This window comes from Mesocricetus auratus, unplaced genomic scaffold (genome assembly GCF_017639785.1).
Source record: "Mesocricetus auratus isolate SY011 unplaced genomic scaffold, BCM_Maur_2.0 Super-Scaffold_6731, whole genome shotgun sequence".
Lineage (NCBI taxonomy): Eukaryota > Metazoa > Chordata > Mammalia > Rodentia > Cricetidae > Mesocricetus > Mesocricetus auratus.
The window spans coordinates 1583043-1717559 of NW_024429185.1; the positions used below are offsets into that span (position 1 = coordinate 1583043).

General features: G+C 54.9%; 8 protein-coding genes and 4 long non-coding RNA genes across 28 annotated transcripts in view; 5 read left to right on the plus strand and 7 right to left on the minus strand.

Moving 5' to 3' along the window:
- Nucleotides 1-8829: 8829 nt before the first annotated feature.
- Klhl26 (kelch like family member 26) lies at nucleotides 8830-36573 on the minus strand. 3 transcript variants are annotated; one of them, XM_040742066.1, is made up of 4 exons: nucleotides 36439-36540; nucleotides 25727-25906; nucleotides 15834-16016; nucleotides 8830-11200 (listed from the first exon to the last, which is right to left on the minus strand). In XM_040742066.1, the coding sequence occupies exon 4, from the start codon at nucleotides 11194-11196 to the stop codon at nucleotides 9619-9621; it is 1578 nt and encodes a 525-aa protein (XP_040598000.1). In that variant the 5' UTR covers nucleotides 11197-11200; nucleotides 15834-16016; nucleotides 25727-25906; nucleotides 36439-36540; the 3' UTR covers nucleotides 8830-9618. The 3 variants fall into 3 exon arrangements, with proteins under 3 accessions (XP_040598000.1, XP_005086189.1, XP_040597999.1); XM_005086132.4 differs by lacking the exon at nucleotides 25727-25906 and having other exon boundaries at nucleotides 36439-36573; XM_040742065.1 differs by lacking the exon at nucleotides 25727-25906 and having other exon boundaries at nucleotides 36031-36527.
- Nucleotides 36574-36794: 221 nt separating this feature from the next.
- Nucleotides 36795-38154, plus strand: LOC121139167. The gene is made up of 3 exons (XR_005876009.1): nucleotides 36795-36925; nucleotides 37863-37994; nucleotides 38099-38154. It is a non-coding gene; the product is annotated as an uncharacterized LOC121139167 (long non-coding RNA).
- A 4907-nt stretch (nucleotides 38155-43061) lies between these two features.
- Nucleotides 43062-47645, minus strand: Tmem59l (transmembrane protein 59 like). 2 transcript variants are annotated; one of them, XM_021223087.2, is made up of 9 exons: nucleotides 47508-47645; nucleotides 46679-47016; nucleotides 45318-45453; nucleotides 45134-45231; nucleotides 44792-44944; nucleotides 44260-44362; nucleotides 43949-44063; nucleotides 43748-43865; nucleotides 43062-43631 (listed from the first exon to the last, which is right to left on the minus strand). In XM_021223087.2, exons 2-9 carry the CDS (start codon nucleotides 46829-46831, stop codon nucleotides 43503-43505), a joined length of 1005 nt encoding a protein of 334 aa, XP_021078746.1. In that variant the 5' UTR covers nucleotides 46832-47016; nucleotides 47508-47645; the 3' UTR covers nucleotides 43062-43502. The 2 variants fall into 2 exon arrangements, with proteins under 2 accessions (XP_021078746.1, XP_005086188.1); XM_005086131.4 differs by lacking the exon at nucleotides 47508-47645 and having other exon boundaries at nucleotides 46679-47160.
- Nucleotides 47646-47957: 312 nt separating this feature from the next.
- On the plus strand, nucleotides 47958-48394 carry LOC121139119. The gene is made up of 2 exons (XR_005875971.1): nucleotides 47958-48177; nucleotides 48258-48394. It is a non-coding gene; the product is annotated as an uncharacterized LOC121139119 (long non-coding RNA).
- A 592-nt stretch (nucleotides 48395-48986) lies between these two features.
- LOC121139122 lies at nucleotides 48987-52996 on the minus strand. The gene is made up of 3 exons (XR_005875974.1): nucleotides 52695-52996; nucleotides 50946-51747; nucleotides 48987-50324 (listed from the first exon to the last, which is right to left on the minus strand). It is a non-coding gene; the product is annotated as an uncharacterized LOC121139122 (long non-coding RNA).
- Nucleotides 52210-63211, plus strand: Crlf1 (cytokine receptor like factor 1). Of its 8 annotated transcripts, none has more exons than XM_040742068.1 (9): nucleotides 52212-52478; nucleotides 57840-58121; nucleotides 58341-58470; nucleotides 58607-58776; nucleotides 59991-60172; nucleotides 60241-60409; nucleotides 62415-62602; nucleotides 62698-62740; nucleotides 62948-63211. In XM_040742068.1, exons 1-9 carry the CDS (start codon nucleotides 52355-52357, stop codon nucleotides 62959-62961), a joined length of 1302 nt encoding a protein of 433 aa, XP_040598002.1. In that variant the 5' UTR covers nucleotides 52212-52354; the 3' UTR covers nucleotides 62962-63211. The 8 variants fall into 8 exon arrangements, with proteins under 8 accessions (XP_040598004.1, XP_040598002.1, XP_040598001.1 ...); XM_040742067.1 differs by having other exon boundaries at nucleotides 52213-52478; nucleotides 62693-62740; XM_013125258.3 differs by having other exon boundaries at nucleotides 52215-52478; nucleotides 60015-60172.
- LOC121139121 lies at nucleotides 53015-61165 on the minus strand. 2 transcript variants are annotated; one of them, XR_005875972.1, is made up of 3 exons: nucleotides 60545-61165; nucleotides 55865-56522; nucleotides 53015-54440 (listed from the first exon to the last, which is right to left on the minus strand). It is a non-coding gene; the product is annotated as an uncharacterized LOC121139121 (long non-coding RNA). The 2 variants fall into 2 exon arrangements; XR_005875973.1 differs by lacking the exon at nucleotides 53015-54440 and having other exon boundaries at nucleotides 55946-56334; nucleotides 56454-56522.
- Nucleotides 63212-63408: 197 nt separating the features above from the next.
- On the minus strand, nucleotides 63409-66334 carry Rex1bd (required for excision 1-B domain containing). Of its 2 annotated transcripts, none has more exons than XM_013125260.3 (5): nucleotides 65978-66334; nucleotides 65812-65894; nucleotides 64826-65030; nucleotides 64078-64157; nucleotides 63409-63641 (listed from the first exon to the last, which is right to left on the minus strand). In XM_013125260.3, the coding sequence occupies exons 1-5, from the start codon at nucleotides 66125-66127 to the stop codon at nucleotides 63623-63625; spliced, it is 537 nt and encodes a 178-aa protein (XP_012980714.2). In that variant the 5' UTR covers nucleotides 66128-66334; the 3' UTR covers nucleotides 63409-63622. The 2 variants fall into 2 exon arrangements, with proteins under 2 accessions (XP_012980714.2, XP_005086187.2); XM_005086130.4 differs by having other exon boundaries at nucleotides 63409-63622; nucleotides 65978-66225.
- Nucleotides 66335-67069: 735 nt separating this feature from the next.
- Uba52 (ubiquitin A-52 residue ribosomal protein fusion product 1) lies at nucleotides 67070-69511 on the minus strand. Of its 2 annotated transcripts, none has more exons than XM_005086128.4 (4): nucleotides 69364-69511; nucleotides 68632-68745; nucleotides 68437-68523; nucleotides 67070-67328 (listed from the first exon to the last, which is right to left on the minus strand). In XM_005086128.4, the coding sequence occupies exons 2-4, from the start codon at nucleotides 68732-68734 to the stop codon at nucleotides 67132-67134; spliced, it is 387 nt and encodes a 128-aa protein (XP_005086185.1). In that variant the 5' UTR covers nucleotides 68735-68745; nucleotides 69364-69511; the 3' UTR covers nucleotides 67070-67131. The 2 variants fall into 2 exon arrangements, with proteins under 2 accessions (XP_005086185.1, XP_005086186.1); XM_005086129.4 differs by having other exon boundaries at nucleotides 68632-68742; nucleotides 69364-69506.
- A 2228-nt stretch (nucleotides 69512-71739) lies between these two features.
- Kxd1 (KxDL motif containing 1) lies at nucleotides 71740-81069 on the minus strand. Of its 2 annotated transcripts, none has more exons than XM_005086127.4 (5): nucleotides 80951-81069; nucleotides 76698-76822; nucleotides 75300-75452; nucleotides 73410-73456; nucleotides 71740-72484 (listed from the first exon to the last, which is right to left on the minus strand). In XM_005086127.4, the coding sequence occupies exons 2-5, from the start codon at nucleotides 76796-76798 to the stop codon at nucleotides 72252-72254; spliced, it is 534 nt and encodes a 177-aa protein (XP_005086184.1). In that variant the 5' UTR covers nucleotides 76799-76822; nucleotides 80951-81069; the 3' UTR covers nucleotides 71740-72251. The 2 variants fall into 2 exon arrangements, with proteins under 2 accessions (XP_005086184.1, XP_012980784.1); XM_013125330.3 differs by lacking the exon at nucleotides 80951-81069 and adding an exon at nucleotides 80499-80843.
- A 3259-nt stretch (nucleotides 81070-84328) lies between these two features.
- On the plus strand, nucleotides 84329-91581 carry Fkbp8 (FKBP prolyl isomerase 8). 3 transcript variants are annotated; one of them, XM_040742073.1, is made up of 9 exons: nucleotides 84329-84454; nucleotides 85826-86136; nucleotides 87802-87971; nucleotides 88048-88136; nucleotides 88388-88608; nucleotides 89335-89507; nucleotides 90420-90497; nucleotides 90755-90886; nucleotides 91148-91581. In XM_040742073.1, exons 2-9 carry the CDS (start codon nucleotides 85851-85853, stop codon nucleotides 91232-91234), a joined length of 1236 nt encoding a protein of 411 aa, XP_040598007.1. In that variant the 5' UTR covers nucleotides 84329-84454; nucleotides 85826-85850; the 3' UTR covers nucleotides 91235-91581. The 3 variants fall into 3 exon arrangements, with proteins under 3 accessions (XP_040598007.1, XP_040598009.1, XP_040598008.1); XM_040742075.1 differs by having other exon boundaries at nucleotides 88391-88608; XM_040742074.1 differs by lacking the exon at nucleotides 84329-84454 and adding an exon at nucleotides 84555-84650.
- A 4552-nt stretch (nucleotides 91582-96133) lies between these two features.
- The window catches only part of Ell (elongation factor for RNA polymerase II), a 42097-nt gene continuing 3713 nt past the window's right edge, over nucleotides 96134-134517 (plus strand). Inside the window, exons 1-8 of the mRNA XM_005086125.4 lie at nucleotides 96134-96297; nucleotides 123445-123492; nucleotides 127904-128025; nucleotides 128151-128314; nucleotides 130208-130473; nucleotides 132298-132422; nucleotides 133572-133659; nucleotides 134008-134488. Coding sequence (XP_005086182.1) covers nucleotides 96163-96297; nucleotides 123445-123492; nucleotides 127904-128025; nucleotides 128151-128314; nucleotides 130208-130473; nucleotides 132298-132422; nucleotides 133572-133659; nucleotides 134008-134488 — 1429 coding nt within the window. The 5' untranslated portion in view covers nucleotides 96134-96162. The remainder of the gene's footprint in view (nucleotides 96298-123444; nucleotides 123493-127903; nucleotides 128026-128150; nucleotides 128315-130207; nucleotides 130474-132297; nucleotides 132423-133571; nucleotides 133660-134007; nucleotides 134489-134517) is intronic.

A 134517-nucleotide genomic window follows, 5' to 3' on the forward strand; every position in this document is an offset into this window, starting at 1 on the left:
GTTACTTGTGCTGGGTTACAGGTGCACCCTGCCATGACTTTCTATGGGTGTTGGTGACTGGAACTCGGGTAAGTCTGCAGTCTTTAAACCTGGGTTCCAGTACTGCTGAGCCCGTGATGACTCGAGGCCAGCCTTGGCTTCATAGCAAGAAGCTCCAGCACCCACAAGAGGCGACTCATGACACCTGGACCTCTAGCCCCCCCATGACCCCACCTTGCATTCACACACACAAAGGGAGAGGGGAAGGGGGACTTAAAACAAAGTAAGTATCACACATTCGTCTGAGGTGCTGAAGGTGACTATGAAACAGACCACATGAAGGAAGGTGGAGACTTGGAGGTCCTGCATCCAGCTGTGCCTAAGCTGAAGAACCGAGCATTGCACTCCAACACCTTTGCTTAGGTGAATCTTTCCCACCTGACACTGCCTGAGACCACAATTTCTGTCCAGCAGAGGAGAAACGGTCACACTCCTACCTGCCAACTGGTCCTTTCCAGCGTCCTAAGAGGTCAGAGGGCGCAGACGGCCCTGATAAACACGGGGAAAGTTAGGACTGGGCCCTGGCCAGTCTCAGCTTCCTCCACACGGCTTCAGAGATTTGAAATGTTGATTAGATACCAGCTTTCTCTGCCACTTTCTCAGATCTGAAAGGAGCCCATCACAAGCACAGGCTAATGGAGGGAGCAAAGGTCAGCAAAGTCAGCTAGGGGCTGTGGTCCACACACCCATCCGCCCCACAGCCCACCTGGGGCTGGATCTTTGCTGACCCTGTGTGGTGGAAGTACTTAGCGTGCTTGTTGGGCGATGGCTTGACCAGACTAAGTGCCCCTTGATGCATTGACCACCCCCAGGCCTGATGCTGATGTGGAGAGAATCAAGTAGTGAGGTCCCCCCCCCATCTTCCCTCAAAGGAAACTGCAGCATGTGGTGACATACGCCCAGCCCTGGGGACAGGTGGAAGGATTGTCACTCCTGGGGACGGGTGGAAGGATTGTTGCTTCCAAGGTTGGCTAGAGAGATGGTTCAGCATGCAGTGTGCTGGTTGGAATATGAATGGCCCCAAAGATGTGTGCACACCTTTAACCCTAGCACTCGGGAGGCAGAGGCAGGCAGATCTCTGTGAGTTCCAGGCCAGCCTAGTCTACAGAGCAAGTTCCAGGATATGCTCTAAAGTTACACAGAGAAACCCTGTCTTGAAAAATAAAGAGTTGCAGTGGTCATGGTGTCTGTGGTAGTTTGAATGTGATTGGCCCCCCCTAACTCATAGGGATTGGCACTATTAGGAGGTGTGGCATGTGTGTGACCTTGTTGGAGGAAGTGTGTCACTGTGGGGCGGGCTTTGAGGTCTCCTATGCTCAAGCCATGCCTAGTTCAGCTCACTTCCTGTCACCTGAAGGTCAAAGATACAGAACTTTTAGCTCCTTCTCCAGCATCAAGTCTGCCTGCATGCCTCCATGACACACCAAGATGCTAGCGGACTAAACTGCCGAACTGTAAGGCAGCCAATGAAATGTTTTCCTGTAGAAGAGTTGCTGTGGTCATGGTGTCTCTTCACAGCAACAGAACGGTGACCAAGACAGCAGGAAAACCAAAGGCAAAGAACTGGGTTTGAGTCCCAGCATCCACGTGGCAGCTCACAACCATCTGTAGCTCCAGATGCAGGGGACCCGGCCCCTCTTCTGCATCCTCGTGCATACACTGACATGGTGCACATATGCTCACCAAGACGTACAGAAACAAGTAAGTTCTAAGTAGCTATTCTTTGAATAAAACAAACAGCGGCTGGGTCCAAGCATTAGGACTGCGTCTGCATCCCACACATGTAAAGCTGGGTGTGCCATCACCCCTGCACTGGGGAGCAGAGACAGGTGGGTCCTGGGAGTTCACTGGCCAGTCAGCCTGGCTAAATGGTGAAAGACTGTCTCAAGGGAATAAGAATGGGACAGCAGAATATTCCAGATGTCCTGCCCTGGTCTCTACAGGCTCATAAATGGATACAAAACACTTGCATGGATGCAACACACACACTCACAGACATACATGCTTACACACACACACAGATACACATGCTCACAGACACACAGATACACACACATAGACATATATGCTCACACACACAGACATACACATACACAGATATACAGACATACATGCTCACACACACATACATGCTTGTACACACATGTTCATACAAATGTACATGCTCTCACACACATACACTCTCACATACATACATGCTCACAAACTCACCCACAGGTTCACACACACATAGACCCACACTCACATACATGTCTACACACACACAAGACACACATGCTCACGCATTCACAAACATATATGCTTACACTCATACATAGATTCACACTTACACAAGCATTCACCCATTCACACAATGCTCTTACACAGACTCACACTCATACATTCACACACACATACATCATTATTGTCATCGTCATTATCATACTAATGACAGTAAAGTAAGTTGACTTCTCCCTGTAAAATCAGGGCAGATGGATACTGTCAACCTGAGTCACCCCCAGCCACACAGCCTCAAGAGCTCAGCATGGAAGAGGACTTCTGAGATCCTCTCCTAGGTCTTTCTAGGTCTCTCCTTCAATGTTTCAGCGTATACATGTCTACTAGCTAATACAACACATGCTACCTGTAGTGGTAATGAAAACAGGCTTGCTGAATGACTTTGTGCCTAGGGAACTCCTATTCATACCTCAAAACCTGCTGCAAAAGGCTCCGTCTTGCAGAAGTACCTTCTGATTCCCAAGCAGAAGTGAGTCTGTCTCCCCACACTTGCCTGTTTGTGTGTCACTCTCTGGGAGGGAGTGCAAGATGCTAAAGAACACTACTTGAGGCGCAGTGCACACCCGAGAAGCCACTCAGCTTCTTGGACCTAGCTATATGTGTGGTATACGTGTGTGTTCATGTACATGCGTGCGTGTGTGTGTGCGTGCATGTGTGTGTGTGCATGCGTGTGTGTGCGTGCGTGCGTGTGTGTGTGTGTGTGTGTGTGTGTGTGTACAGCTAGGTAGCCCCAGATTCCCTCCCAGTGCCTCAAACAACCAAAAGGCAGGCCTGGAGTCCACCTGGATGATAGTCAGGTGAGGTCCCAGGTCCTGACCTTGCAACTGAGCCAGAGACCAGCAAGATGGCGGGTAAATAAAGGTTTGCAGCCTAGTGTCGGTCCTGAGTCCCGTCCCCAGGACCTGCACGGAGGAAGGAGAGAACTGAGTCCTGCAGTGTCCTCTGACCTCCATGTGTCACACAGACATGCACTCACAAAATAAAGAAAAAACCTTTGAAGAAGTGAGGGGCTAGTCAAGCATTGGTGGCGCACGCCTTTAATCCCAGCACTCGGGAGGCAGAGGCAGGCGGATCTCTGTGAGTTTGAGGCCAGCCTGGTCTACAGAGGGAGTTCCAGGACAGCCAGGGCTACACAGGGAAACCCTGTCTCGAAAAACAAAACAGAACAAGAGAAGTGCGTGGTTGGAGAAAAGGCTCAGGGGCTGACAGCACGGCTGCTCTTGCAGAGGACCCGGGTTCGATTTCTGGCACTTGCATGGAAACTATATTGAACCTGGCTTTTCCTGGCTGCCTGGCACCCAGGTTTCTATTTCCATTAGGGAGCTGGTCCACATGAATAGAAGTCCCCAAGTCAATGCTGGGAGTCCACCTATGGGCTTCCACTCTCCATCCGTTCCTGTCTCCACAGCTTTGGCCACAGGTCTCTTCGGTCTTCAGTTCTTTCTTTTCAGGGAGAAATGTCCACTCATCACATTGGCCCTGAAGCTCTGTGCTGTGTGCACAGCAGAGGGCGGCCCAGCAACATAGCGGCCTACGAGCCAGGCCTTAGCAGCCAAACATTTCTACACGGCCTTGGACACCTGTGTGGCGGAATGGGGTCGGCATGCTGCTGGCCTCGGGAAGGGCATGAGACAGGGCCACAGAGAGATGTCAGTGAGCAGCCTCCAGCCTGACGAGACACACAATGCCCACTCACCCACAGGAGAACCATGCATTAACAATTCACAAGTGGCTGTTCTTAGGTACTGTTTTGCTTTTCAGACGGGGTCTCACTCTGTAGCCCTCATTGACCTGGAAGGCTCTCTTGCTACCTTTTTTTTTCTTGGTGGTGATGGGGAGCTGAGACAGGTTTCTGTGTGTAGCCCAGGCTGTCCTGAACTCACTCTATAGACCAGGCTATACTCACTACCCACCTGCTGGGATTAAAGGTGTGCACCAGCACACGTAGCCTGGAATGCTCTCTTGCAGTCCAGGCTGCCCTTGAACTCACAGAGATCCACCTGCTTCTGTAGATTGAAGGTGTGTGCCACGTGGCTATGGGACTGTTTCTTATGCAGCGGTAGCTGACAGACTCGCAGGTGCAGGTATGCTGTCTCTCCTGTAAGCAGCTGAGATGTGGGTGTGAGGGTCTGAGTGAGAACGGCTCAGCTGAGTAGGGAGGATGACGGAGTGGGCTTAGAGCTCTGCCTGGGGGCCGTTGTCTCTCAGCTTATACCTTCTCAGCCCCTGCTCCCGCACTGTGTCTGCCTGCTGCCATGCTCCTGACGTGCTCAAGGACTTACCCCTGAAACTGCAAGCCCAGCAAACTCTTTCTTCTTCACGTTGCCTTGGCCCAGGCGTCCCTTCACAGCAGTAGGAAAGACACTGAGCACTAGTTGAGGGTTTCCTTCTCCATGACAGTGAAACAGCACTGGCCCCATGGCCAGCAAACGTGACAACCTGACTTCAGTCCCTGGCTCCCACAGTGGAAGGTGAGAACCAACTCCTGTGAATGTGCTCTGATGTCTGCATGCTTGCCGGGGTGTGCGGTGGCAGCGGAAGTGCCCTCAGCAACCGGGACCAGGACAACCTTCCAGCTCAGGATGTAGTGCCCCACCCTTTCTTCTCAACCCGGACCCCAACATTGGCCATGCCTGGCAGCTACCGCACCTCCCTGTGCAGCCCAGGGTGACTTAGACTTGCCCTCCTCTCTCAGCTTCTAAGTTGCTGGGATGACAGACTGTGCCACCATGCCAAGTTTTGTGTGCAAAAGTGTTGTCTCACAATTGAACACAGGGTCTCACATGTGCTAGAGTAACACTCTTCAAGGAGCCACATGCCACTCAAGTCACATCGGGTGCACACACACAAGTAGGCAGAAGAATGTCCTGCTCTGTGTCCTCGCTGACCCTGGAGGACTGGGTGTCCTGCTCTGTGTCCTCACTGAGGAAGACTGGGTGTCCTACTCTGTGTCCTCGCTGACCCTGGAGGACTGGGTGTCCTGCTCTGTGTCCTCACTGAGGAGGACTGGATGTCCTGATCTGTGTCCTCACTGACCCTGGAGGACTGGGTGTCCTACTCTGTGCTCTCGCTGACCCTGGAGGACTGGGTGTCCTGCTCTGTGTCCTCACTGATCCTGGAGGACTGGGTGTCCTGCTCTGTGTCCTCGCTGACCCTGGAGGACTGGGTGTCCTGCTCTGTGTCCTCACTGACCCTGGAGGACTGGGTGTCCTGCTCTGTGTCCTCACTGACCCTGGAGCTAGGGTTTCCACAGCACTGGTACAGACACTCGTGGCCACACCGTTTTCTTCCCAGTACTGGGATCTGAACTCACAGCACTCTCAGCTGCTATGCCATTTTCTTTCTGGTGTGTAAGTGCTTGGCATGTGTGCACACCATGGCACACATGTGTAAGTGCTTGGCATGTGTGCACACCATGGCACACATATGTAAGTGCTTGGCATGTGTGCACACCATGGCACACATGTGTAAGTGCTTGGCATGTGTGCACACCATGGCACACATGTGTAAGTGCTTGGCATGTGTGCACACCATGGCACACATATGTAAGTGCTTGGCATGTGTGCACACCATGGCACACATATGTAAGTGCTTGGCATGTGTGCACACCATGGCACACATGTGTAAGTGCTTGGCATGTGTGCACACCATGGCACACATATGTAAGTGCTTGGCATGTGTGCACACCATGGCACACATATGTAAGTGCTTGGCATGTGTGCACACCATGGCACACATATGGAGGCCAAAGGACAATTGGCAGATATCAGCTTTTCCACTATATGGATCTAGGGACCAAATTCAAGTTGTCACTCAGCCATCTTGCTGACCCTCTAATTTTGAATTGTTTGGTTTTAACTCTCCAAAAACCTGTCCGCTGTGTCTTAAGTAGCAATCTGTGTAACAAGGAGTCTGAGGTCCAAGGGCAGGATGGGAGGATGGACTGTGACTTGAGGGTCTGGAGGCAGGGACTCCACTTACCTTGCTCCTCACAGCCACAAGATGGCTGCAGAAGCCCCTGCCGCCTACAGAGGAAGCAGCAAGCGACTGGAGGGGGCAGCAAAGTGTCCAAAGGCTCTTCCGACCCTGTGCAGCTTGCTGGCCAGAGCTGGGAGCTGTGCCCAGATTGAAAAACAACCCCGGTCAACAGCAGTGCCAAGAATGGTTGAGACCGAATCTTAAATCAGCCCCTGGGGCTGGGCACATGGCTGCTGGCAGCATATCAGAGCTCTGCTGTCGGAGAGAGCTGTGGCTGCTGGGTCAGCCCCTGGGAACACCGAGAGGCGAGCTAGGCAGGGGTCCTGCCTTGCACAGGAGTGCAGCTTGGCGCCAAGTGGCCGTGCCACAAATGCTGGGCTGGAATGACGACTGGCACCCACCCTACTCACGTCTCTTGTATACGGGCATCTTCTGGCCAGGTCTCTCTGGGCCAGGTCCCAGGCTGCTGAGACCACGGCCAGGTGCCGCCAGCATCAGGAGAGCACAGGGGATCTGAGCCGTGAGAACGTTCAAGCTGGAGCTGAGTTCTACAAAGCAGAGCCAGGGGCGGGCTTCCAAGCTGGCCAGGTCCAGGCAGATTCCTACCTCACACGGTTCCCTGGAGGCCCCCTTGGCCTGACTCACTGCGAGGCCCTAGAAGTCACACTTGGCCTGTCTCTCGGGCCTGCAAACCTCCGTCCCCTGAGAGGGCAGTTTCCCACAGCCAGAGCCCAGGTGTGGAGGGAGGTGCCTGAGGACCTTGGCCAGGCCTCTAGGAAGAAGCAGGAAGCAGCCCAGTGTCCCTGTGCTCAAGGCAGCTCAGAGCCCTAAGACTTTAGGATAGAGGCAAAGAGAGGCCAGGCAGGGCTGCTGCCGCCCTGAAGAGGGCACCTACCACGTGCTGGGGCTGGCAGCTGGCTTGTGTGTGCAGTGGGGATACAAACCAGGGGCTCACATTCTAGGTCTGTCCTTTGCCTCTCACTGGGGGATTGGAGGCAGGGCTCTGTCCTGGGCCACCACCCAGCACCTCTCTGAGGATCCTAGGTAGAGGCTTCACCCCTGAGCCATGCCCCCAGCCCCTCACTGGGGGATCCTAGGTAGAGACACACCCCAGCCTGGTGGGCTTACCCTTAACCATTTGCAAGAGCTCGTGTGTGTCTGAGCAGCGCACAGACAGAAGCCATGGGTTTGGCATATCCAGGTTGACTGTGTGAGCTTGAGTTACTGTGTATCCTTGCATTCAGGTGTGTGTGTGTGTGTGTGTGTGTGTGTGTGTGTGTGTGTGAGCATGTGCAGTGCAAAGGCATGCTTCCCTTTCTTGGAAGGACACAGACATTCACTGACTGAACATGCAAGTCAGCTTCTGCTAATTAAAAACAGCTTTTTCATGTTTAAAGTTTACAATACAAAAAATAATTTTCCTTTCTTTAGGGGGGTGGAGTGGGAGCCAAGGAAGGGGCAGGGGCCCCCAAGAACATTCCATAAACTGGCTCAGATGGATCTGCACAATTCCCCACTTAGATACAGCAGCCCCCCACCGCCGCCCTGCAGGAGCCCCTGCCAGTTCATTGGGGACAAGCTGTTGTGAGGTGTTATGTGATCTGGGAGACTGATGGCTGGCAGACTCTTCACCCTGCCCTCTGCAGGGGCTGTGCTTCTCACTGGAGGCACTCTCTCTGGGGACAGCTCAGGTTGTGGGGAGCTGGAGCCTTGGTGGGTTCCGTCTGGATGCCCTTGGCAGCCTGGCTCCTCCCTCCCTCACATCAGCTCTTATTTTAGTGGCCTCTGCCTAAGCCTTGTTGAGGACAATGGCTGGGGTAGCAGGGTAGAACCCTCGGGTGAGGCGGAGGGTGACAGCACCAGTCTTCAAAGGGGACCGTCCTGCATATCAGACTTGTCCCCAACTATGGCTCTGTGCTGAGCTGGGGCTTGGGGGGGGCACGCTTGGGAAGATGGAGACAGGTGGGCAGAGGCACCTGGGGTGGAGACAGGCCCTGCTGACTGCCCCACCATGGCCTCTGAGGCTTTCTGCAGTTGGGGTGAGCAGCCCAGCAGTGAGAGAAGCTGGGGGGGGGGCTGCAGCTGCCTGGAGAGGTCCCTCACTAACCCCTCTTCCAGGCTGCTGGGCTCTGGCATCCTGCAGTTCCCTGTTCCGAGGGGAAGGGAGCCCCAAAGGCAGAGGCCAGGCAGGCAGACTGCAGGCGCCCACGCAGGTCCTCCCGTCTTTCTTAAGTCTTTCTTAAGTAAAGGACTGATGAGCAGACGAGCAGCAAGGGAGCAGGGCCCAAAAACGACCCCATCAGTGAGCAGCGGGACACCTTAAGTCTCCAGAGAATGACTCTTATTTGGAAGACAGTGGGGCTGGCTTCCTCCTTAAACAAAACACAAAGGTGCGACTTCAGGGTTTAAACAAAACAAGACATGGCTGACACCTCGGGGGGCTGCTGGAGCCACAGCACCCTCCCCAACTCCCCACCCCAGAGTCCAGGGCCCATGAGTGTGTCAGACCCCGAGTGTATCCATCTGCAGCCAGCATGGTAGACAGGTCATTTATTTTCCTCCACAACCTCAGGTTACTCTTGCAGAAAGACAGGCACACCTGACACAGCTGACTTTTGTTCTGAGACAAGATTGCTCTCAGTGGCCCTGGCTGGCCTAGAACCTGCAATAATCCCCCCACCCCAGCCTCCAGAGCACTGGAACAGGCCACTGAACTCACTTGGCTGTCTTCTTATAAAGGCAGATGACACACGTAGAGACCAGAGAGCCTCTTGGGGATGCTTCTGGAGTGTACCCCTGGAGTGCACACATCAAGGAGGGCCAGGAAACTGGGGGTAAAGACATGTGTCTCTGTACCTGCCACCTGTCAGGGTGCCTCTGGGGCTCCCTCTGGCTCCTGCATCCTGAATGCTGCCCAGGCACCAGGAGAGCTGATGGACAATCTTAAATTACACTCGATTGTGTGCCCACGTGGAGATCAGAGGGCAATTCTAAGAAGTCGCTTTCTCTTTCTGCCTCGTGGGTCCCAAGATATAACTGTGTTGTCAGGCTTGGTGGCCGGCAGGGATTTTCGCCAGCCAGGGGCGGTTCCCATGGGGACTTGGCTATTTTGCATCTACAAGCTTACTTCTGAGTGTCTGGCCAGGGTTGAGGGAAACAGAGGTTGAGCCACACAGGACAGAGCAGACACACGTTGGGCAGTAGCTGCCGTGGCGAGCAAACCTCTGAGACCAGATGGCTCTGCTGGCTCAGGGTTGAGAGGTGGGGGCCCCCAGTACTAGGGCTCCGACACTCGTGGGGAACACAGCCAGGCTGGGATCAGAGCTACCTCCCGTGACCGGCGCGGGGAAGCAGGACAGCCGCGCAAGCGATGCCCGCGAAAGACTCGGGGAAGTGCAGGTCTCTCTCCCACTCGTCTGTCTCGGTGTTGTACACCTGCACAATGCCCGTGACGTTGTTTAACCTCCAGTTGTAACCACCCACGATGTAGATCTTCCTCTCCAGCAGGCAGCAGCCAGCCTCCGACTGGCCGGCGCGCATAGGGGCCACGCTAGTCCACTGGTCGGCATCGGGCACATAGTACTCCACCGCCAGCACATCGAAACAGCGGTCCACGTGGTCCATGCGGCCGCCTAGGGCGTAGATGCGGCCAGCGGCCCCCAGCATAGCATGCAGCACGCGGGGCTCGCGCATGGGCGCCCTGGGTTCCCAGCGGTCAGTCGCAGGATCATAGCACTGCAGTGCTTTCTTGTCCTCAGCAGAGACACCATAGCCGCCTGAGATGTAGAGGCGGCCAGCAGCTGCAGCGCCCGCATGGCCCCAAGTGCGCCGCTTGAGCGGACAGGCGAAGTCCCAGCTGTCACGGCGCGGGCAGTAGCGCTCCACGGAAGCCAGGCTGCCTGCGCGATTGCGACCGCCCGTGGCATACAGCAGCCCACCCAGCGCTGTGAGCTGGAACTGCACTCGGCTCTCGTGCAGTGCCCGCAGCCGCAACCAGCGATTGCGCTGCGGGTCGTAGCGATAGCAGGCGTCCACAGCGCCCTCGCCGCTGCGGTGCTGCAGGTGCTGGCCGCCTGCCACGTACACGAAGTTATCTAGCACAGCCACGCCCGCGTGGCTGCAGCCCAGCTCCATCTCCGTGAGCTCGCGGAAGTGGCGGGCCCCAGGCTCAGGCAGCTGGAACACCTTGTTGCTGACCGCTCGGTCGCTGTCAGTATAGGGCGTGCCTCCGAAGGCCACCAGGGAAGCTACATCCGAACGTACCGCCGTACGCGGTGACTGCATGTCATGCTGGCGACAGGGCAGCACGTGGTAGCTGAAGGCCTCCAGCAGATACTGGCGACACAGGGCGTCGTCCAGCATGACGTCGAGTGTCTGCACGCTGTCCACCAGCTCCGAGGGCTGCATGAGCGGGAAGCGCACGTGGCGCAGCACGAGGCTGGCCCGGGCACGGCGGGCTGGATCATGCTGCAGCCAGCGCACTGCAGCACGGAACAGGTCAATCTCGGCGCAGCTCTGCAGCCGGTTACTCTGCAGGAAGAAGACAAGGCGCTCAAGTGGCAGGCGCAGGAAGTCCTCCTCTGCCGCAATCTGCAGGAAGTGTCGGAAGGTGAAGGCGTCTACCGACTCCCGTAGCGATGCCAGGCTGAAGGTGGTGGCCATCTGGCCGATGTGCAGGCATGTCTCCACGCTCATGGCGGCTTTCAGGAAGTCCTCGCACAGCTCCACCACTGGCAGCATCTGCAGGAATACAGCAGCGCCCAGCACATCCTGCACGCAGTCCAGGTCCAGTGTCACCTCTGCACTGTAGGCAAAGTCAATGATGTGGCGCAGGCCTCGTGCAGACACACCCTGCAGCTGGATGGCCGCCTGGCTGGCCTCGCGCATGCCGCCGGTGAACATGGCCCTGGAGGTGGCAACAGCACGTGTGAGCAGGCCCTACCTCAGCCTCTCTGACCGTGTGCAGCTGTGGGAGCCAGCCATTACTGCCGGCACCGCCCCCAAGGCTGACCCGTGGCTCTCTCGAAGAGATGGCAGCCGCAGATGTGCAGCTACCTGCTGCCTTGAGCTCCAGAGACAGGGCCAGCCTGTGCTTCCCCCCACTACCAGAACCCAGGGCTCCTTGCAGGCACAACCAACCTCCCCAGCCTGTAACCTGTCAAGGGCCGGCCCTGTTCCCCCAGCCTGTTGTGAAGGTCCCAAGAGGTCCCTGCCCATAAGGACTGTGTCCATTTCTGCTGTCTTTGGGGAATAGCTCCAGAGAGCTGACTTGTGCTCAGACATGGCCCAGAATCACCTCAGTCCTCAGCCTGTGTGAGACCTCTGCTAGGGGTCTCTGGAGCCATGTGACAGCTGTTGAGAGGATCAAGGCCCATACACAGGGGCTCTGGGAGGCTTGGGGTCAAGCCTCAGCTTCCCGCAGGAAGGAAAGCACTGGCTTGTGCTCAAAGGGTCCATAGGAGTCCCTGAGTGGCATTCTGTCATTTCAGAGCAGCCCTCCCAACTGATAGCTGCCAGAAAGGGGGCGGCACCCCATCATCAAAGAGACCCCTCCCCACAGTGGTGCTCCATGCAGCCTAGGCTCAGGTCACGCCAGGACCAGCTCCCAGCCCCTGCCTGTCCTTCAGAGTCCCCACCAGCCCTTGGACACTTGAGAGAGAAAAGAGGCCAGACGACGGGATAGAGTTTTGCCTTTTAAGGCCTCATGGGTTGCATTGCCAGAGCGGGGTGCCTTTAAAAGGCACTGCTGGCTGGGCCGCCCACCCGCCCCCAAATCCAGAGTAAAAATAGCATCGATGCCCCAATTGGCTTGGCTGCAGCAGCTCCCCAGAATGGCTTCACTGAGCCCCAGGGAGGGCGGCTGGGCCGAGAGGGACATGAGGCCCAGTGCCTACACCTGGGTGGCAAGTCCTCTTAGAATGGGGTCACAGCTGGGGGAGAAGGAGGCTCAGCGTCCACCCCTGCCGGGAGGAATCCCCTAACCAGCAGCTCCACCGGGCCTTTAGTTCTGACCAGTGCCAGAGCAGGGGAAAGCAGACACCCACGTGTCACTGCAGGCCTGAGGCCACAGTGACAAGAGGAGCCCCACGCAGACACCACAGGACACCACGGCTCTCATGTCCCTCCAGTCCCTCAGCCGTTTGCTTCAGTGACTTGGAGGGGACTTGATGGCAGCAAGGGACTCATTACTACTTAATTCTTGCTGCACACATGGCCTACACCAGTGCCTGCCATACAGCATGTATCGAATGAGGGGCTAGGAAGGGGGGCTGAGCTGGTGCAGTGCCTGCCTGAGCACTCGTGGAGGAGGAAGCAGAGAGAAAATCAGGGGCTCATGGGCATCTTGGGCTACATTGTGAGTGTGAGGCTAGCCTGGGCTACATGAGATCCGTCCCGTCTCAAGAGAGAAAAAGGGATGGGGGCAGGCAAGCCTGCAGGATAGCTCAGTGGGTTAAGGCACTTGTCGCTACACCTGACAGCTGAGTTTGAGCCCCAGAACCCACACAGTGAAACGATAGAGAGAACTGACGTCTGCAATGCCCTCCACTCTCCACATGCACACCATGGTTCACATCACACACGCATGCACACCATGGCTTACATCACACACGCATGCATGCACACCATGGCTCACATCACACATGCATGCACACCATGGCTCACATCACACACGCATGCATGCACACCATGGCTCACGTCACACACACATGCATGCACACCATGGCTCACGTCACACACACATGCATGCACACCATGGCTCACGTCACACACACATGCATGCACACCATGGCTCACGTCACACACACATGCATGCACACCATGGCTCACGTCACACACACATGCATGCACACCATGGCTCACGTCACACACACATGCATGCACACCATGGCTCACGTCACACACACATGCATGCACACCATGGCTCACGTCACACACACATGCATGCACACCATGGCTCACGTCACACACATGCGCACCATGGCTCACATCACACACGCATGCATGCACACCATGGCTCACGTCACACACACATGCATGCACACCATGGCTCACGTCACACACACATGCATGCACACCATGGCTCACGTCACACACGCATGCATGCACACCATGGCTCACGTCACACACACATGCATGCACACCATGGCTCACGTCACACACACATGCATGCACACCATGGCTCACGTCACACACGCATGCATGCACACCATGGCTCACGTCACACATGCATGCACACCATGGCTCACGTCACACACGCATGCATGCACACCATGGCTCACGTCACACATGCATGCACACCATGGCTCACGTCACACACACATGCATGCACACCATGGCTCACGTCACACACGCATGCATGCACACCATGGCTCACGTCACACACGCATGCATGCACACCATGGCTCACGTCACACACGCATGCATGCACACCATGGCTCACGTCACACACGCATGCATGCACACCATGGCTCACGTCACACACACATGCATGCACACCATGGCTCACGTCACACACACATGCATGCACACCATGGCTCACGTCACACACACATGCATGCACACCATGGCTCACGTCACACACACATGCATGCACACCATGGCTTACGTCACACACACATGCATGCACACCATGGCTCACGTCACACACACATGCATGCACACCATGGCTTACATCACACACACATGCATGCACACCATGGCTCACGTCACACACACATGCGCACCATGGCTCACATCACACACGCATGCATGCGCACCATGGCTCACATCACACACGCATGCATGCACACCATGGCTCACGTCACACATGCATGCACACCATGGCTCACGTCACACACACATGCATGCACACCATGGCTCACGTCACACACGCATGCATGCACACCATGGCTCACGTCACACACGCATGCATGCACACCATGGCTCACATCACACACACATGCGCACCATGGCTCACGTCACACACACATGCATGCACACCATGGCTCACGTCACACACGCATGCATGCACACCATGGCTCACGTCACACATGCATGCACACCATGGCTCACGTCACACACGCATGCATGCACACCATGGCTCACGTCACACATGCATGCACACCATGGCTCACGTCACACACACATGCATGCACACCATGGCTCACGTCACACACGCATGCATGCACACCATGGCTCACGTCACACACGCATGCATGCACACCATGGCTCACGTCACACACACATGCATGCACACCATGGCTCACGTCACACACACATGCATGCACACCATGGCTCACGTCACACACACATGCATGCACACCATGGCTCACGTCACACACACATGCATGCACACCATGGCTGACATCACACACACATGCATGCACACCATGGCTCACGTCACACACACATGCGCACCATGGCTCACATCACACACGCATGCATGCGCACCATGGCTCACATCACACACGCATGCATGCACACCATGGCTCACGTCACACACACATGCATGCACACCATGGCTCACGTCACACATGCATGCACACCATGGCTCACATCACACACACATGCGCACCATGGCTCACGTCACACACACATGCATGCACACCATGGCTCACGTCACACACGCATGCATGCACACCATGGCTCACATCACACATGCATGCACACCATGGCTCACATCACACACACATGCATGCACACCATGGCTCACATCACACACACACGCATGCGCACCACGGCTCACGTCACACATGCATGCACACCATGGCTCACATCACACACACATGCGCACCATGGCTCACGTCACACACACATGCATGCACACCATGGCTCACGTCACACACGCATGCATGCACACCATGGCTCACGTCATACACGCATGCATGCACACCATGGCTCACGTCACACACACATGCATGCACACCATGGCTCACGTCACACACACATGCGCACCATGGCTCACGTCATACACGCATGCATGCACACCATGGCTCACGTCACACACACATGCATGCACACCATGGCTCACGTCACACACACATGCGCACCATGGCTCACGTCATACATGCATGCACACCATGGCTCACGTCACACATGGATGCACACCATGGCTCACGTCACACATGGATGTGCACCATGGCTCACGTCACACAGGCATACACACACATGAAAAGGAAATAAAAATTTAAAAAGAAGCTGGGCATTGGTGGCACACACTGTAATCTCAGCACTTGGGAGGCAGAGGCAGGCAGATCTCTGTGAGTTCAAGGCCAGCCTGGTCCACATATCGAGTTCCAGGACAGCCAGGACTACACAGAGAAACTCTGTCTCAAAAAACAAAACAAATTAAAAAGAGAGGGGGACCTAAGGGTTCAGCGTGGTGCAGAATGCTTACTCAGCATGTGCCAGGACTGGAAAATAAAGGAAACTTAGAAGATGGGGAGGCACTGTGAGTCTTCGGCTAATACAAGCTGTATAATAAAACAGTGTCTTTAAAACAAAGAGGTCCCCGCAAAGGTGGCAGAAACGTGAACTCCAGTTCCCAGGGCCAGGCTTACCTAAAGTAGTCACTACAGGCTGCCAGGACCACCTTGTGTGCAGGGAAGGGCTCACTGTCGACAGTGAGGACCACGTCGAGCAGCTGGCCCTGTGCACGGAGAGCAGCCAGGCCCTGCAGGAGGCCGGTGCTATGGCCGGCTGCTGAGAAGGTGCACTTGAGGGTCCCACTCCTGTCAGCCAGGCTGCAAAGACAGCAGAGGAGACAGGGCTCAGAGATCTCCAAGTGGGACACACACATTCACATGGAGGACACTTGGAACTGTAGTACTGAGTGACAGAAGCAGCCCACACGGGGGAGGACACAGAGTATTTGGCACAGGAGGGAGAAGGGGAAGGGACCATTAAACGCACAATCTTGTGGAAGGATTGAGAAGTCCAGAAACAAGGTAGAGGCTAAGCCTGCGCCATACAGGAAATACTGGAAGACTGTCCACCTGAAAACGGGATGCCTTAGGGCATAGCTCAGGGGTGAAGCCGCTGCCTAGGATCCCCCAGTGAGGGGCTGTCATCACAGAACTCTGGCAGCAGAAATAAGATCAGGAATTCAAGGTCATCCTCAGCTACGATAGACAGAGTATTTTCTTAAATTTGTCAAATACAGACAGACTAAATATTGTAACTGTAATTCTTGCTTGATAACTGTTTTATGATATATAATTTTATTATGTGAAAATTAAGACCTTCCTTTTTTATTTAGACAGAAAAGGGAGATGGTGTGGGATGTCCTTCTCTATGCTGCGAATGTGCGTCCCTTTTACTGGCTGATGAGTAAAGCTGTTTCAGCCAATGGACAGGAAAACACAGCTAGGTGGGAAATCCAAACAAACACTAAGAGAAGGAAGGCGGAGTCAGGGAGACACCACGGAACCACCAAAGGAGCAACGTGCCATACACACATCAATAGAAATGGGTTGACTTAATTATGACAGCTAGTCGGTATATGCCTGGGCCATCGGCCAAACAATTTTTATTTTATTTATTTATTTATTGGTTTTTCAAGACACAGTTTCTCTATGGCTTTGGAGGTTGTCCTGGAATTCGCTTTGTAGACCAGGCTGGTCTTGAACTCACAGAGATCCGCCTGCCTCTGCCTCCCGAGTGCTGGGATTAAAGGTGTGCACCACCAACACCTGGCTAAACAATTTTTATTACTATTAAGCTCCAGAGTGTTATTTCATAAGCGGATACAGGGACTTTCGAGTGGGAAAGAGGCTGCTCCAGGGGGCTGGGCGGAACACATAAAGGCTTCCATCTACAGCGGTGTGAGTTTAATGACAGCCAGGGCTATATGAGAACCTGTTTCATAAACACAAATTAGTGGGGTGTGATGACGCACGCCTTTAATCCAGCCCTCGGGAGGCAGAGGCGGGCGGGTCTCTATGAATTAAAGGCCAGCCTGGGCTACAGAGTGAGTTGCAGGACAGTCAGGGATACACAGAGAGACTGTCTAACACAGAACAAGGAAAACCAAAAGACAAGCATATCCCCTTAGTGTCCTGTCCCCATTCCCTGGAATCAGCTTACTTCACACAGCTCCGAGCAGCCCCTCTGCTGTTCCCTTCAACGCCTTTGCTGAAGTTCTTCATGTAATGCCCCACCCTCGGAGAAGGGGGGCAGTGCTGCTGGGAGCGAGCTCCACCCAACCCACACACCCACAGAACCCGTCACCACCCTCCACTGCTGAGGCTGAGCGCTCTCTCCTCTCTCTCTCTCTCTCTCTCTCTCTCTCTCTCTCTCTCTCTCTCTCTCTCTCTCTCTCTCTCTCTCTCTCTCTCTCTCCCCTCTCTCCTCTCTCCTCTCTCCTCTCTCTTCTCTCTCAGGACCATTGACCCTTTGGGACCTGCCCTTCCATTCTTGGGCCAGGAATGTGGGGCACTGGGTTTTCCGAGAAATGAGGAGGGCCGTCCGGGACCCCCTTCCCACCAGTCCCCAAATAAGGAGCCTTCTGAGCTGCAGAAGCTGCACAGGGCACCGGCTCCCACAACCCCTGGCCGGCTGCCCAGTTTGGCGGTCCTTGGAGACCCTCGGGCGGAAGGTTGGAGACACTCGGGGTGGGGCACCGCCACATTGATAAGGTGCCTCACGCCCAGAGTAAGGATCTGTGGTGTGCAGAGGTACAGGCTGCCCTGGGAAGGAAGCCATGAGTCCTGAGAGTGGCAGGGAACCCCAGGATCACCACCTCATGTCAAAGCCTCGGAGACTGGCCAGAAATACAGGCACCTGGCTGCTGGGGTCGGGGAGGGAAGGGGTCCATGCACATCCAAGACCCTGGTCTGTCATGTGGTCTCCCCTGGACCAGGTGGAGAATGCCAATCTTAGCAGCCACCTCTGTCTTCTTTGAGCACAATGGCATTCTGGCCAGGCTACTGTGGCAGTCTGAGACCCCACTCTCTGATTCCAAGTCCCCAACAGACCTGCGGCTCCTGGGCTCCATCACAGATCAAGGGTCCAGGGCCACCCTCACCAGGGAACTCTTATGCTCCTAACGACATCCCTCATGACCCACAAGGATCTGACGAAACTGAGACACTCAGTGGATAAATCGTCTGTGCAGCAGGGCCAGTGGTCATCAGCGCACACAGGCCCAGCTTCCTGTCCCAACTGCAGATGGAGCCATGGCATTAAGAGCTGAGGAACAGGAACCAAGCCAGAGCTGTGTGGAGCTGGAGCTGGTGTATCTGTGCTACCCCGCTGAGGGAGACACTGAGGCTTCTGGGTTTGTGCCCATGGAGCCCGTGAGAGCACAGGCTTGCTGAATCTATCTGATGCAGTGCAGCCCTGCCTTCCAAGCCCACAGGGTTAGGAGACAGGATTGCTGCAAGTTCACTGCCACCTGGAGCTGGAAAAAGCCTGCCTCAGTGAACAAAGCAAAAGTCAGCATGGTGGCTAATGGGGAAGCTGCCAAGTTTGACCCCAGGAAGCCACAAGCCATTGAGATCAGACTTAATGTAGGTTGTCCTGTGACCTCTGCACATGGATAGGTACCCATTTCCCCAAAATAAATCAATGCAATAAGTCGAGACTCACAGGTTGGCTGTCCCTGGGCATCAGGGTCCCTACTGTAGGGACCCTGGCTTTTACATGTTGAGGGTTGGTATACACACAATCCTGAGACAGGCTGAGCCAACAGCTCTGAGGGGTAGCTCTGAGGGCCACTAGCAGCAGTGACCCCTAGGCAGAGCAGCTTCTAACTTCTCCGGGGCACCTGCGCATTTGGGTAGACCAAGCCAGACCCCGAGGCTACTGAGTCCAGGTCCTCTTCTTAGCCTGCATCATTAATTCAGTCACCCATTCACACACATGACCCTACCTTGTGATTTCACAGGCTTTAGGAGGAGCAGGGGAACACAGGGCATGTGTGTATACACCAGATGAATGGCCTGGGGGAGGGGAGACATACCCTTGGGGCCACAATGCAGCTGTGCATCCTGCACATAAGGACAGGTGGGGAAGGCAAGATGGCATGGTAGGTAAAGGAGCTTGTGGCCAAGCTTGATGCCGACTTCAGTCCCTGACCTCGCATGCTGCAGGGAGACACTGACTCCACAGGCGTCGAGGCGCATGCCCCACCCCCAAACACAAATAAGTGCAATAATAGTAATTTCTTAAAAGACCAGTGGACAGCTGGGCGTTGGTGGGCATGCCTTTAATCCCAGCACTCGGGAGGCAGAGGCAGGCGGATCTCTGTGAGTTCGAGGCCAGCCTGGTCTACAAAGCTACAGAGAAACCCTGTCTTGAAAAGTCAAAACAAAACAAAAACCAGTGGCTTAATTGGTAAGAACCCTCTATGACACACTGGGTCAACTTTCCTCAGCTGTCAAAGGAGCAAGCCTCTGGAATCACTGTGCTCCTCCAGCCCACAGACCTCCTGGAGAGGGACAAACAGACCCAGAGGCAAAGACTTCCACAGTCACCTAGGGACATTTCCTTAGTTCAGGGAGACTTGGGACAGGAGGTTTTGGACACTGAGCTACTGTGATTCTGTTGGGGGAAGTCCTGTTATTTGCCTGTGGATTTGTCAATAAAGTACTGTCTAGCCAATAGAAAACCTAGATAGGAGGGACTAGGAGTCGAGGAGGATTCTGGGAAGGGGAAACACAAGAGAGTTCAAGATGTAACGCATGGGGTAGGAGCCCGGAACTATTCTCCGGTAAGAGACATACTTGGATTAACAATTATGGGGTAATTACTTAAGTCAGAGCTAGCCAGTAAGAAACAAGCAAGGCCAACAGCTTCATAATTAATATAGCCTCCTGTGTGTTTATTTGGGACTCATGCGGATCTAGAACCAGGCTGGCGCGGCAGAGCCCAGGCGACTGGCGGGGGGATAAACCAAAGTGGCTAGCAAAAGAAAAAGCTTCTCTTAACAAAATGGTGATCAGGAGTGGGATCATGAATTTCCACGCAGAATGACAAAAGCTTTAAAGGAATTTTAGAAACAGAAGAACAGAGAGAAGCACAGATTTTTGGTAGCAGCATTTTTCTCAGGTGTGCTCTGTTTTGCTAGCGACAAGCCGAGATTCACGCGGCTTGCTTACCGGAGTCTTCCTGACTCGGCATAAAAAGAAAAAAAAAAAAACCCAGCAAGGTTGTTTTAAGAGACTCTGCTAACGATTGAAAAGTGTGTACGTACAGCTGGAAGTGGCAGCTTTTGCTGGATGTCAACATGGACTGAGGCGGTAAGCTGAAATCACGCTTATGCCCGCCATCTTGAAACGGCAGTTTAAAACAGCCACGGTTTTACAGATAAGACACGTGGCCAGAAAAACATAAAGATTTACAGTAAAGTCAGACTTGGATAAAGAAAAACTTCTAAAGGTTTACAGTGTGTTTAAAAATATATGTGAGATTGAGAGAGAAACTGAAACGACAAAGTGGTAAATAAATACAAAAGCCGGCGTTGTGGTGGCGCATGCCGGTAGGATTGCTCCAGAGGCAGAGGCAGGCAGGTTTCCAAAGAGAAACCCTGTCTCAGAGAAAAATAAATGAAAGTGAAAGAAATAAAGTAATAATAGATAAATAAATAAGCCACGTAAAGATGGAAAATACACAGAGAGTCTGGATACTGTACGCTATTGTGTTTTTCAGTTTTTTGCTTGCTCAGGAAGGAACTGCTGCTAAAGTACACTTGATTATAAATGCTGCTGAATTAATCCAACTTCTATCTTTTAAAAATGCCTTGACTTCAAAATTTAAGTGTAAGGATATGTTACTTGGAAAAGGAGTTTTTATTTATGTTTCTACAGAAAATGAAAAGCTAAGGATTCCTTCCAGGCTTTTGTGGTTTGACGAACCAAGACCCCCAGAAGCAGTGGACCAGGTGTTCCAACAATTGAAACAGCTAAGATGATGCAGTTTTACAGACCCCGAAAATATGGACTTATACAGGTTTCTGAGTTTTGTCATGATCCCCATGGTATGAACGGCGCCCCCTTCCAGCAGGAAGCAGTTTGGAATGAGCGACGTCCCAATTCCCATCTTGTTTATAAATCTTTGTTTTCATTTAAATGGGATTGTTTATAATTGGCTAGTGATCACAGCCAATCTTTTTTAATGGTAAAAAGGGGAATTATGGTATGGGTATTGTTTTTCATTTATTGAGACAAAATCAAGGTCAATTTTGTGATGCTTATATTTCTCCTCTTGATTAAGTATTGTGCTTATACTGATCTTTTACAACGTAATGCATAATTGAATAGACTATAGATAGTTACTTATAATAGAATTTCTAGTTAAATAAGTTAGATTTTCTAGATATACAGAAATATATTTGTGATATATAAACAGTCTTCAAACCTCTCAAAGACCTTCAGAAAATGGCATTTAAAATGGCTTAGGGTTTTTCTTAACAATGAGAAATGTCTTCTCCTGGTAGCACCAATTACGTCTGAGAGGAAGATGGGCATCGAAGAAACTTGTTATGGAGTTTGCTTTCAACATGGCAAGATTAGCCATTTGGGCAAGAAACTGCTCTTGCCTAGACTGACTGTTGCTGTATAAACTGGACATGCAGGACCCACAGGAAAGTGAATGCTGAACTCAGTCTTACAGGGTTCCTGCTTCATGGAAGAGTCCGCGAGACTTTCTGCAGGACAAAGAAAAATGAATGATAGACTGTCAATGCAGATAGACAGTTTGAAATTTCCTGCTTTGCTGAGAAGTGTTCCAGACACATTGTGGCCTATGGGCTGAAGATGGATGCCCCAACGTTACAGAGGAACTTCGGGTGACTGTCCAGGCAGTAAGATACCTCTGTCAATCCTAGTGTTTATATGTTATCCTTCTGTGGTCTTTGATGGAGTTGAAGACAGATAGTTATAATTATAGTTTTCCTTAGTTATGATAAAAGATAAGTTACATATAGAACTTTGAACTCACAAGGATGGTATGGATGATATTTTCTTTAAATCTTGCTAAAATATTGTAACTATGTTCTTACTTGATAACTGTTCTGTCATATACAATTTGACTATGTTAAAATTAAGACCTTTCTTTTGTTTAAACAGAAAAGAGGAGATGTTGGGGGAAGTCCTGTTATTTGCCTGTGGATTTGTCAATAAAGTACTGTCTAGCCAATAGAAAACCTAGATAGGAGGGACTAGGAGTCGAGGAGGATTCTGGGAAGGGGAAACACAAGAGAGTTCAAGATGTAACGCATGGGGTAGGAGCCCGGAACTATTCTCCGGTAAGAGACATACTTGGATTAACAATTATGGGGTAATTACTTAAGTCAGAGCTAGCCAGTAAGAAACAAGCAAGGCCAACAGCTTCATAATTAATATAGCCTCCTGTGTGTTTATTTGGGACTCATGCGGATCTAGAACCAGGCTGGCGCGGCAGAGCCCAGGCGACTGGCGGGGGATAAACCAAAGTGGCTAGCAAGGAAAAAGCTTCTCTTAACAGATTCTCCATATGTAAAACAGTATCATTAAATTAATGCAAAGCCTGCATCCTAATGAAAGGTGCTTGGGGCTGGAGAGATGGCTCAGTGGTTAAGAGCCCTGCAACTCTTGAAGAGGACATGGGTTCCGTTCCCAGCACCACAAGGAGGCTCACAACCATCTCTAACTCCAGTTCCAGGGGATCTGGCACCCTCTTCTGGACTTAGCAGGAACTGCATACATGTGGTACACAGACTTTCAGGCATGAATAAACACATAAGTAAATGAATAAAGGATGTTGTAGAGGCTGGGAACTGAGGGTTAACAGGAAAGGAAGCAGAGCCCTTGAGACCTGAGAGGACACGTGAGGCTAGCAGGAGTTCATGCCTCAGCAGGGCCACACTGAGCCTTCGCATCTGCAAAGGGCTGTCACTTGGAACCTGTGAGGAATGGAACCTGCAACCCATGGACAACAAAACCCACACACACTCGTGTTCCTACATCATGATGCCCCTGTCACCCCTAACCCACTTTCTGTCATCTCCACGTGACATTAAAATAAATAAAATAGTAAAATAAATCTACACGCAGTGTGCTTCATGTGAGGAATAACAAGGAAGGAGAGGCTGTTGCTGCCTAGCTTCAGCAGCGCCCAAGGTGCCATTTGGTCATGGGAAACAACGGCCTTCTCACCCGGGGCTGATCCTGTACTAGCCTGTCAGCTGCGAGTCACTGGTGCACTAGGGCTTGACAGCCTCAGGTTCAACAACCGCTGGCTCTGACTGGACCCGTGACTCGCTCCACGGGAAGGAACCCAAGCCAGAAGCTGTTGTCCTGTGGGGTGGAGGGTCCTATTGCAGTGGTCTTGTTAAACAGACATGATTCCAAACTGCTCTCAGAATGATGCTTCTGTCCACACTCTGGGACTAGCACTGCTCACACATGACCACAAAAGCTGGGCAGCAGTTAGTGCAGAGTACATGACTGTGTGCTGGGCCCGGACTCTCTAGACTTGGGGAGCCCTGTGGATGAGGGGGGCTGTGAAGCGCCGTCCCCGACACGCCGTGGTGACTGCACTTGGAAACCAATGGTTCCCTGTACAAAAGCAAGAGCCAACAGGCTCAGCCGCATTCCAGCAGGCAGCAGTAACTGGACTCAACTGCGTATGCGTGCACACACACATACGCGTGCAAAGAGAGTAGGGGTGGAGAAGTTGGGGGTGCATAGGATCACAACATGTATGAAAGTACCAAAGACTAACAAAGGGTTGGTTTTGTTTTTGGTTTTTAATGAAAGGCCTGTATATATAGCGTGGACCCATTTTTCTTCAAATACTATCTACCCGTGGCTGCTCCCGAGGACACAGGCAATAGGACAGGTGACAGACACCCTCAGGTGGCAGAGTGCTCAGGGCACAGCTGGTATGAGGACTGCCTGGGAGGGCAAAGGAGCCGGACGGCACTGCCCCAGGTAGGAAGGATGGTGTCCGTCTCCCCGAGGCCTCTGCTGTTTCCTTCCTTGGGGAAAAAAAGGTGGTAGGGACCAAAGCTGGCCACAACCCTGTCACGCTCATCATCTCTAGGACCCACACAGGACAGGGATGACTCTCCCGGGTCATCCTCTGACTTGTACAAGCACACAATGTCATGTGTACACATGTATACACAGAGGCAGGAGGAGAAAATAAATGTAATTAATTTGTTTTAAACGGGGACCCAAAGAGGTGACCAGAGTCTAGGTCCCCCAAGGAAATGGGTGGCCTGGGCCTGGAAGGCAGAAGCAGCAGATGTGGCCAGTGACACCTGTGCTGAGCTCCTGTCCCTCCTGGCTGAGCTGCCCTGAGGTGCTCCAAGCTCCCATAGTACAAAGCTAGAGTAGGGATGGACAGACAAGAGGGTTGTCCGCCTGGACTGTGACTAAGGTCACCTCCACCAGCGGCAGGACCACACTGGGAGGAGGGGGGACCCATTACTCAGAACAATTCTAGACAGTGGGCGGCCACATGGTGGGACTCCCTGAGCCAGTCTGAATCTCCAGACAACCATCCGAGTCATAGTGGCCGGTCCATGAGTCACAGCACCACCATCCGAGTCACAGTGGCCGGGCCATGAGTCACAGCACCAGTGCGTCAGCAGGCCCAGACTGGACAGTCTCCAGAGGCCACTCACCACCCACCCTGGCTGCACCTCAGCCTAGATTTGGCCTCAGAGTAGCCTCACATTCCTCCTCAGGCCTGGCCCAGGCCCAGTCATCCTGCCATCCCCCTGCCTCCACGCTTTCCCAGTACTGCCCAAGACACCCAGGCAGGGGCCACGCCTGTGCTGGACACAGCACACACTTTGACCCTGAGGGGACCACCTGTTTGGGGAGCTGGGTGTGGGAACCCCAGCCTGAATCGCCAGTTCCCACTCTATGGGAACTCACCTCCAAGCCTGTTCTGAGGACATCGTGTCAGAGCGGGCAGCTAGAGAAGAGCCCAGCGCCCTGCCACACCAGCTGTGTGACCAGAGCCTCAAGCGGCATTGGGAGCTGGGAGCTGGCAGGGGACACTGGCCCCAGCCCCTACCCAGCTGAGGGCCTTGTCCTCGAGGCCAGCTTCCCAAACCCCAGAACCATTTTCTTGGGACATCCAAAACAGGCAAAAACAAGAGGGAATTTCACGGAAACATTTCTTTGGGGTGTAGTAAAATCCATTCCCACCCCACGCAGTGTGCAGCCCGCCCCCTCACACACCCTGTTCTGACGCTGGCTCCTGCTCCCCCAACTCGGCCACTTCCACTTGGAAAGCCAATTTCACTTTTATTGTTCATGGGGCTCGCTGGAGCAGACTCGGCTGGCGGGCTCATGCCCCAGTCACACTGCTGCCCCGCCCTTGGTCCCTGAACTGCAAGGGGGACAGAGCTTCAGAGAACAGCACAATGTCAAGTTGGCCACCTCAGATCAGCAACAGGACCCTAGACATCTTCAAGACCATTCCCAGAGAGCCTGAATGGCAGGAACGGGGCAAATACCTGAATGGCAGACGACAGTGGCATGTCAGCAGATGGGGACCTGGATGAGGGATGCGTGGGCTCAGGGTATGTGGAGCATGGTGGCCTGGGGCTGCTTCTCACTGGGTCCTCAACTCTCTGACCTCTCCGACCACTCTCAGACTCTTCCCCGGTGGTAGCACACACCTTTATCCCAGCACTCTGGAGGCAGAGGCAGGAGGATCTGTGTGAGTTCAAGGCTAGCCTGGATTACAGAGCAAATTCCAGGACTACACAGGGAAACCCTGTCTTTTTATTTGGTTTTTTGAGACAGAGTTTCTCTGTATTGTTTTGGAGGCTGTTCTGGAACTCCCTCTGTAGACCAGGCTGGCCTCGAATTTAGACATCCTCCTGCCTCAGCCTCCTGAGTGCTGGAATTAAAGGCATGCTCCACCAACAGCCGGCCACTGAGAAACCCTGTCTTGAAAAACCAAAATAATAATAATATAGGAGAACCGAGGTAGAGGAACCTACCCTGGCTTTAGGTACCTCATCTTCCTGTCCAGACAGCATTATGTCCCTACCAACATCCAAGTGGCTCTGGCCCCAACTACCAAGGCAGAGGGTGTAAAGCTCTGGGGTCCAGCACGCCCACCCGGTCCTGTTGTCATGGTTACCCAATATTTCCTAGCTCTGGGCACAGCACTCCAGCTACAGGATCAACTCATTGTGCTCTGGCACTTCCCGCCAGCTAGAGACAAGCAAGCCAGCGGCCCCCACTCACTCACGTCAGCGAGCCCTCCCCTGGGATGCTGCTTGGCTCCCAGCCTACAGCCTGCTCCCTCCTCCGGCAGTGGCAGCCCTCTTTTCTGGGTTCACCTCTAATGCGGGGGGGCACCTGCTGTAGGCCTGCTCCAGGCTGGCCTGTGAAAAAAGAAACCCAGAACTTGGGAGGGGCAGGCAGAAGCCCCTTAGAAGACCAGGCTGAAGTCTATGAGCTGTGTCAAGTCCTCTGTCCACAGCTTGTTATCTGGACTCACAGCTGGACAATACCGAGAGAATACCCTCCACAGAGACACACTTTGCAGGCTGTGAGGGGGCACGCAGTCCTGACTGGCTCCCTCGCTGCCCTGCGACCATGAAGAGGAAACCCTCTGAGCTCAGAGCTCACACTTGCCCAAGACACACAGCAACCACGAGGACTCCTTCCCAGCTCAGACCCCAGCTCCCACAACCCCACAGCAGGCACAGGACATTGCTGAGACACAAGGCCCAGCTGGGTTGGGCCAGAGCTCAGAGGGGGCCGAGCACCCGAGCTTCGCCCCAGAGGGAGAATGTAATGTGCCCCACTAGGCACCCCATCGCTTGATGAGGGAGACCCCTGGAGATGAGGAAGAAGCCACCAGCCACTTGGGAGACTCCTGGGCTGCCCTGCCTGGCTGTCTTCCCTGCTCCCTGTTCCATTCAGAACTCCATCTATCTGCACCTCGCCTGGCTCCCCATGGCTGAAACGGGAGCTCTGGAGGCCAGTCAGAAGGGCTCTTTCTCCTGTCACAGTGAAGCCCCTTGGACAGTGGGTGCGTATAAAGGTGCTGGATTAGAGGGCCGGTGAATGTGTGCTTAGGTAGCATGCACTCCAATGTGGGACCGTTTCTAAGCATGGCCTCTATGCCCTCCCTCACACATGTGAAGTCGTCAGCTCCCCTACCCTGACCCATCAGCCTGCACTCCCAGCGGCTTGCGGTGAACCCCACTATCCAAGCCCCATATGCTGTCAGTCCCCTCACAGCCCAGAGAGGTGCCTGTGCCAAGGTCCAGCCAAATGGCGAGTGAGATGCAGCCCTGGAGCTCCCTCACTCTGATGAGTGGCCTCAGCCCTCACTGTGCCCCTCTTTCAGTGAAGGAGAGCAACAACTGTTGTCCTTGGCAGCACTGATGGGACATATGGGTACATGCTAGGCCACCCCAGCCTGCAAAACCCCAGAACCCTAACTACAGCCCAGGGGCAAACGTCTTCTTCCCCCTCAGCCTGGCCTCGTACACTCTGCTGGGATAGGGACCCAGCCCCTGCTCTCTGCCATGCAGGGGATCGGGTAGACCTTGCCTGGCCAACCACAGCCTCCGGGAGCCCTGGCCACAGTGATTGATGAGATGAGGGAGTGACCCACCTGAGGCTATCAGAATTCTTTCTGTTTTTCTAGACAGGGTTTCTCTGTGTAGCCCTGGCTGTCCCAGAACTCACTCCGTGACCAGACTGGCCTCAAACTCCTGAGTTCTAGGATTAAAGACACATGCCACCACCACCTGGCATTCTCTGGGACTTCTTAGGCACTTCCAGATGTGGAGGGGTGTGCAAGCTCAGACCAGCAAGTGGGCTAGGGAGAGGGAACGCAGATCCTCTGAGATCCCCCAGTGTGCCTGTATATCTATACACACGTGCCAAGGCGTGCGTATGGAAGTCAGTCTGCCCCTCTGCCACCGGGATCCTAGGCAGGGCGCGATGGCAAGGGCCGCCACCTGCTGAACCTTCTTGCTGGTCAGGCTGGCTGTCTCCAGACAGGGTCCTAATATGGAGTCAGATGTGGCCTGGAACTCAGACATCAGGTGCCCGCTCTAACACCCTCCACCAGACTCCCCGACACAAGGTCTCACGGGGGTCTAGAGGCAGACTGCCAATCAGCCAGCACCAGAGGCTTGTCCATGCTGGCAGGCTAGCTGATGGACGTGGGTAGCAGCGATGCCAGGGCGGCTTGCTCCACTCTGACCCCAAAGAGCCCTTAGAAAGCTGCCAACATGGACCCACACCCCCTGAGGTGCTGAAGGCTGATGGTCACGGGGTGGAATCCATACTGTGGACCAGCGACATGTGGCGTGTGTGTGTGTCCCAGATCACTCTACCAGACACACTGGAGGGACACAGACGGGAGGCAGGGTGTGACCAGAAGCTCTCCCCTGCCAGCACACAGTGGCTGCTGAGGAGAGGAGAGGCTACCTGGGGCTTCAGTGGCTCTCTGGATGCCTGTCCCCTGGCAGCTACCCCACCCAGCCCAGCACCGACCATGCAGGTGGCGGGAGAGTGGCGGGAGATTCCGGGAGACCCACATCTCTACTCTTGCTCTCTGCTTTCAAGCCGGGCTCAAATTCTCCCGTCCCTTGGAGAGCAGGCTCCGGATATCCAGCCCAGACGCCCCGCCCGGTTCCTGGCTTTGACCCCTGTGGAATTTCATGGCTGTGGTGTCAGAAAACATCTTCAGCCTCAATCCACCCCCCTTCCCCGCCCCAACTAGTCCCTTTAAAAGCTGGAAGGTTGCACCCTGCAGGCTTAGAGCTCAATCCAGAAGCACTCACCCTGCAGAAGTTGGAGCTCCCTTTGCTCCTGGGCACAGCGGATGCTCAGCCTCGGGCAGCTGAGCATTAGGCAATGCGCAGGGTGCGGGAAGTGTGCTGGCCAGGGCGGCGCGGAAGGGGCCAGGCCGGGGTTAACAAGTGTTAAGAGAGCCGGTCTGCACAGCTGCACAGCAGCTACCAGAGCAGGGGGGTCCGCTGCCTGGGGATCCCGAGGCCCCCACCTCCACTGCGTGCAGCTGGACAGCTCGGCTCCTTCACTCACTCCCAGCTAAGGGAAGGTTTGCAGGACTCTCTTCCTACTCATCCTTAGCCCTTGTTCCCAGATAAAGGGTGATGGCTCTGGACCACTGGCTCTCAGCATCCACGCTGGCTGCTGGGGTCTTAGCTTCAGGTGCACATGCCCAGAGGACATAAGACTGGGCCGTTTATGGATGCAGAGTCGCCATCAGCTGAGGGAAAAGAAGAGGCTCTGCTGTGAGAAACTGAGCTCAGCAAGTGTCAGACAGGTGTGTGATCTTAGGAAGGTTCTTCTGGTCCAGGCTGGAAACAATGCGTTATAATCAGGCCAAGAGCTTGGGCAGGGCGGCTGGTAAGCGCAGGAAGACTCCCTGACTGGGGTCTGCCTTGGGTGGCTGCTAACTTCTTTTACTTGGGCTGGAAGAAGTCACACACCTCCACCAGGTCCACTGAGCAGAGAGAGCCCCAGGGGCCTTTCGGGAAGGGACAAGACTGTGAGCCCCAGCCCTGGGCCACCTCTGTCCACGAGACCTTTGCAGACAGCACAGCTCCTGCAGGCCCAGAGTCTCAGCCTCCCACACACCCTGAGGGAACACCTTCATTTCCCAGCCCCTGGCCCTCAGCTGTGTGGAGACCCAAGAGCCTATGGCCTCCATCCTGCTGAGGGTGTCACTGCCCAGCCCCACACGCCCTGGCCCCCAAGAGGCTTTCAAACACAGCAGGGTCTGAGTCCCCTGCTGTGACTGCTTAGTTGTCTTCTGTCCACACCTGGTGTAGAGCACAGGAGCCAGGGACACCCAGAGACACCCACTGCAGGTCAGCTGTCAGCTGTGCTGAGAGTAGAGTTTCCCAATGTCGCCCATCCCTTCCTCAGCCCCCACGGCCCCTGAGCCGTCTCTCTCCACGGATGCCCTGCATCCCGATACTCAGGTGCAGAAAACATGACCAGGGTAAGGAAGGAAACTTCCAGGGCTTCCATGCCAACAGGGTACTGGTCCCACTAACAAAACCTTTCTTGGGCCAGGCATAGCGGCATACGCATTTAATCCCAGCACTCGGGAGACAGAGGCAGGCGGATCTCTGAGTCTGAGGCCAACCTGGTCTACAGAGTGAGTTCCAGGACAGCCAGGGCTACACAGAGAAATCGTGTCTCAAAAACAACAAAAGCAAAAAAACCAACCGTAAACCGATCTTTCCAGTAACCATGCCAACAGCAAGGAAGTTGCCCCTGGTGCTCAAAGGCTGCCATAGTCTAGCTACTGCGTCCTGGCTGGCTTCAGCACAGTCCCTATCCAGTCAGTTCACCCTCGTCCCCGTCGCCATGCCAAGGCGCGGCCATGCTTCAGGGGTGCTCCTCCTCCTGGTCTCCCCTGACTACGATGTGGTGAGTGACACCCAGGCACCCAGTGAGCCCTGTGGAGAAGCAGCCATCAGGATAATAGGATGTCCCATAAACGGACACAATCCCTGGCCACTCCCTGCCTGCATGACAAGGGCCAAGGTCTAGCTGTGAAGTGGCAACATTGTCTTGACTGCCATCCCTCCGCAGGGGCCACAGTGACTCCAGAGTCCTCCTAGCACTGGGAAGAACCGCCCTTAGAAGCTCTGGCCTTAGTGAGGACGATCAAGGGAACATCTAGGCAAACCTGGCTCACTGAGCCATGACAGGCCTTCTGGCTACCACTTCCCATGTCCCTGTCCTCCAAATGAGGCCAGAGGCCAAGTGGCAGGCCTCTCATGGCCACATGAAATCCCTATCTTTACAGCCCTGGTGGCTCAGCCTTCAGTTCCCTGGAGGAGGAGCTGGCCAGGCTCAACCTGGGAGGAAGTCTCTCAGAACAAGTGCTCTTTGTTTCCTGGGCCAAGCTCTGGCTTTCTCTCTGCCCGCCACCAGCTTGGTGGCCGTGCAATCCACTGAGTTTCAACTCAGACATTATGACAGGCTCCACTAGGCAACAGGGTTTGTTGCTCCCAAGAGACAAGGAAAGGGAAGCCAGGTTCTCCTTCTCCCGTAGTCAAGAGAGAAATCAGAACAAACAAGTTACATAATGGGGGGCAGTGTGGGTGGACATAGTGGGAAACACAGATGTCACCCCCAGCATGGCCAACTGACACCATCCTGCATGGGCAGATGAGGGAATGACCTGCCAGGCTACAGAACTGCCCTAGAGATGGTGACACAGTCAAGGCCAGAGTCCCTGCTCCTGGGGAGGTCAAAGTGTCTCCCCAAGAAGGTCTGACTCCCTGGAAGGAGATGGTCTGGCTGAAAGTTGGAGAAATGAGTCCAGCACACTCTGTGTCCCAGGCTCTAGGACAGTTGCCCAGAGCACATACTGGCCATCCACAAGGCTCTCTGGGAGAGGACAATCACCAAATCGCAGCAGGTAGTGACTAAGATGGTCACTAGAAACCACATGAGCACTGCCCGCCACTCTGTACAGAGCGCACTACCGTGCACACAGACCCACTTGTCACACACACGCCCTACTGGTCCTCAATGCCAGTGACCAGCACCAGTGGGCAAATAAACAGACCCGGAGCCACAGCTGGGAGCAGGATGTGGCCTATTCCCACCGAGACCAAAGTGTTTCTTCAATGGCACGGCGTGGCAGGCGGGGCTTCTGAAAAGGAATGTCAGTCAGCCTGGTGCGGTGTCCCCAAGGTTCTGCTGCTCTGACCTTCCGATGACGATGTGGGGGGACACTGGGAGACATAGGGGCAGAGCAGATGCCACCCCAGCTCTTGCTCTCAAGCATCTTTGCTTATGAATGACTAGACTCAGGGTGGTAGCTTAGTTTGGTTAGTCTCTGGCTTCGCTACTTAGTGTGAACCAGGGCTTCCTGTGTCCCAAGCAAGCCCTCCACGACTGAGCAGCCCCTAGGGCAGTTTCCTTCCCCTCCCCTTTGTGCCTCACTCTGCAGCTCAAGCAAGCCTGGACTCACTATGTAGCACAGGCTGGCCTCAAACTTGAAGTAATCAATCTCCCTAAATGCTAAAATTACAGGTATCATGACAGTACTGCTCTTGGCTGAGATATTGTTAGAAACAATGACAACCACCACAAAAACAAGCAGACACGGGCTGGAGAGATGGCTCAGAGGTTAAGAGCACTGACTGTTCTTCCAGAGGTCCTGAGTTCAATTCCCAGCAACCACATGGTGGCTCACAACCATGTGTAATGAGATCTGCTGCCCTCTACAGGAATACATGCAGGTATACATACATGCAGATAGAATACTATACAAACAATAAACAAATCTTCTAAAAATTATTTAAAAAAATAAGCAAGCAGAGGTATCCACCAGGTGGCAACAATATAAATAAAATGGTGATTAGCCACACACTGGAATATTATTTGATCATGAAAAGGAATGAAACACTGATCTGTGCCACAATGTAGATGCACCGGAAGCAAGGTGAAATGAGCCACACAGAGGAAGTGGCATTTCAAGATGGATGAGGCAGACCAGGTGTGGTGGCACAGGGAATCACTGTCTCACACAAAATAATACAAGCAGGGTGGTGGTGGCCACGCCTTTAATCGAAGCACTCAGGAGGCAGAGGCAGGCAGATCTCTCTGCATTTGAGGACAGCCTGGCCTACAAAGCAAGTTCCAAGACAGCCAGGGCTACACAAAGAAACTCTGTCTCAAAACTAAAACAACAACAACAAAACAAAACAAAAAACAAAAACAAAAAAACCCAAACCCAAGACTGGAGACAGAAGTTAATAGAGCCTGAGCTGTTAGGAGAGATGGAGAGTGGAGAGATGGGGGAAGGGAGGAAAAGGAGGAGGGAGCAGAGAGGGGAGGAGGCACGAGGGGAGGGAGCATGGGTTTGGTCACCTCAAGGAATCCCATCAACGTGTAATGTCCAGGGCTGCCAGGTTGGGGAGGGACCAATGGGGTATACACATGTACAGTGTCTCTGTGGATGTGCTAACACATGTACAGTATCTCTCTGTGGATGTGCTAACACATGTACAGTGTCTCTGTGAATGTGCTAACACATGTACAGTGTCTCTGTGAATGTGCTAACACATGTACAGTGTCTCTCTGTGGATGTGCTAACACATGTACAGTGTCTCTGTGAATGTGCTAACACATGTACAGTGTCTCTGTGGATGTGCTAACACATGTACAGTGTCTCTCTGTGGATGTGCTAACACATGTACAGTGTCTCTCTGTGGATGTGCTAACTGCCACAGAACTGTCCACTGATAAGGGCAGAGTTTGTGTTATACAGTTTCACCTCAAAAGATAAAACCTAGCTAGGTTTGGTGGTATACATCTGTCATCCCAAAACCACAGAGATAGAGCAGGGGATAAAGAATTCAAGTCCAGTCTCAGCCAAGTATCAACTGTGAGGGCTGAGCTACATGACACTCTGTCTGAAAAAAAACAAAACAAAAATCCAAGAGACTGTAAAGATGGCTCAGTCACAAAAATGCTTGCCACACAAGCGCAAATTTGGATGGTCAGTGCCCATATTAAAAACAAATAAACAAAAGCCAGCCAGGCATAGAGACAAATGCCTCTAACTTCAGCACCGGGGAAAAGACAAGTGGATCCCATTACCAAAACGGCAAACCCAGGCTCAGTGGCAGACCCTGTCCAAAACAAAACCCTCTCCAGACAATTGCTAAAGGGGGCAGGGGGGACAGAGGAAGACACTTGACATTGACCTCTGACTGTACACATATACTACACATACACAAACACACAAACAATGCCATGGAAATGGCTCAGTGGGCACTTAATGCCAACCCTGACAAGCTGGGAGAACTGCCATCCAGTTTTAGCTGTGACCACACATGCGAAGATCGCAGGACATCCCACTGGGGAATAGTGGTCTGTCTGCTGTGGGCATAACCAGCCACTTTCTGCCTTGACACATCTAGAACTGGGAACTCCATCAAAATACCGTGTCTGCGGCAGTGGTGGCGCACACCTTTAATCCCAGCACTAGGGAGGCAGAGGCAGGCGGACCTCTGTGAGTTCGAGACCAGCCTGGTCTACAGAGCAAGTTCCAGGACAGCCAGTACTGATACACAGAGAAACCCCATCTCAAAAACAACAACAAACAATCAAAAAGATCTAAAGTGACTAATAACAATAAGCAAACAAGGACGTGGGGGTTGGATGCACACCAATAAAGTCAATAAACTGCTCGTTTAAAAAGAGGAAAATCGGAGGCTGGAGGCAGCTAGAGAAGCACTGGCTGCTGTCACAGAGGACCAGGTTCAGTTCCCAGCCACAACACGGAGGCTCACAACATCTGAAACTCCGGTTCCAGGGGATCCAGTGCCCTCTTGTGGCCTCCAAGCACACCAGGAGAGCACACGGTGCACAGAGAAATGCAGGCAAAGCACACATAGGATAAGAAAATCTCCAAACAGCAATTGATTAAAAACAACTTAAAGAAGTGAAGTAGGCTAGGTGAGGTGTGCACACCTGCTATCCCAACACTCTTGAAGGCAAGAGGTCAGGAGTTCAAAGCCTGCCTGTGCTAAATGTAAATGTCAGGCCAGTGAGGACTACAAAGTGAGACCCTGACTCAAACAACCACAAAACTCACTGGGCGGTGGTGGTGCAACTCAGGAGGCAGAGGCAGGCGGGTCTCTGTGAGTTTGGACCAGCCTGATCTACAGAGTGAGTTCTAGGACAGCCTCCAAAGCTACAGAGAAACCCTGTCTCAACACCCCCCAAAAAAGGGGCTGGAGCCAGCTCAGCAGTTAAGGTTATGCACTGTTCTTCCAGGCGACCCAAGTTCAGTTCCCAGCACCCACAGTGGGCAGCTCACAGCAGCTCCCCATCAGGCTCACGCTTCTGGCTCCACAGGCACCCAGGCACACACAACACATACTCACAGACACACTCCCCGATGTCCCCATGCTGCCCACTGCAGGCTTCCAGTCCCCACCACTCTCTGACTCTGCAGCAGCTGTCACTCTTCTGTGCAGAGTCCCTGGCTGGGCCCTGAGCTCACACTGAACCTCCCAGGAGCCGGTCAGCACCTCTGGGAACAGGCAGGGTCTGTGCCTCCTCTTGGTGACAGGGCTTCCCCAGTCAGCAATGACCTCCAGCCCCAATGCCGACTCAGAGCCCCACGTGAGGACCACTGTCACACGGACCGTGCTCCGGGCTCCTGTACACTCACAATGCAGGGAGCGTCTGAATGTCTTCCTCAGCCTCCCCAGGCAGGGTGCTCCCTAAGAGTCCCCTTCAGATCCCGGGTCACAAGTGTGCGATCACCTGCGGCGCACTGCAGCAGCAGTTTGCAAGTTCAAGGCCCGCAGGTGCTGCCCAGGGAAACCCTGTGACCACACCCAGGAATGCTGATGCATGCCTGTCACCCCGACACCGGGTTGAGGCGGTCTGGTCTGCAGTGGGATGTTATCCTCAGCTACACAGCAACTTGGAAAACCAAAATAAAGCAAGTATTTAACGACATCTGTTCAAAGAACCCTCTTCAGAAGTTGACCAAGAAAGAGGGAGCCCACTGACCAAAGAGATGGATATGGGCTCCAGTATCTGAGGGCAAAACCTCCTATTCAATCCTTTGGGGGGGGATTTGCACCCAATGAAGATGGAAGGGAGGGATCTCAAAGAAAGACTCCGCCCTCAAGACCCTTTCGCTCGAGTTCCCCAAACCTGACTCCCATCTCTCACAACCCTTGGGACTCCCTGTCCATCAGGACACTTATCCCCCACCGCGCCCCAGTGTTCTCTCCAGACACGCTCAGGTCCCTTGTCCACCTACCAGGCCCCTGGACAGTTTCCTGCAAATCAGGACCTGTTGAGGTCTCCCGGGCATGCCCAGGCCCCCAGGTGACTGGCCTCAATATCCCCCTGCAGACATGCCCAGGCCTCGGGTTCCCTGCCAGGCCCCTAGACAGCTCCCTGTGCATCGGGCCTGTGGAGGTCGCCAGGTGGCTTCCGTGTCTCCTCCAGGCACGCCTGGGCCCCCGCCGGGCCCCGAGGTCTTCGTACAGCCTCCCGCGTCTGTCACCTTCCCAGGCCCCCAGACGCCGGGCCTCAGCCTGCTTTCAGGCCTGCACGCTGGCTCAGGGCCGTGGCAGCCGGAGTCCCGGAACGATCACGCTCTGGCGGTCCCAGGTCGGCGGCGCCCCAGCCGAGAGGTGCGTGCCCACGGAGGCGCGGGACTCACCTGCTCGGGCGCTCGGGACTCTGGCCAGAGCCACTGCCGCCACCGGACTCCGCCATCTTCCGCCGCGCGCCCGAGCGACAGAGACGCGCGCCGACCGGGAGACCGAGGCCGGGGCAGCGGGCGGGGCCTGCTGAGGACGAGGGAGGGACTCGGGGTGTGGGCGTGGTCTCGGGGCGGAGCTTGGGGCGCAGGGCGGGGCCTAATGAGAGTAGGGGAGGAGTCAGAGGAGAGCAATGGGCAAGGCCTAAGGAAGTCTAAGGGCGGGCACGAGGGGACGAGGCTTGAAGAGAGCGAGGGCGGGACCTGGGGCGGTAGGAGGGGCTAGGGGCGGAGCCTTGAGAGAGGCGGAGCTTAAGAACTGGGAGTAAGGGCTGCAGAGGGCTCACTGGGTAAGAGCACTCTGCTTTTCCAAAAGACCCGGATTCAATTCCCAGCGCCCACATGGCAGTTCACAGCTGTCTGCACCCTCACACAGATCTGCATGCAGGTAAAACACCAAGCCACATAAATAAAATAAATTACAGAAAAAGAACTGGGAGCCGTACAGTAAGAGCCATGGGCAGGGCCTAAGGCTGGCCCTGAGGAGGGAAGGGTGTGAGTGGGTGAGGGGTCTGAGGGGCTGAGGGTCCGAAGGTCTCTGAGGTCCGACCTGGAGAGAGGCGGGGCCTGTGGAAGCTCTCAGAAAACAGGACCTGAGTGGGGGGGGGGGCGAGGGGGCAGGGCCTGGGGCGGGGCCTGAGTTGGGATGGGGCGGGGCTTGGTCTGGGGAAGGACAGGAGGGATGCCCTGTGCAGGAAATGGAGCCTTGTTGCTTCCCTACATCATCAGGAAGATGAGGGCGGTCTGAGGGGCGTATCTGGGGAGGTAGATCTATGCTCACCGGGAGCGTGGAGGATTGCAGCCGCCCCTGGAGGAGAGAAGTAGCCCAAGATGATGAAGGGTAGTGACTGGTCTGAGAAGGGCGTGGTCATCGGAAGATGGGGCTTAGGTCGTGCTAGGGCGAAAGAGAAGATGGGGGGGTCTTGTAATTAGAGCAAGGCTGACGCTGCGGAAGGAAGGGGTGTGTCTGGCACGGGAGAAAGGCGGGGTCGATGGAGACGCTGGGCCTGGCCATGGCCAAGGATAAGAGGGATCCCGACCTGGCCGGGTTGCAGGGTGCCTGGGTAATCATGAGGCGATTGCAAGGAGGGGCGGGACTTGGGAGGGGCGGACCCTGGCCTAAGGTGTGTGTCCAGTCATGGAGGGCGGGGCGAGTAGCGTGTGGGCGTGGCAGTACACGCGTGTGGGCGTGGTTGAGGGTTGCACACCCTGGTGAGAGAGGGTACAAAGTCTCTAAGTTTACAGAACCCGTCCCTACAGCATCCCTTTCCCAGCCTGAACCTATCTCTCTGCCTTCCCATCGTATGCTCCCGCTCTGCCCTCAGGCCCAACGCTCAAATCACCTCTCCTCCTGTATCTCCTGCTCGTACCCCAGGGATGCACTCAGCACTCGGGAGGCAGAGGCAAGTGGATCTCTGTGAGTTCAAGGTCAGCCTGGTCTACAGAGCGAGTTCCAGGTAAGGCTCCAAAACAATACAAAAAAACCCTGTCTCGAAAAACAAACAACAAAAAAAAGAATTCTGCACTCCCATGCCTCAGCAATTTTTTTTCTTTTGTTAAGACTGTGTCTCCCAGGGGCTGGAGAGAGAGCTCAGTGGATGGCTCTGAGGACCCAGGTTCAATTCCCAGCATCCACATGGCAGCTCACACTGTCTATAATTCCAGTTCCAGGGGACTTGACACCTATGGCAAAACACCAATGCACATAAAATAAAGATTAAAAAAAAAAACTGTGTCTCCCATGCTGGGCTACAAAGAACCCTCCTGTCTCATCCTGCTGAGTGCTGGCCTGACAGGCATGTGTCACACCCGGCTGTCTTCCTTTCTTCTCTCCCTTCCCTTCCTGTTTAGGATTCCATGGAGCACAGACCACCTGAAAGAGAGATTTTAAGACACTGCAACCACCACAAGCCCAGACTCTGCCCTGAAAGGGGGTAACTACCAGAACCCTTGAGCCTTTCACCCATTTAGGCTTCTGAGCTGGTGACCCATTGTGAAACCCCAAGTAGGTAGAGGCAGCCTTATCAACACAGCAAGTTCCAGAAAGTCAGCTTGGAAGAGCAACTCCTTCAGGTAAAAGTAAACACTAGCAAATGTGGGGCTCGCTCCTCCCACCCCAGCACTCAGAGGCTGAGGAAGTAGGATTAGGAGTTCAGGGTCAATTTACCTATACAGCAAAAAAGGCCACCCTGGGCTAACTGTGGTTCAAACTAACAAAACAAAGTATGGTCAAGTGCAATGGAACACAGTAGGTGCTCAGACATTTTGTAAAATACCCAGGAGACAATACTGTGCAAACTGACAGACACTACCTATTGTGAACAGTGAATTAATTATCCGTGTGCCAATCTCTGCAATCCCATGCTCTGGGGATGAACTCTTGCCCACCTAAGGTCCGTTTTGAGAACTCTGGCCCCAGCTGCGCCGTAAGCAGCTCAACCACACTGGTAGAAAGGCCCATAGCTTGCACACCCTCCACACGTGCCGCCCAGTCAATGGTGTCCATATGTGTGCACAATTCACACTCATCCAGATTCAACCCACATGTTGGATACAGAGCTCGCCTGGAGGCAAGCAAGAAAGCATGCCTGGGGACGCCCACTCAGGTCAGTAGGCTCACGATGCCTCAGTGGTCAGGACCACGTGGCAGAGGGCCAGCCGGTTCGAAGGTCACAGATGGGTGTGAGCCACCCTGTGGGCACTGGGAACCTAACTGGATCCTCTGCGAGAACGGCTGGGCTCTTAACCCTGAGCCACCGAGATCTCTACCCCCTCATTTTTTTGTCTGTTTTACAAGATGTTTTAGGCCACTTGTGATGGCACACACCTACCATCCCAGAGCTCTGGAGGCTAGGTAGGAAAAGAGCTACTTCATTCAAGGCCAGCCTGGTTCATGCAGCATCCTTCCAAGAAAGATGAAAAGAGAGCAAGGAGCAGGCGGGGGCTCGGCAGGTACAGGTGCCTGTTGCCCAGCAACCGAGTGTGATCTTTGCAACACAGGCGACAGGAGGGGACTCTTGCAAATTGTCCCTCAGTCCTACACACACACACACACACACACATACACACACACACACACACACACACACTGTGGCATGTGCCCTCACTCGTCATTCAACATAGAGACAGACAGAAGGTAGACACAAGCTGGGTGGTGGCGCACACTCACGAGGCAAAGGCAGGTGGATCTCTGTGAGTTCAAGGCCAGCCTGGTCAACAAAGCTACACGGAGAAACCCTGTCTTGAAAAATCAAAAAGACGGAGGAGGAGGAGGATACTAAAAAGTCCATTTTGGAGTGTAAGGCCCACCCTGGTCCACTTTGACATTACCCGAATCTGATCATAATCACACTGACCAAAGAACAAAACAAAAAACAAAACACTTCCAAGTGAACCCCCACTCTGAACTACCAATGGGAAGGACATTGGGACAAGGACACTACTCATTAAAGGGTTTTGTTGCTGGTGGTTACAATCTTAGTTAATCTGTGTGTGTCCACACACGTGTGGATGTCTGTCACATGAACGTATGGAGGTCAGCAAACAACTGTGGGAATCAGCTCTCCTTGTCTGTCTTGTAGGCTCCAGGCATCAGTCGGATTCCAGCGTGGTGGCAGGAGCCTTTGTCCACCGAGAAATCTTCCCAGGCCCTTAGGGGTTTTCTCTTTGTTACCCAGAGATGCAAATGCAAATGAACTGCCACAGACTAAACCCTCTCAAGGCCATCAGCAGGTGGACCGGTTAGCATGTGGTCACACAGCAGTAGACATGACATTCTAGAGCCTTGTGGGAGGGGCCAGAATGTCCAGGGGGACGCAAGGTGGAAGGCCACAGCTTGGTGTCAGGAGTGCACAAGGGACAGCAGTGCAACAAGGAAAAGGAAGGGACCCCAGCCCCTGTTCGTCCATTGGGGCCTCCACAGAGCGAAGCAGCCAGATGCCATGGAATTTGAGGACAGGCTGTGTGTCTGTTCCTGTAACAGTGAGAAATAGACCTTGCAGAGCCATGAAGACAGGCCAGGGTAGGGGCTGCCTGGGTGAGTTGGTAAGAATTGAACCACAAAGATCTGTAGGGATGTTCTGGGTAACACGGGAAAACTATTTACAAAGACCCCTTTGCTGGGTGCTGACTACAGAGGAGTCCTGTCACAGGCTCTGACCTGACGTGCCCAAAGCCATTTCCTCAACACTGCAAGGAAGGGGGAAGAAAGCTCATCTTACTTCTTCATTTATTGTGTGTGTTCACCAGAAAGGTTCATGCCTGTGCACTGTTTGGTTGACAGGGGTCAGCCTTGAGTGTCATTCCTCAGGAGATGTCCACTTGTTTGTTTTTAAGATGGGAGGGCTACAGCGACTATTGAGATCTTAATACACTCACAAAACCTTGCCCCTGAATTCCAGAATATTTGTGAAATATATTCTAATGCAAAATGTAAACCCATAGCATGCATAGTGGTCAATGACAAAGGCCACTCTGGATGGTGACAGCTGCACCAAGGCAGCAAGTCCCTTAGCGGGGTCAAGGATGCCTAAAGACACGATGCCATCTCTGCTAATAAGAGTAGAAGATATTCTAGAATGTTTTCCAGAACATGGCACTATTTTGAGAACACTGTAGAAAAGTCCAGAATGAGCCAGGCGTTGGTGGTGCACGCCTTTAATCCCAGCACTAGGGAGGCAGAGGCAGGCGGATCTCTGTGAGTTCGAGGCCAGCCTGGTCTACAAAGTGAGTTCCAGGACAGCCTCCAAAGCTACAGAGAAACCCTGTCTCGAAAAACCAAAAAAAAAAAGAAAGAAAAGTCCAGAATGTTCCAATACATTCCAGGTGGATGTGATGTAGACAGCCCTAAGAAGTGCCAGAAGGAGCCCATGGGAAAGCGAAGGAGCCACAGAGGCTCCATGGGGAGTGGGGCGGGGCAAAGAGAGTGTCGACAAAGATGTATTGAGAACGGATTCCTCAGTGTGTGGGACACAGCTGTGACCGAGACACCCAGCATGTCACATCTGGCAGAGGGACCATTCATTAAACCAATCATCACAGAAGTGAGGAAGCGGCGGCTTAATTGTCAACATGATAACAACTGTAGTTGAGACATTTTAACACAGGTTTCAGGCCAGAGCTGGAAGGCTTGGGAGATTCTTTTAGGCCAAAGAACTCATCAGGAGTGCACAGGGAACAGCCTTCAAGGCACAAGGAACAGCCCTTGTGGGGCCAAAAGGCAGCTTTAGTGTGGGAATCTGACCTTTGCCCTCTGTTCCCTCCAGGGGCCATGAGTCCCATCTTTCTCTCAGTGTGCAGGGTGTCCTTGTTGTGCCAGCAAAACAGCAAAACCTGGTTCCCTTCCTACCTAGCCCTGACAACAGAGCTACCCCATGCTGCTCGGTCGCCAGAGAAGTGGGATGCTGGTTCCCATGGCAACCCCCTGCTACCTGGACACATGGGTGCTCTGCAGCTTGCCCTGAGCCAGCCAGACACCACCTGATCTGCATGCCACACCAGCTGGCAGAACAGAACCGTGGGGACCACTGAGGAAACAGGCTTCAGGGGCTGCATCAAGTCTGGACGTCAGCCGTGTGGCCTCACAGCCTCCTCTCCTGGTAGAAACCGGTGGCTAGTAACCAGCCCGCAGCCCCAAGATGTCCCAGCTGCTCCTGAGGAGTGGCAAATCCCCTAACCTGAGTTACCATGCTGAGGACAGGGCGGCAGCAGTCAGAGCACTGGGAGCACTGAAGAGAGACTCAGAGTAACACAGGATTCAAACTGGACCAAAGGGCTGGGGCCTGCACCGTCGGTAGAGCGCCTGCCCTGCACTCATGTGCAGCCCAGGGTTCTGTCCCCAGCGCTTCACAAACACACCTGTCATCCCGGTACTTGGGAGGTAGAGGCGGGAGGATCAGGAGTTCCAGGTCGGCCTGGGCCACAGATGACAGGGAGCTAGGGTTGACTGGAGATTCCCAGATTACATCATGGGAACCTTGCGGACACAGCTGTACTGTCACACAGCACCCCCTGTGACAGTAGAATACAGGGGACAGTCGTGTCTAATCAAGCTTTTTTTTTTTTTTTTTTGTCTAATCAAGCCTTTTCTTTTCCAGGTAGGACTGGAGAGAGACTGGAGGGGCTCTGGGGTTGCCATGGAAACCAGGCAAGCTCCAGAGGCGAAGGGTCAAGCATGGGGATGGGAGAATGGAGAGGGAGCCTAGAGGTCCCTTTGGTGAGAGAAGCTGGAGGACTAGAACTGGGCTAACTGGTTAGAGGAGCCGCTTTGGAAGACAGGAAAACCATGGTTCCCAGCGCTAGGGAGAGAGTGGGTGTTTCGATTGTGAGTAGAGCACTACTCCAACGAGGCCCCTCCAGCTGTGCACATAGTGCCTGCTCCTGAGGGTACACTCAATGTCACATGGCACAGCCCAGTCACCTCAGCACTCAGACTGAGGACGGAACATTGACAGGTCTAAACCAGCTTGAACTGCATAACTAAAAAGCAAACATACAAAAGCAATATAATACAGCAGGCTCAACCATCCTCTTTTATTCACTTTATTTAAAGGTTTACTCCTCATCTCCTCCCAGAAGGGAGTTCCCACCACTCCCTTTTGTGGGGCTGGGTCTCCAGAGAGAAATGGAAAGAGCTTTAGCAGAGGGGAACCCCTGAGACCTCAGCCCCCAAGTGAGGACACAGAGGAAGGATAAGAAAGGCAACACAGACAGAGTTCACAGCAAGAGCTTGTGAGAAAAGCAAAAGGCAGCTCCAGAGAAAGCCAGGCAGTGTGGGTGGAGAGGCCAGATCCCACCCTCCCCACCTAGTCAGGGTCCCCTGTCTCAAGGGGACTGAAGGGTGTGCTGGCAAGAGAGGGGAGGATTGGGGGGTGGTACGTGAGGCCAAGGCTGGTCCTCACCCTGACCTTGGGCTTCAGGCTGCAGAGCGAACAAAGGGACCCCCGCACTTGGCAACAGTCCGAAGACTACAGCGTTGTCAAATCTAGCTTCAACTTGTAGGGCGGGGGGCTGTCCTCACAGGCAGGCGATGGGGGAGGGTACAAAGGCCACTCTGACTCCACCAGGAGACCCCTGTGTTGCTCTGAAGTCAGAGGCTGTAGGGATGGGGCAAAACACCCTCCTCTGGCTTACTAGGGCGAGCAGGGTTCCCCAGCAGGCAGCCCTAGGCTTCCGGCCCTGTTCCCAGCCCCCACCCCCAGCCGCTGCTCACCTGGAACTTGAGGTGCTGGCCAGGTGTGGTGACCAGGGTACAGCAACTCAGCCACAGCATGACCAGGATGGACAGGAAGAGACAGCAGAACAAGACCCACCGAGGCAGACCCGAGCGCCTGTCCAAGGGCAGGCATTGCTCAGCTGTGACACCTCGTGTGGTCACACCCAGCCCAGCCCTGCCCCATCCACAGGCACCCACCGGGCCATGCAGCTGAAGAAGTCATTCTCCTGCTGGTCCTCAGGCTCCACCCTGGCCTTGCTGGTCTTCACTCGGGTCTTAGCTCCCCTCATGGTGTCCAAAGGGCCTAGGGGGTCTAGAAAGGGAGGGGCCACTCAGCTCACCTGGTAAGGAGTGGGAAGGGAGGCCAGGACTTGGGCAAGAGGATGTACAGGGCTGGAGAGGAGTTGTGAGGGACCCTGGGAGACGAACTACAGAGCCTGGAGATTGACTAGGAACCCTGGGACACTGTGGAGCCCAAGGGACTAGTCACGGAGCTGCCGCAGTCTTACCCATGTGCACCTCCAGGGCCTCCGGGCGGGACCCCCTCCAGGTCACCTCCACTCGCTGCAGTCGGCTCCCTTGGACTGCAAAGCTCTCTACCACAGGCTGGGTCTGAGCAGGGAATGAGATGTCACAGAGAGACACGCATTTGAGTCCCAGCAGGTGCATCTCAGACCCAACTGGGCTGGAGTTCCCTGTCCAGGTGGCCCTATACTTGCTTGGGGTCAGGTAGGAGAACACAGTCCCATGGGCCTTAAGCTCTCTGATAACCTCCAGGGATATAAAGATGCCCAGGCCAAGGACACAGAATTGTTGACTAGCTAAGACGGTCATGTGACCCAACCAGCGGGAACCACAGTAAACTCAGGTAAAACCCAAAAGCAGGGCAGGTAAGATGCCCAATGAATACAGGTGCTGCCGCCAACCCTGACAGCAGGGTTCTGTCGATGGAACCTACATGAACACGATGGTGAGAACAGATTTCCTAGGTGTCACCAGGAGGTGACTACTGGACGGTTCGCCCTGTCACAACGGTCTCACCTGGAACACCACCACCTTCCGGTTGTCTGTTTGAAGGGAGTATGTCCACGTGGAGGACACGAAGCCCTGGGCAGAACTCATGAGGTCGCTGCAGAGTGTGGAAAATAATTCCAGCAGGGACAGAGACCCGCTGGGTGGTTCCAAAGCCATTTTCTGGAAAAGGGAGACCCAAGGCAGAAATGTCAACAGACCCATGCCTCTGGACCAAGCGCAATTACACTAATTGTTTGGGAGTAAAAGTTCAACGTCCAGCAGAGACCCCTGCCTTCCAGTGGGTTAGCTGGGCGTTCTGAGGCCCTCAAGGGAAGGAGCCGCACCATCCTATCTGATGTCGGGGCTCACCTGCTGTCCCAGCTGGGTCTTAGGTTCAGGGGTGTGGCCCCAGCATCCCTCACTGCAGGCCCGTTGCTCTGCTGCCTTCACATAAGCCTCAGTGCAGGCTGTGGGCCAAAAGATGGCGTCACTGGGGCCACTTCCCAGGGTACCTCTGCCACAGTCCAGGAGCACCCAGCCCGGGAGGACTCACCTGCTTCGCATTCCGTCTCTGTGGCATTGGTCCTAGAGCTCCTGGCCACGAATCGGCAGATGGAGAACAGCCGACAGCCGCGCTCACAAGCACTGATGAGGACTGCCTTGTTATTAGAGGGGCCCTCTGCCTCAGGCTGGGAAGGGAGACAGGGACTCAAGCAAAGGGCCTTAGGGAAGAAGGCTGGGGTCTCCTAATAGTCCAAGAGACTGAAGAGAGGTTGTGGGGAGGTAGGGTTGTCATGCGGAGGAGGAGGTCTCTGAGAAACAGAAATCGGCTTTCTAAGCAGACTGGATAGTGAAGGTCCTGGTAGGAGAGGACCCCAGAAGCCCCCAGGGTGGAGGCTGAAAGGAAGGAGAGGACCCCAGAAGCCGCCAGGGTGGAGGCTGAAAGGAAGGAGAGGACCCCAGAAGCCGCCAGGGTGGAGGCTGAAAGGAAGGAGAGGACCCCAGAAGCCGCCAGGGTGGAGGCTGAAAGGAAGGAGAGGACCCCAGAAGCCGCCAGGGTGGAGGCTGAAAGGAAGGAGAGGACCCCAGAAGCCGCCAGGGTGGAGGCTGAAAGGAAGGAGAGGACCCCAGAAGCCCCCAGGGTGGAGGCTGAAAGGAAGGAGAGGACCCCAGAAGCCCCCAGGGTGGAGGCTGAAAGGAAGGAGAGGACCCCAGAAGCCGCCAGGGTGGAGGCTGAAAGGAAGGAGAGGACCCCAGAAGCCGCCAGGGTGGAGGCTGAAAGGAAGGAGAGGACCCCAGAAGCCCCAGGGTGGAGGCTGGAGGGAGGAGAGGACCCCAGAAGCCCCCAGAGTGGAGGCTGACAGGGAGGGCTTCTCAGATACCAAGAATTGTAGTTTTGGGGACAGATTGGGGCAGAAAGGAGAGAAGGGGTGACAGAGGATGGGACACCCACTAATCCTTGCACACCGCGGGAGGGGTGCTTCCTAGGAGGAGATCTCAGCCTCCCTTTGGCATATCACCCCTACACAAACACACTAGGTGTCAATTGAGCTCTCCCCGGAAGGACAGTTCTGAGACACCCCTCCCCCTTCAAGCCACCCTCATTGCAGGCACCCCCACCTCCTCCCCCTCCTGAAGAGCCTGCATCTACACTGCTTACCACTTCTAGGGACTATCTGGCTCCTATCCAAGGTTCTCGCATCCCTCCCCTACTTAAGGAGCCCCCATCTCAGGTCTCTCCTCCTTGCAAGGACCTCTCCCACACCGGAGGTTTCCCCATCCAGACCCCTCCCCCTCCCAGGGACCCCAGCCTCCAGCATACCAAGGACTCGCATCCCCTCCCCCTCGCGAGGGTCCGCCACTCACGCCACTCCCCGTCTCCAGGGGCCGAATTCCCGGGCACACGTCTCTTACCTGAACCGGTGGCGGGCCAGGGTGGCGCTGGCGACACCGCTGCTGGCATCTCTGCGTGTCCCCGAGCTGCGGGGCGAAGGGGTCGCGCGCTGGCGCGGGGGCAGCCGGCGAGGCCAACAGCAGCAACAGGAGCGGCAACGCTACCGCAGCCATGGCCGAGCGTGCGCAGCGCGGGCCCCGAGTGCGGGTGACGGGATGCGGGACTCGGCGTTGACGTCACTGAGCGAGGCAGCCTGGGAAGCGGGGGGGCTGCGGCGAGCGGGGCGGGCAGGTGAATCCCCACCCTGGTCTGGGCCACCTTGATGCTCCTGACCGGGCGTCTCTGCCTGGACTTGGACCTGTCGGGCAGGGACTTTAAGGAGGGCCTGGCCAGACAGGGTGACACTCGGGCAACCCAGGGATGGAGGCCAAGAACGACCAGGCCAGGGAACAGACAGGATCCTTAATCACGGAATTAAATAAGGGGGGAGCAGATGGATGGAGGAGGTGAAGGGAGGAGAGAGGGGACCAGAAGGATGAAGGCTTCGGCCTGGGAAGATGGGGTGGGATAAGGAGACGGGACTGGAAGATGGGGGAGGGGAGAGGGGGAGATGGAAGGAGCGAAGGAAGACAGTGGGGGAGGAGGGGACCATGAGGTGGTTGAGGACCAGGAGGAGGAGGGGTGAGGCAAAGACTTCGAATGGAGGGAAGGAAGTGAGCAGGGGGCGCGAGGGGGGACACAGGACCACCATAGGGCCGGAGCCAGAGTGGATTTAAGCCCAGGAGGCGCGGAACCCAGCGGACCACGAGCCACAGTCGGCCTGCTTCGGGGACACTCGTAGGGAGATACCTTCTGGGCAGCTGCCTCCTCCAGGAAGTCCTCGGTGACCTTCAGGGCTCAACACTAGGGTGGCCTCCCTCCATTCCAGCGCTGTGCCGACTTGAGAGAAACTAGCGTCTCCCTGCGACTCGGAGACCCCCACCCCAGTGAGCAAGGCCTCTGGGTCACTCACTCTTCCAGTCTGATGGGAATCGAGGCAAACAGGGACACTGAGGCCTCCGTCTTGGATTGGGAGGTCTCCCCAGCTCTCCCTCTCCAGGAGCCGAGGCGGGGGCTATAAGCCCCACTGGCCTCGCTGGCACAGGTGCCGTCGGCCCGCGAGCCCCGTCGCTGCGCCCCAGCAGACGAGGAGGCCGCTTGTAGGGTCGTCGGGTCACACGGAGCCGCAGGTTCCGGCCGGGAGGAGGGGCTGGCGCGCCCGGGTCCCCGCCGGCCGCTCGCTTTCATCTCGGCAGCCCCGGCCGGCCCCCACGTGGCTTAATCAGGCGCGGCTGTGCCTGGAGGACCTGAACATCTGGATCCCGGCGCGGCCTCTCCCCCGCCCCTCCCGGGCTGGGCCTCCCTCCCAGCACCGCACCCCGGGCAGTCCTGCGCGCGGGGACCCCAGCTAGCCCCCCAAGCTGTACGCCTGGCACGCGGAAAGGCTGAGGCAGGAGGATCGCTGCGAGGTCGCACCAAAGTGAGTTCTAAGTCGGCCTGGCCACAGAGTGAGACCCTAGCTCAATAAACAAAACACAAAGTGTGTTTCCCCATTTACAGGTGGGAAAGCTGGCATCCGGACGCCTGGGCAGAGCCGGAATTCAAGTTCACACTTGTCATTTGCAGAGTCCCGGGCACTTAACCCTTCCGCAATTACGGTCCTTCATTCATTTCAAACAAACACTGCTTTCAACAAAGATCTTCTTGCCACGACTCTTTTCTTTTCCTTGCAAACACCCTATAGGGTAGGGCTGCCCCCTTCCAAATTAGGTCATCGGGACTTGGAAAGGCACAAGGGATGGGCCTCGGTGACAGGATACAGGGGAGAGGCTGCCAATGTGGAGAGAAGGGGGCTTAAGAGCCGGGCCTGGCAGTCTCAAAGCGGAAGGCTGAGGCAGGAGGATGACCAAAAATCTGAGGCCAACTTGGGCTACATGAGACCTTGTGTGTGGGGAGGGGGCGTCGGTAATCGTGCAAAAGAACATCCCGTACTTTTTGTAAATGGAGAAACTGAGGCACGAAGGGTTAGGTCGCAGTTCGGAGCGCCCCTGGGCTGAAAGTAGTATTTGTTGGTTCCAGCCCCCCCTTTCGGCTCCTCGAGGCCGCTGGGGGGAAGCGGAAGAGGACTTGACCCCGGCCCCCCAGGTGAGCCCGGCCGCCCCTCCTGGCGTTCCCGGGGGAGCTGGTCCAGGTGAGGGGCGGGCGGCCGGCGGGCGGCCGGGGTCGGATTTCAGGAAATCCGCCGACATTCCTTCGGGGCTTAAGAGGGAAAGTTAACTCGCCGCCGCCCCGCACCCCCCCTACTTCCTACCCCCCGGGGCGGCGAGGCCGGGGGCGGGGGGCGCTGTCCGCGTGAATCAGCGTACTCCGGCGTCCGGGAAGCAGCTACCCGGGTCAGGGCGTGCCGCAGACAAGCGCCCTTTGTCCCTGGCCGCCCTCTGCACGACACTACTGACCCCCACCCCCAGGCCGAGTCAAGCCCGACGAGGCTGGGTGGCGCCGCGGCTTGCTGACTTGGGGAAGCTACGGAAGGAGGGGGTGCGATGCGCCCCCAAACAGCTGACCGTCCTGGGTGTAGAGGACAAGGACCCCAGGCGTGGTGGCCCAGAGCTCCCGGGCTGGGACCTCCTCACATCCATCTCTAGGACGTAAGTTGCAGCACACACAATAAAATTGAGGTGTAGCATCCCCAGTGTTTACACTGAGGCACCGGGGTGGAGAGGAAGCCTGGGGTATCCACAGGCCCCAAACCAGACAATCAGACCTTCAGTACCCCATTACCCAGCGCACCCCAGGTACAGGCTGGAGGGGCGGTGACCCTGGAGGGATGGTCGGGTCACAGGGCATGGGTCGCAGCCCTGCCCCCCTCAGGCAGGTTCTGTTACTCAGAGTCCCCCAAATCGTTGAGTGGTTTTCATCTGGGAACCCAAGGCTGGAGGAGTCACCCTGATTTACACCTGCCTTGCTCCTCCACAGGAGACCCTGGGTGAAGAGCCCTTCCAGCCGCCCCCTCTTACATTCCTAGTCGCCTTCAATGACTGGGTCAATATTTGTCAGGAGGTTCACCAGTCTGCCTTCCTTTCCTGAGCAGAGAGCTGTGCTGGGGAGGAAACAGTTAATTCCGTGGGAGCATGAGGTCTCATACTGCCTTGGCCCAAAGGGTAAAGGTCATCCAGAGGGCAGAGGTCAAAGACCAGAGAGGGATGTGTGCCAGTTTGGGTCACACAGCAAAGTGGAATGTTTGGCCTACTCTGAAACTGTGTCACCTCACTTGCTGGGGCTCTTTTCTGGCTACTTGGAGGGACAGGGTTCTTTTATGATTTTTTTAAATTGTATTTTATTGAACTTTCCTGGACCTCACTGGGCCCAGCATGGGGTCTGGGGCCTTCAGGTATTCAAGACTCAAAAAGCTAAGTGACCCTAAAGCAGATGGTGGCCTATGTTACAAAGACAGTAAGTGGGGACTCAAAATAGTCACCCATGATGGAAGGCTTACAGAGGTCTTGCCGAAGTCACACCCAACGCGCCAGACATTTGCCCAAACAGCCAGCGGGCTGGAGAGGGGCAGCTGGTGCTGGATCGGTGTCAGGGTCGAGCTGGGTCTCCTCCTCTCAGGGTTCCCTCTGCCTGTGGTTAAAACAAAGACAGGAGGGAGGTCCTCCCAGCATCCCAGGGAGGAGGAAAGGCCTGGACCAGGATTGGGGAGGGGGCTCAGAATCTCAGAATGGAGGTGTGTTTTGGAACCGGGGCCAACCGGATTGCTGATGGATTGTCCGCGTGGGAAGAGGGAAAAGCGCTCAGTCACGCAAGTCCCAGGTCGCTGGCTGCAGCACCTGGGCACATGGGGGAAGCTAGGACTTTTCATCCGGGACGAGGGAGGAGGAGTATTCAGGAAAAAATAAAAGTTCTTTGCTCCCAAAGCCTCCCTGAAGCCGAGGTTGGGGAGGGGGTTGGGGGGAGCCATGGCGATGATCCTGGAAATGTGGCCAAGACCCACTACCTCCACATAACCCTGTAGGCCACCTGGCCACATTTCTCAGAGAGGACCAGCAGGCCAGTGGGCCACTTCTGCACCCCACTATGCTCATCAGAGTTAAGGTTTGTTTGTTTGTTTTGGACATTTCTCCTGTCCGTGTTTGATTCTTCCAATGTAAAACTCATAGCTGTCCCCAAATTATCCACTGTGCAAAAGAACTGAGATACACGAGGCCTGGTTTGCCCCCAGAAAAATGACAGTGACTTATGTACCTCCTTTGTCATCTGAGGCTGTATGGGGCACCTTTAAGGAAGGAGCTGTGCCTCCAAGGAAATCGCTGGATGGGCAGAGTTGAGCCCTTTACTTTCGGGGAGCTGTGGCTGGGGGCTGTCACCAAGCCTGTGGAGTGAGACCACCCGGGAACTCGATTTCAAGCGCCACCTTCCCACAGAGACCTTGCAGGCACACCCTTCTCTTCGTGGGCATCCGGATAGGGTGGAGACGAGATGAATGAAGGAGATGAGACGCCAGGGTTGGGCTGGCCCGGGAGGGGTCCCTAAACCCCAAAGAGTGGCCAACAAAAATAACCCAGAGAGAGAACTCGGCGCTCAGTCGGAGGTAACTATGCGTTGCTCGGGGCTGCCCGCGTTACCTGAAGTTGGCGGGCGGCGGCCGTTGTAGCGATTACTCACCGCGTGGCGCACCCCACCCGCGGGCCGCTGAGAGGATTTTTCCGTGGGGGGATGTGAAGAAGGCTAGGAAGAACTCCTTAGCACCGATGTCCTTCTGGAACTAGGAATGCGGGGTTCGGTCCCCATTCCCCAAGGGAACACCTCTCCCTTGTGCCCACGCATAGGGATTCCCTATGCATGCTACCGGACATCCCCAAACCCAGCAGGCGCAGAGGACGGGCGAAGTGGGACGGGAAGCTGGGGACTTGTTGCCTTCCTTTATTTTTTTTCCTGTACGTTCCGAGGCTGCGCACGGAGGATGGGAGACGGAATGAAGACTTCGGGTGGGGACCGGTGGGACCCGTGCGCCCAGGGCGTGGGACTCGGAGGCAACTTGCAAAGCCTGTGTGGAAGGAAGAGGAACTGAAGGGGAGGATGGACGGGTTCAGGGACTGCTCGGTGTGTGAGGGGGGCACGAGCCCTAGAGGGTATGGGGGCCCCGTAAGAGGGATGGGGCGGGGAAGTCGGGGAGGAAGAATTTTGGTAGATTGGGAGACATGCAAAGGCACCAGGGCTGCGAGTCAGGGACCGATGCGGAGTTAGGGGCACAGGGTCCCAGATGACGCGGTGGGAAGCCTGGAACGGGCGGGGCCGGAGAGGGAGGTCCCATGGGCGGGTGGAGAAGGAGTGGGGGCTTCGCGACGGAAGATGGGGTGCTCCGAGGTGGTGTTGGGGCGGAGGCCGGCCGGGTGGGGCGCGCGGTGCCCGCGGGGGGTGGGAAGGCCAGTGCGGGGCCCGCGATTCCCCCCCCAGGGGCCGGGCCGGGGGCGGGGCCGGGCGGGGCGAGCGGCGCATTAGCGCCTTGTCAATTTCGGCTGCTCAGACTTGCTCTGGCCTTCGCAGTCCGCGCCCAGCGACGTGCGGGCAGCCCCAAACCTCAATCTGCACCCCGCAGAGTCGCCCCGGCCCCATCCCTGCGTTGCAGTCACCGCTCGCTGCGCGCCACCCCCATGCCCGCCGGTCGCCCGGGCCCCGCCGCCCAATCCGCGCGGCGGCCGCCGAGGCCGCTGTCCTCGCTGTGGTCGCCTCTGTTGCTCTGTGTTCTCGGGGTGCCTCGGGGAGGATCGGGAGCCCGTGAGTACCGTGCGCTTTGCTACCCACCTCCCCAGGGAGACCAGGATCGGGCGCCCCGGGGGGCAGCCGCGGGGGAGGGAAGAGGGGGCGCGAGCGCCACCTGGACCGTCCCGGAACAAAGGAAGGCAGCCCTCGGGGCGCCCTCACCTGCGGGGCGCACGGTTCCACTACCCTGCGGCCTAGGGATACCCGGTTATGTGCCCGAGGCCTTCTTACCTGGGTCGCCTTTGCGAGGCCGTCCGGCCAAGCTGGTTTTGAGGGACACCGTATTGCCCGGGAATCCTCTTCAGGGTGCTGGGACGCCTCGGGGCGCACACGTCTGCGTCCTGGATCACAGAGCGGAAGGGACGCCTCCCGGGCCGGGGACGCACGCTTGGGTGCATTGGGTTGGGTGCTGGCACGGAGTGGGGTCCCCTCCCCCATGAAGTGATGAGCCCCGCGGCGAGGGTGGGGCGGTATCGGCCCCCCTGTTCTGACCGCCTAGCGTGCGGCCTGGGGGGGTTGTCCCCCGGGACGTGCCTCTCCGCGGGGCCGGCGCCGCCCCCTCCCCCCTGCAACGAACCCCACGCTTTGGGACCCTCGAAGTCCCCTCCATCAATGGGGCTTACAACCAGTCTCATTCAGGCTGCGCCGGGTTGAAAGCCTGCAGCTACCGAAATCTCAGTGAAAAGGAGCGAGAGCCAGCGTGTCCGGGCACCGCGGGCCCAGACTTCATTGTGTAAGGGGTACCCAGTGGGGATCAGCTGCCGAGAGAACCCCACTGTCGCTGGAGGAACTCCTGGCCTTGGGCCCCATCACCCAACGCACACACTCCGCCAGGATACGTTCTCCACATCCAGACCCTCTCTGGGACACACCCAGAGACACACAAAAGAGCCCCGCTGGCTTGTGTCCCGTCACCCTGCCCTCCGACGCGCGCTGCAGCCCAGATGCGTATTCGCACACCATCGCGGCGCTTGCATTCCAACCTCGACACACACACACACACACACACACGCACGCACGCACGCACGCACGGTCCCACATTCATTCCACAGTGGAGGCAACACCGGGGCACGCATTTGGCTGAGTACGCTGGAGGACTTTTCTACTCTCTGTACCCCATCTGAGGACACAGGCCACACCTCTGGGGCACCACGCTGCGTTGCTGCTTTGGGGCTAGTAGCCTGTGTTGTTTGGCTGTGGACACCCCTCTCCAGAAATGGACCCACACTCCAGCTTGCCCAGGGCGTCTGGGCAGGTGATGGGGTGACAACCTGGAGCCTTTCTAGGGTCCCTCTGCCAGGCTGCAGGTAGTCTTTGAATGCCACCAGTAGCGCCAAGCTTGGTTTCCGGGCGAGCTGCAGAGCAACGGCAAGGGTGGCAGGGTGGGGGTGGCGGTGTGTTTTTCCTTTAAGGGGAAGAGAAATTAAATGAGGTTCTCACACCTCTGCAATCTGTTTGTACTTACGGTGTGGTGTGCCTTAGCACCTGACCGGCCAGCCGCAGGTCGTAAAAGTGTGCAGGTACCAGCGGGACAGGAGATGGCGACCCCTGGGGGATGGCTGGGATGGAGGCCACCTTCCCGCTGGCCTTTCAGGGAAGCTCACACTTTTTCCTTTTAAAACACATGGTGTTCTTTTTAATAACGGCAGCAACTCCGCATTGGGGAAGGGGAAAGTGGCTTGTTTAGGCCCCACTCTGTGAGGAGGAGGGGAGGAGGAGGAGGGTGTCTCCCTCTCCGGGGTTAGGGGCTGCTCTCAGCTGCTTCCCTGCCAAGTTTGACATGTGTGCGCCCCAGTCCCCAGTGTCCTTGGCCCATTGTTCGCGGAAGCCGAGAAGGAGGCCGGAGTCCTCTTGCCTTGGTGCTCCAGGGTGCCGGGCCTGGGCTTCGCCCGTTCCCACCCAGGAGACCGTCTTGGAATCCGGCAGAGGGTGCCAGGTGTACTGAGTACTGCTGAGGCGGGGCTGCACCCTGTTGCCCTGCGGAGAAAGCTTGGGCAGTCCTGTCCAGGCGGGCTTGGCCTTGCTCAACCCTAGCGCCCCCCCCCCCGCGAGCCCCGAAGGGCAGCTGCAGCTGCCGGCGAATCCAGGCCAGGCGGGTGTGGTAAAAGGGCAGTACCCCGCCAGGACCCCCCAGAGAGTCCCCTTCCTGGCCAGACGAAGGCCTAGGAGGAATAGAGGGGTGTGAGCATCACCCAGGAGTGCAGACAGTGGGGTACCGGGGCCGGACAGTGCCTCCCACCCTGTTGAGGGGGGCGCCCAGGCAGGAAGCGGTGGGTGGGCCTGGGTAGAGACGTTGGCACGCCCCAGTTCATGCCGAAGGAATTCTGAATTAGCGGGCGGCTGACTGCCTGGGACCTCCGGGGCGGGCCCCCTGGCCCCCGCCTCCTCCGCCCTGGCCTACTCCACCGGCTCCTTCGCACGGATGCCTAGACCTCCGCAGAGCCCTGGGCCAAGCCCCAAATGCAACTGCGATTGCAGGCTCCAGCAAGACCGCCTCCTCCCAAGACCAAGTTTGCCCTTGAGAAATCGTGCAGAGCCGGGCCCAGAAGCATGTCGGTGCCACCTCACGCATCTGGGGCATGAGGGACCGTCCAGGGCTGCAGTTTAGCTTACTGGGAGCCTGAGGGTGGCGTAGTGATGGTGCTCCTGCAATCCCTGTTCTCCCAGCCACCGCCCAAACCAGGAGTCAGTTTTCCTTCCTAAACGTTGAGAGCCCCGCAGCCTTTCCTAACCTTCCCCTCGCTTCTGCCCCAGGGCCTTTGCACAGGCAGCCTCCGTGCCAACTGTGGCTCCGACTCATCCGCCTCTGCCTCTTGCTCATAAGGCTACAGCCCCAACTCACTCTCGGTTTTTCTCTTCCTCCTTCATCTCTTTTGTTTCTGTGGCATTATTATTTTGCGTGGGGTGGTGTTCAAGACAGGATTTCTCTGTGCAGCCCTGGCTGTCCCAGAACTTGCTCTGTAGACCAGACTGGCCTCAAACTCAGATCTGCCTGCCTCTGCCCCTCCAGTGTTGGTGTGATGCAGCCACCATACCCAGCAAAGACAAGCATTTGATTGTCTTTTTTTTTTTTTTTTTTTCCTTCAAGACAGGGTTTCTCTGCATAACCACCCTGGCTGTCCTGGAATTAACTCTATAGACCAGGCTGGCCTCGAACTCACAGAGATCCATCTGTCTCTGCCTCCTGAGTGTTGGAATTAAAGGCGGGACCCACCAACACCCCGCCCTTATTGTGCATTTATTCCCATGGTGACCTCAGTTCTGTCATACTATAGACTTTGAATGAATGAATGAAACTTGAGTCTTTCTATCCTGAGTGAAGAAGAGGTCTCAGAGAAGTGAATTGAGTTAGGTTTCCTGAGAAGCTGGGAACACTTGAACCCATGGACAGCCTGACTTACCAGCCTCTGGAAGGCTCCTGTGAAACTCCACACACACCTCCCAGCATCCTGCATGGCTGTTATCAGGATGGCCACAGGCCAGGTGACGAAACTGACTCAGAGGGGTTGTAATATGTCCCCGTCCTTCCCAAGGCCTTGCTGTTCCCACTGAGGTCCCAGCTATGAGTAGAGCAGCTGTGGGTGGCCCTAAGGGAGGGCAGACAGGCAGAGAGACTGGAGGCTCCAGGGTTGGTCACCTCCTAAGTAGCATCACAGTGGCCCTGGGGCGTGGGTCTTCCTTCTGCCTTGTGAATTAAGACTACAGGAAAGTGAGGAGGGTGCTTGGGATTGGGTGGGCTGGCTCTGGTGACGAGGGGCAGAGTTGTGGAGGCCTCTGTGTGCCTCTGTGGTGGTCCCTTCGCTCGTGGTCCAGAACACAGGGGCTTGGGTTTGCAGTCTCGGCGTGTGTGCTGGGACCTCAGGCAGGCACGCTGTGAAAAGAAAGGCTCAGTCCCTTCGGCTTACCCTTCAAGGTTCATCCAGCACGATTCACCTCCCCCTCCCGTGACAGGAGCTAGCCCAGGCTAGCATTAAATCTGTCATCCCATACCTTGTCTCGTGAACTAGGTTGACAGACGTGCCAGGTTGGAGCTTTCCTGCCTAGATGTGAGGGAAGGGGCTTGGAGAAAGGAGGGGAGGAAGGGAGTTGGTGAGCCAGGCAGAGCCTGGGTGCTCATGTGTGATCCCAGAGCTCAGGAGTGTTCATGTGTGACCCCAGAGCTCAGGAGTGTTCATGTGTGATCCCAGATCTCAGGAGTGTTCATGTGTGACCCCAGAGCTCAGGAGGCTGAGGCAGGAGGAAGATGGGGATGGCAAGTTTGAAAACAGCCTAGTGTGCATAGTGAGACCCTGCCTCTCAAAGACAGAAGAAAGGAGGAAAAAATCCTATGGGCTGGTGAGATTGCGCAGAGGTTAAAGGCATCTGCCTCCTGACATGAGCTCCACCCCTGGGACCTCCAGGGGGAAGGAGTGGACAGCCCCCCAGCACTAACGTCTACAGTGCTCTATGGAGCACACAGGGAGCTGTAGTAAATTAATAGAAAGTACTTACTTAGATCTGGGTAGGCATTTATGACTTAACTTTTCAAAAAATTATCTTTTGATGTTTTGGTGTCCTGGAAGTATACTTCTTTTCCTTTTTTTTTTTAATTTGGGTTTTTTCAAGACAGGGTTTCTCTGTGTAGCCTTGACTGTCCTGGAGCTTGCTTGTAGACCAGGCTAGCAAACTCAGAGATCTGCCTGCCTCTGCCTCCTGAGTGCTGGGATTAAAGGTGTGCACTGCCACCACTCTGTGGAACTACACACTTTTTATCTTAGCACTTGGGAGGCAGAGGCAGACAGATGTTTGTGAGTTGGAGGCCAGCCTGCTCTATGTAGTGAGTTCCAGGTTCAGACCAGCCAAGGATACACAGTGAGACCCTGCTCTCCTTACCCTCTCAGCAAAAGAACCAAATTATTTTGTTCTTATGTATACACATGTATGTCATAGCATGTAAAAGTCAGAGGACAACTTGTAGGAGTTGGTTCTCTTCCCTCTACAACGTAAGTCCTAGGTTCAAGCTCAGGTCCTCAGGCTTAGCAGCAATCACCTCTATCCGCTGAATTATTTCACTGGCCCCTCATTGATTAATGGGTTGAGTTTTGGGATAGGGTCTCCTGTAGCTCTAGTGGGCACCCAAGAGTTATCTTGCATTTCTGATTCCCCTGCCTCCACCTCCAAGAGCTGCAGCGATGGGCAATCAGCCTGGGACTGGCAAGGTGCTGGGCTGTGGAGGGCATCTCAGAGTTGACATTTAGGCCTCGTTGCTTCTGTTTATCTGTAAAGTGGGTGACTATTAGCACCTCCTCGAGACTTCCTGATCGGGGATGCTCTGTAGGATGAGGGGCTTGAGGTGGGTGCAGCCCATGCCTGACAGGTGTCTTTCTTTGACACTAGACACAGCTGTGATCAGCCCCCAGGACCCCACTCTCCTCATCGGCTCTTCCCTGCAAGCTACCTGCTCTATACACGGAGACACACCTGGGGCCACCGCTGAGGGTCTCTACTGGACCCTCAATGGGCGCCGCCTGCCCTCCGAGCTGTCCCACCTACTTAACACCTCTACCCTGGCCCTGGCCCTGGCCAACCTCAATGGGTCCAGGCAGCAGTCAGGGGACAACCTAGTGTGTCACGCCCAGGATGGCAGCATTCTGGCTGGTTCCTGCCTCTATGTTGGCCGTAAGTGGGAAACCCAGGGACAGGTCTTGGGGAGCAATGACAATTTTGGAGAGTAGAGCATGGGTCCTCTCTTGTGGGGCGGAGCCACAGGCAGACTGGGTTAGCAATGAGATTGCGTGTAGGCTTGGTCACACCCAGGACAGCTCTGGGGACAGCCGGGACTCCACTCTTCAGTGTGTACCCAGCTGCTTTGAAAAGCTCTGTCACCCTTTCTCACAGTCCCCCCTGAGAAACCCTTCAACATCAGCTGCTGGTCTCGGAACATGAAGGATCTCACCTGCCGCTGGACACCGGGCACACGTGGGGAGACATTCTTACACACCAACTATTCTCTCAAGTACAAGCTGAGGTTAGTGCCCAGCCCAGCCTTGCTGTGTGACTTCAGGCAGATACTTGTCTTCTCTGATCAAACATGCTCCTGTTAAACCCCCGAGGCTGAAGAAATCAGGACTAAAGACTAAAAAGGGACTCTCCCGCCTCCACAGGTGGTATGGTCAGGACAACACATGTGAGGAATACCACACTGTGGGTCCTCATTCCTGCCACATCCCCAAAGACCTGGCCCTCTTCACTCCCTATGAGATCTGGGTGGAAGCCACCAATCGCCTGGGCTCAGCTCGATCTGACGTGCTCACACTGGACGTCCTGGACGTGGGTGAGCCCCCGGTGTCGTCCACCTGGTTTTCTGACCCAGGCCCAAGAAGGGCGTTCCCCTGAGACTGCTGAGTCTTCTAGGGGTCTGACCGGCAGCCAGGGTAGTCGCAGGGCTGTGGGTGTCCACAACTCAAGGCAAAGACCTTCCCCCCAAGACAGGCAAGATCCCCCCACTCTGTAGAAAACACCTGGCCTGATTACCCTCCCTCTCAGCAGCCCAGGTGTTCAGGAGGGAGTCCTGGGGGATCCAGGAAAGGGCGCCCAGGTCGGAGGCGCCCCAGGAAGCTGAGGCCGGGAGCTGGGGGGTGAGGGTGGGAGGCAGGAAGTGAATGGTCCCTGAGCAGAACTGGGCCTAATCTAATTAGGGTGTTCCCAGCCCAGAGCAGCCTGGGCCGTTTAACCCTTTCAGGGCCTCGCTGAGGACTCCAGGAGAGATCAGCTCATATTCTCTCCATGGTCCCCCAGAAGGGTTCCTGGGTGCTCCTGGCTTATCCCTCCCCTCCCCCCCACTGCTTGTCTCCTCTTGGCATCCTGAAGTGCCATCTAATCCTCGGTTGTGCCCTGTGGCTGGCAGAGCTGCCCCACTGAAGCTCTTGGTAATTCGCAGGGCAGCAGAAGTGGGCATGACATGGGGTACCTAGGGATGGAGTCAACTAGCTCACCAGGGTGGGGAGAAATATGATAACACCTGTCATCCGGGAGTTCAGGAGGCCCAGGAGGAAGGTCAGCCTGGGCTTCATAAGACCCGAACTCAAAACACAGACAGTAGCTCTAGCAGTCAGCTACTGACGTGGTACCCACAATGGAACTAACGTCCTTACAGGTGATGCTCACAGGTGCTCGCAGCCGCAGCTGGCCAGGTTGCTGCCCTGTGCCCCGAGGGCAGGACTGTGTATGTCTTCCTTCAGAGACAGTCACATTAACTGCTGCTGGCTGTTTCTGGAACAGTAAATGACAGTGGCCTCTCAGGCCGGGTAGACCTGTGATCCAGGAGCACGGCAGCCTGGGTCACAGCACTGGGAGGATCTGTCTCTAGACACTCTCACCAAGCATAGTCCTCAGGGCTGGAACCAGTTGCATGCCTTTAATTCCAGCATTTGGGGAGGCAGAGGCAGAAGGATCTCTGAGTTCGAGGCTAGCCTGATACATATAGCGAGCTCCAGGTCAGCCAGGATAGTGAGGCCTTTTCTCAGAAACAACAAAAAACATCTCCAGTGACCAGGCCTGCTCCACCTCCAGTGACCACGGACCCCCCACCCGATGTGCATGTGAGCCGTGTTGGGGGCCTAGAGGACCAGCTGAGCGTCCGCTGGGTTTCACCACCTGCCCTCAAGGACTTCCTCTTCCAAGCCAAGTACCAGATCCGCTACCGCGTGGAGGACAGCGTGGACTGGAAGGTGCCCGTCCCGCCCCGGGCCCGCCCCTGACCCCGCCCCCCGCATCTGACTCCTCCCTCACCGTGCAGGTGGTGGATGATGTCAGCAACCAGACCTCCTGCCGCCTTGCGGGCCTGAAGCCCGGTACTGTATACTTTGTCCAAGTGCGTTGTAACCCATTCGGGATCTACGGGTCGAAAAAGGCGGGAATCTGGAGCGAGTGGAGCCACCCCACAGCTGCCTCCACCCCTCGAAGTGGTGAGCACCCTCCAGGGCTTGCCCTGCAGGAACCCCAATCCAGCATGTCTTTTTTCCTCTTCCTTCCTTCCTTTCTTCTTTCCTTCCTTTTTTTGATACAGGGTCTCAGGTAGCCCAGGCTGGTCTTGAACTCACCTTGTAGCCAAGGGGGACCTCGAACTCCTGGTCCTCCTGTCTCTGCTTCCAGACAGAGTACTGGGATGATGACCACCACCACCACATTGGTGAGACTAAACCATGTCACACTTCTGGCTCGGGATTCTGTTTAGCCTGTCAGTTGGTGAGGGATGAACAAGAGTGTGATCTACTGTAGCAAAACTGAAAACAGGCTGTTTCACCCAAACACCCCGGAGTCTCTGAAGTCCTTTATAGAACGTTACAGCCAGGCCCTGCGTGGCCCTACAGCAGAGGGTAGCGCCTTTTGTCCCACGCTGATGGAACTCGGTGCCATGTGCCTGTCACGTGGGAGTCTCCACTACTGAGCCACCCCGCCCATCCTTGACATAAGGTAGTCTTGACTGCCTCAGTATTTGGAATCTTCTTGCTTCAGCCTCCTGAGTGCTCAGAAGCCAGGCATGAGTCCCATGAGGCCGGAAGCCAGGCATGAGTCTCTTTCATGAGGGCCCGAGGCTGGCTTCGACTTTTTGACCCCTGGGCGTGCTGTTCCCTTCTATGAAACCTTGTCTGAAATGTCTGCCCTCGGTTTCTCTGTTTGTCCAAGGCTAGTGCCCACCTTAGTATTTTCAGGTAGTAGAGGAGAAGGATTCCATCCCCCACCCCCTTTCATCGGTCCCCCAAGAGGGAGAGGATGCTTTTTCTCCCATGAAGACACGGAAACGCCGAACTCACACAGACACATACACTCAGTTTAGTGACGATGAGATAACGGGGAAACTGAGTCCCCGGGAGAGTGCTGGAGGAAGAGAGGGTCAGAATCAGCCCCAGCAAGCTCTCCAGCCCCCATCCGGGGGCCCCTCCAGGTTCTGGGCTGGGCGGGAGTGAACGCGGTCGGGAGGGGCCAGAGCCTTGGAGCTTTGGCCCTCGCTCGTGCCCAGCACCTGCGATTCTTGCACGGGAGCCAGGAGGCGGCTGTGTCCGCTCGGGAGACTGGGGAGGCCGGGGGTAGGGTGCGGGAGGCGGGGGGAGGCAAGCAGGGGCTGTGGGGGCCGAGGCCGTGCCAGGGCCTGTCAGCGAGTCCCCAGTTTTATTTATGACGTGAAGCCTATGTCCTTATTCTCTGGCCTGCTGGAGGATGGCTGCGCCTGGGGGGTGGGCCCAGGGGCTGGCCTCCCACCTGGCCCTCCCAGCCCACTACGTCACACCCGATCGTTTTCTCAGGCTTATCTTGGGGATCCGCCCCCTTGGGCTGTGCTTGGGGCCTGTCTCACTCAATTTCTGGCCTTTGTTGTTGTCGTTGTTAACACTCTCGTATAATTAAACAACTTTTAAAATTTCTTGTTTTCGTGTTATGTGTGTGCCTTCGTGGGCCTGCGAGCCACAGACACGCGAAGGTCAGAGGATAACTCTTGTGAGCAGGCTCCTCCCACCACGTAGGGCGGGGCTGGTGGCGACCGCACTCATCAACTGAGCCATCCCCCTGTGTCTGTCTCTGTCTCTCCTCTGGATAGTTACAGGTAACCCCAACTGGTTTTGATCTCGCAGCAATCCTGCCTCAGCCTACCAAGTGCTGGCATGAAGACCGTGACTGGGGTGCAGCCCAGGACCTCTGCCTTCCTGTTGTTTTCTTGATCTGGTTCCCATCGTTTCCCTTCCCTCTCTTTTTTCTATTTCCGACCGAATACCCGGTTTTGCCTCCCACTGACCTGAGCCTCCTTGCCCGTCTCCGTCGCTGTGGCGTCTCCATCCCACTGGGTGACGCGGGGGCCCACACCTGACACCCTCCCCAACTTGCTCGCTGCTGCAGGTCTGGTGTGGGAGGCCGCGGTTCCGCCCGCGTGCGCCCCCTGCCGGCTGCGCTCTGACACTGCCGCTCCACTCTCTTTAGAGCGCCCGGGCCCGGGCGGCGGGGTGTGCGAGCCGCGGGGCGGCGAGCCCAGCTCGGGCCCGGTGCGGCGCGAGCTCAAGCAGTTCCTCGGCTGGCTGAAGAAGCATGCATACTGCTCGAACCTCAGCTTCCGCCTCTACGACCAGTGGCGTGCTTGGATGCAGAAGTCACACAAGACTCGAAACCAGGTAGGAAAGTGGAGGCTCGCCTGGGGGTGCGGAATCTGGAGAGAAGTACCCAGGTGTGCATCCTCCACACATCACACTCTTCTTTCCAAGCACAGGACGAGGGGATCCTGCCCTCGGGCAGACGGGGCACGGCGAGAGGTAAGGGGGAGCTGGTGGGTGGGCACTGGAGCAGTCTAGTAGACTCCTTCCCACCTGCAGGTTGCTCAAACGGGAGCTCTCTTCTCATCGCTTACTTAGCGTGTATGAGAACCCACTGCATACCAGCCCCAAGGCAAGCGCTTCAGTGCAGGCCACCAAGGTGCAGAGAGGGATCCGGGCTTAGTGTGCCCTCTTTTCTGCTCTCAGGTCCTGCCGGATAAACTATAAGGACAAGCCATCCTCCTGCAGCTTGCAGAGCCGGAGGCTTTCCCCAACCTGGGCCCCTGTGGACTGTCACTTCGGGGGAACCAGAGAAACAAGGGCTGGGGCAGTGAGCTCCCACAGCCACAGACATGGTCAGCATGATGGTCAACCTTGGGTGTTTCCCAATGTGGGTAGGGTTTGAGCGATGACTTTGGTTACCAGGGCCCTCTAAGAGTCTCTTTAAATAAATGAGCTGTTCAGGCCTGCTGATGGTGTCTGTGTTTGAGGCCTATGTATTCTGGGGGATTGGGACATCCTCCACCTCTGGTCAGTCCTGTTCTCCAGGACACCAGAATACCTGCCCTAAACTCTTTGGGGGGGTCTACCTGTTTTCCCTGTTCCTCTGGGGAACGCTCCCCCCATCGCCAGAGCCCATCCCCAAGATACAGAGACGACAGGAAAGCTGCAGAGGGAGGACTCTTTATTTTGCGAGGCACATTGGAGGGCAGCCTGGAGGGGCACGACCTCAGCCAGCTGGCGGTCAGGGCTGGGCTGCACGCCATGGGCCTCTTTCCCATCTTCCTCTGGTCCCCGGGGAGCCGCCCTCACTCTGCAGACTCGGCATCAAACCTGAGTTCCTGCAGAACCTCGCTGATCGCCTCCATGGTTTTAATTACCCTACAAGAGCGGATGGAAACTATAAATAAAACCCAGATGGGGTGAATTAGCTGAGCCGCACAGCAAGCGGGGAGGGGTTCAATGCAAGCCCCGGGCCCTCCTGCCTGCCGCCAAACCTCAAGCCCAGCCTGGGAGCATGCCCAGGAGGCGGGGTGGCTTGGTGGGTCACAGTGGGCTCATGGGAAAGGCTGTGGTGGGGGAGGGGTGCTTGCCACCAAGCGGTTGGGATGTGTGTGCATGCCTGCCTGTGCCTGGAGGCCTGCGGTACAACTGCAGGGGCTCACACAGGAGCCAGCGTGGCTGTGGCCACGTTCGTACAACATCCCGGGAAGCATACATCTAGGACACCAGTGTGCAGACCGGTGCCCTCGGCAGCAGCGTGGCTCAGCGCTGCGATAACCGCGGCCGAGCGGTGCCAATCTAAGGTGTCACGCTAAGGGGCCCACAGGGCTCACTTTATTCTCAGCTGGTGCAACTTTTCAGGGTCCTCCTGTTCTGACACTCCTGGTGTCTCCATCACCTGCAGCAGCGCCACCTGGAGGAGAAAACGGGAGTCACATGGCAAAAGCCACATTGCCCTCTCAGCTGATGGAGCAGCAGAGGGAAGGCGGAGTGTGTGTGGGGTGTGGGTTGCTTTTCTCCTGTGGAAGGGCAGTACAGAATACGGACATAGCTTGGAAGAGCCAGAGTCTGGACAGGGCACCATAGTTCCAGGATGGAAATATATCAAGGCAGGGTTTGGGGGTCGTACTATGGATCCCAGACAAAGCAATGTGAGCATGGCTTCCAGTGGGTAGGACTGGCTGTAAGGTCAGGGTAGGTGGAGCCTTGGGATCTGGGTCAAGGACCTCGGAGGTAGTGCAAAACAGAGCAGACCGTGACTGGGGGCGTGGTTTGGGAGAAGCGGGGTGTGGCCCGCATCCCCTCTTCTCGGAGGTTGTGTTTGAGGGTATTTGTGGGGGATGTAGCTTGTGATAACCCAGAGGTGGAGAGAGACAGCCACAGTGGGCGGGATGATGTGGGGAACTTTCCAGAGGGCTGGGATAATTACACAGAATCTGGGAGGGAATTGCAGACAAACAGGAGACAACAGGAGAGGGCCCAAATGCACTGAGATGTGTAGCTGCAGGAGGAAGTGGTTGGGTGGCCCGGAATGGGCTGTGGCCCATGCCCCGCCCCGAAGGACAGAGGTGGTGGTCTTACGGTGGTCAGGCGCGTCTGTTCCAGCTCCTGCAGGCTGCGCACATGGCGAGCAAGCACCGGCTGCGCACGAGGCCCCGCTAGTTCCGCTTCCACTGCCAGTACTTCCCGAGAGGCAGCGGCGAAGACCTGGGTCACCTCGTGCACGACACTTCGATAACGCGGAAAGTCGTGGTGCTGGCCACTGAGCAGGTACTGGCGGTGAGCTCTGCGGCAGGCGGGGAGGATGCTGAGCTCACGCCCCTGACTCACAGACCACGTTCTCTGCTCCAGCCCCCTTGAAAATCCACCCAACTCAAAGGGGCCAAACCAGAGTCCCACAGACTGGAGAGAGCCTAGAAGTGACCAGTGTCTGCATTCCCGAGAAGAGGGGGTGCTCCGGCTGCGGGCCACACCCTGCGTCTCCCAAGCCCAGTCCTGTTCTGCTCTACGTTGCTACTCCCGGCCACGCCCCCAGTTCCACCCAACTCTTCCAGGTGGACTCGAGTTCCCTTGAGTTTTCAGAGCCACCCAAAAAAACAAAACAAAACAAACAAACAAACAAACAAAAAAAACAGCCGGGCAGTGGTGGCGCACGCCTTTAATCCCAGCACTTGGGAGGCAGGTGGATCTCTGTGAGTTCGAGGCCATCCTGGTCTACAAAGTGAGTTCCAGGACAGCCTCCAATACAGAGAAACCCTGTCTCCAAAAAACCAAAAAAGAAAACAAAACAAAACAGAGCCACCCACCCAGGGCTCTGTCCCGCCCGCCCGAGACGATGCCTCCGAGTACGCCCTGCTCAGGGCTGCACCAAGCCACTCCCTAGTGTCGCGGACCAGACCTCCGTGGCCTCTCTACCTCCTCCAACCCGGTCCTCCAGCCACGTCCCCAGCCCTGCCAGTCAGGCACACTCCCAAGCCAACTCTTCACAGTCCGGCCCGGAGCGGACACCCCAGGTCCTACTCTGGCAAGCTCTCCCAGGCCCTGCCCCATCCTCCAGCCCGGCTTACTGGTCCAGGCGGCGGAAGGCCTGCGCGCGTTCATTCTGCAGCTGCTGGATCCTCCGTACCAACGTGGCGATCGGGGCGTCTCTCTATGAGGGCGTGGGTCCATGAAGCCGGCTCCCCAAAGCCCACCCCGCCACCCCACACCCGTCCTGCCCGCGCCTGGGCTCACCCAGGCCCACGCTGGCTTCGGAGACTCCGGGACATCCACAGCAGCCGGCACGTCGGTCGTGGCGGTGAGCATGACTGCGCAATGCGGGCGTTTGGAAACTGCCGCAGCACCCCCTGCCGACCGGGAGGTCCCTGACCGTTGCGCACGCATGTCTACCTTTGAAATGTGTGCTGTATTCCTTGGCTCTGCATCCGCAGACCCTGGCGACACGCGCAGGTCAGAGTCACAATCGTAGCGTAAAGCCACAGGAGTTAAAACCCAAAGTATTTCTGAATGGGTGATGGTAACGAAATGTAGCTGGGAGATAGATCAATGTCTTGGCACCTAAGTACGGTTGCTTGTACAGGACCAGACCCAATGCCAGTGCCCACAGGTCTGTAACTCAACTGCCAGGAGATCCAGATGAGCCTTTGTAATATAGGTGACCTTCTGTGAACTGGGTCTGTGCAAGGACTCTGGGGCAGATGCAGTTAAGTCACAGGGCTTTGGTAGCCACTAAAAAGTCACTATGATGACGGAGGCACACACACGGGTGACTGCAGGCTGTTGGCACACAGGTTCTAACACACAGAACCCTTAATGCCAAAGGTACCCCGATTTAATCAACGAAGATGTGGAGGATAAAAGCCCTTTGCACTACAAAGGCAGCTACACTGGTTGATGTGAATCAGCCGGGTTGTGGGCCTGTGAATCCTAAACCAGGGAGGAGGGGGAGTCCCAGGACTGCGCCTGACACAGGAAGGTTGCTCTGCACCGTGGGCTCAGCAAGTTAGCTGGCATCTACAACACTGGGCTGGGTGAGGTCAGGCTCCAACCATGATCCCATACCCGGCCAGACTGAATAGAGCAACAAGGAAGCTGGTGGAGTGGGGCTCCACGCTGCGGCTCCTTGGCTGCTGCGTCCACACAAGACTGCAGGACTGAGCCCCACCCCTTCCCTCACAGGGCTGCATAACGCACTGCCCACCTTCCCGGCCCAGGGACAACCCTCACCGCCACAGCAGACGTGTGCCAGCAGCTCATGCCTGCCACCCGGCACACTGGGAACCCCTGCCAGCCCATCCCTCAACAGAACAGCCACGCGGACACCAGTTACTGCTCCAGTCGATGGAAGGGGACTTTATTTGGCCCCAGGGTCAGGTGTGGCCACAGCTCTATTTGACCTTCTTCTTGGGGCGCAGGTTGTTGGTGTGGCCGCACTTCTTCTTGCGACAATTGACGGCACGGGGGTGCAGGCGTGCGTAGCACTTGCGGCAGATCATCTTGTCACAGTTGTACTTCTGGGCCAGCTGACGAAGGGATGGCTCGATGATGCCCCCGCGAAGACGAAGCACCAGGTGCAAGGTGGACTCTGGGAGGAAGACAGAGCTGAGCCCCGAAGCCCAGGGACCTCACCCAGCACCCCTGAGGCTCCCACATTGCTGGCACAGGCCAGACTCCTTAATACACAAAGAACGGAAACCAACTTCTTCCCCTTTTGTAATACTGACACTCTGGTCCTGTGGGAGCACAGGTCAAAGGTCAAACAAACCAACAAGAAAACAGTCCGGAGGCCAGCCAGGTACCGGAGGCCCTGCCCCAGACACCAGAGTCACAAGCATCAAGGGCTGTGGTGGCTCTGCAGTCCAGCAGGGTGCTACGGTGCACCCTGACACGCCAGGGCCAGCCAGGCAGAGCGTCAGCAGGAACAAAGACAAAAGGACCTGCTATGTGATGGTAGCACAGCCCTTAATCCCAGCGCTCAGGAGGCAGACAGATCTGCGAGTTCAAGGTCAGGGCTTCTCAAGCAAAGAAAAGGACACAGAAGATTTGGTTGTTTAACTGGGCGTTGGTGGCGCACGCCTTTAATCCCAGCCCTCAGGAGGCAGGCGGATCTCTGTGAGTTCGAGGCCAGCCTGGTCTACAGAGAGTTCCAGGACAGCCTCCAAAGTCACAGAGAACAACTGTCTCGAAAAAAACAAAAAACAAAAACAAACACACGGGGCTGGAGAGATGGCTCAGAGGTTAAGAGCACTGACTGCTCTTCTAGGGGTCCTGAGTTCAATTCCCAGCAACCACATGGTTGCTCACAACCATCTACAATTCAATCTGGTGTCCTCTTCTGGCATGTAGGCAGAACACTGTATATGTAATAAATAAATCTTAAAAAAAAAAAAAACACACACACACACACAAAAAAAACAAGCTTCAGGCACCATGCCTCAAACCTGCAACCCCAGGCTACCCACACAATCCAGGACAGGCTCCAAAGCCACAGGGAAACCCTGTCTTGTAAAACTAAAAACAAACAAAAGAAAACCCACACAAGGCAAATATAAAGGTAAAGGACAAGGCATGCCACTGGACGCCACTTCTGGAGCCTGCCCCTTACCGCTTTTCTTCCCGTGTTGCTAGAGAAAAGCGACACCACTCAAGTCCTCCGCCCAAGTGCCAAACAGCCAGGCTGCTCCAGCCCTTACCTTTCTGGATGTTGTAGTCCGACAGGGTGCGGCCATCCTCCAGCTGCTTGCCGGCAAATATCAGTCTCTGCTGGTCAGGTGGAATGCCTGTGCACAGGAGAAGCCAGATTGGCGGCAGCTCCTTCCTGTAGGAGCTGGGAAAGCACTCCCACCAATACCCCTACCCACACGGCGGAGCCCGGCAACCCAACCAACCTTCCTTATCTTGGATCTTGGCCTTGACATTCTCGATGGTGTCACTGGGCTCGACCTCAAGAGTGATGGTCTTGCCCGTCAAGGTCTTCACAAAGATCTGCATGTTGGCGTCTGCTAAGCAGAGGAAAGAGACCCATCGGTGACGTGTGGCCGTGTCTGCCTGAGCAGGCCCAGTATGTTTCCCCCGGAGGCTGCCGAATGCCATCCGAAACCCCCAGCCCTGCTGGGAACCGAAGCTCAGCGCTGCCCTTTGAGGCAGCCTAAAGCTTCCCCGTCACCACCCCCGGGGAGGACGGCATGCCACTATCCTCCAACGCAAGCTCCACCAGCAAGCGCTGTCCTCCCGAGAAGGCAGGCTAGATTCAGCGTTAACTTCTCAGGCGCCGAGGAGGCAGCCGTGCATCACCACGCCGGCTTGGCTTTTTTTCGAGACTAACCCATGGCACAGGCTGGCCCTCAAGCCCGTCTGTAGCCACATCGGGACGAAACGCCCGGCCCACCCCTGGATTGGCCCAGGAGCCGCCCTGCAGCTCAGGCCCGAGCTCCGGCCATCCGCCTGCGGCTCCCGGGCTGGGCTGCCGCGTGCCCGCCCTGGTCCCCGGCCGAGCCCCGGCAGGCACGCGCGAGGCGGGAGCGGCGCCCACGAGCCACCCCATCCCCAAGCCGGTCCCCGCCGCGTCTCCGCCCCGGCCAACCCGCTACGAGCCCAGCAGCGACGCAGGCACCACCGACCCGCTCGGCCGCCTCGTTGAAGAGAAAGAGGTCGGCGGAACCGGAACCCCCAGTCTCCTCTCAGAGCGCCTGCGCACTGAGCACGCTGCGAGTTGACGTCACAATCCGCGCCTCACGTTGTTCCCGCCCTAGGCTTCGTCCGGCGCCATGTTGGGTACTGGCAAGCGAAGCCGAGCAGTGGCCGGATGAGCAAAAGCCGCTTCCGGTGTAGCTGCGCCACGAACGCGGGAGGGGCTGGCGCCCTGCGGACGCGTCCAGCGCTGCTGGCGTTCCCCCGCCACCGGACTCGCTTTTGGTTCTCTTGGGGCTGGGGCTCGTGCGGTGTGCTCGCCGTCACTGCAGCAGGCCAGCCGGGCCTCAGCAAGCAGCGTCCGAAGCCGGGGACAAGGCCGGGCGCCGGCGGCGGAAGCACCCTCCGCTGGGGGGAGACGGCGGGCTCCGGAGCTGTCCGCCGACTTGGGCTGGCGCTCTCGGACGCAAAAGAAAGGAAAATAATGGGAAAATGTTTTCGAGACGGTGTCAGTGTAGCCCTAAGTGTCCTGAACTCACTCTGTGGAGCAGGCTGGCTTGCACCACCACCGCCCAGCCGAAAAGACAGTTTCTAAGAGTGAGGCTGTGGTGGCACTAGCCTTTAATTCTAGCAGATGGGAGGCAGAAGCCGGGCGATTTCTGGAAGCTCAACGCCAGCCAGGGCTCCATAGTGAGATTCTATCTCAAAAAAACAAAAACAAGAAGAATACAGCCACTAGACGTTGGACAGAGGGAATTTAAATTTCCTGTGAGCTTGGTAGTGTCGCTGTTCTTGTTTCTCGAATAGTCCCCAGGGCATCAGGCAATAAGCAATTATATGCGGACTATCTGGGAAGATAACTTTTGTTCTGAAGATATATTTTCCCCCAAACAATATAGTTTGATGATGATTCCCCCCACTCTCCACCCAAATCCACACCCTTTTTTGCTCATTGGAAAACAGATATAAAATAAAAACCAGGACAAAATAAAGGTTAAAAAAAAAGACAAGAAACATACAGACACGCCCGTTCATGTAAATAGAGATCCCATGAAACTCAAAGCTGGAAGCCATAATATACAAATAAAAGGCAAAAATGCGTAGACAGAACATAAGACAAAAACCCTCCAACATTACCATTGAGTTCATTATGTGACCTGCCCTGAAAGCACGGTTTGTATACCCAGGAAGACTTAGAGGAAACTAATTTTCCTTTGTGAGTGGTTATCAGTTGGAGATAGCTTCTGGGTTGGGATGGGGCGTGTCCCCCTCGCCGCCAGCACTGAGACCCTGTATAACTGACCTGTGCGCCCTGTGCTGCCAGGCTCATGGAGTTCACACGTGTGTTGGTCATGCTATCTGTCTTTACAGACCTTGTTTCTTCAGAGTCCTCCAAGCCCGCAGATTTTTACACTCTTCCTGCCTCCTGAAGGATTCCCTGAGCTCTGAGGGGAGGGGTTTGAGGCTGACAGCCCATGTAGTGCTCTCACTCTCTGCACTCCATCCTTCTGCTGTGGGAGGAAGTGTCTCTGATGATCTGATTCCCAGGCTGGTAGAGAGTAGCTCCTGAGAAGGTACTTTTTAATTTTAGTTATCTATTTATTTGCTTAGTATTTATTTTTGTTTTATCAGACAGCGTTTCTCTGTGTGGCTTTGGAGGCTGTCCTGATACTTGCTCCATGGACCAGGCTGACCTCAGACTCACAGAGATCCACCTGCCTCTGCCTCCCAGGTGCTGGGATTAAAGGCGTGCACCACCAACGCCCAAACTGAGAAGATACTTTTGAGTTTTTTCCCTACAAGTGCCCCTATGCAGTGCCTTCAGAGGCCAGAAGAGGGCACTGGATCCCCTCAAACCAGTCCCAATTCAAGGGATCCAGCCTAGGGCTTCTTTCTCTCCTTGGGGCCATCTTACAGTGCTGGAGCTGGACCAGGAGGCCTAGTGCCTGCTTGTCAGGGACTCTGCAGTCAGGGAGTTACGTCCGGAAGACTATCATTTAAAAGTGCTCCATGGAGGTGGGTGGCGGCGGCTCACCTTTAACCCAAGCACTGGGGAGACAGACAAACATGGTGTGTGACAGCAGGTGTCTGTCCCTGGCTATGTCACAGCAGCCGTCCGTCAGAGGCCCCCAGGTCAGTAGGCGTCCTTGCCGGGGCAGTGCTGGCTCAGAGAAGGTGGTTTAACAAAGGGTGGCCCCGGCTCTGCCCTTGGACCGGGCAGGAGGACCTCTGGCACAGCCGTTTTGGTATTCACAGGGTTTGGCGCTTGGTCAGCACCCTCCAGTAGGCAGGCCCCTGTGACATCCAGAATCTGCCCTCATCCTGGGGGGTGACCCCAGACAGAAGCAAGCCACAGCCGTGCACAGTTCCCTTTTAAGAGTCTTTACTGATAACTTCCCGACAGCGTCTGTAAACATCGGTACAAAAATATTCCATTCAGTTGTTTTCTAGGGACAGTCGGCTGGCTCCTGGAGATGCCTCTTAGACCTGTGAGAAACAGCTCCCCACAGAGTCAAGGCTGCCTCTATCTGGAACCTTCTACCTCTCCCAGAATTCCACACAAGAAAGAAACGTACTCCAGAGTTAAATCAGCAGCTACCAGCTGCCAGGGGCAAGCTCAGACCTGCAGTACCTTTTGCCTCCAGGGGGCCTCCCCCATGACTTGGGGGACATCTGGCTTTGGTCTCTGGGGACTTCAGAAGCTGGCCTAGGCTGAGCTCCAGGATACCTGTAGCCAGCCCTACTGCCCCAGCTAGGGTGAATGTGCTGGCATGGGGAAATCCCGTCCTGCCTGTGACAGAATGGAGCAGCAAAGCTGACCACATGTGACCCCGGAGGACCACTGCTGCCCTGAGCCTTTCTGGGATAGTGAAGGGGGTTATTCTCCACGTGTCTCTTCCTCCTCATCTGTGTGGCTGTGGCCGTTGATGGCAGGGGAACCAGGTCGAATATGTGACAGGTCCTCAAAGCCAGGACTGAGAGATGGTGAGACAGTGTCAGGGCTGGTGTCACAGGAGCCTGTGCTCTGCTCTGAGGTGGCGATGGTCGTGGTGATACTGGGTGGGATGGGGTCTTCATCTTCGTCCTCTAGGAATGACCCCTCTGGGATGTCTGGGGAAGGACCCGCATGCTGGTCAAGGTATGGACCCAGGCCTTCCTGTAACGGTGGCCCCTAAAACTTTCCCACCCATGGGGGATGAAATCAGCTCATTTTACAGAGGAGGAAACTGAGGCCTGGGCAAGTAGAAGGCATCTCATCAAGGCTCCAGAGTGAGCTGACTCACAATGAGCAAGGCCATTTGTCATCCGGGAAGGGAGACTGAGGCAGGAGGATTACAAAGGATTTGAGGCCAGCCAGGACTACACAGTGAGAGCCCACATGAAAACTTAAAAATAGAGACAGAAACAATAAATGCTCAAGTTAGGCTCTGTCTGCAGCAGAATGGCATCCCCTGGGCCAGGTACACACCCGCCCTGCCCCATCTTAACACTCTATGGTGGAGGCAGGAGGGTCAGAAGCTCAGGGTCCTCTTTAGCTACATAAACAACTGGAGGCCAGCTTGGACTACATGAGACCATGTGTCAAAACGCAAAGCAAACAAAAGAAACCCCAGGAACTGCACCTATCCCTCGGGTGGGAACAGAGGCCCACTCAGCAGATGTGAAACGTTGGGGTCCCAGTGATATTACAGCCATACACCTGAGAACCAGATTCTGTTTCCAGCCCTGAGGGTCCACCTTACTCAAACCCCAGCAGTATCACTTCCCTCCATGCAGGCCTCAGTTTCCCCTCTGTGAAATGGAATGTGCAGTCCCCACCTCACAGGTACTTAGAGGTGACAGTCTGGCTCATCAGAGCTTCTGGGTGTAAGATGACAGAGCTGTCACCACTCATCCCTGAAACCTGACCTCCCACTGCAGAAGCCTCTCCCCCACCACCCATGGGACCCTGGATGGGCGACTGTCCAGGCAGCCTTCGGAGCCTGCCCTAGCTGGAAGGTGCTGCCGGCAGCAGGGTGGGGCGGGGCACACTTACGACTGAAGGCCTCTGGGTGCTGCCGGGCCAGCTTCCCCTTCAGCGTCCTGTGGGGAAGGGGACAGACAGGGATGAGCCACAAGCAGAAACCTCACTGGGCTCTGGGAACTACCTGTCTCTCAGCCCTGGGCAGTGGTCTCCCTGTGCTGTGCCTGGGGTCTTCTGCTTGTCTCTAGCCTGGTTCCAGCAGCACCTTAGGGAAGGAGGAGCGGAGGTCATGACAGGAAGGAGGTGACCACTATCTTGCTGCTTTCTGTACCTTTTCTTTCTCTTTTGGCTCCCGGGTGTTGGGGTCAGAGCTCTACACGGGGCCTGCCTCAGTCCATGTCCACAGACCAAGTCCAGTGAGAAGCCAGCACCCACCTGTCCTCTGCCTCCCCAACACAAGGGCGAGCCACCTGACATGGCAGGAGACAAACTCCAGTCCTCTGCAAGAGCAACACACACTTTTTCTTTTTCAAGACTGAGTTTCTCTGTCCTGGAGCTCGCTCTGTAGACCAAGCTGGCCTTAAACTCACAGAGATCCGCCTGCCTCTGCCACCGGAGTGCTGGGATTAAAGGCGTGCGCCACCATCACCTGGCTACACCTGACTTTCTTTTTTTTTCTTTTAATACTTTATTTATTATGTATTTAGTCTTCTGCCTGCGTGCCACCAGAGGGCGCCAGATCTCATTCAAGATGGTTGTGAGCCACCATGTGGTTGCTTGGAATTGAACCCAGGACCTCTGGAAGAACAGTCGGTGCTCTTAACCTCTGAGCCATCTCTCCAGCCCCCTACACCTGACTTTCTAAATGTATGCTCTCAGGATTTGAACTCTGGTTCTCACGACTGCGCAACATGAACTTTATGTGCCCAGTCCCTTCTTGGTTTTGTAAGATACAGTCTCCTGTCTCGTTTTCCTGTGTGTCACTTCAGCTGGCTTTACTACCTTCAGAACTGGCTGTTGGTCACACTGCCCCCAAGTCCTGTACCCCAGGCTTGATGGGCAGCAGAGGAACTTCAGAGCACACAGCCTCCACCCTGACTGCAGCCAGACTGATTCAGAACACCTAGATCTAGGCTTCTAGGTAGAGCTTACTTTATCCCCTTAGCTCCAGCGAGGCGCCCCAGGCCAGAGCCCAGGACTGAAGGAAAGGGTCAATCTATGGTCTAGACCCCCTGTGGCTCTAGCTGTCCTGGGTCTGGGCAGCTGGCTGCCGCTGTGAGGTACGCCTGGAGCCCTCCGAGAGTCAAGGACACGGATGTCATCATCTGGGGGCCTGCACCATTGTGGGAAGAACCGAAACGAACCCTGACTGGCCTGTGTCCCCAGGCTCTGATGCTGCTCAGCCTGCCTTCAGAAGCAGAGGGCCTGGCCCACCTACCCAACTGTCATCCTCCTGCCCTTGTGTCAGGTCCCAGCAGTGTGGACCAGATGACAAAGGGAAACTCACTACTTCCAGGTCGCTCTCTCAGAGGTCAGAACCACCTTGTAAAACTACCAGAATACCGAGGGCTGGAGAGGGCAGAGGGTAGGGCCCTGGAGGGGAGAGGAAGGGAAGCAGAGGGGACCTCAAGGGGAGGGGAGGGGGCCTTGGAAAATAGGGACCCAGACACAGGCTTTGGAGTGAGATTGTGAAGGAGTGGGGGGCACTGGAGGGAAGGCGAGGCGAGAAGTGCCTAGGAGAGGGGTGAGGGGTGGGAGGAGGGGAGACGGGGCTTCAGAAGGGACTGAGGGTGCGAAGCCCAGCTGAGTCCCTGGGACAGGGCCTCAGAGTGGGGGCTGGGTGACAGACCAAGGAGGGGCCACCCCGTGGCTGGGGCTAAGGTGCTCTGTACCGCAGGGAGCGGGAGGAGGAAGTCAAGCAATATGCTGGGGCAACTGGGGCGCTCTGGGGAGGTGGGGCACCTGATCCTGCGGAAGATGCTGTCCAGGTCCCGCTTCATGTCCACCAAGGTGCGGGTGTGGTGCATGAAGCGCTCGCTCATCTGCTGCAGTCGCACACTGGACAGATTGTTGAAGTTCAGAAGCATCTCGTTGGTTTTCTCAAAGCGGTCCAGCCTATGGGGAGAGGGCGAGGGCCCTTGCATCAGGCCTAGGAGCCCCCTTGGCCTGAGCTGAGCACTATGAGAGTCACAACCTCTGCATTCAGTTACAGAGTCACAGCCTGAAGATTTCTGTTTGCTGTACTGGTCACTCAACTCCTACTCATCCTTGAAAGCCCTACTCAAAGACGCCCTTCTGGGGTAGCCTCCATTCTTTATGTTGTGTACATGAGTTTCTTCTGACAGGTCCCTGCTACATAGCCTGGCCAATGGCCTGTTCCATGCCCTTGTACTTGTTTTGATGCTTATTTTTGTTTTGTTTTTTTGAGACAGGGTTTCTCTGTCTTGTTTTGGAGGCTGTCCTGGAACTCTCTGTAGACCAGGCTGGCCTTGAACTCACAGAGATCCTCCTGCCTCTGTCTCCCGAGTGCTGCGATTACAGGCCTGTGCTACCACATCCAGTCATAAGGTTGACATGGTATTTATCTACTTTTTGGTTTTTTGAGACAGAGTTTCTCTGTGTAACAATATGGCTGTCCTAGACTCAGAAGGCAGAGACAAGAGGGTTTCTGTTAGTCTGATCTACAGAGTGAGTTCCAGAACAGCCAGGGCTACATATTGAGACCCTGTCTTAAAAAAATAACAAAGTACCTAGCAGTTGGTGGTGCACGTCTTTAATCCCAGCACTTGGGAGGCAGAGGCAGGTGGATCTCTGTGAGTTCAAGGCCAGCCTGGTCTACAAGAGCAAGTTCCAGGACAGCCTCCAAAAACAACACAGAGAAACAGAAAAACAACAAAACAAAACAAACAAACAAAAACAACCTCTAAACTAGGCGTTGGTGGCACACACCTTTAATCCCAGCACTCAGGAGGCAGAGGCAGGTGGATCTCTGTGAGTTCAAGGCCAGCCTGGTCTACAGAGTGAGTTCCAGGACAGCCTCCAAAACAATACAGAGAAACCCTGTCTCGAAAAACCAAAGAAAATAAACAACCCCTAAGCAAATATGAGGTGAGAGCCCCAGGGGAGGACAGCTGCCAACAGCCTCTGTCCTCTGCTGGAAGACTGTCCTCTGGCCTCTGCTGGAAGAGTGTCCTCTGGACTGGACTTGAGGCCTCTGCACCTCAGCCCAGCACCTGCCTTTCACACCAATCCCCGCTGAACGCAGGCTGAGGTTGTCCCAGTGAGGGAGAAAAGCACAGATGTAAGATGTGGGAGGAGGAGGGGACACGGGACGACACGGACAGGCACACGCCTGCTCACATGTTCTTCTGGGCCAGGATGATGGCATTGACATCATCAGCGTTCACCATGCTGAGGAAGCGACCACAGAAGACCCTCGAGGCCGAGTCCGGGGGGTCCATCTCTTTCCCCTCCACCTGCGATACCTGAAATGACCAGAACAGGACGTGAAGTCAGAACGAGGGCTGGTGAGGAGGCCAAGAACCCATCACAGTCCTAGCAGGTGCCACCCCAGCCTCAGAAACTTAGGCTGGGGGCTTGGGGTGTTTGTGGGCGTTGGTCACAACGTAAGTCAGATGAGCTGAGCACGTAGCACGCCTGTAACTCAGCACTCAGGAAGCTGAGGCAGGATGGAGAGCTCTGAGCTACCTGGGGCTGCAGCGAGCGACCACCATCTGTCACCCCCACAGCTCACACTGGCACAAGACCCTGAACTTTCCACAGGCACAGCCTGGGCAACGTCACTTCTCCCTTCACTGTCCCCGCCAGACTCTGCAAAGCTGTCACCCCACCTCCTGTCAGGGCCTGCTCCTGTTTGGATTAAGGTCAGTTTTATATTTGATTTATGAGGGACATGCATGGGTGCCTAGCACTCCGTGATGGTGAGGGGACAAACTGCAGACACCACTTCTCCTCGGACGGAGGCTGGAGGGGACAGATGCACTGGAGCTGAGCTACAGGCAGCCATGGGTGCAGCAAGTGTGCTGAGCCTTCTGTCCAGTTCCACTCTTCCGCCGTTGTTTGAGACGGTCTCTCACTGGCCTACAACGTGACCATACAGGCCAGGCCAGATGGCTTACATGCTCCCAGGGGTCTGCCTACGCCTGTTTCCCGTCTCATCAACACTGAGCCCCAGCTTTGGGTGTAGTTTCTGGGGATTGAACCCGGGTCTCACTCTGTGGAACAGGCTGTCCTTGAACTCACAGAGACTGCCTGCCTCTGTCTCCCAGTGCTGGGATCAAGACTGTGTGCCACCATGCCCTGCTTCTTGTGTTTCTGAGGCACTTTCTCCATGGCCCATGTGGCTTCTGACTCACTGAACAGCCGAAGACAACCTTGGATTCCTGACCCTCCACCTCCTGAGTGCTGGGGCAGTGGGTATGCGTGTCGTCACCTGCCTTCCTGTGACACCTCAGTTATCAAGCGTCAGCTGGTGTACATGGCGAGGGACAATGAAAAAGAGCCCGTCTCAAAGATTGTGGAAGGCAAGGACTGACCCGAGGTTGGCCTCTGCATGCGCACTGTGGAACACGGGCACACATGCTCCAAACAAGTTCCAAAGTCAGCTCTAAACTTGCTTTGGGGGCCAGCAAGATGACTCAGGGGAAAGGGTGCTCCCTACCAAGCATGATGACTTCAGTTCAAACCCCAGAACCAACATGGTGGGAACAGAGAGCCAAAAGTTGCCCTCTGACCTACACATGCTTGCTACAGCAGAATTAGATACTCATCACACACACACACGAAATGCACACATAAATACGTCCTAAAACAGGCCTAGCAGGGCACAGCAACATCGCACACCTGTAATCCCCAGTACTCTGGAGGCAGAGGCAGGCAGGTTTGTGAGCTCCAGGCCAGCCAGGGCTACACAGAGAAACCCTATCTCAAACAAACAATATACACAAACTCACACACGCTTGGTGACTTACACCTGTCATCTCAGCACTTAGAGGACTGAGGCAGGAGGATTACTTCAAGTTGTAGGCCACCCTAGGAAACAGCAGTTAGTTCCAAGCCAGCCTGGGCTACTCTGTGAGACCTATCCTCAAAAATGAAACAAAATATTTAGCTCTGAAGCTAGCTACACTTTTTTTTTTTTTTTTTTGGTTTTTCAGGACAGGGTTTCTCTGTATTGTTTTGGAGGCTGCCTCTGCCTCCCGAGTGCTGGGATTAAAGACATGCGCCACCACCGCCCGGCACTAGCTACACTTTTATCGGCAACTTAAAGTTGAGGATTTGAGGCCCAGGTGGCCTGCCAGCCTGACACTGGATGGCTGGCAGATGATGGCCTCTGCTGTGCCCCAGTGAGCAGAGCACCCCAGACCAGCACAAAACAGGGGAGTCACAGCACCAACCCTTCTCTGATATTCAGGAAAACCCGAGGACCCTGACAAGACCTGGCTGAGAGAAGCCAACCTTGCTGGGGAAGAGTCACACAGAGCAAGCAGGCTCAGTGGCACTGGAAACCCATAGCTGAAGAGGTCAAGGCGGGAGGACCAGGAATTCAAGGCCAATCTCAGTCACAAGGATGGAAGTCACATGGGGCTCTACAGGGAGACCCTAACCAACAAACATGCCGTATGGTGGTCTCCTCTACTCCAGTACACACTACTGAGGCAGGAAAGCTGGCACGAGTCAGTCACTTCCATGCCACCACCGAGGAACAAGACAGAACGAGAATGTAAGGTAGGAGGGAGGCTGGGGTCCTAGGACTTGGCGTGACAACTTGATGACCTGCCTTGGGGTCGCCAGAACTCATACAGTCAGACACAGCAGTGCATTCATCGGCAACCTTAGCACCTTCATGGAGACAAAGGAGGCAGAGACAAGAAAACAGCTCGAAGCCCCAAGGCCGGCTAGCCCGGCTCACAGAAAGGTGAAGAGAGATGTTGTCTCAAACAGCAGAAGGCAAGCAATGAGTGTATCCACTGGGGTTCTCTGACCGCCATACCCCACACATACACACCAAGACAAAACCACACACTTGAGCCAGGTGTGGTAGCAGAGGCGGGCGGATCTCTGAGTTAGAGGTCGGCCTGGTCTACAGGACAGCCAGGGCTACTTAGAAGAACAAAGAGAAACTAGCTATGGGCAGGGCATGACCCCTTCCAATTAACAAGCACAAGTCCAGTCATACAAAGTCATCCAGCAAAAGGCAGACATCCTCAGCAGAAGGGGAGATCAGCAAAGCAGGAGGAGCCAACCTTCAGGACCAGTCAGGACTTCACAGATCTTCCCAGGCACCCTGAGCAACATAGGAAGACCCTACTTCATGTCGAGGCTGCCCTGTGACACGGCTCAGTGCATAAAAGGTGCTTGCCGTCAAGCCAGAGGACTCAACCCTGGGACACAGAAGAAGGAAAACCAACTCCCGCAGACTGTCCCCTAAGTCAGGAAGGTGTATGCCCCGCGCCCCAAATAAATAGAATGCAAACATTTTTTAGAAGAAGAAAACGTGGATAAAGGGTAGTCAAACAGGCCAATGGCATCTCAGATGCAGAATTTTGGCTCGACATTTTGTTCCAGATCACACTATTATTCTTGGACTGGGGCTGAAATGGTAGCACGCAAGGTCAATTTGGGCTATACACAAAGACCCTGGTCACCCTAAGATGCATGAGACCCTATCTTAAAACACAGGCCAGGTATGACAGTTCAAAAGGGTATGTCATTCTAGCGCTCGGGTGCCTAAACAACAGTTGCAAATTCAGGGTTACTCTGGGCTACTTAGTGAGTTCCGGGCCATCTTGGGGAAAAAAGACAGTCGAAAAAGAAAACCAATCAGGTGTGGTGAATGCCTGTGTTCAGCGCTAAGGTAGGCAAAAGATCAAAGTCCGAGGTGGCTATCCTTTGTTTTTGAGTTCCAGGCCAGAGTGGGGCAAATAAGACCCTGACTCAAAGCAAGACAACACAGGCCAGGAGGAGCCAGTCACGACTGTAATTCCCGGCGCTCTCGAGAGACGGAGGCGAGCGCACTTCAAGGATCTCAGCCAGTCTGTGCTCCTATCTCAAAAACAGATTTAATGACTTTCTTCTCCTACTTAAGTGTGGCTGAAGCAGAAGGATTACCAGGAATTGGAGGCGAATTTGGGTTACTACCTCAAAAAGACACTACAACGCCCCAGGAATGCAAAGCTGACTGGCAGGGCTTCGCGCCCCAAGGTCACAAACAAGGAGCACAGGGCGTCACAGCGCCCGAGTTCGCGCCCTCGTCCCAACGGAACTCAACTCGACGACCCGAACTCCGAGGGGCAGAAAACAAAAACAAAGAAAACCAAACCGGATAAGGCGGGGCTGAGACATGCCCTGAGGCCCCGCCCCTCCGGCAGGGGAAACTGAGGCACGCGTGCACTCGGAGCAGCTCAGGACTGCGGACTGCCGGCGGTCACACAAGTCGGGATGGCATCCGGGGCCGCCCGCGCCGCGCCGCCGGGGAAACTGAGAGCGGCTCAGCCACAGGGCCAGAGCGAGCCCTCTCTCCCCGCTGCGGCACAGCCTCCCGCCGCCCCCAATCCCGCCCTGGCCCGGCCCGCCGTCGCCGGCCTCGGCACCTGCACATCTGGCGGCCTGGCTCGCGCTTCCGGGATGGCGCCCGCGCCACCTTACATCATCACGCAGCGTCCGTGCGACGAGCGTGCGTGACCTCGCCGCAGGAAGGGGTGGGGCCAATATGTAAAGGGCGCTTACGAGGACGTCAAAAGAGTGAGCAATCACAGGGCGATCTTTGCGCATGTGCAGTGCTCCAACTCTGGCTTCCTAGGCAACCTAACAGGAGACAGTTAAATGTAATATTTTTATCAGTCCTTTAAAAATTTCGCACGTGTATATGATGTATTTTGGGCCTTTTGTCCACACTGTTCCCTTTATCCTCAGGGTCACTAGCACTACCGATCTTATTTTTAATTTAGATTTATTTAAGGTGGATGAATGTTTTCTCTACACACACACACACACACACACACACACACACACACACACACACACACACACACACACACACACACACACACACACACACACACACACACACACACACACACACACGGCACCATGTGAAGTCCAGAAGAGGGAGTCGGTCTCCCTGGGAATGGTTGTGAGTCTCAGTGTGAGTGCTAGGAGCCAAACCATGTTCTCCGCAAGAGGTGATCCTTTTTGTTGTTGATTTTTCCAGACAAGGTTTCTGAGTGTATCCCTGGCTATCCTGGAACTTGCTCTGTAGACCAGGCTGGCCTCGAACTCACAGAGATCCGCCTGCCTCTGCCTCCCAAGTGCTGGGATTAAAGGCGTGTGCCACCAACGCCCGGCAAGAAGCTTTTTCAAACAACCTGTTTTTTGTTTTTGTTTTTTCAAGACAGGGTTTCTCTGTATTGTTTTGGAGGCTGTCCTGAAACTCGCTCTGTAGACCAGGCTGGCCTTGAACTCAGAGATCAGCCTGCTTCTGCCTCCCGAGTGCTGGGATTAAAGGCGTGTGCCACCAACACCCGGCTTATTTTTGTTTTTAAATTTTATTATTGTATGCATTTGTTTTACCTGAATATATGTGCCATATATGTGCCTGGTGTCGGTTTGAATAAATCAGATTCTTGGGAATTGGAGTTGGAGACAGTTATGAGCTGCCATGTGGGTGCTGGAATTGAACCCAGGTCTTCTGGAAGAGCAGCCAGTGATCTTAACCAATGAGTCATCTCTCCAGTCCAAAGTAATTATGTTTTCTTTTTTTCCTTGACAGGGTTTCTCTGTCCTGGAACTCACTCTGTAGACCAGGCTGTCCTAAAACTCAAGAGATCTGTCTGCATCTGCCTCCGGAGTACTGGGATTAGAGGCGTACGTCCTTACCACCCAGGTGATAGCACACACCTTTGATCCCAGCACTCAAGAGGCAGAGGAGGGGCCGGGCGTTGGTGGCGCCCGCCTTTAATCCCAGCACTCGGGAGGCAGAGGCAGGCGGATCTCTGTGAGTTCGAGGCCAGCCTGGTCTACAAGAGCTAGTTCCAGGACAGCCTCCAAAGCCACAAAGAAACCCTGTCTCGAAAAACCAAAAAAAAAAAAAAAAAAAAAAAAAAAAAAGAGGCAGAGGAGGGTAGATCTCTGTGAGTTTGAGGCCAGCCTGGTATACCAAGAAGATTCCAGGACAGCCAGGGCTGTTTCACAGAGAAACCCTGTCTCAGAAAAAATAAAAATAAAATGACTAAGAGAAATGACTATAAAACCCACATGTAAAGACGACGACCACCTATAAAGATACAGCAGGAAGCAACAGCCAAGCAATGAGAAGGCTCAGCAAGGACCCGAACTCGATCTCCAGACCATGTCAGGAGAGAACGGACTCCTGCAAATGGTCTTTTTATATTCGCTGTACCAGGGTACATGTCCCTTGCTCCAGTATTTTAAAAAAATCCCATAATGCAAAAAAGAAAAACAAGCCAGGCGTTGGTGGCACACGCCTTTAATCCCAGCACTTGGGAGGCAGAGGCAGGCGGATCTCTGTAAATTCGAGACCAGCCTGGACTACCAAGGGAGTTCCAGGACAGCCTCCATAGCCACAGAGAAACCCTGTCTCAAAAAAACCAAAAAGAAGAAGAAAAAAAAAAAAGAAAAGAAAAACAAAAGGCACTTAGTGCCAAGGGCTCCCTTCACAGTAAACACCTGTGTGACACGCTCAAAGGCCTAAGGACAACAAAAGGAAATGAAAACCAGATTTAGACATGGCCTGGGTCAAAACCCTCGCAACTGTAACTAGTCCAGAGTTTCTCTGATGCCAAACAGCTCAGGAGGGTACACACGCCTTCCAGTCTGGACACGGCCTTCTCCCTGGGCATGCAAAGCGGGCAGTTAGACTATCTGTGTGCAGCAGGTGACTGTCCCTGAACTAGTACATACTGGCTTGGTCTCTACAGTGTCTGCTTGTACTTGTCGCCGCTCCTTTTGTGTGTGACCTGCAGAGGTGGCTCCCAGCAATCAGGGAGCTATGGCAGGAGAGTCACTGTTTGATGCCAATTCAGGCTATGTAGACTAATTAAAGACAAAACACAAATCCTAAAACAAGGGGATAGAGAGATGGCTCAGTGGTGAAGAGTACTGACTGCTCTTCCAGAGGACCCAGGTTCAAGTCCTAGCACCCACATGTCAGTTCACACGGACATAATGTTGGCAAAATACCAATGCAAATAAAATAATTTTTAAAAATGCTGAAACAGGGCTGGAGAGATAGCTCAGCGGTTAAGAGCACTGACTGTTCTTCCAAAGGTCCTGAGTTCAATTACCGGCAACCACATGGTGGCTCACAACCACCTTGAATGAGCTCTGATGCCCTCTGCTGGCATGCAGGCCGAAGATTGTATACATAATAAATAAATAAAATATTTTTTAAAAGATGCTGAAACAATTGAAAAGAAAACAAGTAGCCAGGAGAGGTGGCTCAAACAGGTCAATCAGGCATGAAAGAAACACAATAATGAAACAATGAGTTGAGCCAGGTGTGACGCAGTTTTTTTTTTTTAGGGGGGGTTCGAGACAGGGTTTCTCTGTATTGTTTTGGAGGCTGTCCTGGAACTCGCTCTGGAGACCAGGCTGGCCTCGAACTCACAGAGATCCGCCTGCCTCAGCCTTCGAGTGCTGGGGCTAAAGGCGAGCGCCGCCACCCGGCCGTAAACACCACTTTTTCTTCGCTGTTTTCCCAGAGAACCCCCAAACTGGCCGCTCATGCGTAATTGCACGTGAGAAGGATGAAGCCGACCGAACGCGTGGTCCCAACAGGACAGGCTGCCGTCCTCCGCCAGCGAGGACCCGGCCAGGCGGCGCCCACTTCAGCAGCTCCCCCAGCTTGAGAGCCCCTTTAAGAACAGCCAGCCGAGCCTAGCAGGAAGGAGGCGGCGGCAGCTAGGGCGCGAGACGGACGTGCGCGCGAGCCAATAGGCGCGGCGGCCGCGGCGTGAAGAGCCAATGGGTGCCCCGGGGGCGGGGCGGCGCATCTGAAGCTGCTTCCCGAGGCGCGGCGGCGGTAGCCGGGGGCGGGGAGGGGGCGCAGGACCCCAAGCGGGGTCCCCGAGCCGCAGGCACGTGTGGCGGGGCTCAGCGCGGAAGCCGCGGCTGGGGCCGGAGCCTCCCGGGGATGCGTGGGCCGGGATCTCCTGGGGCGGTGTTGTGGGCCGGGTGCGGGGCGGCGTTGGGGTGCGGGGCGCGCGGGGCATTGTGGGGGCTCGGGGCGGGAGGGTCTCCGGGCCGGGCCGGATCCCGGAAGGAGCCCCGCAGGTGAGGGTCGCAGGGCAGGGACGCGGGGCTCCAGGGCTTCCTTGGGTGTAGGGAGAGGTCCTGAGTGGACATGGGGTGCTGCAGCCGCGTGGGGGGCTTCGCTGCAGGCCTGGGGCCAGGGAGGTGCCTCAAGAGTCCGTATTGGGGTCCCCCCTACTCTTTTGCTTTTATTTTTTTGAGACAGTCTCATGTTTTCTACGCTAGTCTCCCAAGTGGCTGTGTAGCTCAGACTGGCCTTGAACTCCAGGTCCTTTGCCTGTGCCTCCCCACCGCTGGGATGACAAGCTTATACTGCCACACTAGATTTATGGGGGTGCTAAACCTAAAGCCTGCCTGCTAGGAGGGCGCTCTATCAACGAATTACAACCCTAGAATACGTTTTAGATTTCTTGAGACGGGTTTCATGTGGTCCGTGAATTCTATGGCCTTGAGATCCTGATCGCCCTGCCTGTGCCTCCCATGTGCTGGAGTGGTAGGCCTTTGCTGATGCCTGGCTTCTGTGGTGCTGGGGCAGAACCCCGGGTTTGTGCTTGGTAGGCAACTGCTCTGTCAGTCCCTAGTGCCCTACCGTGACTAAAAGCTGGAAGCAGGCTTGATCATAGAGGCAGGCTGGAGCCATTATGGTCCCTGGGGTTGGGAGACCTTGGTGTCTTCAGGGTACAGAGCAAAAGACATCTATTATCTGCCACTGGAGCCTTTAGCAGACAAGGTAGCCAGAGGCAGACCCTCTAAAGATCCACCTCTCTCAAGTGACCCAGAGCTGTAACAGTGGCTGTCCCAAGACTTCAGGGACTATCCCCACTGCCCCAATGACCCTACCAAGCTTTTCTTGTGCAGTCTAGTACTATTTTCCAGTTTTGGCCCTACGTCATCGTGCTGTGTGGCTTTGCATCTCTGGGCATGTTCAGTCTTTTTGTGTGTAAGCTAGGATGTTTATATGATTTTCCATGGTGATTAGTTCTGATAACAGCTAACCCTGCAGGATGTGGTTTGGGCCTTGAGATCTGCGCTCTCCAACAAGCCAGGTTGGTAGGGTGCCCAGTGTATAGATGAACACAGGCCTGCTGTTGGTGAGGCACATGAGGGATCCCAGCTGTAGGGAATCTGAGCTGAGGGAATTAAGGGGGCTGCAAAGATGGGATTGTCACCACAGTACTTGACTGTCTGTCCCCTAGGGTCAGTTCCTGATCCCCCAGCAGCATGGCATCCTGGGCCGAGCCCTCTGAGCCCGCTGCCCGGCCATCTGCTGGGGTCCCACCACTGGAGGACTTTGAGGTGCTTGATGGGGTAGAAGATGGAGAGGGGGAGGAGGAGGAGGAGGAGGAGGAGGAGGAGGACCTGAGTGGACTGCCACCACTAGAGGACATGGGACAGCTGACCGTGGAGGAGGCTGAGCAGCCAGGAGCCCTGGCTCGGGAGTTCCTGGCAGCCACAGAACCTGAGCCAGCCCCAGCCCCAGCCCCTGAAGAGTGGCTGGACATCCTGGGTAAGTGTGAACAGGGCGCGGGGCCACCCTGACCCAGGGACCTTTTTTTTTTTTTGGTTTTTACGAGACAGGGTTTCTCTGTATTGTTATGGAGGCTGTCGTCCAGCCTGGCCTCCAACTCACAGAGATCCGCCTGCCTCTGCCTCCCGAGTGCTGGGATTAAAGGTGTGCGCCACCACTGCCCGGCTGACCCAGGGACTTTTTGTTTCCCGAGTGTCATTTCCCTTCTCTGCCGGCTTGAAGTAACATTAGGATATTGGTGGCTGATGTTTTTAGGTTTTATTTTGGCTGGCCTTGAGCTTACTCTACAGTTCAAGCTGGGTCTGAACTTTGGATCCTGCTGTCTCACTGTCTTGGCCTCTTGAGGGCTGGTCTCACAGGCCTTGTATGTGGCTGGCTTCCCAGACTGCTTGAGACAGGCGTGTTTTTGAACTCTGTTCATTGGCTAACACCTTGGCATGCCCACACAATTTGTAAAAGGTTGCTTTTACCCCCAGTGCTTGTAACTGTGTCTCAGAGGGGCTGAGTCACTTTCCTGGAGACACACAGCCTTTGCACCAGGTGCCAGCAGCTCCAAGGCAACCCGCTGTATCTTCCTAAGCATTTGTCTAGACATGTGACAGGTTCTGAAAAGTATGCCACCACGCAGCAGAGGTGTCCAGTTCTGTGCAGTCTTGACTTGCTCATGGCATTCGTTTTTCTCTCCTAAAATGCCATCTCAGGACACTGCTATCAGTAGTTATGTTTTTTTGTTGTTGTTGTTGGTTTTTTAATCAGATTTATTATGTTTGCAGTGTTATGCCTGCATGACAGAAGATGTCACCAGGTCTCATTTTAGATGGTTGTGAGCCGCCATGTGGTTGCTGGGATTGAACTCAGGACCTCTGGTAGAACAGAGCCATCTCTGCAGCCCCCCAGTAATTACGTTTTGAGGAGGGTCTTTTTGTTGTTGTTGTCATTACGAATGGTGCTCGGGAATGGAATGAAGGGCCCCCTGCATGCCAGGCAAAGGCTCAGCCACTGGGGGGGAACTAGAAAGGGCTTCATAAAATTGAGACTAGCAGGAGCTGTAGAAGTCACTCAGTGGCTCAGAACACTGACTGCTCTACGGGAGGGAGGGCCTGCATGGCTGTCATGTGACTGTGACTACAATTACTGGGGATCTGACACGCTCACTTGGACTTTTCCAGCCACAAACATATATGCAGACAAAGTACAAAATGCCTATACAAGCCGGGCAGTGGTGGTGCACGCCTTTAATCCCAGAACTCAGGAGGCAGAGGCAGGCGGATCTCTGTGAGTTCGTGGCCGGGCTGGACCAATAGCCTCCAAAACAATACAGAGAAACCCTGTCTCGTAAAACCAAAAACAAACAAACAAAAATACAAAATGCCTATACAAATGAAACTTAAACAAATTTTAAAAAATACACCAAAAACTCAGAATAGCCATGTTGGCCAGATATCCCAAACGCTGCCCTGTTGGGAGAGGGCACAACCTGGAATATATATAGCACTAGTGTAAAGTACGCAAGGTCTTGATGCCATCTCAGTGTCACCAAGACAAGGGCAGCACGGGGTATTCACTGCACCTGAAGGGTGGCTTGGTAGAGCAGAGACCCCTGTCTGGCCCCCAGATTACAGACTCACATCCCGACCCCTGCAGGGAACGGGTTGCTGCGGAAGAAGACACTGGTCCCTGGCCCACCAGGCTCTAGTCGCCCACTCAAGGGTCAGGTGGTGACTGTGTACCTGCAGATGTCCCTGGAAAATGGCACCCGCGTACAGGAAGAGCCTGAACTGGCCTTCACGCTGGGAGACTGCGATGTTATCCAGGTGGGAGCTGAATGGGCAGGTGGGTGGCACCTCACAGGGCCTGGGCTTGTGTGACCCTCACTGGCCTGTCCTCCAGGCCCTGGACCTCAGTGTCCCGCTCATGGATGTGGGTGAGACAGCCATGGTCACCGCTGACTCCAAGTACTGCTACGGTCCCCAAGGCAGGTGAGAGGTGGTCTGTGCATCCAATCATCCCTACCATCCTTCCCATTTCATAGAAAGGGAAACTGAGGCTTTGGCTGGCCAAGTCACAAGACTCAAGTGTATTGTATCAGATTGCTATGGGTGATTGACATGGGCACCCCAGGACCTGAGGCCTGGCCTTCCTGCCTCAGATCTAGCCTGGCAGGAAGGGTGCGGTGGTGGGTGTCACCTGCTTGCCAGGTCTGAGTGTGTCCTGTTGGTCACCTCCCCAGCAGGAGCCCGTACATCCCTCCCCACGCAGCCCTGTGCCTGGAAGTCACCCTGAAGACGGCAGAGGATGGACCCGACCTGGAGATGCTCAGTGGGCAGGAGCGTGTGGCTCTGGCCAACCGCAAGCGGGAGTGTGGCAATGCCCACTACCAGCGTGCTGACTTTGTCCTGGCTGCCAACTCCTATGATCTGGCCATCAAGGCCATCACCTCCAGCGCCAAAGGTGACCAGCCAGCTGGGATGTGTGTGCGTGCGGAAGTCAGAGGTCAACTTAAGGGAGGTTCATTAGGCTTTGCAGCAAGCGTTTTTACCCACTGAGACATCTTGCTAGCCTGTAGGATGGCTAGGCTTCTGCACTGACATTGGGGCTGTAGAACATTCTATAATATTCCAGAATATAGACAGATTCCCTGCCATCCATAGCCTTCAGGTCAGGTCAGTAGCTTCTTCAAGGTTTGTGACCAGACATGGTGACGATATACATGGTCAGAAGCCAAGGCAGGAGGATGGCAAGTTGTAATCTAGCCTGGGCTACATAGGAAGATCCTGCCTCTGTGTGTGTGTGTGTGTGTGTGTGTGTGTGTGTGTGAGCGCGCGCGCGTGCGCGAGTGTACTTGCAGTTCATGTCAGAGATGGACACTTGGGGTTTTCCCAGCCCCTGCGCACCGTTTCTGACAGTCTGTCATTGAACATGGTGCTTGGTCATGCCTGCCTCTGCCCTGTGCTGAGGTTACAGACATGGGTGTTGCATGTGGCTCAGGAGTGAACGCTGGGATCACACCTCATGCTTGTACACAAGCGTCGGTGTCATTCCCGTCGGCTCAGCGTGAGGGTGGACTGCGTAGCAAACTGGAAGCTGTCCTGAGCTGCTTGAGACCTGTCTGATGTGGAGACTCAGGTGGCCTCCTGAGGGTGGGGCGGGCTCCTTCACAGTGACCCCTCCCTGCAGTGGACCTGACGTGTGAGGAGGAGGAGCAGCTGCTGCAGCTGAAAGTCAAGTGTCTGAACAACCTTGCAGCGTCGCAGCTGAAGCTGGACCACTACCGCGCGGCCCTGCGCTCCTGCAGCCAGGTGCTGGAGCACCAGCCTGACAACATCAAGGCCCTGTTCCGCAAGGGCAAGGTGCGCCACAGCCCGTGCCGTCCCGGGGCCCACTGCTGGCTCGTGATGCATGTGGTCCTCCGTGACTACTGTCCCTAGAGGGAAAGCTGCAGCTCCGTCAGGGCCTTCGGAGCCCTGAGCCTGTGGCTTTCCCCTTGAGCTGTGTCTTCTGTCCAGATACCACAGATGGCACTATAGACAGGGTGTGGCCACACTGATTCTTCACTCCAGGCTGGGCTGGTGGCATTGGAGATACAGCCTCTCCTCACTAGATTCTAGACCCCTCCTTAGCACAGGCTATCCCCTCTGCCTGGACTGTTGGGGCCTAGGGAAGGTGGTTCTGTTTTGTGATGGTGTTGGGGACTCACTCCTGGAGTGTCCCCTGGGCCAGGGGTGGTGAGGCACAGAGACAGTGGGGTGTTTGAGGGACTCACTGGCTGCTGCTTATGAAGCACCTGTGCAGGGACGCAGCTGGCATGGTCTGGGAGCCCGCAGGATAGAAACAAGGTCCTGTGGCACCCATGGGCCAGGGAGAAACCCAGCCACACAGCAGCCAAAGCCTAGGGAGGGATTGCAGCCAGGCATGGCAGTGTAGGCCAGTCGTCCCAACACCCAGGAGACTGAGGATTGCCACAAGATCCAGGCCATCCGGGCTACAGGAGAAAAATACAGAAAATGGTTAGTTATTGGAACTGCCCCATCAGGGGAGCTGCCTTCCAATCTGCTGGGGTTCATAGGACTGTGGGGTGTTGAGTCTGAGCTGAGGCCCCTGCACTCTGAGGGTACGTACCCCACGTCCCTGTCACAGCCTAGTAGTGATGCAAGTGCCAAGCTGTGCCACACCCCAAACTGCTTGAGACCAGGGAGTCATTGCAAGGCTGAGGAGAGCCAGGTTCTGGGTGGATACAGAGAGTGGGTGCCTCTGTCCCATAGGTGCTGGCTCAGCAAGGTGAATATAGTGAGGCCATTCCCATCCTGAGGGCTGCCCTGAAGCTGGAACCTTCCAACAAGGTAAGTAGAACTCTGGTGGGCTTGTCTGGTAAGTCCCCCTAGTTGTCTGCTTCTAGTTATTATTGCCATTCTGTCTTTTGACTTGCCTACGGGTGGGGCAGCAGCTCCCATTTTGTAAGAGCTGATGGGAGGGAGCAGGTAGAATCACCGAGTCCCAGTGCCCCCACCCCTGACAAACCTGGATGCCAGGAGAAGGAGCGGTGGTGACGACAGGCAGGCCTGCTGCAGGGCTCACCCACTGCCACCCACCCCCACAGACGATCCACGCGGAGCTCTCAAAGCTGGTGAAGAAGCGAGCTGCGCAGAGAAGCACAGAGACTGCCCTATACCGGAAGATGCTGGGTAACCCCAGCCGGCTGCCCGCCAAGTGTCCTGGCAAGGGGACCTGGGTGAGCTGGGGCGTGGCTGTGCGGGGGGTGATGCTGAGACACATCTTCAGCCTAGGTCAAAGGAGGGGCCCTGGAGCTGCCGGGCTTATGGTGAGGGTGGGGGGCTCATGCAGAGGAAAGAGGATGGAAGGAGTGGGCGTTTGCGGTGGGTGTGGCTGTGTGGGGGGTGTCTCAGACCTGCGGAAACACTGGCTAGGACATCTGTGGGGATCATGGTGGCTTTGGCTACGCAGCCAGCTTTACCCTTCCCTTTATCCGCAGTCCATCCCGTGGAAGTGGCTGTTTGGGGCGACTGCTGTGGCTCTGGGGGGCGTGGCTCTCTCTGTGGTCATTGCTGCCAGGAACTGACTGCCCCTGCACACCTGGATCCTGACCTGTGCTCCCCAGCTCCTCCAGACTCCCTGTCCACTGCCCTCCCTGGCCGAGCTGCCTCCTCTGGGTTGTGGGATCAAGGGTTGACGGTCATACTCCTCCAACAAGCAGGAAGGACTGAGGCCCTGAGGGGGGCGTGGGGTGCAGCCCAGAGGGAGGGGCCCTGTTCCTCTACACCCAATTGTCTGTCCCATCTCTGCCCTCTGGGGTCAGGCCTCAGTTTCTCCCTCTCAGTAGGCCTGGGGGCAGCCCTTACTACTAGTCCTGCCCATCTGCCTTGTCCAGGCTCCCCTACAGTGAATGAAATAAAGCCTCACCCCGCACCCCAATGCCTCCTGGGCCTCCTTCTGCTGAGGCTGGACCACAGAAGGCCTGAGTCCCAGTCGAGCCAGGCCCAGCACAACAGCTGCCTTAAGAGGGCTGTGGACCCCCGGCGCGCATCGCCGTGCTCCAGAGGACCTGCCCGCCCCACTCGGCCCTACAATTCTGTGGTGATTTTCTACCTCAAGTTGGGTCCTTCTGGGGTTGTGCAGGTTCTGGGGTCACTTACTTGGTGGGTGTTACTGGTCTGCCATATATGAGTTGCTGTGTTCTACAAGGAATGGTGGAGGACCTTGGTAGTCCTGGTCTCGGGAAAGAGGAGGGGTGGGTGGGCAGATGTTGGTGTTTGATCCAGGTGGGGGAGTGTTGTTGTCACCTGTGTCTGGGGGCTAGGAAGGCTGGTCCAGGGAGGTCCCTGTGTCTGGGGGTTAGGAAGGCTGGTCCAGGGAGGTCCCTGTGTCTGGGGGTTAGGAAGGCTGGTCCAGGGAGGTCCCTGTGTCTGGGGGTTAGAAAGGCTGGTCCAGGGAGGTGCCCCCAAACTCTGCTGATGGAAGCCGGGACTGCAGGCTGTGCTCCGTCCTGCCTCTGGGAATAAGGGCATCACTGAGACCACCCAGTCCCCAAACCTGTGACCTCTCAGTACCTGCCACAGCCAGCAGAGGGTGATGGTCCGTGCAGTGCCCTGCTGTTTGGGGATCTGTGTTTTGAGGTATGGTTTCATGTAGCTGAGTCTGATCTTCACCTTGTCACCCTCTGGCATCAGCCTCTCAAGTGTTGGGAGGGACGGTGGGCACATGGCATATCTGGGGCTTACATGTAGTTAGTTTTCTTTTAAAAAATGTTTAGAGGTCCTGGGGAGGAAACTAAAAAGACCTGTTTTCCAAAAATCCTGAAGAGTTCAGAGAGGGACCATGCTTTCCCCTGGGCTACACGGCAGCTGTGCAGATCTCCAGAGCCCTAGCTGCCATTGCCCTTCCCGACCCAGTGTTCACCTGGCCCAGCCTTGGCGATGACTGTATGAGCAGCAGAGTGCTTGTCACCCAGAGCTGATCTCAGCAAGAGCCCGACTGTGTCCTGCAGAGTTGTGTGTAAGGTCTTTAGTCACAGACACCCCTCCTGAGGGGCATCCGCTTGCCAGAACCCACACTGGTCCTGTCCTCGCCACAGGTACTGTGGTCTCACATTCTTCTCTAAAAATGCCCTGAAGTTGGCATAGCATACACATCTTTCTTCAGACATTTTCTTAACCTTAGAGACAGGGTCTAGGCTGACCTTGGGACTGCTAAGTTCTGGTGAGCCTCCTGCCTCAGTCTCCTGGGTAGCTGAGATTTAGAGCTTGCTGTCATGTCTGGATTATATGGCAGTGCTGGCAATTTAACTAACTGTATGTTGGGATGGGGGTGTGCAATGGTGCATGTCACTTCTCTCCTTCCTTGTGGGTCCCAGGGATTTAAGTCATCAGGCTTGGTGGCAAACGGTTGTGCCTACTGATCCATCGTGCCAACTCAAGTACTCTAGGAGTAGAAGGGCTTCACTGGGCATCATGGGCTGCGGCAGCTGCCTTTAGAGGCTGGGTAGAAGATCCCGTGGTGAAGCCCGCCTGTCATCCCGAGTCACAGTCTGAGACCAGAGGATCCTGAGTTCAAAGTTACCCTCAGCTATGTGGTAAGTTGCAGTCTGGCCTGGATCTGAGACTGTGCTTCAAAACAAAGGGCTGGAATGATGGCTTAGTGGCATAGAGGCTCACAACCACTTGTAACCCTAGTTCTAGGATATCTGATGCCCTCTTGTGGTCGAGAGGGCATCAGGCACATACATGGTTCACAGACACACTTAGAAAAATAACTTTAGGGGCTGGAGAGATGGCTCAGAGGTTTAGAGCGCTGACTGCTCTTCCAGGGGTCCTGAGTTCGATTCCCAGCAACCACATGGTGGCTCACAGCCATCTACAATTCAACCCGGTGTCCTCTTCTGGCATGTAGGCAGAATACTGTATATGTGATAAATAAGTAAATCTTTTTTTTTTTTTTTTTTGGTTTTTCGAGACAGGGTTTCTCTGTATTGTTTTGTAGGCTGTCCTGGAACTCACTCTGTAGACCAGGCTGGCCTCGAACTTACAGAGATCCGCCTGCCTCTGCCTCCTGAGTGCTGGGATTAAAGGTGTGCGCCACCCGGCCGATAAATAAATAAATTTTTAAAAAAAAATAACTTTAAGAAAGTGGGTGGTGCTCAGTGATGGTGGTGCACGCCTTTAATCTCAGCACTCTGGAGGCAGACACAGGCGAATCTCTGAGTTTGAGAGCACAGCCTGGTCTACAAGAGCTAGTTCCAGGACAGCCTCCAAAGCCTGTCTCGGAAAACCAAAAAAAAAAAAAAAAGGGGGTGGTGGTGGTGGTGGTGGTAACTCACACCTATCATCTCGGTGCAGAAGACCAAGGCTGTCTCAAACAAAGCATTTCCTGACCCTCTGACCCTTTCTCTGTGTTTGTAGTAAAGCAACGAGGAAAATGGCCAGGCATCTCCTGGAGTCTGCTGCAGGCAGCTCAAATAGGCACCATCTAGGACTCCTCCCCCACAATACCCTTACAAATCCCTAGGCTGGCCGGACAGTGGCGGCGCACACCTAGCAGTGGGGAGGCTGAGGCAGGTGAAGTTTCAGGTTACAGAATAAGAACGTGTCTCAAGGATTATGTAGTTGTTTTGTTGTTTGTTTTTGCAAGACAACAGTGTAGCCCTGGCTGTCCTGGAACTCACTCTGTAGACCTCACAAGATCATTCTGCTCCTGCCTCCGGAATGCCGGGTTTAAAGGGTAAGAGTCAACATGTAGGCGTTTTAACACATCCCAGCAACTCACAGTCTATTAAAAACCGTCTGCAGGTGAGCAGTAGGGGAGCGACGGTGGACGCTGGTCATCAGATGGAAAAGCACCAGAATATTGTGCAGTCCTCAAAAAGGACAAAGCTCTGGTGCATCTTAGATTGATGTCCCCTGAAAACAAAATGGCAGTCAGACCTCAATGGCCTCAGGATGTGTGACCGCACTATGAAATGCCCACAGGGACATGCGATGGCTTGGAGGGATGAGGAAAAGCTGCAGATGGGGACCAGGCTGGCATCGTGAAGGAATGCCGGGCGGTGGTGGTTGCGCAACATTGGGCACGTGCTGAGTGTCGCGTTAGCGAGTGTTGTTCATTGGGAAGCGAGCGCGTGGCATGTGGGAGCCTCATCCTGTTACCGAACTTTCGGCTCTCTCCGCGTCGCCCTGGCCGGTCCCGATCCGGCAAGGCCGATTTAGCGGGGCCCAGCAACCCGCGCGCACTTGGTTTGCATGGCCACGCCCACCACCCCTGTCAACAGACCCCACCTCCGCCGGCGGCGCGCAGGCCCAGCCCGCTTCTCGCTCCCGACGGATCTGCGCAGACTCCACCAAAGGAAAGCCGGAAAGCAATGTAGAAATTCCCGAGTAAAGGACCTGAGGGGTGGGGCTAGCGTGCGTCCACGTGTTCAAGGCTTATGCATATCGCGGGGGCGGGGCCGGGAGGGGGCGTGCGGAGGCGGGGTTTGGAAGGGGAGGTGGGGCCGCCTGCGGTTATGAACTTGTCGGGTGCGGGGCAGACGCGGAAGGCGGTCGGGCCGTCCGGCCGCGCTCTTCCGAGTGGCAAAGTCCTGGAGGTCGGCTTCCGAGATCCAACCTAGCGCGGCGGAAGCGATCCGGCTTGTCTGCGGGGCCGGGGCTGCTGAAGGCGGCCGCGGGAGCCTGCGGGCCGGGCCCCCACGCGGGGGAGCGAGCAGACACGCCCACGGATGACGCAAGCCGGCGGGGCGGGCGTCCCCGGAGCTTGGAGGCGTGGCCAAGCGTGCGAGCCACTCTCCGCTGTCGCAGGGCTGAGGGAGCTGGCGCGTGACGACCAGAGGAGTGGGGCGGCCCCGCGGGCGGGAGGCGTGGCCGGGAGGCGTGGCCGAGAGGGTAGAGGCGTGGCCGTCCCCGTGGGCTGGCGCTGCGAGCGCGAGGGGGCGTGGCCGGCCTCTCCGAAGTGACGCAGCTCGGCGGCGAGCGGCGCGACTCAGACCCCGCTTGGGCTTTGGGATGAGGGGGCGGGGCTGTATCCGCCTCATGAATAATACAGGACCGTCGGGAGGGCTGAGCGCGTCTGAGCGTTTGGGGGCGTGGCCGCCCGCGCACGCGCGCGGGAGTTGTTTTTTTTAGGGAGGGACGGGTCCTTGAGAGCTTGGGGGCGTGGCCAGTCCGCAGCGACAGACGCTGTCCTGCCGCGAAGACTGGCCTCGCGAGACATTTGGGGCGTGGCCAGTGCGTAGCTGTCTGTGCGGCGCGTTCGCAGTGCGTGGGATAGGCGTGGCTAGTCTCGTGGTGGATAATGCAGCGAGACTCGCAGTCCCCGGCACGCGGGCGTGGCCCGCCGTGCTCGCCTCAGGCTGAACGTTGGTGAACCCGGTTAAACAGGGCGGGGAGGGGCGTGGCTGCGCGGGCCTCATGAATAATGCAGCGCGTCGGAGGGGGCGGGGCGGGGCCGGCGTGCGAGCGCAGTCACCGAGGAGGGGGGCGGGGGAGTGATGGTTTCAAGATGGCGGCGCTGAAGGAGGATCGGAGCTACGGGCTGTCGTGCGGGCGCGTGAGCGACGGCAGCAGGGTGTCGGTGTTCCACGTGAAGCTCACCGACAGCGCTCTCAAGGCTTTCGAGAGCTACCGGGCGCACCAGGTAGGCGGTTCGGCGTCCTGGCGGGCGGGCTGCGCCGTGGGGTCCCCCTGCGGGACTTGTGGGGGCAAGGCCGCGTCCGCACCTGGCGACACCGTGGCCAGCCCCAGTTACGTCCTTGAGGGTGAACCTGCTTTGTCTTCTTTTATATGTAGAACAGGTTTTCCTGTGTAGCCCAGGTTGGCCCTGAACTGAAGGCCATCCTCCTGCCTCAGCTTCTTCCGTGGCGGGATGACAGGCGTGCTTGGGCTCACTCTAAAAGGGGTGGTGTAGATAGAACCCTACTTGCTGGCCCAGATCCTGCCACCTCCGGTCAGGACGTCACCGTGGGCACTTTTGGACGAGGCTGCGGTGTTTCCTCAGAGACTGAGGAGGTGATGTTAGCCGTGGCTCTCGGGGGGAGACCGCTGTGGTCGGTGAGGCCTTTGGTACTGCCTCCTGGCTTGGGGTGGGGCTGGGGACCCTCGGCGTGCCCCTCTCCGGCAGCACCCCGTGTCCACTGGGACAGAAGTCGCAGGTCCTCGGGACGTGGCTTCTGGGCTGTTGGGTCTGTGTCTGGGACGTGCGTTTGCCTGTGCTGGCGCAGGGGGTGTTGACGCGGACGAGCGAGCCGAGAGTAACTAGGAAGGAATGTGGTTTTCTTCCTGCCTGGGACATGCGCGGTACCATTGGCCAAGCTGCGAATTTCTTCCCATTCAGAGTTCTGGGGAGTCTACCTCTTCCGCCCACCCGTCTTCCCATCCCTTCTTTGAGCCACTTCCTGCCTGTGCCGGGGTCTCAGTTTCCTCCTTTCTAGAACAGGTTCGAGTCTCTTTGGGAAAAGATTAGTTCTTCCCTTGTCAGGTTTCACACTGAGGCAGAAAGCGCCCCTGCAGGTGAGGGTACTAGGGTGCTAGCCACGGGGTGATGGGTCCAGCCACTCTTCCTGGTTGGAATTCCAACCTGGAGTCTTTCCCCTTGGGCCATTCTGACTAGTCCTGGAGGGTCAGGGCTTTTCCCAGAATCAGCTGGGCCAGCCATGAGTCACACTGTCAGGTGGACTTGGTACCTGGTGGCAGTGACTGCCCTTGCTGTGCTGCCCCAGCCGCTTTCTCTCCAGCGCCACCGTCACACTGTTATTTTTATTTTGGGTGTGCGTTACATCCCCTAACTAAGTTTGGCCTTCCTCATGTGAGGGTGCTTGTGGAGCTACAGGCCACTGTGCACGCGCCCCGAGGAAGCCAGCTGTGTCTGGCCACATGATGACCGACCACGAGGGAGCCTGGGCAGTGTGGCTGGCAGCATTCAGTTTTGGGGCAGTCCAAAACTGAATGTTTATCTGGAAAGCCGACAGGGCACTTAAGTGGCAAGGCAACTTTGAAGTTTCATCTTTTGTGAGCATTGGAACCTCGCTCCATCCTAGTTTGGTCTCAAACTCATGGCTCTTAAGTGCCAGAATGGCAAACAGGCACCCACCACTAGCCCAGCTCCAGAGATAGTGTTTAATTGTTCAAGACAGGGTTTCTCAGTGTAACAGTCCTAGCTGTTCTGGAGCTCACTCTGTAGCCCAGGCTGGCCTCGAACTGACAGAGATCCGCCTGCCTCCCTAGTGCTGGGACTGAAGGTGTGCGCCACCTGCTGTTTGAAGTACAGTTTTCACTACATAGCCCTGGCTGTCCTGGAACTTGCCAGGAACACCAGACTCACAGTTAGGTGCACCTCTAACTCTCAGAGATCTTCCTGCCCTTGCTTCCAGGGTGCTGAGACTAAAGGTGTGTGCCACCATGCCTGGTTCCAATCTCATCTTACCGTCTGGGCATGGAGGGGCTGAGGCAGGGTAGCTGGATATTTGGGGTGGTGAAGAGACCCGGGTGAGAAGAGAGGTTTGGGTCATCAGCTGATGCCAGCCCCTTCTGTTTTCCCTGCTCTGAGTGAAAAGCGCCCTGCACAGGCCAGGTACTTTTGCTTTCCCAGCAGCTGGGTCTCGAGCTTGCCATGGGGCTGCGCCCCCAGTTCTCGCCCGTCCGTCTTCATAGACTTAGTCCCTTCTGCAGCCTGAGCTGGCTGTCAGCTCAGCACTCTCTGCCTTAGCCTCCCTGTGTTGAATTGACAGCCCACCCCAGCACAATTGTATATTTTATTTTGAATTGCTAGGAGCTTTCTCTTAACTTTGGGTGTCCAGAGCAGGGGCTTAAAAGAAACTGGCTGTGGGATGGCTGTGTGGCCTAGGGAAGGAGCTGGGCATGGCTCAGTACAGGGAAGGGAAATGTGTGGTCCCGGTACCGGAACAGAAGGCCGTGCCAGTTCAAGGCACAGCCACAGGGATGACCGGAACTCATCCCACCTGGAACTTGGGGCTTTTTTTCTTCTAATGTAAAAACAAAACAAAACAAACAAACAGAGGCAAACTGCCTGGGGTCCCAGGGCTGGGTAGGATTAGGCAGGAGGGTTAGGAGCTCAACGCCAGCCTGGGCGAAACAACCTAAAAAAAAGTTCCCAAGGGCTGGAGAGATGGCTCAGAGGTTAAGAGCACTGGCTGCTCTTCCAGGGGTCCTGAGTTCAATTCCCAGCAACCACATGGTGGCTCACAACCATCTGCAATTCAATCTGATGTCCTCTTCTGGCATGTAGGCAGAACACTGTATATGTAATAAATAAATCTTTAAAAAAAAAAAGTTCCCAAACCAAACTGGTGCTGATGTGGCACTTTATCTGTGTGTTTTGGGGCACAGTGGGTGTGGCTTTTAGGAGAAATAAGGAAGTGTGGTCTCCTCATCCTTCCAGGACAGGGGTTGCTGATGAGGCATGCCCCTGACAGCCGTGAGATGGCCCCTGCTCCAACCACTGCAGTTCATCCTCGTTGGCTAGGTGGGCTCTGTGGCCACATACCCTGTCCTTGATGGAAAGGCACAGAGAGGTCAGGAGAAACTGAGGGTTCGAGCAGGGTCCACACAGCAGAGCCTTGAGAGGCCATGAGCTAGCAAGGGCCTGACTCCTCCAGTTCCAGACCTTTCTTGGGTTTGCAGGGTTCCACTTCCTCTTGAGTCCCAGCTTCTACTGAGATTGGCTGTTACCTGGATTCTGCTGTGGCCTTGTGTCCCTGGGCATCTGTCACTTGTCTGGGCCTATCTTGCACTGTCCTCCCTAGCAAGAAACACCCTCTTGTCAGCATAGGGCCGGCCTATGGGCCCAGAGGCAGACATAAGTCCCTCATGTTACACCTGATGATCTAGAATCTTCAAGAGTTGGCAGAGATAGGCAAGGGAGATCCAGCAGGGTAGATGTCAGTAAGGTTGTGATGCTCAGATAGGACTGAGAAGGACATTGGAGGCTCTGCTCACTGTGTTGCACCTGGGGAAAGCTGAGTATGGGACAACAGGAGCCCACTTAAGCTTGCACCTTCCTTGCATGGCTCCCCTGTCCACGGGGACTCCAGCCTTTTGGAGTTGCTAGGACACTACCCTGGATAGAGTGGGACAGGGCTCCCCCTTTGTTCTAAGGCAGATGAGCCTTGAAACACATCACCAACCCCTCTGTCCCAGGCTTCCTGTCAGTGCCCAGGGACCTCAGGCCAGTCTGCCAGTGCTCCTAGAGCAGACTCAGTGACTGAGTGACCATCCCACCTTACTGCTGGTCTGTGGTGTACCCTGTTTTCAGAGAAAGCTGAAGTGCGATGGGATCTCCTCCTCTTGCGCCCTGCTTGCCCTGCTTGCCCATCCATCCCAGTCAGCCCCATCAAGGAGCAGTGCCCAGTCTTCAGGTGAGGGCACGGTGGTGGCTCTAGAGGCTGAGTCACCTCTCAGGATCTCTAAGCACAGGGGTGGCTCAGGAGCCAGGCATCCAGGCCTCAGAAGGACTGCGGTTCTGCCAGGCAGGGTGGAGCACGCTGGTGTGGGCATCAGGAGCACGGCAGCCTTGTGCCTGTGGTAGGTGCTGGGTGGTGCTGAGGCTGAGTCCCACTGAGGACTAGAGCAAGAGGGAAGCAGCCTGGAGCTGGAGTCTGGGGGGTGTGATGGGTGTGTGCCGAGGACCTGGCTCCTCCCTGGCCACTGTGACCCTTGACTGTGCTTCCGGTTGCCTGACTGTGGCCACAGTGACTGTGTGTAAACATGAGGCACTCGGAACCCACCCCTCTGTTGACTCATCTGCAGGCCAGAGTTCATCACCCTGCAAGCAGTTTTGACAGCACACTGGATTGTGACATCCTGGTGGCCTTGAGGGAGGAACTACCCAGCATGGAAAACATGGCTACTTTTCCCTACTCCCTCTGCTAGTTTCTAGACTTAACCTGGACCTACAGAAGACCCCAGGATGGGGCTAGCAGGTGGTGGTTCTGCTGGTTGACTGGGTGCTCTGGGTCGCGTAGGTAGATTTGTGTCAGCTCTGTAGCCCCGTGGGTCACTTGGAGTATCCCCAGGTGACCTCATGTTAGTGTGTAGGCAGGTGAATATTCTGTTTTCATTCTTTTTCTTCTTCCTAGACAGGTGTCATGTAGCATAGGCTGGCCCTCTCCCCTGCTTCCCAAGTGCTTGGGTGACAGGTGTTTGCCACCACACCCAGCTGGTGTCCAAATAGGCCATCCTGAGGAGACTGTCCCGTACTCATTGTACAGCCTTGTGCTCTAATGACATCCTGGAGGCAGGAGCCTTGCTGGCCAAGGGATGCATGCAGCTCCCTGCTGAGTAACCAGGCCCAAGGGGTTGTGGTGGGCGCTGGCATCCAGGTGGTCCCCAGAGTCCCTATATGTCTATTTGCAGCACTTGATAAACCTTGTCTCCTTTTTACTGTGTGCACAACTGGCATGGAGGAGAAGCCCACAGAAGACATTTGTGACTGTCCCTGCAGCCTGTGGGGCATGCCTATCTTCTCCACCCCCCAACCTCCTAGACAGGGTTTCTCTGTGTAGCCCTGGCTGTCCTGGAACTCACTCTGTGGACCAGGCTGGCCTTGAAAGCCCAGAGGTCCGCCTGTCTCTGCCTCCTGCGTGCTGGGGTTAAAGGGGTGCGTCATCCCCATCACATATCCCCCCGCTATTTTTTTACATTTCAATCCCAGTTCCCCCTCCCTCCCCTTCTCTCTCCTCTCCTTCCCCCATCCCACGTCCCCTCTACTCCTCAGAAAGGGTAAAGCTCCCCCTAGGATGACAACTAAGTCTGTCTTATCACCTTGTTGAGGCAGGACCAAGTCTAGGCTGAGCAAGGTCTCTCTCTGTCCATAGAGAATGGGATTCACAAAGTCAGTTTATGCATTAGTGTTAGATCTTGGACTCACTGCCAGTGGCCACATACACTGCCCAAGCTATACCGTTGTCACCTGTATTCAGGGGTCCCAGTTCAGTCCTGTGCCAGTTCCCCAGGTAACAGTGGCTCTGATCAGTTGATTCTGTGGGTTTCCCTATCATGGTCTTGACTCCTTTGTTGATATTTTTGCTCCTCCCTCACTTTGATTATACTCTGGGAGGTTGGCCCATTGGTTAGTTGTGGGTTTCTGCATCTGTTTCCATCTGTTTCTGCAAGAGGGTTCTAGCTTCTCTGGGGTTGTGGATTGTAGGCTGGTTATAGTTTGCTTTGTGTCTGGTATCCACTTATGAGTGAGTACATATATTTGTCTTTCTCTGGGTCTGGGTTACCTCACTCAGGATGGTTTTTTCTAGTTCTGTCCATTTGCCTGCAAATTTCAAGATTTTGTTGTTTCTTACCACTGCCTAGTACTCCATTGTGTAAATGTACCACATTTTCTTTATCCATTCTTCAGTTGAGGGGCATCTAGGCTGTTTCCAAGTTCTGGCTATTATGAATATTGTTGCTATGAACATAGTTGAGCAAAATGTCCTTGTGGTGTGAGTGTGCCTCCTTTGGGTATATGCCCAAAAGTCACAGCCACATACTCTTGATGGTCAGAATCCCATGGGATTTTGTTTCTTTGTGCCCTGGTCATAGACAATTTATTGTCCCTTGAACCTTAAAGCCTATGTGGTTGACCACCACTGAACTTCACCCCAGCCCAAGCATTCCTGGTTGGTCTGTGTGTTTGTTTTTAATCTTTATTTTGTGTGAATGGCTGTTTCTATCTCTATACCACTTTCGTGCCTGGTGCCAGATGAGGGCGTCAGATCCCTGAGATTGGAGTCACAGATGGCTGTGGGCCGCCATGTGGTGCTGGGACTGAACCTGGGTCCTCTGCAAGAGCAGCTGGTGCTCTGGACTGCTGAGCTGCTGTTCAGCCCCTCACTCCCAAGCACTAGCGTGTCCAGGTAGACAGCCTCCCACTGCACCTCCCACTGTGCAGTGCACGGCTCTCCCTGTTCCTTGGTCAGACATATATGCTAGGTAGGTGTGCGGTCCTGGGGATGCCTGCTGTGGGAACCTTGAGTAGCGGCAGGGTTATTGTGCTTTCCTAGTGACCACCAGTGTTCTGGGTGAAGGTTTCCCGGGGAAGGCCCATAAACTCAGAGACCTGTGGTCTCTTGAGGAGGAGGCTTAGTGCTAGGTGCTGCTGCTGTGACCCTCAGGAGAGGTACACGGAGCGGAGAGAGCCAAGCTGGACGCAGAGAGGCCCGGAGGAGGCCATGGCAGAAGCTGCAGGGCCTGGGTTGGGACAGTGCCCCAGGAGCAGGCTGGAGGACGAGTGCCTGAGGCCTGTCTGAGAGGAAGGTGGGTATTCCCTTCCAGGTGCCGGGATGACTGGTATGCCTTTCTTCCCGCCTGCCTTCCCCTCTTCTTTTCCTTCTCTCTCCCTCCTTTTCTTTCTCTCTTAGCCTCTCTCTCTCTCTCTCTCTCTCTCTCTCTCTCTCTCTCTCTGTCTCTCTCTCTGTCTCTCTCTCTCTTTCTTTCTCTTTATGGAGATGGAACCTCAGGGCCTGGCCATGTGTGTGGTGCATGGGTGTGTGTAGGAGTTGGTATTTTCCTTCCACCACACAGGTCCTGGGAATTGGACTCAGGGTGACAGGTGCCATTACCCACAGTAAGCACCGTGTATGCAGTTTGAAGGTGGTTTGAATGGGTGTGGCATTTTCGAAGTAGCCTGTCCCTCCTGGTTCTCAGGTGACTCAGCATCAGATGTCAGGGTCAGCACATTGCATTGGCGTTGACTGGCCCAGTGGGAGGGGCTGAGCCCAGGGCTGGGGGTAGAGACTTCTATCACCTGGGCAAGTTTGACTGGAAATGCAGAGAAGGCAGCTGGAAGACAACAGTGTCTCTTGGGCCACACCTCTAGCTGTGTGTGGCAGCCCACCCAGGACTCTGAGGTGTGGATGCAGTTCCTAGAGGTCTAGTAGCCCTTCTGGTCATCTTTTGCAAGCAGGACCAAGCTCAGGACCAAGTACCTTCTCCCTCTCCTTCCCCTTCCCCTCCCCATTCCTGTCCTGATCTTTCTCTGTAGATCAAACTGGCCTTGAACTCACAGACTTCCTCCTGAGTGCTGGGATTAAAGGTGTGTGTCACTGCCACCAGGTAGGGATAGCATTCTTGATATGCTCTGCTGAATTCTTCCCCAGTGAGTATCCTACATACTTAGAAAGGGTGTAACAAAGCCATGTCTCCCTCAAAAAGCCAAGGGACAGTCGCTGGTTCTGGTTCTTCAAGGCCACTGTGCCACCCAGGGACATTGGTGTCTATGGGGGCATCAGAATGGTGCATGTCTGATTTTAGTGAAGACATGGCCCTGCTCTTACTAGCACTTTGTTTCTGAAGGCAGGGTGGCCAGTACTGTGCCTTTCATGCCCATTCCACAGATCACTCAGGCAACAGGATGGTGGCCTCCTTGGGTGCCTGCATGACTCCCTCTGAGCAGGTTACAGGCCATAAGAAATGACCAGAAACTTTTGAGAAGCCCTGTGTTGTTTTCACAGTGTGCATCCTCACTCTGGGTATGTGAGATGCTTTAGTCGCTACCTCCTAGCCATCTTGCTGCTTTTTATTTGTTTGTGTGTTTTGAGAAAGGGGCTCTCTACAAAGCCCAGGCTGTCCTTGAACTAATTGTTAGACCAGGATAGCCTTGAACTCATAGAGAACCCCTTGCCTTTGTCTCCTGAGTGCTGGGAATGCTCCACCACGCATGACCCAGGCTAAGCTCAGATGTGCATGTTCTCCTCTCACCCAGTGCTGGAATGACGTGATGGTGACTATCCCTGCAATTTTCCCTTAGATTTATCTTTATTTATTTTGGTATTTTTGACATCGAGTTTCTGTGTGCAGCTCTGGCTATCCTGGAACTCACCATGTAGACCAGGCTGGTCTAGAACTCAGAGATCCACCTGCCTCTACCTCCCAAGTGTTGGATTTAAAGGTGTGTGCCACCACAGTTGTTGTCTTTATTTGTAAGTAAGAAAAGGTGTGTGTGTGTGTGTGTGTGTGTGTGTGACATGTGAAGTGTGAGTGTATGTATGACGTGTAGTGTGTGGTGTGTGTGACGTGTGTGTGACATATAGAGTGTGTGTGTGGTGTGTGTAACGTGTGTGCGTGCGCACCAGTAGAATGCAGATGCTTTGGACCCCTGGAACTGGAGTTAGAGGTGGTTGTGAGCCACCTGATGTTGGTGGCAGGAACTGAACCCAGGTCCTCTGCAAGAGTAGTCAGTGCTCTTAACTGCTCTTCCATGTAAGTTACCTCTTATACTTTTCCTAGGTTTTATTAGAAGGGGTGTGTGTTTGTGTGTGTGTGTGTGTGTGTGTGTGAGAGAGAGAGAGAGAGAGAGAGAGAGAGAGAGAGAGAGAGAGAGAGAGAGAGAGAGAGAGAGAGGGAGAGCATGCAATGTGTGGCAATCAGAGGACAACACTGTTGAGTTCTCACATCTTCATGTAGATCCTAGGAGCAGGCCCAGGTGGTCAGGCTTGAGGGCAAGCACCTTTACCATTGGTGGCTTGGGCCACGTGAGAGGAAGGTCCACATGACCGCACTGGCTTAGCGAGGTGGTGTGACCACTGCCCATTGCTGGAAAAGGTTTCCAAGCCAGGATCCGTGAGATACAAGATGAGTAGGCTTGCGGAGAGCCTTGGTGACCCTATAGCCACAGAGGTGGAGAAGGAGCTTAGTCCTCACAGTTTCCCAGCCATATAGCAGCAGGGTTCTGTTTTCTGATTGGCCAAAGGCCCTGGCAGTGTCCCTGCTTGAATGCAGATTCAGCACTCCCAGCCCCTTTGACTAGAGGTTGGCAGTGGCCTCGGGCATGGTGCTGGCCTTTCCTAGCTATGGAAGAGAAAAGATGGCCTATGGGGAACTTAGGTTTCTCCTGGCTGGAGCAGCCCAAAGGCCATGAAGCCAGGAGCTGCCCTCTGGGGGTGTTGAACAGTTGGGGCAGCCTTGGCTTCCGGGCCTGCTTGTTTGTGTGTCATCCCTCCCCCTTGTTCCCTCTCCTAGACTGGTCTCATGTTGCTGGCTGGGGGTTGAGTGGGAGGAGGGGAGGAATCAGAGTTTCTGGGATGGCATCTGTGGGCTGTTGGGAGAAGCCCTAGCCTCCAGCAGGGGTGTGTGGGTACACAGGTGCACATGGGTGGTATGACTGCACTGTCCTGCCCTGCAAACGCCAGGTCAGGCCCCTCAGTTCACCAGCTGACCTGGGCTGAGTCCCTCTCACCTGCCTTTCCTGGTGAGTGCCAGCCTTCAGGCCCTCCTTGCCTCTCCCAACTGGTTTGGAGGCACTTTCTCTGTCTGTCCTATGCCCCACTTCCCTCACACAATTTGTTGGGTTTTTTTTTTTTTTTTTTTTGAAATGGGTCTTTCTATGTAGTCTTGGCTGTCCTGGAACTTTCTGCATAGACCAGCCTGGCCTCAAAACTTAAAAGAGATCCGCCTTCCTCTGCCTCATCACGTGGTTCCAAGAACTAAACACACGTCGCCAGGCCTGCAAGGCAAGTGGGACTCTGGCTCCTCTCTCTCTCTCTCTCTCTCTCTCTCTCTCTCTCTCTCTCTCTCTCTCTCTCTCTCTCTCTCTCTCTCTCTCTCTCTCTCTCTCTCTCCTCTCTCTCTGTTGTTTTGTTGTTGTTGTTTGAGACAGGGTAGTCCTGGCTGTCCTGGAACTCACTCTGTAGACCAGGCTGTCCTCGAACTCACAGAGATCCGCCTGCCTCTGCCTCTCTCAGTTTTTAGGGGGTTCTTATGCAGCACAGGCTGCCCCAAAAGTTGAGGCCCTCCTGCCACAGTGCTAGATCACAGCTGTGCCACCCCCACCCCCACCCCGGCTCCTTCCTTCTTGTTCTTAAACAGTGGTTTTTCAAGGAAATTATGCTTCCTGCTGTGGACCTCATGGTCCCCCACATCCGGTGTGACTTCAGGCACCGGCAAGGCTCTGGCATGATGAGGACACTGTTATATCCACAGTCAGTCCTGAGGCTGGAAGGTGGACAGGACCCCAGGTGTCTCCTGTCCTCAGCTTCTTCTGAAGGCTTGTCCCCAGAATCCTGATGGTCCAGGACTGTGTCCTTCTGTGGACTGCCCTGTTTCTATAGGGTCCTTACAGCTTCTGCTCTCACAGCTAGGGGGAGGGAGCTTAGCCCCTGGTCTGCTGCCTCCCTGCTCCAGCCCAGTAGCTTGTGCCTCTGTAGGGGAGGGTCAGTGGTCTGCAGGGTGGCTGTCCTGCGCTAGAGCCCAGCACCTGGGGCAGCTGGGGCAAGTGTATGTCTGTAAGAGCTGAACTCCAGAAGACTCCTGGGGCGGCGTCTGCGCAGGGCCCCTGCTTTCCAGTGGTAGGAGCTCCCTGGGAGCTGGGTGAGGGACTGCAGTTAGAGGAGTGTGTCCCTTTCCTGGGTGAGGGCGGGCAGACTGCAGTTAGAGGAGTGTGTCCCTTTCCTGGGTGAGGGCGGGGCAGACTGCAGTTAGAGGAGTGTGTCCCTTTCCTGGGTGAGGGACTGCAGTTAGAGGAGTGTGTCCCTTTCCTGGGTGAGGGACTGCAGTTAGAGGAGTGTGTCCCTTTCCTGGGTGAGGGCGGGGCAGACTGCAGTTAGAGGGCGGGCAGACTGCAGTTAGAGGAGTGTGTCCCTTTCCTGGGTGAGGGCGGGCAGACTGCAGTTAGAGGAGTGTGTCCCTTTCCTGGGTGAGGGTGGGCAGACTGCAGTTAGAGGAGTGTGTCCCTTTCCTGGGTGAGGGCGGGCAGACTGCAGTTAGAGGAGTGTGTCCCTTTCCTGGGTGAGGGCGGGGCAGACTGCAGTTAGAGGGCGGGCAGACTGCAGTTAGAGGAGTGTGTCCCTTTCCTGGGTGAGGGCGGGCAGACTGCAGTTAGAGGAGTGTGTCCCTTTCCTGGGTGAGGGCGGGCAGACTGCAGTTAGAGGAGTGTGTCCCTTTCCTGGGTGAGGGCGGGCAGACTGCAGTTAGAGGAGTGTGTCCCTTTCCTGGGCTCTATTTTTGGAGTTGGCATGAGGCACCCACCGCTTGTTCCATGGAAATGTGCTTGGCTCGGGACATTTGAGATGGGGAAGGGACAGTGGGGGCTTGTGCCAGCCTGCCCCAGGATCCCAGCTTCCTTAGAGGAGGGCAGGGACCCCTGGTCAGGGACCCTAACCCCCCCATGACAAGGCTTCTTTGTTGGTGGCTGTCCATGGGCCGGAAGCCAGCTGTGCTGAGCAGGCTGGGGTTGGGGTCTGGCCTCTCCATTGTTGTCCCTTCTCCCTTTGTCACAGCTCTCCCCCCAGGGAGGATGCCCTGTTTTCTCTAAGCTAGGAAGGCTAGGCTCCATCCCTACAGAGCAGGGCTCTCCAGAGCCTGGTATGATTGACAGGGCCCTGGCCACTACTGCTGTAGCTCCACAAGGTGGAGAAAGCTCTTGTCTTCAGGGGACCGCCCAGGGTCCTGGCCTGACTCTGCACCCTGGGGGCAGATACTTCCTCCCTCTCTTTTCCTTCCCATTCTCCTCTATTGTGTGAGTGCATTGAAAACTGGCCACCTTATGAGGTGACTGGAATGGTTAGTGAGGATGGCTGTAATCTCCTGAGGCAGTGTGCCCATCCTCTGCCACAGTTCATCCAAGGAGGTGGCCTACAGCTGGGAGCCTGAGGGCTTTAACAGGTGACCATGATTCTAATAGCAGGATCTGGTCCCCAGCCACCTGCATGCCAGGTACTTTATCTAAGGTGTGGCCTCACAGGGCAGCAGCCTGGCATGTACCAGTAGAAGCTGCCTACCCCCATGCATCTGTGACCCAATCTTGGAGGTAGACTAGGCTGAGGGCCAGGGATGGGCCCCTCAGTCCCAATGCTGTACATGTCGACTTTGGACGTCCTAGAAGCTGAAGGATAAGTTGGTGGGAATATAGCTCAGTTGCTGAGGGGCCTTTGTGAAGTGGCCGTAGGAATCATGCTTGTAGCTCTCCTGGGATAGGCTGATCTAAGCTGTGTGACTGTCCCTCTGCTTGTGCTTGACAGACAAACGGGGGGCAGCCAGGTGCCTTTGCTCTGAAGCCCAGGTTCCTGCCCTTCCTTGGGAGGCAGATGGACACCGTGGCTGACTTGAGACAGGTGATAAGGGGGTGTGTTGCTGGCAAGGCTCACTTCTAGACCAGAGGCGTGGCCGTCACATGGTTTATTAGTCCTACCCTCCAGAGGAGGCGCTTGGAGCCACTTCAGTCCCTCTGTCTCTGCTGTCCTGTGACAACTCGACCCTTAGCCACTTGTGGTCAAGCAGGAGGCCAAAATGATGTGTACTAGCAAAGGTGACAAGGATGTCATAGTGCCCATTGGGACTGCCTACAGGCTTGCTCTACTGTTCTCAGCTGAGCACATGAATACAGGAGAAGCCATCTGAGAGGAGGGCTGAAAAGCGGCTCAAGGGACAGTCAGTACTGACCTGTGCCTGGGCCCTGTATTACCTGGACACACATGTAACCTTTGATGGGAAGTGTTCGGTGCTTAGAATGAAACACTAAACGGCATAAACATCACCACACTCATAGCCTGGGAGAGTCAGTGGCACTGCCCTCTGCTTCCAGCTGGAAGATGGCTCAAGCCTTTATTACTCAAAGAGGCAGAGCACTCTCTGAGTTCAAGCTAGCTTGATCTACATAATGAGTTCTAGGCCAGGCAGGGCTGCACAGTGAGCTGCTGTCTCTGAAAATGTGTGTGTGTATGTGTGTGTGTATATTGGGGTTATGGGGTCACTTGGCTCTTCCCTTCCACCTTTATATGGGGTGTGGGTAGCTTCTGGCTTGTGTAGCAGTTTACACACTGAGCTGTCTCTTGGACCTCTTTTGTTAGTTTTTTGAGATAGGGTCTCACTTTGCTGCCCAGGCTGCAATTTGTGGGATCCTTGTGCCTCAGTCTGCCCTGAGCTGGGATCCCATGTGTGTACCGCCACGCCCAGTGGACAGTGGAAAGCCTGGGTTAGGCTTTCCCTTTGGGGTAGGTGTGTCTTCCCTAAAGGCCTAGGTAGAGGCAGGATGCAGCTAGATGGTTGCCAGAGCACAGCATGGACAGGCGGTGGGGACAGCTCGCTTGTGGCTGGCACTCTTCTCCACATGCTCCCTTGTCTCAGGCTTCTCACAGTAGGCCCACTCCTGGGCCAGCCACTGCAGTAGCCACTCTTCGTCACTGAGGCAGGACACCGACGGGAACTCAGCAGTGCTCTGTTTTGGCTCTTGAGTCTCGTGGCTGAAGATGTTTGTTATGTGGTGGCAGGAGCTGTGACTGGTCACACTGTATCAGTGGATAGAAAACTCAGCTCAGGCTACCAATGGGGCTGGTCTACAGAAAAGCCTGCCCCTAGCTTCTCTTCCCCAGCTAGACCCTACCCTTAATGACACAGTGACACATCACATCCAAACAAGCAGAACCACGTGCGGTTGTTTCTTTGAGATTGCTGAGTGCCCAGCCAGAAGCCCCTTCCTTCATGCAGTCCTCACTGACTGGAGCGGCCCGCTGCTTTTGAAGCAGGCTCATGTAGCCAGACTGGTCCTGAACTCTGTTCTGTGGAGGGCGCCTTGCGCTTGCATCTCGCTCCTCTGAGTGCTGGGGTGACACTTGTGTGCTTTCACCTCTGGTTGTCCTTTTTGCTTTTTTTTTTATGCTTATGTAATTTGTGTGTGTGTGTGTTTACTCTGAGTTTGTGTCTGTACACCATGTGTTTGGTGTCCTCAGAGCTCAGAAGAGGGTACGGGGACCCTGTAACTAGAGTTACAGATGGTGGTGCGTCTATGTGGGTACTGGGAACAGAACCTGAGTCCTCTGCAAGAGCAGTAAATACTTTCTCTCTCTCTCTCTCTTTGGTTTTTCGAGACAGGGTTTCTCTGTATTGTTTTGGAGGCTGTCCTGGAGCCCTCTCTGTAGACCAGGCTGACCTTGAACTCACAGAGATCTACCTGCCCACCTGCCTCTGCCTCCCAAGTGCTGGAATTAAAGGTGTGCGCCACCACTGCCCAGCTCTTTCTTTCTTCCTTCCTTTCTTTCTTTCTTAAAGATTTGTTAATTATGTTTACACTGTTCTGCCTATATTTCTGCCTGCACACCAAAGGAAGGCACCAGATCTCATTATAGATGGTTGTGAGCCACCAGGTGGGTACTGGGGATTCAACCTGTGTCCTCTGGAAGAGCAGCCAGTGCTCTTAACCACTGAGCCATCTCTCCAGTCCCCCCCCCTCTTTTTTTTTTTGAAACAGGGTTTTTATGTATAGCCTTGACCTGGAAATCACTCTGTAGATCAGGTTGGCCTTGAACTCACAGAGATCCACCTGCCTCTGCCTCCCAAGTGCTAGGCATGCACTACAACCACCTGGTACTTTTGAGACAGGGTCTTACTTTGTAGCCCAGGCTGGCCTGCCCCTTCTATATACTGGGGATACTGGGTATGTGTCATTATGATCAGCCTATCCTGTTGTATTATACAATTTATTCCTCTGCCCCATGACCCCCTCCCCCAATCCACATACCCAAGGTCATCTTTGTTTTCCACTTTTTGGACACTTCTTTAATCCCAGTACTCATGTGGTTTGAGACCCACTTGGTCAGCATTGCACAGTGAGCACTGTCTTGGAACAGAACAGAGGAGGACACCTTTTATGGGCGTCTTCCATCCCTTAGAGGCAGGCACTCTCTCACTGCGTGTTAGCCCACCAGCTGCAAGCACATTACCTGCCTGTGCTCTTCTGGACATAGAGTGCTGGGGTTGTAGATGCCTGTGCCTGTGTTCCTCTGGGCCATCTCCCTGGCCTGGACTATGCTTTTGTTTTGGTGAGGCAGGGTCAGAGCTACCCTCTAAGTTGCTGTTGTACAGCTGAGACCTTGCCTTGAGTTCCTGATCCTCCTGTCTCTGCCTGTTGAGTGACTTGACTTTAGGTGTGTGTCACCATGCACCATGAGACGGCTGCAGTGCTTCTGTGTCTAAACTCCCAGGGCAGTGTAGGGAGTGAGCTTTTGGGTTCTTGAGTCAGTGTCTGCCATTTGTCTTAATGAGACATTACCTGTGGCAATTGCTGTACCACATTCACACGGTGGTGCTGAGAGCTCCCTGTCACCACATCCTCACTGGCACTTGGCAGTGTTGGTAGCTTTTGGCCATTATCTCCCAGTTATGCTGTGACTCCTCACCATGATGGGCAGAAATGTGATGTCCCAGCCTACAGTGAGAGTCCACCTCCCGCCTGCTGGCACTTGGGCTGCCTAATGGCCAAGGCACGGAGTGTTCAGCAAAGCTGCTTCCTACCCTTGACCTCAAGCCAGGAAGATGGCTGTTGCCACAGGAAGAAGTGTGCCTGGCTGCTGCATGCCTGGTCTCTGCGGGTCCTGCTGTTGCGAGTCCCCTGAAGGGTGGTGCTGCCCTGCTGAACTGTCTGAGCCTCAGTCCTCTTGAGTGTGGAGCACATGGAGTATTGACGAGGCCTGCCTCCCCCAGTAGACTTCAGCTCTGCCTTGTCCTTTGTCCTCACCCTTGGCAGCTCCTCCCACTCAGTTCTCCCCTGAGGATCCGGTGACACCAAGGCATCTTCCTGTGGGACAGGTACCAGGCTCATGGGGACCATCCCAGAACTAGTGTCCTTACAAGGCCCTGCCCGCCCTGGCTGACAGTGTGTCAGGATCTTCTCCATAGCGAAGTGCCAGTTAGAGACAGCTAAGCCAGAGGCTCTTTCTGTCTTAGTGCTAGCGAACAGAAGGGGGTGAGCTGCAGTGTGGATTCCGGCCAGTCCTGCATTCCGGAGCTTGTGGTCACCTCCTTTAGAGACCCATGAATGTCCCCCAGAGGGTGGTGTACCAGAGGCCAGCTGTTCCCCAGATTAGGAAAGCAAATAGGTATTCCTGTGTACAGATGGTGTGCGTGCGCACAGAGTGTGGGTAGGTGGGAGGGCCATAGGTGTTGTGATGGCAGCTTTGTGTCTGAGGTGGGACAGGGAAGGCTGTTGTCTGAGAACCAGCCAGCAGGTTACAGGACTGTGTCCTCTCTGACCCAGCTGCACCTGGTGATTAGGGGTCAGAGGACACCAGGGCTGCATGTGTGATCAATGTCATTCATTATATGCCTCTGCTTAGCCAGACCTAAGGGTCCCCATGGCAGACGGTTAGTTCAGGCATCAGTGATGTTAGGATGAACTTCTGGCATTTGTGCCCACCATACCTGCTGTCCATGGGATACTGTGATGGGACAAGGTTACCAGTAAGCTAGGGGTCAGCCAGGTAGGTAGATGGTTGCAAGGAACAATATAAACAGGGACATGGGCCTCACAACTGTGGGAGTGCCTCACAGAGCACCAGTGCGGGTGCCTCAGGGCTTCAAGGCCAGGCTGGCCACTGTCCAGGTGTTTGGGCTGAGGTAACATGTCCTGAAGAGGTTTCCTTCTGAGGATACCTGGGAAGCTGTTGGAGGAGGCTGATGCTAGTTGGTGGCACCAGAATCTGAGATCTGAGATGATGGAGGCTTGAGGCTGACAGGTGTGCGTTCCCTCAGTCTCCTCGTAACCTGACCCGATCGGTAAAACTGTTGAGAAACTTCAGAAAGTGAGCTTCCCAGGAGGTCACAGAGGATCCCGGCTGCCTCCACCTCATGCTTGTCTTGTCACCTGAACATCAGCCCATTTTTGAGTCCTGGTGAATGATAAACGGCTGCAAAGAGAGCTGAGGAGTCTAGCCTGCAGTCCTCCCAGCCATCCCCATGGCTAGTCACCACAGACAGCTTTGCAAGTGCTGGTGACACAGGGACAGGTACCATAGCCCACCTGATACTGCGTCTTAGCAGAAAACCTGTCTTTCCTCATGTTTGAGTTGGGCCTGCTTGCCCTAGCTGGCTTTGGGTCAGATCATAGCCTGCATTGTGAGGACCAGTGGGTGCAGCTGCCTGAGCATCTCTGCTCCCTCTCTGAACTCCCACAGCCATTCTGAGCAGACTCTGGCAGCACGACCTGTCACAGCTACCTGAAGGGGGAGGGGGGCAACGGGACCTGAATGTGCTCCAATGTGCTTGGCTCCTGGGACACTATATGTGGCTCTGTGTATGTGTGTGTGTGTGGGGGTCAGCCATCTTCCTGAAGAAATGCCATCAGGCAGATGCTTGGTCTCGGCTTCTGCACAGACTGACCAGAGATCATAGTATGTCACCTAGAGATAGGACAGTCCCTCTCCCCACTGATGTCACTGTTCATGTAGGCTCTGCTGGCCTCCAGTATGGTGACAGTGCGCAAAGTCCTTGCTGGGTGAGGGGTAGCAGCAACTGGAGCTGAGCCTGTCAGACAGCACGTGGTGCCTCCACCTCGACAGCCTGGCCACTGGGGTGGACACCGGTGGCTGCCATGTGTCTGCATTTGAGGAGGGGGAGGAGCAGGCCAAGTGGGGCCTTGGGTTGGAGGTGAGTCTGGGAGGTGCCCTCAGGCAGCCAGGCCTGCTGGAGGTGATATGTTGTTAACAAAGTTCTCAAGTTCCATGCAGGGAAAGAGTGGGGTCGAGTTGCAATATCCAGGTGAGGTCAAATGGTGTGTGTGGCCAAGCTGGGGTTGCTCAGGGGTAACAGAGCTTGCTGTCCTGTGAGGCTGGTCCTCACACCCTCATCCCGCCCTTGTCTTCTCTGTGCTTGTCATGTGGTCAAGACTGGGGTGGGCCTTTCCATTTAAGGGGGTACAAAGTGCCCTGATTGTGGCTGCTGATTTGGTTGTGGTTTCCTCAGAGACTGCCCGATGCCCTACAGGAGTGGTGCAGGAATGGCAGGGTCCCTTGGGTGAAACAGGCCACTGTGTTCTATGTGCTTAGCAGCGTCTTTGGAGGCAGAGCTGGGTAATGTCCTGACTGTGGCATGATGGGTCAGTGGGCAGGAAGTGTGCTGCCTGAGAAAGCTGCTCTAGAGGAAGGCACAGCTACTGCAGGGATTGGGTTATTGGGAGACAGTTATAAAACAGGACTTTTCAGTATGTAGTGCCTCATGCAGTTCAAGGCCAGCCTGGTCTACATAGTGAGTTCCAGGACAGCCAGGGCCACATAGGTGAGACACTGTCTCAAAACAAAACAAAAAACAACAACAAAAAAGGAGGGGTTGGAGAGATGGCTCAGCAGTTAAGAGCACTGGCTTCTTTTCCAGAGGACCTAAGTTCAATTTCCAGAGCCCACATGGCAGCTCACAACTGTCTGCAACTCCAGGTCCAGGGGATCTGACACCCTCTAAAAGACATGCGGGTCAAACACCAATTCACATAAAAACTTTTTTTTAATTAAAAAATGAACAAACTAAACAACAAAATACTAATAAAACATAGCTTTTTAAAAAGAATAGGTTTTGCCAGGCAGTTGTGGCGCATGCCTTTAATCCCACTACTTGGGAGACAGAGGCAGGTGGATCTCTATGAGTTTGAGGCCAGCCTGGACTGCAGAGTGATCTCCATTACAGCCAAGACTATACAGAGAAATACAGTCTCAAAAAGAAAGAAAGAAAAGACAATCTAGTGTCCCTGTAGGAGATAGACAAGAAGAGGGAGTGACAAAGATTAAAGTGACAGTTACAGGGAAGGATGCTAGGTGGAGCTGCCTCTGTTTCAGCCCAGTGACACTGACCCAAGACAGGACAGGTTTTGATGTTTGCAGTTTCCAGGGCAGAGGCATTTGTTACACAGCCACAGATACCATGCACTGTGTAACCCAATGGACAATGGGAAAGGACACATTCACAGGTGTCTCCACCTCGACAACCGGCCCACTGGGGCGGACACCGGTGGCTGCCATGTGTCTGCATTTGAGGAGGGGGAGGAGCAGGAGGAGCAGGCCAGGTGGGCAGAAAATGAGTCTGAGGGGCTTGACAGCAGGTCTGTACTCTGGGTAGGCAGCACGGCCACTGGAGTGCTCCTGCTCCACTGCCCAGGGTTGCAGGAGGGAGGGTGGTGGTCCCTGCTGGGTTGTCTTCAGTTACAGCTTTAAGAGTGCAGGGCAAAGAGACAGGCAGGTCTCTGAGTTCCAGGACACTTAGGGCTACACAGAGAAACCCTGTCTGGAAAAACAAACAACAAAAGAGTCTCCTTTGAGATGTTACATTGTGAGCCTGCAGTCCCTCCTTGAGTTACATTATGAGCATGCCTACTGAGTGAGGGGTCTGACCTGCTCAGGTGACAGTGAGAGCCACAGCTGTGGGCCTGCTTTCCAAGCTCCAGTCATTCACGTAGAGGCACCATTCCCAGCAGGGTCCACAGCCTTGGTGACCACACTCATCCTGCCAGGAAGCCTAGGGAGAATTCCTTAGCTGCATTTCTCAGCAGGCTGGGCTTTACTGGAAAGGAGAGGCTGCCAGGAGGTCTCTGGCTAGGGCTCAGTCACTGCAGCCCTCCCTCTCCAGACTGCATGCCTCTGAAAGGACAGCCTGTGGCCTGGTGCCCCAAGGAGTGCTGAAAGAAGGGATTCACGCCCTGCTTTCCCTGGTACCTGTCCTGGATGGGGGTAGGGTGTAGATGGAGTGCCACTCTCACCCAGCCTTGTCTGGCTCGAGATCTGATCCATCCTTCACACACACATTTGGTCTTTGCAGCCTTGGGACCAGTGTCTCAGACACAGCCCTGTTCTTCCAGACTGAGGGTGCTGCCCCAACATAACTGTCCAGCTGGAGCCACACAGTCTTCGTAGCCATCAAGTTGAATTATGGTATATATGCCTTTCAGATACATGACACCTTTTCTTTTTTCTTTTTTTGGTTTTTCGAGACAGGGTTTCTCTGTGGCTTTTGGAGGCTATCCTGGAACTCGCTCTGTAGACCAGGCTGGTCTCAAACTCACAGAGATCCACCTGCCTCTGCCTCCCGAGTGCTGGGATTAAAGGCGTGCACCACCACTGCCCTGCTATTTATTTTATTTTTGTGTGTGAATGTATGCTGTGTGTGTTGAGGTGCCTGTGGAGGGTTCAGTGTCCCTGGAGCTACAGACATTGGTAGCTGCCCTGCGTGGGCACTAAGAACCAAACCCCATCCAAGAAAGATGAGTAAATGCTCTCAGCCAGGGAGCAAGCTCCCAGCCCCTTGTTTTTTCTTCCCCTTTGAACAATGTGTATAGGCACGTTTGCATGTGTGTCTGTCTGTCTGTCTGCACCATGTGCATGTCTGATTGGGCAGAGACCAGAAGAGGGTGTCAGATTCCCTGGAGCTGGGGTTTAAAAAAAAGTTGTCAACTGCCATGTGTGTGTTGGGATTGAACCCTGGTCCTCAGGAAGAGTAGCCAGTGCTCAGCCATTTCTCAGTCCACCCCCATTTGTTTTTGAGGCAGTTTTTTGTAGCCAAGACTGGCTTCTAACTCACTAGATAGGCGAGGCTAACCTGATCTCCTGCCTCCTCCTCTCAAATGCTGGGATTACAGGCGAGTACCACCATAGTTTATGGAGTGCTGGGGATTGAACCCAGGGTCTTGTGCATGCTAGGTGAGCCTCTACCAGTTGAGCCCCAGCCCCTTGCCTGTCTCCCCCCCTTCTTCTTTCTGAATCAGGGTCTCCTGTGGTCCGTGTGGACTTTTCTGTGGCAGCCACCAGAACCCTGCATTTGCTCAGGAAAGGGTCCCAGTCTGTCTTCCCTACAGTCCCCAAGGCGGGTCAAGATGCTGGCTTCCCTCTGCACTGAGGGAGTGCCTTCCCCACCCTGGCCTTGCAGTGCTGAATATACTTGTGTAAGCTGTCCCCCTGCCTCACAGCTTGCATAGACATTTTCTGTTGCCTCATCTAAGCTGCTCTCTGGAGATGAAGGGAGGATTCCAGGCTCTATGTCCTCATGTCTGCCTTTGTGTAGGGGGTGTGGGGGTGGGATGTCTTGGGACCTGTTCCCACTACATTGACCTGTCCCAGGAACGGATCGGTGCTGAGGGCATCCAGGCCCGGTGACCAGGACATTCATCTCACTGCCCCATAGGATCTGAAGCCAGCTGGCTCTCAGCCTCTTGGTGTGAACCCTGCTGGTGCTGTCAGCCAGATGCAGTGGGCCTGCCAATACTCCGGCTCACAGCTGTGTCCTCTGCCAGAAGTTTGGCTTCAACAAGCTTCAGGAGTGACACCCGTCCCCAAAGAGTATGGCTATTACTGCTGCCTGCCTACAGCACATAGTCAGGCTTGTTAATGTGATGGGACCAGGAAGGGTGCCACCTTCAACCCCCCGTAGGGATACTGATGTGACCCCCTTAGCCACCCTTGCTCCTAAGGCCACGAGGGACCCACCTCCCACATGCACCTGGGGCCAACTGGAAGTTGCTGAGAACTCACAAGTATCACACTTGGCTGTCACCAGGCCCTAAGACTTCCTTTATTGCTGTGGAGGTGGCACCATAAATTATGGGACCCTGAAGGCAGCAGCCAGATGGAAAAGCAACCCTGGACTGAAGCAGGGCAGGTTCCTGCCAGGATAGCCAACTGTCTTATGCTTCCATATCACTGTTCACTCACACAGGGCAGGAACCTGGAGGCAGAGCTGATGCTGAGGCCATGGAGGGCGCTGCTTACTGGCTTGTCCCTTATGGCCTGCTCAGCCTGCTTTCCTATAGAACCCAGAATCACCAGCTCAGGGATGGAACTACCCACAATGAGCTGGACCCCGTATCAATCACTAAGAAAATGCCCAGCCCAGTCTCATGGAACATTTTCACAATTGAGGCACCCTCTTTTCAGATGACCCCAGCTTGTGTCAAATTGACATAAAACTAGCCAGCACAATTGACCCCTTGTTAGCTTGACAACACAAACACATCATTCACTGTTACCGTAGCGTTTCCTTTCTTGTTTTTCTCCAAGATCACACATTAATATCAATGTTTACAACATAAACATTCCAAAATTTAAAAGTCCCACATCTTTAAGGATTCAGTCTCAGAGTAGAGAGATGACTCAGCAGTTAAGAGCACTGACAGCTCTTCCAGAGGACCTGAGTTCAATTCTCAGCACCCATACAGTGGCTCACAACCATCTGTAATGAAATCTGATGCCTTCTTCTGGCATGCAAGCATACATGCAGGCAGAACACTGTATACATAATAAATAAAGAAATTTTAAGCCGGGTGGTGGTGGTGCACGCCTTTAATCCCAGCACTCGGGAGGCAGAGGCAGGCGGATCTCTTGTGAGTTTGAGACCAGCCTGGTCTACAGAAGCTAGCTACAGGACAGACTCGAAAGCCACAGAGAAACCCTGTCTCGAACCCCCCCAAATAAATTAAAAAGAACCCCCCCCAAGAAACGCTGAAACTTTTGTCGGATGGCGATGCACACCTTTAATCCCAGCACTTGGGAGGCAGAGACAGGAGCATCTCTGAGTTCAAGGCCAGCCTGGTCTACAGAGTGAGTTCTAGGACACCCAGGGCTACAGAGGAACCCTGTCTTGAAAAACAACAAAAATTAAAATAAAAAAAAAACAACACTCAATATCCAATGTCTGGAATCCACTAGGGTCTTCTGGGCTGAACCAGGCGTTGGTGGCACACGCCTTTAATCCCAGCACTTGGGAGGCAGAGGCAGGCGGATCTCTGTGAGTTTAAGGCCAGGCCAGCACCAGCCTGGTCTACATAGCGAGTTCTAGGACAGCCTCAAAAATAATACAGAGAAACCTTGTCTCAGAAAAACCAAAAAAAAAAAAATATCTTCTGGGCTCCTCCTAAGGGGCTTGGATCACTTCTCTGGCTCTGCACACACAGACAAAACAGTTTCTCAGGCTCAGGCAGCTTCAGTCCACGGCTGCTGCTGACCTTGGTGGTCATCCCATGGTGCAGTCTTCTCCAAAATGCGCGTGTCAGTAGCTGTCTTCAGGGACTCAGGTCCTGCCACACGGTGTCAAGCCTCATGTGCTCTCCGTGACCTCTATGTGCCTTCAAAACCAGTGCCACCTGGGTGACTCCTGCACTGCCAAGTTTGGCTGCTGACAGGAGGTACAACTTCTGGAACACAGCTTCCCTGTACTGATCTTGGGGAAGCACTTCCCAGAAGATTTCACCTCAGTGACACCAGTCTCTTAATCACAGCTGCTTCTTCAGCTCCAGCTGAGCAGATTCACAGCTTGTTCACACACAAGACTGGAGTCTTTGCTTCCCTCTGAAACTTCACAATCAGGCCACCATCGGATGCACTGCTCTCAACTTCTTGTATTCCGAACTCCCTCAGAATAGCTCAGTGAGCTCTCACCACACAATGGCTTTTCTGTCCCAAAGTCCCAAAACCCTTCCACAACTCTCCCGAAAACATGGTCAGGTCTCTCAGCAATCCTCCACTGTCCTGATACCAGTTTCTATTGGTTAAGGTCACTGTTGCTGTGGTGGAGCATCGTGACCAGAAGCAACTGGGGGAAGGAAGTGTTTACTTGGCTTATACAGCACATCACTGTTTATCACTGAAGGTGGGACCAGTGCCAGTCACTAGCACTGGACTACAAGTTCCACACCCCTGCCTCTGTCAAATTCACACCGTGATCGCCTGTAAAGGTCCCTCTCAGAGCCTTGTATGCAGACAGACATCTTGCCAGGAGTCCTGTGCCCTTCAGAGTGGTGCTGAGAGACCCGTTAGTGGAGGGAGATGCCAGCAGTAACAGCCACAACACTCTGCCTTAGGGTGGCAAGACTGTGTTACTTCTTGTTAAGGTTTGGGTTGAGGCAAGGTCTCATGTCGCCCTGGCTCATCTCAAACTAGCTGGAGAGAGCTTGAATTCTGACCTCCTGCTTTTGCCTCTCAAGTGCTGGGTTTGCAGGTGTGCACCACCATGCCTAACTCGGATTTCTTCTTTTCAAGCCTGGAATAGCCGTTGGCACTACATAGCCTTCCTAAGCTACAGAATTGCAGTCCAGTACAGCACCCCAAGCCCTGGCATTTACAGGTTTGGACTTCTGCCACCAATTAGCGCCTATTGCTCACTGACCAGATTGGTGCAGGGTGGTGGTGCTGGAGCTGCCTAGACACTCAGCAGCCTGAATCCCAGAGGACTGTGTCCTTTCTCATTGAAACAAGCTTTGGGGCAGAGCTTCTACAGGGTCTAGACCTGGCTGAAAGGGTGGGACTTCATCCCGGAAGGTTCTTGTATATACCAGGTGGGTCTGTGTGTGTATTTAATGAAATCTGTGTGGTGGACCCTTGATTACAACAAAGGCTCGCTCAGGACCAGAGGGTTGCCAGGGTGGGTTTGGCTGGAGTAGGTAGTTTAGAGCACAGGACATCCTTGAGGAAACTTAAGGTCTTTGAGTGTGTTCTGTGAAGAGCTTGGATGTGAGGTGCCTGCTGTCTTTCACATTGCCTGACTGCATTGTCCCAGGACAAGAGGAGCCAAGGGTGACAGCCACAGCCAGCCAGGCTACTAGGTCCCTCCACAAGACCACCTGTTCACCTCTCTCCCCGATACTGACTCACCCAGTGGCCCTCTAGCTGTCAGGTGAATGGGCCAAGGCCATGGTGAACAGCTGTGGTCCTCAGTTTGTTGTGGAACACTGAGCAACACCCTTCCTGATCTGACTTTATTAATCTTTCTTCCTGTGGGTTCACTGTGACCTTGTGACAGGTGTGGGTCATGGTACTCTGCCCAGAGGCTGTTGGCTTTTGAGGCAAGGTCTTGCCCTGCAACCCAGGCTACCCTGAGGCTTACTATCCTCCTGCTTCAGCCTCCTGACTGCTGGTGCACTGCCATGTGCGGCTTGTTTTGTCTTCTACAGCCCTTTGGGAGCTATAATCAAACCACCAGTGTCTGGGTAGGTCGCTTAGGTAGCTGTGGGCAGTGTCTGTAAGTGAATGCTTGTTGACAGGAAGGGGCCAGCCTATATGGCTGGGAGCCAGGTTACATGAGGACAGCCACTTGAGGTCAGCCTTCCCAGGTCTAAGGAAGACTGAGTGAGCTCCTGGGCATCTCTGTTCCCATCCTCGGAGAAGACTGTAGGAGCATGAGCAGCAGGGACTTTACAGAGTGCCAGCATGGCCATAAGGCCACTCTCAAAGCTGGTCCCTTGCACTGCCACCCCCAAGACTCCATGAACGTTTGGAGGATGTGTTCTTTCTTGCCTTGTCCTTGTCCTGGCCCTCAGAAGTCTGGTGGCATGGTAGATCCCCATGTTCTGCCTCTGTACTAGCCTCTGGAGAGCCTGCCCTTGGGGTGGGGTGGGGTGGGGTGGGCCACCCTGCACCTCCTGAGCCATCTTCTAGGCCTCAGGCCCAGTGACTGATGGGTCAGCCGGCAGGGCCACCTTTGCTCTGAGTGACTCTTTAAAAATCTCTCCTCTTTGAAAGGCTTCCTTTATAACCTGTCTTTCCATTTATGATAAGACATGGCCGCAATGACCATGCAAGCATGTGTACAAACCCTGAAAAAAGAAAGTGAAGGGTGATGAGTGGGACTTCTCTTTGCTCTTTGACCCCTCGTCTACAGAGACGTCCACAGAGGGAGGCAGTGCACACAGGTGGCGAGGGATTTTGTTGTTTTATTTTTTATTTGACAGGATCTCACCTAGCCCAGGCTGGCCTTAAACTTTGCACATAGCCAAAGATGGCTCCAGGCCCAGCTCTGGTTCATGCTCCTGTTAGCTGGGATTCACTCACATAGCATGTAGTCATGGGACCCAAGGTCATATCTAGGTCACATTCTGCTTCTAGATGGTTCCACCAGTTGCTAACCATTTAAACCCCAAAAGTGTATGCTTTGGTGGTAAATTCTCCTGTTCTTGGTGTGGCATAGGAAAGTGTGCCATGGTGCTGGGGTTGGCTCAGTCACAAGTGTGCATCTGGTGTGCCCTGCATCACACACGACCAAGCAGCCCTACTACCCTGTGCAGCTGTGCACATGTGCTTCTGTCCTGTGCAAGGGTGTGGGCTGTCACACCACAGCTTTGTCTTCTTGGCATCTGCCATTGTCCCTGAGGACAACCACCACTGAGTAGGAGATTGGGTTGTGGTGTGGCCATGACCCCTCACCCATGACTTAGCACAGCGGCCTTCATATATGCTACCTCATGTATGGGGTCCTTGTGTGAAAACAGGTGGATGCTGGGTGTTGTGTGACATGGCTGAGCAGCTGGCCTGGTTGTGAGGGGCTGAACCTGTGGAACATGTCTGCTGGGGCGTGACACTAGTCCAAGGACAGGAGCTCTGCAGACAAAGCGGCCCTTCACTGCCTCCGCCTTGGGGGCCACAGGCCGTCTCTTCTGCCACCTGCCCCTTCACTGACTGATCCTACTGTGCCCCCTGGTGGCACTGATTCTGGCTCTGACCCAGTATGTGGTGCCCCATCCTCCTTCGAGGCCTGCCCTGCCCTGGCGGACATTGACACTAGAGCTGTGCATCCCCTCCGTGTCTAGGGGAGACATGGAGGGGCAGGAGGCTGTAGACAGCATCCCTGAGAGAAGGTGGCCCAGACCCGGTGGGCTAAGGAGCAGTTGGAGGCCAGGGGATGTCGTCAGCCCCTGCTCTGGACTGAAGCCCTTCAATGAAGGGTCCTATAGAAGCTGCTACACAGACACGTGCCCCACCCCAACAGCAGGAGGCAGGTGTGATGTGTACCTCAGCTGGACTCATGGTTTGCAGGGTTCCACAACTGGCAGTGCGTTCTAGGCTGGGCACTGTGTGATCTGCTTCACAGAGGCCACACTGTGCTGAGTTCTGCCCCTCCTCTTGCAAGGAGTCATCCTGTGACAGCATCCATGGACCTGTGACCTGGAGGCTAGCCCCTCCCCTCCCTGTTGCTGGTTGCCAATGTCTCGAGGCTCTGCTTCTGTGACTTTGGCTCTGGCAGTTGGAATTCCTACCGGCCCTGTGTAGCTGGAAGGGTGTGGATTTTCTGTCCATTGAAGCTTTCCCTTTTTGTTCTCTTGTAGGATTCTGTGTCCCTGAGACCATCCATCCGATTTGAAGGAAGTCAAGGAGTGAGTATTTCCTGTCCTGACACACACATGGGCTGTGGAAGAGGGCGGGCGCAGGCTGGCTCCTGCTTGTCCACCTATGGGTGACCCCATACCAGAGCCAGACACCCAGTGAAGACCTTTGTGAGAGCAGGGTGATCATCCCACAGTGATCCGTGGAGTGCTCTCATAGGTGGATGCCATTCCAGCCCCCAGGGAGGGCATGTGTGCAGCTTTTCAGATAGCAATGTCCCGTGGAGATTCCTCCACCCCCAATGGCCTTGTGGTCTGGGGAGGGAGCCGAGGGCCTCCTACGTGCCAGGCAAATGCTTTATGCTCAGCTTCGTCTTCAGTCACTGTCCTGCTGCTGTGAGGAGACACCATGACTGGGGCAGTTCTTCCAGTGCATTCAACTGGGGTTTGCATATAGTTTCAGAAGATCAGTCAGTTACCAGAGTTGAGAGCGTGGCAGCACCACACAGTCAGACATGGTGCTGGAGAGGTGATCTCTGTACAGAGAGGCCCTGGGCCTGGCATGGGCTTTTGAACCCTCCCAGCTCATCCCCAGTGACTACTTCCTCCAACAGGGCCACTCCCGGTGACCAAACATTCAGATGGATGAGCTGTGGGCATCCCCATTCAAGCCACCTCAGCCTCTTGTGCCTCTCAGCCAGCTCCCACATGACACAGACTTAATAAGTAATGAAGGCTTGGCCTGTAGATTAGGGCTGTTGTTAACTAGCTCTTATAACTTAATACATATTTTTTCAAGATTATTTATTTATTATGTATACAGTGTTTTGCTTGCATGTATCCCTGCAGGCCAGAAGAGGGCACCAGATCTCATTACAGATGTGGGTGCTGGGAAGTGAACTCAGTTAAGAGCCAGTGTTCTTAACCTCTGAGTCATCTCTTCAAGTCCTACTTAATCCTTATTTTTATTAATCTGCATTCTACCACATGACTTTACCTCTATCCCATTCCGTGTCTCTGTTGCATCTAGATTCATCTCCTGCCTCCCCTCTCCCTCCCCAGAAGTTCTGCCTGTACCTATTACCTAGCTTTTGGCCACTCAGCACTTTATTAAACCGATCACAGTAATACATCTTCAGACAGCATACAAATATCCCACAACATTTCCCCTTTTTGTCTAAATAAAAAGGAAAGCTTTTAACTCTAACATAGTAAAATTATATATAATTAAAAAATTGTCAGGTAAGAATTACATTTATAATATCCAGTCCATTTCTATTTGCAAATTCAGATAAAGTGCTGTATTATCGTTCCCATTTTAGTAAGTCCAAAGTTTTACACCTAAATCATTTCTATCATGGCTTGCATTACCATCCTAAAAATATCTTTATGGACTTTAAAACACCTTCATAGATAAACAGCTTAAGCTTTTATGTTTCTCAGCCTTATAAACTCATGTAAGTTTCTTTTCTGAATTTGGTGACAAGGAATACTATGTAACTATAACTATGTGGTCTTCAACCCCATCAAGAGACCCGAGAAGGATGTATTACCTGAGTAAACAGGAAGTGCAGAGCAAGCAACTTCCAAAACTAAGAAATGACAGAGACATGTGGGTGCATGGACAGTCACCAAGGCTCCCCCATATTGGCACATTCATCTTCCTACAGGCCTAGAGTATCTGTGAAGCAGGGATTTTGAAGGACTGTCTTAGCCAAGTTCTGTAGTCTCCTTTTGTGTCCTATTTGTCCAACTTGGACAACATTCTGTCAGCAATAGAGGCAAGGGAAGTTTATTGCCCAGTGGCTAACTTTGCCACAATGAAAGCAAACTCCTTTGGAGTTTCTTTGATGGCCATCATCCTCTTTTGAAGTAGATTGGTGCTGCCAGGAGCAGACATGTCTCACTGAATGGAAAGCCTTATGTTACTAAAACATCTTAAATGCCATATTCTGTGGGTCTCTGAATCTTAAATACATCTATTTGACATTGAAAACATACCTAACATAGCCACAAATTTGATTGTTGATTAACTACTAACTTCTTAATTATCTTAAATAGTTTGTAATAATAACTTTCAAGGACTAGAAATTTACATTACATTGGTTTTGATTTTTTGTTTTGTTTTAGGTATTTTTGTTTGTTTGTTTTGAGACACAGTTTCTCTGTGTAGCTCTGACTGTCCTGGAGCTCACTCTGTAGACCAGGCTGGCCTCAACCTCAGAGATCCTCCTGTCTCTGCCTCCCAAGTGCTGGAATTAGAGGCCTGTGCCACTACTGTTAGAGTTTACTTTTGATTTTTAATTGTGAGTGTATGTGATGGGAGAAGTGTCTGTGTGCTCATGTACACAGCCAGTGGAGGCCAGAAAAAGGGTGTTGGGATCTCCGGGAGCTGGGGTTATGGTCAATTGTGAACCACTATGTAGATGCTGGGAACTAAACTTGGGTCCTCTATGAGAGCTATTGAGTCATCTACCCAGACTCCCTATATCTTGGTTTAAACTGAGAAAACATTGCTTAAAACATTTCTCAACTGTTAGCTTGCCACCCAACTTAGTTCTCATGGAAGACTCCTTTCTCCTCACACAGATCATCTTGGGACAGGATTACAGTGAGAAGAACTAAAAGAGTTTGGGGTGGCTGTGCCTCAGACCAGCAAGATGGCCCCTAGGCCTGTGTCCTCAGGTGCTCTAGAATGGGCTTGGCACACCTCACCAGGGTCTGTGCCTACAAATGTTGAATTTAGGCCACCCGCACACCTCAGACAACCTAGAGCCCAACTGAAGTTGGTAGCTAGGGCTGGCAGCTGAGACGACCTAGAAGTTGCAAGTGTCAGCTGCACTGCCTGCCATCTGAGACGTCAGCAGGCTCTGAGCGACACATGAGTCATCATCACTACACCGCAGGCACCACTCTGAGCAATTGAAGCATTCACCTCAGCAGATCCAACTCCCTGGACCTTGGAGCCCAGGCCTGGATAGCAGGGCTCCAGCACCCTGTGTGCCTGTCCCCAGAGGTGCAAAACTCCCTTTCTCACCCAGAGGGACCTGGGTCAGCAGCCCCTCTGCAGGCCTAGTCAGAGACCCCAGCACTGAGTTGCATATGGGATCTGCATGGGACCCTTGCATGGTCTGTGTAATGAAGGATCCTGAACTTGGGCTGCAAGACCTGTGTGAGGGGATGCACAAGGAGCCCAACTGTCATTGCCTTTGACAACAGCCACATGCCACTCAGGACTTGTGCCAAGGGAATGTCAGCTGCAGCCTAAGCTGGGAATGTGTGTCAAGGACAGGTGGCATGGAGGCTGCAAATGCTGGGCACATTCAGAAGCCCCTTGCAGTACCCTGAAGCCACAGCCAAGTGGCTGCTTCCTGTCCCCATTCAGGAGAGAGCAAAAGCCACAGCCAGAACCTTGGCAGATGACATGTCTGGGCAGCATTGCCTTCACAGCTCCTTGTAAGGGGGGGGGGGAAGGGAGGGAGGGAGGGAAGAAGGGAGGGAGGGAGGGGGAGAAGGAGAGAGTAGAGTGTGTGTGCATACCTCACACCCTGGGTGAGTTTTGAGAGGCAGGCCAGATGCGGGGTGCAGGCAGGCCACTCTGTCCCTCTTGAGACCTGATAAAAGTATTCCAGGTCTGGAGCTAGGATTCAGTGGATGCAATACTTGTCTGCAGCATTCCTGAGTCTCTGAGTTCATCTCCAGTGCCAGGCAAACTGGGTGTGATGCACACCTGCCATGCCATCCCTGAGGAGGTGAGGGCAGGACACTCAGGAGTCAAGGTGAGCCTAGGCCACATTGTAAACTTGAGATCTGGCTAGGCTACGCATCGTGTCTCCAATACAACACACATTTGAGCTAGGCGGTGACACATACCTTTAATCTCAGCACTCAGAAGATCAGGGGCAGGTGGATATCCATGAGATCAAGACCAGCCTGGTCTACAGAGTGAGTTCCAGAATAATTAGAGCTGTTACACAGAGAAACCCTGTCTCAAAAAACCACACACAAAACAAAATACCCCTCATTTGCAGACACAGGCAGTGGGGCTTTTCGGGTATGGTTGCTGAGCTGCACAGGGCCGTAGGATGGAATATACACAAAGTCTGTCTGCAGGCTTATGCTGGGAGGGTGTGAGCTGTCCTGTAGACTGCTGTGGCAGCCGGGTGTGTTTTACCTTCATGGATGCCCCAGGTCAGGGCAACCCATTGACCAGGGGAGAATCTGAATGACAGCCCAGACTAATGGCCTCCCCAGAGGTCAGTGATTGCCTAAGCCTGGCAAGAGGGTGGGGATGTGTGACCGTCCTGTCCCTTCATGCCAGGAGGTGCCACAGAGATAGATGCCTACATGTCCTGCCTGCTGTGCAGGGTACACATTGGCAACCTGTGCATGGCGTTTATGAGGGGTGAGTGCTGCGGTCCCCTCATGCCAAGAACCACAGTGACACCCCCTCTCCCCACAGCATATCTCCATACCCCAGCCTGACTGCCCCGAGGAGCTGCGGGCCTTCTCCTTCTACCTCTCCAATATTGGCCGAGACAGCCCTCAGGGCAGCTTCGACTGCATCCAGCAATATGTCTCCAGGTAAGGCTGCCTGCCCTCAGGCCCCTAGGGACCCCAACACTACCTCAACTAGACTGCTGCCTCTTTCTGAAGTGCACCAGGCTCACGTGGCATGGTTCTGGTGACACCTTAATGTTGTTTTGCAGCCATGGGGATGTACACCTGGACTGTCTGGGCAGCATCCAGGATAAAGTCACAGTGTGCGCCACTGATGACTCCTACCAGAAGGCCCGGCAGAGCATGGCGCAGGCAGAGGAGGAGACTCGGAGCCGCAGTGCCATTGTCATTAAGGCTGGAGGCCGCTATATGGGTGAGTGGCAGGAGCATGCTGGGCAGGAGCGTGGCCGTGCTCTGTTCTAGGCAGGGTGGCTGTCGTCTGCCCACATGCCAGAGGAAGGTTCATGTCGGGGGTGTTGCAGGTAGGGATGGTGGCCTTGGGGACCTTCATCGGAGATGGGCAGGCTGTAGACAGGTCAAGGCCCTACTTAGTTCTCCAGCTGTCCCCAACCACTCCTCCAAAGGTCACTGTGGCAACAGCTCTAGACTGGGAGGAGGGTGAACTTGGCCTCATAAAAACAATGCAGCAGTGGGGCAGCCGCGGCATTCCCGGGGAGGGAGGAAGGCTTTGTCCTGTCTGTATGCTGTGATAGAAGCATCCTAATACGAGAGCACAGCCTACTCAGCTGTGGGATACTGCGCCCACGTTTGCCCGCTGGTGTGCTCTCCCTGCTGAAGACTTTCTCAGCAGCTTAGTTGCCTGTCCTGCTTGGTGTAGGGCTGAGGCCTCTTTGTCTTTCCCTGTCCACTTCAGCATATGTAGTGAGTTTGAGGCCAGCCTAGTCCATGTGAGACTGTCCTGTGGAGAGAGAGATGGCTTGGGGGAGGACCCAGGTTTGGTTTCCTCACCAAATGGCAGCTCACTGCTGTAATCCCAGTTCTAGGTGACCCAGTGCCCTCTACTGGCCTCCTTGGCCACTACTGCACACACGGGCTCAGACATGAACACAGGCAAAACACTTGTACATAAAAAGTACATCTCGGGCCGGGCGTTGGTGGCGTACGCCTTTAATCCCAGCACTCGGGAGGCAGAGGCAGGCGGATCTCTGTAAGTTCGAGACCAGCCTGGACTACCAAGGGAGTTTCAGGACAGCCTCCAAAGAAACCCTGTCTCGAAAAAACAAAAAAAAAAAAAAAAAAAAAAAAGTACATCTCGGGCTGGAGAGATGGCTCAGATGTTAAGAGCCCTGACTGCTCTTCCAGGGGTCCTGAGTTCAATTCCCAGAACCACATGGTGGCTCACAACCATGTGTAATGAGATCTGGTGCTCTCTTCTGGCCTGCACAGAACACTGTATAGTAATAAATAAATCTTTTTTAAAAAAAAGTATTATCTCTAAAGCATAAGAGTTGGAATTTCACATTGCTTCTCCCCTACCTCATACATTTGCAGTGGGGCAGCTTTGGGCAAGACTTCAGTAGAGCGAGCATGGCTGGATTTCATCCTATGTACCTGTGGTATGTGCTGTCCTTGGTGACAGAGGCACTCTCTCCTCACGGTCAAGATGGTGGTGCACACATGTGAATGAATCCATGGTTCTGTGGATACAATTTAGTTAGTAACCTCATTTTTTTCACACCTTTTTAGGGTACCATGGTGACTTCTAACACAGTTGTTATTAACTGGTAGGCACACCTGTTGTCTCAGCACCCCGAGGATGAGGCAGGAAGATAGTGAGTCAGGATAGCCTGGCCTACATAGCAAGACCCTGTCTCCATATTAGACTGAATCAGATTGTGAAGGGAGGGGTCCTTCCATTGCCGGGTTTGCTGTGTCCTGAAGGGCTGTTCAGGATGGCCTCCTGATGCCTACTCCTGCCGCAAAGTGCTGGCTGAGGCCGCAGTTCAGCCACAGCCACAGGGTCTCTGCTGCAGCTGCTGGGGCAGCCTGGGCACCATGACCACTCTGCTTCTGAAGCTGCACGAGTGAGCAGAGTCAGGTCATGCGGCTGCTGCTGGCACATGTGCCGTTCTGTGGTTGGCATGTGTCAGCCCCCAGTACTGCCTGGCTTTGGGCTGTGGCAAGACGCCTACACGCTCACAGTTGTGCGTGCTCTTCCCCCACCTCTCCTGTGGCCTGCTGTGCTGTGGACGCTGACGCTCGGTTTTACACCTGCTGCACCCTGACACCCAGGCTTCCATTGCAGGCAAAAAGGTTCAGTTCCGGAAGCCAGCACCAGGGGCAACTGACGCAGTGCCCTCCCGGAAGCGGGCTGCCCCCATCAACCTGGCCAGTGCCATCAGAAAGAGCAGTGGGAGTGGAACCAGCAGTGTGCTACAGAGGCCCTTCCGAGACAGGGTGCTGCACCTCCTGGCCCTGAGGCCCTATAGGAAGGCTGAGCTGCTGCTGCGGCTGCAGAAAGACGGACTGACTCAGTCGGACAAGGATGCCCTGGACAGCCTGCTGCAGCAGGTGGGTACAGGCCAGCCTGACCACGCATGCATGTGGTGAACTTTGTAGAGTCAGTTTTGCAGGCTTCCTGTCTACGGTGGTCTCAGGCCCAGCCTCCTGTCCTCAGTGTTCCCTAGCAAGATCCATGACAGGCAGGGCCCGCAGACCTGCATGGTGTTGGCGCATAAGTTTAACAGGCAGCCACTGCCTGGATACCTGCTCAGAGCTGTGTCTGTGACTGCTGTTAGCCGTGCACTGCTCATGGGAACAGTCGGGCACGCCTGGGCCATGCCCTTCCCGATATCCCCACCCATGATATTTCCTGGGATTCTGCAAGGCGAGCCACTAGCCAGGGGTGCTGAGATTGCTCAGTGGGGAAAGAAGCTTGCTGTTTGATGGTGCAAGTCTGGTGACCTGAGTTCAATCATGGCATTTCCGGCTGAAAAACAAACTCAAGGGACTGGTGAGGTAGCTCAGTGGTTAGAAGCAGCAGCTGCTCTTGTAGAGGACCTGGGTTCTGTTCCCACCCATGTGTTGGTTCACAATTATCTGTAACTCTAGTTCAAGGAGATCTGAAGCCCTCTTCTGGTCCCCATAGGCATGTGCATGGTGCAGAGACACAATTCAGGCAAAACACCCACACATGTAAAATTAAGATTAAAAAGAAATGTACAGCATCAGCCAGACCTTGGGGAACAGCATAGAGGTATGTTGGGGTGACCTAGCCCCTGTGCTCTGGGTGACAACATAATATCAAAGAGTCTCGCAGAAAACTCTGGAATCAGGAGAGATCATGGTCAGCCTCTACCTCAGGCCATAGAGTACACACAGCATGAGACTCCCAGGGCTTGTTTGGTCAGCCATGCTGGGTTTAACCATATCCAGCCCTACCAACCTCACTGTGAATGTATGGTGTATCTTGTGGGGTATCAGAACCCCAGAGGCTTTAAGACTGGGCCTGTCTTGGGGGTTACCTATTGGTCAGGTCACCAGCAGCCCTGAGCACCTGCAGTGAGGCCCCATAGCCTTTCATGCCCTTGAGCACAGGTGGGGCTTTGCAGGGCGGGTAGCAAGATCGTGAGAGTCAGAAGTCTGCCGCTGGTGGTGGTAGGTGGTCAATGGGACCACATGCATCCTGGAAGAGCTGTGAGTGAGGGTGTACTGTGTCTGCTGGGAAGGAGGGAGGGAGGGAGTGAGTGAGTGAGGGAAGGAGGGAGGGAGGGAGGGAGGGAGGGTGGGAGGGTGTACCGTGTCTGCTGGAGAGACGCTGGGAGTGAGGCATGGTGGTGCACCGTTTAAATCTCAGTGCCGTCATGAGTAGACAATTACTCAGCCAGCTGAGTATGCTGGCATACTTGTGATCCCAGCATCCCGAGAAATTGTAAGTTTAAGGCCAACCTGGGCTCCAAAACCCAGAAAATGTAGCCCATTTCCTCTCAGGTGGCAGCTGAACTCAGAGTACTTACAGGTTGCGGCCGTGACACAGCAGAATGGCTGGCATGTGCATATGTATGCCTCACACTGGCGCCCATCAAGGACAGCACAGACATGGCCTTGGCCCAGTCAGGCCTCCCTGATGAGATGCTGAGCCTCAGCCGGCAAAGAGGACTGACTGGTGACCACCATCTGAAAGGGTGGGGGCTTGCGAGGGGCTGCGGGCATATGGATGGCACGCCTCCCTCATCCGAAAGACAGTCTAAACCTTAGTGTGGCTCGTGACCCAAGTGCAGGGAAGTGGAGTTGGGACAGCATGGGTACACAGGTGCCACCACCATCCATGTCCCTGTAGATTCCTGTGTCCCCAGCACTCACCACTCCATGCATTGACCACTTCCTATGCCGCAGGTGGCCAGCGTAAGCCCCAAAGACGGCACGTACACACTGCAGGACTGCATGTACAAAGACGTACAGAAGGACTGGCCTGGCTACTCGGAGGGTGACCAGCAGCTCCTGAAGCGTGTGCTCCTGCGGTAAGTTCCTGTGTGAACTCAGCTGACAGCAGCCCCAGCCTCAGAGGCCTTGGAGAGGCCCCAGCCTGACAGATGGCTTACGATCATAGCTGTCCCAAAGCAACTATGCAGGCTCTTCCAGGCCAGGGTGTCCCATTCATGTCCCCCACGCTTCTGATGAGTCTCTTGGGCCCACAGAGCACATGAGGCAGACTCCGAGAGAGTGACACAGTAATTAAATGCTTCCCCTGGCACCAGTGCTGGGACTGGAGATGCTAATTGGTTCTTGAGTGATTTCTCGCCAAGAGAGTCCTCTTGATTCCTCAAGTTCAGGGCTAGCAGCTCACTCTGGGCCGCTCTCCTAACCGTGCCTCCGCTGGAGCGTGGGGTTCCAAGTGCTTGAAGACGGCGGGAGGAGGGCGCATCTTGACAGAAGCCCCAGGCTTGCCGCCTGCCAAATGTTTTTGGGCAACAGACCCAGCTTTTTTTCCCGAGACAGGGTTTCTCTGGGTAGCCCTGTCTGTCCTGGAACTCACTCTGTAGACCAGGCTGGCCTCAAACTTAGCGATCCACTGCTTCGCAAGTTCAGGAATTAGAGGCATGCACCACTACAACTGGACTTGTTTTCCTGTTTTTGAGCCACGGTCTTACAGAGATAGTGTAGGTCTTAACTTCTGACCCGACTCCTATCTCCACCTCCACTAGTGCTGGGCTGACAAGTGTGTGCCCATTGTTAGGGGCTACCCACACCCAAATGCCAAAGGTACCCACACTGGGCTTCTTACTGGTCCACAGGCAAAGGTATACTTCACCTATGTGAGTGGTGCCGGCAGGGCCAGCAGCCTGGGGCTAGTTGCCACTACTGATGCCATTGGGTGCTCAGTACCAAGCCAGGGGGTAGAAAAAGGGTGACACCTTGTACATAGCAGGACCACCACACACAAGGTCACAGCTGACACACAGGATGGCTTTTGTACTAGTGGGGTTCCAGGTGCTGACTGCCCACACCTCAGCGTGCCCGAGCAGTTCTCCCTGGGTCCCCAGATAGGCTCTGCTAGGCAGCTGTCCTGAATACAGCTCTGGCTCTGGGAACCTGGCCCTCTTTGTGCAGACATTGTCCCCAATGCACGGTGGCAGGGCCACCATAGTGCCTCTACTGTTTTTCTGCAGGAAGTTGTACCAGCCACAGAGTGCCGTCTCAGACTCTACCAGCTCCAGCCCACTCCAGGAGCACGGGCGCCCCGCCTCCCCCTCTCAGGTACCTGCCTGGGTGTGGATGAGTGTGGGGCCCTCACTGTTGCCCCACAACCCTGTATGACCAACGTCCATGGCCTGAGCTATCTATGCTCACTTGGGAAGCTTGCTCTCTTTATGGGCGGGGAGTGTCTGTCTGGGTGGCCATGTGACCTGGGGCTGTAGCCCCTCACCTCCCACTGTCCACAGCCCTGCATTCGCAGCGTGCCTGAGTGGACTTGTTTCCCTCCTGCCGCTGCCTGTGGAGGCTCTGGTTGGTGAGCCTTCTTTCTTCCCAGCTGCCTTCCCTTGTGTGTGGGCGCCCCCGTGTGGCCACATCAGGCCCTGAAGGTGGCTCCTACTTGCTTTTCAGAAACGGCCACAGCACACAGACTTCATTGACCCCCTGGCCAACAAGAAGCCCCGGATCTCACACTTCACACAGCGAGCACAGTCTACCCTCAATGGCAAGCTGGGTGCCCCCAATGGCCACGAGACCCTGCTGCCTACCCCAGGGCCTACCTCCATGGACACCCTCAGCTCTAGCCATCTGCCCCCACGGCTGGAGCCCCCACGAACCCATGACCCCCTGGCTGATGTCAGCAATGACCTAAGCCACAGTGCCCAGGACTACAAGCACCAGGAGGCCACCCCAGCCCCAGCCCCTCACCTCGGCCTGCCCCTGCTGACGGACTTTCCCCAGTCTGAGCGACCTGCTGGCTCCTCACATGTCCATAGCCGGCCCAAGAAGAAGTCCAAGAAGCACAAAGACAAGGAGCGGCCCCCGGAGGACAGACCCCCAGCGCCCCAGCCTAAAGCACCTGCCACCCCTGCTGTGCCCCCAGACACCCTAGGTCAGTACCACACAGTTGTCTCTCTCGAG

Coding starts and splice junctions, on each gene's coding strand:
- Klhl26 (XM_005086132.4), bottom strand. CDS start 36,494: ATGGCGGAGTCCGGTGGCGGCAGTGGCTCTGGCCAGAGTCCCGAGCGC. Junction 16,017..36,438: donor AGTCCCGAGCGCCCGAGCAG/GTGAGTCCCGCG, acceptor CTGTCTTTGCAG/CCTGGCTGACAGGAGTGGGA. Junction 11,201..15,833: donor GCCTGTAGTGACTACTTTAG/GTAAGCCTGGCC, acceptor TGCCACCTCCAG/GGCCATGTTCACCGGCGGCA.
- Tmem59l (XM_021223087.2), bottom strand. CDS start 46,831: ATGGCTGCGGTAGCGTTGCCGCTCCTGTTGCTGCTGTTGGCCTCGCCG. Junction 45,232..45,317: donor AGAGACGGAATGCGAAGCAG/GTGAGTCCTCCC, acceptor TTTGGCCCACAG/CCTGCACTGAGGCTTATGTG. Junction 43,632..43,747: donor GCCAGCACCTCAAGTTCCAG/GTGAGCAGCGGC, acceptor CCATCCCTACAG/CCTCTGACTTCAGAGCAACA.
- Crlf1 (XM_040742067.1), top strand. CDS start 52,355: ATGCCCGCCGGTCGCCCGGGCCCCGCCGCCCAATCCGCGCGGCGGCCG. Junction 58,471..58,606: donor TCTCTCAAGTACAAGCTGAG/GTTAGTGCCCAG, acceptor CCGCCTCCACAG/GTGGTATGGTCAGGACAACA. Junction 60,410..62,414: donor TGCCTCCACCCCTCGAAGTG/GTGAGCACCCTC, acceptor CACTCTCTTTAG/AGCGCCCGGGCCCGGGCGGC.
- Rex1bd (XM_005086130.4), bottom strand. CDS start 66,127: ATGCGTGCGCAACGGTCAGGGACCTCCCGGTCGGCAGGGGGTGCTGCG. Junction 65,031..65,811: donor GCCTTCCGCCGCCTGGACCA/GTAAGCCGGGCT, acceptor CGCCTGCCGCAG/AGCTCACCGCCAGTACCTGC. Junction 64,158..64,825: donor AACAGACGCGCCTGACCACC/GTAAGACCACCA, acceptor TTTCTCCTCCAG/GTGGCGCTGCTGCAGGTGAT.
- Uba52 (XM_005086128.4), bottom strand. CDS start 68,734: ATGCAGATCTTTGTGAAGACCTTGACGGGCAAGACCATCACTCTTGAG. Junction 68,524..68,631: donor CAAGATCCAAGATAAGGAAG/GTTGGTTGGGTT, acceptor TCCTGTGCACAG/GCATTCCACCTGACCAGCAG. Junction 67,329..68,436: donor GGACTACAACATCCAGAAAG/GTAAGGGCTGGA, acceptor TCTTCCTCCCAG/AGTCCACCTTGCACCTGGTG.
- Kxd1 (XM_005086127.4), bottom strand. CDS start 76,798: ATGGACCCCCCGGACTCGGCCTCGAGGGTCTTCTGTGGTCGCTTCCTC. Junction 73,457..75,299: donor AGCATCTTCCGCAGGATCAG/GTGCCCCACCTC, acceptor CCTTCCCCACAG/GACGCTGAAGGGGAAGCTGG. Junction 72,485..73,409: donor GCACCCAGAGGCCTTCAGTC/GTAAGTGTGCCC, acceptor GTCCTTCCCCAG/ACATCCCAGAGGGGTCATTC.
- Fkbp8 (XM_040742073.1), top strand. CDS start 85,851: ATGGCATCCTGGGCCGAGCCCTCTGAGCCCGCTGCCCGGCCATCTGCT. Junction 86,137..87,801: donor AGAGTGGCTGGACATCCTGG/GTAAGTGTGAAC, acceptor CGACCCCTGCAG/GGAACGGGTTGCTGCGGAAG. Junction 88,609..89,334: donor CATCACCTCCAGCGCCAAAG/GTGACCAGCCAG, acceptor CCCTCCCTGCAG/TGGACCTGACGTGTGAGGAG.